Source organism: Bufo gargarizans, chromosome 2, assembly GCF_014858855.1.
Source record: "Bufo gargarizans isolate SCDJY-AF-19 chromosome 2, ASM1485885v1, whole genome shotgun sequence".
Classification (NCBI taxonomy): Eukaryota; Metazoa; Chordata; class Amphibia; order Anura; family Bufonidae; genus Bufo; species Bufo gargarizans.
This window is the reverse complement of record NC_058081.1, coordinates 245223418-245351038: the sequence shown is the minus strand read 5'-3', so window position 1 is coordinate 245351038 and position 127621 is coordinate 245223418. Positions and strand designations below refer to the sequence as shown.

At 42.7% G+C, this 127621-nt stretch overlaps 1 protein-coding gene across 5 annotated transcripts; it reads right to left on the bottom strand.

Moving 5' to 3' along the window:
- Window positions 1–30219: 30219 nt before the first annotated feature.
- On the bottom strand, window positions 30220–110809 carry PIK3CG (phosphatidylinositol-4,5-bisphosphate 3-kinase catalytic subunit gamma). 5 transcript variants are annotated; one of them, XM_044280187.1, is made up of 12 exons: window positions 110742–110761; window positions 82339–82379; window positions 78798–80816; window positions 73108–73173; window positions 71652–71877; window positions 65308–65411; window positions 62508–62654; window positions 61350–61440; window positions 48539–48669; window positions 43995–44106; window positions 34453–34610; window positions 30220–30752 (listed from the first exon to the last, which is right to left on the bottom strand). In XM_044280187.1, exons 3-12 carry the CDS (start codon window positions 80802–80804, stop codon window positions 30471–30473), a joined length of 3324 nt encoding a protein of 1107 aa, XP_044136122.1. In that variant the 5' UTR covers window positions 80805–80816; window positions 82339–82379; window positions 110742–110761; the 3' UTR covers window positions 30220–30470. The 5 variants fall into 5 exon arrangements, with proteins under 5 accessions (XP_044136122.1, XP_044136120.1, XP_044136118.1 ...); XM_044280185.1 differs by lacking the exon at window positions 110742–110761 and adding an exon at window positions 84460–84573; XM_044280183.1 differs by lacking the exon at window positions 82339–82379 and having other exon boundaries at window positions 110742–110809.
- Between the last annotated feature and the right edge of the window lie 16812 nt (window positions 110810–127621).

Sequence of the window (127621 nt, the reverse complement as noted above, 5' to 3'; positions counted from 1 at the left end):
CTGCGTGATCCCTTATCTGGATGACCTCTTAGTAGTTGCAGACAACAAAACTCTTCTAGAAGTTCACCTCCAGACAGTCTTGAACCATCTCTAGGTTGGATAATCAACTGGGAAAAGTCAGATATAATCCCGAACAGGCAAAAGATATTCTTAGGCATAACTATAAATACAGTCTCCCAAAAATCCTTTCTTCCTCCTCAAAAAGTAAAAAAACTTCAAACCACGCTGAGAAACTTCAAGAAAGTAAAATTCTGCTCCATCCGACGGGCAATGAAGGTGTTAGAAAGCCTTTCCGCATGTATCCCAGCAGTGGCCTGGGAACAATTTCACCTAAGACCACTTCAAAAATTCATTCTAAACAAGTGGAACAGGTCTCAAACGACTCTAGAAAAATGAATATTCTTAGATCAAAAAGTAAAGAATTTCCTGAATTGGTGGCTCAAAGAGACCAATCTAAAAATGGGGTATTTTGGGCCCAAGAACAACCCTTGGTAATTACAACGGATGCGAGCCTCGAGGGTTGGGGAGCATTAGTCCAAGGGAACTCCTACCAGGGAAAAATGGCCAAATTACGTGAAACATAAATCCTCAAACTTCAGGGAACTGCGGGCAATTTGGGAGGCATTGAAACGCACAAGTCTGATCTCGGTAGGACGCCATGGCCGAGTATATTCAGACAATGCAACAGCAGTGGCCTTCATCCAGCACCAGGGAGGCCCAAGACACTGTCTACTACAGGGCCTATAAAAAAAAAATTCTCCTGGGCAGGGGAAAATATACAGTCACTATCAGCAGCCCACCTGAAAGGATCTCTAAACGATCAGGCCGACTATCTGAGTCGCCACACGTTATACCCGGGAGAATGGAAGTTATCCCCGGAGGTTTTCCAACTAATCACAAGGAAATGGGGCAGACCGACAGTAGACCTATTTGCGTTCAGAACAAATCACCAGTTGAGTCAATTCTCCCTCAACCCAAGGGATTGTCCTCTGGCAGTGGATACTTTCAACCAAAACTGGACGACGAATCTAGTCTACGCATTCCCTCAGTTTCCACTGATCCCCAGAGTTCTCCATAAATTTCTGAAGGAAAGATGTACGTTAATTCTGATAACCCCCCTTTGCCCCAAGAGGAGTTGGTTTGCACTGTTAAAAGCCCTCAGCATAGAAGCCCCTCTCCTTCTACCTCTGAGTCCAGACCTTCTAAGTCAGGGACCTATCACTCACCCAGAGCTAAGGATGTTAAAGTTGTCAGCCTGGATTCTGAAGAATCCACTCAGTTGAACCTACGGTTATCCAAAAAAGTAGTGAACACTTTACTCCTAAGCAGGAAACAAAGCACGAACGATAAATATTTGAAAAAATGGGAAAAATTTGCTGAATGGTCAGGAAAATCCTTTGACCAGTTCAAGCCCAATATCCCACTAATCTTGGAATTTCTTCAGAAAGGTTTATATTTAGGACTGTCCCCTAATACCCTTAGGGTCCAAGTGTCAGCGCTAGGAGCCTTATATAACACCAGCCTCACAGAACATCCCTGGGTAACTAGATTTCTCAAGGCAGCAGATAGGATCAGACCCACGATCAAAAACATGGTAGCTCCTTGGAATCTCAATATGGTGCTGGCCGGCCTGACTTCTGGTCCGTTTGAGCCTATAGACGCAATCCCCATCAAGTGGCTTACTATCAAAACTATCTTCTTAGTGGCAATAACATCGGCTAGAAGAGTCTGTGAGCTGCAGGCCTTGTCCATTCAAGAACCTTTTTTTTCGGTGTTCCATGACAAACTAGTACTTAAAGAGGACCTTTCACTAGAATAAAAACTCTAAACTAACTATACAGACATGGAGAGCGGCGCCCAGGGATCTCCATGCACTTACTGTTATACCTGGGCGCCGCTCCGTTCTCCCGGTATAGCCTCCGGTATCTTCATATGTTAGGCTCCACCCAGTGGAACCTGTCGGCGTCTCCTTCTCCCATGCTGTAGCGCTGGCCAATCGCAGCGCTCAGCTCATAGCCTGAGAGGCTTTTTTTTCTCTCAGGCTATGAGCTGAGCGCTGCGATTGGCCAGCGCTACAGCATGGGAGAATGAGACGCCGGCAGGTTCAGCTGGGTGGAGCCTAACATATGAAGATACCGGAGGCTATACCGGGAGAACGGAGTGGCGCCCAGGTAGAACAGTAAGTGCAGGGAGATCCCTGGGCATCGCTCTCCATGTCTGTATAGTTAGTTTAGAGTTTTTATTCTAGTGAAAGGTCCTCTTTAAATTAGATCCTACGTTTTTCCCAAAAGTGGTCACAGGATGAACAAGAAATCTCCTACCACACATTAGACGTTCGGAGAGCAGTCCTAAGATATCTGAAAGCAACCAGACAGTGGAGATTAGACAAAAATCTTTTCGTCCAGTTTTCAGGTCCCAATAAGGGGAAAAAAGCTGCAAAAAGCTCCATTTCCAGATGGATAAGATTAGCTATCTCTGAAGCATATAAAGTCAAGGGGAAAGAAGCCCCTGCTTCCCTGAAAGCATATTCCACGAGGGGCATGGCCGCCTCCTGTCCTGGGCGGAAAAAGCTTTGACCTCTTTACAGCAAATTTGCAGAGCAACTTGGAAAAGAATTCATACCTTTACCAAACATTACAAATTAGATATCCTTGCCAACGACGACTTAGGGTTTGGACATAAAGTCCTCTCTGCAGTTGTCCCCCCCCCCCCCCCTAATAATTTTCTTTGATATTTGCTCAGGATGTAGTGTCATGGAGACGACTGGGGAAAAGAGTATTACACTCACCGGTAATCCTGTTTCCTGGAAGTTTCCAAGGCACCACATGCATCCCACCCTTTAGATACTTAATTCAGTGGGGTTTTTTTTCTGTTGGTATAATATGCTTTCATTCTGGTGCTCTTCGTTAAAATACACTGGCGATGGAGGGAGGGGGTGGGGTTTTTAAACCTCTCTGTGTTTTTCCTGTCCAATCAGAAGGAAGTCAATCTCAGGATGTGGTGTCATGGAGACTTCCAGGAAACCGGATTACCGGTGAGTGTAATACTCTTTTCATAACTCAGGAGCCAGTTGAAGGGTTAAACTGAGCATGTGCGGCCTTCTCAGTAAGCAGTTCAAAGAAATAAGAAAAAGAACAAACAGCAAGTGGCACTATACAGATATATAGTGGCTATGCAATTTTTTTTATTACATGCAATTACAAAACTATTCAGATCCAGGTGTTGGTTTGAAAACTGTAGAATTTTTTTTGGGGGGACAACCCCTTTAACATTATATCAAGTACTTGATTCATGGGTCTCCTGGCTGAGCAGGACATTCTTGGTGGGGCTGTTTTAGTGTTGGCTTCACCTTCTACCCATTCTCTTTTCTCTTGCAAGAAGCCAGCTCCCGAGAGCTACAATCTGGTGAGTCCAGACATGAGCAATGCTGGTGCTGCTGTCAGTGACTATGTATGTATTATCAGTAATGAAGTCAGCTAGTACTCACATATGTTGTTTGCACCCCATTATTGTTTTCTGCCCTTAGTAATCCCACAGCCAGACTGTCACGCTTCAGTGTGGGAGGGAAACCCACACTGGACGAAAGAGGGAAAAGGCCTGGAAACTAGGGAAAGGAGCAGGTCACCTCCTAGAGATACCCTAATCAAAGTCCTGACTGACTGCCAGTATGAACTGATCCCAAAGGTAGGTAAGTTCATACACAGGAACCTAAAGTCCTAACTCACCCTGTAGGACCCTGGTACTAATGTCAGGACAAGAGACAACCTTTTCCTCCAAAGGGTAGGTGTCACCACCAGACATCTGAGAAGCTCTGACAGATGCCTTTCAGAACCTCCTGCTTGAGCTTCCTTTGTTTTGCTTTCAGTTCCTTATCTTGTTAGCCTCTCTCAGCTGTCATGTAGTTGTACTGATTGCATCCCTTTAAATTCCTCCTCATAGTGCATCTGTCACCACCAGACATCTGAGAAGCTCTGACAGATGCCTTTCAGAACCTCTTCCTTGAGCTTCCTTTGTTTTGGTTTTCAGTTCATCTCGTTAGCCTCTCTCAGCTGTCATGTAGTTGGACTGATTGCATCCCTTTAAATTCTTCCCCATAATGCATTAGTGGGCGGTTTATACAACTTCCTGGAGTGTGTGTGCATGCTGATCCTATTTCCCAGTCTTCTACAAGATAAGTGTTGTACATTCATTTGTGATTTTCTGTTTGCTGGATCCCAGGTGACCCTGACTCCCTCCGTGTCTAGTGTAGGGAGCCGGTGGTCGTGTCCCCTCACTATTATAGGGTGTTCAGGTGTTATACAGTCGAGGTACGAGGATATGCGATCATCTACCATTGGGATGTTCGCATAGGCTGAGCAGTCAGGGAGAGTGCCAGGTCTGATGCAGGGGTCTCCCTTTTTGTTCCTTAGTTTTGGATCCAGTGAGTCATATATTCATTTTGTATTGTCTTGTTTCCTGTACACCTTCCGTGACAGCATCAGTTTGCGGTTTATATTACTTCCTGGAGTGTGTGTGCATGCTGATCCTACTTCTCAGTCTTCTACAAGATAAGTGTTGTGCATTCATTTGTGTTTTTCTGTTTGCTGGATCCCAGGTGACCCTGACTCCCTCCGTATCTAGTGTAGGGAGCCGGTGGTCGTGCCCCCTCACTATTATAAGGTGTTCAGGTGTTATACAGTCGAGGTACGAGGATATGCGATCATCTACCATTGGGATTTTTGCATAGGCTGAGCACTAAGGGAGAGAGCCAGGTCTGATGCAGGGGTCTCCCTTTTTGTTCCTTAGTTTTGGATCCAGTCAGTCGTTTATTCATTTTGTGTTTCCTTGTTTCCTGTACACCTTCTGTGACAGTAGGATGAACAGGAGTCTCCCTCAGGCCTAAACACAAATGGCAGGGAAAAGAGCAACACAAGAAAACCCCAACAATAAACAATAGGGGAAAAAGACACTTAACTTCAAATAGCTATGGAAGCACAGGAACTCCGTCGAAATCCAAACACCAGCAATCCAAAACAAGACTGAAGCTATAAACCTCACTGCATGGTGGGAGAAGCCACAATAAAAAGGGAAGGTTAAATGACCACATAAGCAACACCTGTGGCAAGGGGTGTGGCCATTACCAGAAAAAACACAGACACAAATTGATCCAGATCAAACCACGTGTTGCCAGTCTCACTGATCTCCTGGCACCCGTCACGGGAACATTCGTGACACAGACATGAGGACCTTTCATCACATTGCCTAATTAGTGCTCCCCACATATTACTCTATGGATGAGATGCTTTAGCTTATTATCAAAAGCCCTGAGACAGGTGTTGCCCTTTCTTGCCCTGGTCTCCCAGTCGTAACCCCAATCAGGTCTGCTAACCTTGATACCACTATAAATCTCTTTTGAAAGTGTTGGGGCATATTGGTTTTAAGTACTACCTGGCAATATACCTGTATCATATGCTAAATATAAGCAAACATTTTTTTACCCCGGACCCGAACCTGAACATTTGAGCTAAAGTTAGAGGTCGGCGATCTAATGGCGCTTTTTGAAAGGCTGCAGGGCAGCCAATCAACAAGCGTTTAGCTCATATGCCCTTAGAAGTCATCACAGCCATACCTACTAATGGCATGGCTGTGATTCGCCAGTGCAGCATGTGACCCAGCCTCTATATAAGCTGGAGTCACATAGCACCGCACATCACACTGCTGTTACTAGTGTAGGGAGAGGATGCTGCTGTTAAGGGAGAGAATAGGAAAGGAATCTGATATCACAACTTGTAAACTTTTTGTGGGTGCAATGCAACATTTTTATACGCTGCCCTGAGCCCAGTGCCACAGAAAGATACGTTTTATCCGTCTGTGCCAGGGACAATAATTTTAATCCTGTTCTTTTAGTTCAGTGGGCAACATATACCGATTTTTTTAAGTGCACCTGCACTGCATATGTGCCAGGGGAAGGGAAAATAATATAGGTAATCCGTCTGTGAGTTCAGGGGATGACATATTTACATTTTTTTTCTGTAAAGTACCCCTGTGCTGCATATGTTAGCGTAATCAATTCAGTAAATCCATCTGTTAGATTCTGGGGGGACAAATACATTTTGTTTTGCTAAAAAGTACATTTGCGCCCTGCACTGCATTTGTGATAGTGAAAGAAAATCGGTTAAATCCATCTGTTTAATTGTGGGTGAAAAAAAATCATATTTTTTTTCAATAAAGTACCTTTGCGGCATGCACTGCAAATCTGATAGTGAAATAAAATCTGTAAATCCATCTGTTTCACTGTATATTTTTTTCCATAAAGTACCTTTGTGGCCTGCACTGCATTTCTGACAGTCCAATACAACCGTTAACTACTGCTGTTATATTTTTGTTTGAAAAAAATAAAAAATAAACGCCCTTTTTCTGCTAGATAGTACATTTGCGGCCTTTGCTGCATTTCTGACAGTCCAATAAAACCATTAAATACGGCTGTTACATTGTGGTATGAAAAAAACACCCTTTTTGTGGTAGATACTACATTTGCACCCTGCTCTGCATTTCTGACAGTCCAATACAACCGTTAAATACTGGTGTTATATTGTGGTTTAAAAAAAACACACCCTTTTTGTGCTAGATAGTACATTTGCGGCCTGCGCTGCAATTCTGACAGTCCAATACAACCAGTCAATACTGGTGTTACATTGTTGGTTGACAAATTAAATTTTTTTGTGACCGTGAAGTAATTGTATAAAATTCGACTGTCACGCTGTTGTGTGACCTCAATAAATTTTTTCTCTTTATGACACCAACACAGCCTTACTGTCAGTGAACTTAATTGTTGAATATTAGCAGTTAAATTGTCGCCTGACAGAAACCATCTGTTAGTTTGGTGGGTGAACGCAAAGAATGAGGAGAGCATCAAATAAGGGACGTTGCCTGGGTCGTGGTGCTGCTGGAGCTCCTGTTGCAGGGAGAGGACGTGGTCTATCTGTGCCAGCTACACGCACAAGTGAAACACCTTCCTCAGGTGCGAGTAGGTGACAGAACCTTCAGCGTTATTTGGTAGGGCCGAATGCGGCTCTACGAATGGTGAGGCCAAAACAAGTACAGGCGATAGTAGATTGGGTGGCTGACAGCGCCTCCAGTTCCTTCACATTGTCTCCCACTAAGTCCCTTGCTGAAAGATGAGAGTTCGCACCTGCAGCCCATGGCCATCAGTCTTTCACCTCACCCCCTTACAAATCAGCCAAGCAGTCTGAGCCCCAAGTCATGCAGCAGTCTCTTCTGCTTTTTGATGACTCTGCTAGCAGGGTTTCCCAGAGCCATCCACATAGCCCTGTCCCAGAAGTGGAAGAGATTGAGTGCACCGATGCCCAACCACTTATGTTTCAGGATGAGTACATGGAAGGACCACCACAGCATGTCTCGGATGATGACGAAACACAGGTGCCAACTGCTGTGGATTTCTGAAGTGTGCAGACCGACAAGGAGGGCAGGGGTGAAGACTGGGTGGAAGATGATGTGGAGGACGATGAGGTCCTCGACCCCACATGGAATCAAGGTCATGCGAGTGACCTGTGTAGTTCGAAGGAAGTGGCGGTGGTCGCACAGAGCCACCAGCACAGCAAAAGAAGGAAGGAGCAGGGTGCAAAAGCGGAGTGGCTATCCCCTAGACAGTACGCCTGCTACTGCCCACCGCACCTAGGGACCGAGCACACCATAGCCAGCTTAAAGGAGTTACCTGGCATGGCAGTTCTTCAGACAATGTGCTGACGACAAGACACGAGTGGTTTGCACGCTGTGCAATCAGAGCCTAAAGCGAGGCATAAAGGTTCTAAACATGAGCACAACCTGCATGACCAGGCATCTAAATGCAAAGCACGAGCTGCAGTGGAGTAGACATCTCAAAAACCAAGAAAGGTCTCTGGCTCCTCCTACTTCCTCTTCTAATGCAGTCTCGGCCTCTTCATCCCCCTCTAGAGTGACAGTGGCACCTGCCACCCGGCAAACAGAGGATGTGCCAGCATGCCATTTTTTACAAATCTGACCACAGCCAATGTGGACAAGCTCACGTTCATTAAAATGAACCAGGCATGGATCCCACAGGACTTGTCAGTACCTTGTGCAGAATAGACATGTATACCGGCCTCACCCAGCCATTGTTATACTCCAGCGCACTTTCTTTTATTTTTATTTTTTTACATTTCCCAATGTTTTGGGGTCTACCCAAATGTAAACAAAAATAAATAAATTAAATAAATAAAAAAACAAAAACCAGTGTTGGCTACCTCCTCCACCGCCGCTTCCACCTATACCGCCACATTCACCGCTTCCTCAACCTCCTACTCCATATGGACCTCCTCCTCCTAGATCAAGATTTTTTTATTATTTTTTTTACGCAATTTGAAGTCATTTCCCTATCCACATTTGCCATGCTCTTAACCACATTTTGCTGCCTTTTGCAGCCCTCTAGCCCTTTCCATGACTTTTTTAGAGCCATTTTAGTGTTTCAACGTTCGGGTCCCCATTTACTTCCATGATGTTTGGGGTCAAGTGGAAAATAAAAGTATAAAAGATGTGGGACTTTATCTTCAATAATCCTGTACATGCTCTGTTTTACAGCACCACAGTTTACAAAAACGGGATTTAGCCTCTTTCACACGGGGCGAGATTTCTGCGCGGGTGCAATGTGTTAGGTGAGCGGTGATTTTTAACACATCACTTGTGCTATTTTTCTTTCAATTTTTACTAGCGCATCGTATTTCAGCGCAACCTTTTAAATACCAGCTGGTAACCTTTTAGTGGTGACCCACATACTCTTACATCTACCACTATCTATGTAAAGGACATATAGCAGAATAAACTTCTGCATTCTTATTACAATTTTTTCATGTTACTACATTATATTGCTATACCACTTTAATACAATATACATTCTATATTACCAGATATATAATTAAATCAATAGACTGACCCAAATCAGAGTGTGCCTGCTTACCTATTTATTATTATTAAATTATTATTTATTTATTTTTAACCCCTCCATCCCCACGACGCACCTGCATCTTATCCGGTCCTCACACGCAAAGCCCGTGTGAAAGAAGCCTAAAGGAAAGTAAAATTAAATTACTTTAGTAAGGGTACTTTTACACTTGCGGCAGGACGGATCCGACAGGCTGTTCATGTCTGATCCGTCCTGCCGCTATTTCGCCGTGCCACCGAACCGCCACTCCGTCCCCATTGACTATAATGGGGACGGCGGCGGAGCCCTGGCGCAGCACGGCGAAAGCCGCCGGACTAAAAAGTTGGACATGCAGGACTTTTTAGTCCGGCGGCTTTCGCCGTGCACCGCCGGAGCTCCGCCCCGTCCCCATTATAGTCAATGGGGACGGAGCGGCGGTCCGGCGGCACGGCGAAATAGCAGCAGGACGAATCCGACATGGTGAACAGCCTGTCGGATCCGTCCTGCCGCAAGTGTAAAAGTAGCCTAAATGCACACCTGAGTGGATTATAAAAGTTTAAATTCACATTGCTTTTTCTAGACTCTAAGGGCTGTTTCACACGAGCGGATGCCGTACGGGACATCCGCTCCGTGAATGACAGCCCAGACCCAATGCAGACTGCAGAGGCACGGAGCATTAAGGCTACTTTCACACTTGCGTTCAGAGCGGATCCGTCTGGTGTCTGCCGAGACGGATCCGCTCATATAATGCAGACGATGGGATCCGTTCAGAACAGATCCGTCTGCATTATATTGTAGAAAAAAATTCTAAGTGTGAAAGTAGCTTCAGACGGATCCGTCCAGACTTTACATTGAAAGTCAATGGGGGACGGATCAGTTTGAAAATTGAGCCATATAGTGTCAAATTCAAACGGATCCGTCCCCATTGACTTACATTGTAAGTCTGGACGGATCCGTTTGCCTCCGCACGGCCAGGCGGACACCCGAACGCTGCAAGCAGCGTTCGGGTGTCCGCCTGCTGAGCGGAGCGGAGGCCAAACGCCGCCAGACTGATGCATTCTGAGCGGATCCGCATCCACTCAGAATGCATTAGGGCAGGACGGATGCGTTCGGGGCCGCTTGTGAGAGCCTTTAAACAGAACTCACAAGCGGAGCCCCGAACGCTAGTGTGAAAGTAGCCTAACATGACTGATAATGCTCCGTGCCTCTCTGTGACCCCTTTACTATGAAATCACAGTGACAACTTTATCTCACTGTGATTTCGTAGTAAAGAGATCACAGAGAGGCACGGAGCATTATCAATCATGTTACTGCTCCGTGCCTCAGCAGTCTGCATCGGGTCTTGGCTGTCATTCACACAGCGGATGTCACGCACGGCATCCGCTCGTGTGAAACAGCCCTAATAGTTCCCCAGTTCTGTGATAGTACTCATTATATGAAAGAGTCAATGCAGCTTATCCTCAGCTGACCTCCATCAACTGATCCTATTCACTGTTATTTGCTGATTGTTGCACAAATAGTCTCTACTAGCACAAAGCCTCCAGTGTACTGCTGTAGTTTTTGTAATATAATTTAAATGCTACAACTTTGATCTGCTTTATTTAACAAATGTTTTTTCATTTCAATTAGTCACCACAAAAGCAGCTCAGGAAGGTAAATTTACACATCTGTCATACACAGTCAGTATATACACCAGAATGTATGCGCTGACACAGATTTAGGCCTCTTGCACACAAACAATGTGCATCTGTTCCATGCATCAGGGACCGCAATTTGCGGTCCCCAATGCACGGGCAACGTCCATGCGGCGGCTGGGACGGATCGAGACCCATTCAACTCCGTAGTGCTTCCGCGGGGTTACGATCCGTGCTTCCGTTACGCATCTCCGTGATTGCGGACCCATTCAAGTGAATGGGCCACAGGCACACAACGTTCGTGTGCAAGAGGCCTTAAAGACTATGGGCAACTCTGTATCAATTTGTTTACTGCACTACATCTGTTTGTGATAAAAAAAACACTCTTTGTAATAGTTTTTTTTAATTAAAATCTTTGCATCGTTATGCATTTGCAGCTTGCTTGTATTATAATACATGCCAAGCTACTCAATGTCATTTATGGTCAATGGCGTCAGACGGACCCTGTTAGGACTTGTCTCCAGCCCTGTCTCTCCTTTACTGAATGCAAATTGATTTGATTAGGATTCGGCTTATATGAGCTCACATGTATCTGATGGAAGCACAATAATGTTTACTGTATGCTAGATAACTGTCAATTTAAACAAAAATGGTTTTGAATTATCCTATTTTCCTTACATGTTTCTTCCATTTGAGGTAAAGACTTCAACTGCTTCACTTTCACATATTTAAAAAAAATATATATAAAATGTCCTTTTTAGTTATTGAATATCTACCATATACAAACACTCGATAAGAAGAAAGGTCTGCTACAATTATTTAATTAGAAATGATAACATTATTTAAAGGGGTTTTCCAAGACTTTTAGGCCTCGTTCACACGTCAGTGTTTAGTCAGTGATTTCCATCAGTGATTTGTGAGCCAAAACCAGGTGCGGCTCTAAACACAGAACAGGAGCAGATCTTTCCCTTCTACCTCATGTCTGTGGAGGCTCCACTTCTGGTTTTGGCTCACAAATCACTGATGGAAATCACTGACCAAACACTGAAGTGTGAACGAGGCCTTATACCGATGACCTGGTCTATCCCGATACAGAGGTCCCCTACTGATCAGCTGTTTGAGATGGAACCAACACTCGCAGTACTGCCACGGCTTTCTCTCAGTTCACCAAGCACAGCACCGTATATTCTACAGCAGCTGTGCTTGGTATCAAAGCTCACTTCAATGGAATCGATGAACGTGACGTCACATGTCCTATAGTCAAAATAGTCGGTATAAAAGTCTTGGAAAGCCCCTTTAAGCAGTAAATTAACTAAGGCATAGTAATTACATTGGCACAGGAGCTGTGCCTGTTCAATCAACAATGGTAGCCTGGGAGTGCTTGGCACCCAAGCTCCAACTTTAATGACTGTGATCCCAAGAGTCTCAATAATAAACCCTGCATCTAACGTGTTTAAAGGGGTTATACCATGATTGATATAAAAAATAAAATCAGACATCATATAGGACATAACAATCTCTTTCTAACAAAGCTAGAACCAGCCCTGTACCTCACATGGATCCAGAGATTTCCCCATTAGTTACTCCAATTGTTCTGCTAGATTTATTTTAGGTTGGCAGCTCAAGGGACATGTCCTTTCTGCTTTAGCCCTTTACCTGTAATTGCCACAGATTCAGTCGCAGTTGAAGATTTAAACTCAGCGCGTGCAGCCATCTCAGTTAGCCAAAGAAATATGAAAAAGAACAAACAGAAGGTGACGCGTCCCCAACTTTATTAAGTATTATAGAACTGAATGACTAGCATAGCTCCTCCTTATCCATGGTCACCAGTGCCCTTCGATATGGGTGGCCCCGGAAACGTCCATGATCACCCCCTTGTTCTGGCCTGCATTATTTTGGGGTTTAAACCCACTTCCCATCAACCTTAGGTCTAAGGCCATCTTATCTTTTTATGCCCTACAACTATGGAGGTCTGTACATTTTAAGGTGGGTCTCCAATCAAGACCTACCCCTTACCCCACTATTGGCTAACCTGGTCTTTCCACCAGGTGAGGATTTGGGGAATTTCTCATGGTGGTCTGCCAATTGCCTGACACGTCTACATGACTTTCTCACTGACAGGAAATTACTTTCAGCATCACAGCGGAGATCTAAATACTTCCTCCATCTGAGGACTATAGATTGGTTCAGACGCTGTCCATTTGGCGGACCATCGTGGAAGCCTCCCCATCCATCGCATATATTCCCTTAGAACGCTTCCTTTTACATTCTTTTGAAAGGGTGGGATCGGTTTCCCATCTTTATACCTGGCTAAACACTCCATCTACTGATCACAAGTTGCCCTTCATATCAAAGTGGGAGGAGTACATCCACTCCTCGATGCCCCCATCTAAGTGGCATGCATGCTGTGAAACTATTAGCAAAGGTTGTTGGCAGGTTTCCCTAGTCAAAACTTCCCTTAAAGTTCTCCATAGGGCCTACCTAGTGCCCGAAAGATTTAATCTTATCTATCAGTCGCGCCCTTTGGCTTCCAAGGCTGTGATTCCATAGGGTCGATGTACCTTATCAGGTGGGTGTGCCCTATAGTGACTACCTTCTGGACATGTGTATGTTAAGTCATCTCAGATGTTCTGGGCACCACTTTTCACAAAACCCTATCTGCATGTCTACTTGGGGACGAACCATAAGGGCTGAGGTACGCACCATTTAAATTGGCCCAATTCCTTTTGTTAGCGGCTGGCATACATATTGCGGCCGATCGGTGTACTCAAGCCCTCAATTTATCTGAAGTTCTACAATGAATGGATAGAATGGCCATATACGAAAAGATTGCAGATATTATAGGGGACTCGGTTGACTCTTATCTGAAACTCTGGCAGCCTTGGCTGTTCTCCTCCCACTCGTCTCACAGGTTACCATACTTGACACTATAGCAGTTTGGGGAGAGGTTTCAATCTACTAGTTGCATTATTTTTTACAAGTTGTGGGTGGTATATGATCATCCTTCCCTGCTACCCTGTCTATTTAACTGACACAATTCCCAAAGCCATGCCCTTCATGGGATATCTTTCCTGTGTTTAATAAGTTTTCTGTTTTGTATTTTATTTTGTTGACTGTGCATTTATGTATCTCTGCCCTAAAGAGGACCTTTCATGGGCCCCAACATTGTAAGATAATTATCTGGACATGTAGAGCGGCGCCCAGGGATCTCACTGCACTTGCTATTATCCCTGGGCGCCGCTCTGTTCACCCACTGTGGCCCTATTACCTTCTCCCGTGCTGTATGGTAATCGCTACTAGCAGTTCACCAGAGAGGAGTCTGCCCTGTTTCTCCCTGAGCGTTCCTTCTCCCTGGCTGTAGCGATGTCCAATCGCAGCGCAGAGCTCACAGCCTGGGAGGTTTTTTTCTCCTCCCTGGTGAACCGAACTGAAAGGTCTTCTTTAAGCTGCCGCCTGCGTGGGGCTTCTCATTACAGCACAGTCCTTGGTTTTGTTCTCCATGATCTGTTCGATCCCTCAATAAAAATCATTTTGAAACTAAATAGAAGGTGGCGCTATACAGATACATTATATTGAATTGCTCAGTGGTTATACTCTGTTTTTAATTACGTGCAAATACAAGAGTGTTCAGATCCAGATGTGTTTTGAATAATGTAGAAAATGTTCGTGGCACAACGCCTTTAACAGAGGAAGGGTGCTCAAAACCAACATACCCTGTACACACTTATGCACACTGTGATACACATATTCATATATTCATGGGCACATATAACAACTATACACACACAAACATGTATACACAAACAGTGACATGTATGCTTACCATCTCACAGAGGGGCTATGCACTGTAAAACATGACGGCTCTAGCCAGCAGTAATGTGCAAACACCGGAGCTATGAAAAAGCTCTTCCTTGATTTTCTCTGTCTTGCTGTGAAAGTGAATTTCTTCATTGAAATGTTTACTTTTTAACAGCAGATGGCAGACAGGATATCTAACTTGAAGGGGTTGTGCCAAGGTTAGAAGTTATCCCCTATCCTGTGGATAAGGAATAACTAAACGATCGTGGGGGGTACTGTAAGACTGCAGGGACCCCCACTGATCCCAGGAGTATATCGCTCAGCTATTTCTGCCGCTCCTATAGAGAATGAATGGAACGGGACCTCTGTTCTCGGGATCCGTGGGGGTCCCCCAGTGATCAGTTAGTTATCCTCAATAGGGGATAATTTCTAAACTTAACACAACCCCTTTAAATGGAACCAGACGCGGTGAACATGATATCTGAGCTACAGGCAGCATGTTATAGAGCAGGAGGAACTAAGCAGATTGATATATAGATTTGGGGGAAACATTCAGCAAAACTTGTATTTCAATCATTTAACCCCTTAAGGACGTAGGGCGTAACGGTACGCCCTATTTCCCGAGTCCTTAAGGACTCAGGGCGTACCGGTACGTCCTAACTTTAAATAGAGATTCCGGCGCCGCGGGGGTTAATCGCAACGGTATGCCAGCTGAAATCATTCAGCCAGCATCCTGTCACAACGCCAGGGGTGACCCCCCCATATTGGCGATCGCTGCAAACCGCAGGTCAATTTTCTGCAGTTTCTGATCCCCGCGGTCCCTGACCGCGTGAATCAGAAACTTTGAAAATGCTCAAAATGGCGATTTTGCACCCCCCCCTGCACCCCTGCACCCCTGCATGATTTAATGCCGGCAGGTGGTGCAGGGGGGGGGGGGTTGTGGGCGGTGCTGTGCGCCCGCCTCCCCTTGAAAATTCGTTGGCGTCTAGTGGGTATACCAGGGTGCCAGCACATTGCTGACACCCTGGTATAAACGGCTGACATCTGTGCAGATGTCAGCCGTTTAACACTTTCCATACCACGGTCCGTACGGACCGCTGTATGGAAAAGGTTAACTGTCAGGGTCAGGGAGCTCCCTCCCTCTCCCATCGGGGGGCTGCTGTGCCTTTGCAGCCCCCCGATGGAGAGGGAGAGAGCCCCCCGACAGCCCCATCCTCACCCTTCCCCGTCTGCAAAGTTGTGGCAGACAGGGAAGGTTCCCATGGCAACAGGACGCCTTCTCAGGCGTCCTGCTGTCCATGGTGCTGAACAGATCTATGCTATAGGCATAGATCTGTTCAGACAAAGTGAAAAGTAAAATACAGTACAGTACCCTATATAGAGTACTGTACTGTATTATACAGACATCAGACCCACTGGATCTTCAAGAACCAAGTGGGTCTGGGTAAAAAAAAATGTAAAAAAAGTAAAAAAAAGTTAAGATAAAAAAAAAACATTTAATCACTGAATAAAAAAAAAAAAAAAAAATACACTACACATATTAGGTATCGCCGCGTCCATAACGACCTGATCTATAAAACGGTCATGTTACTTTCCCCGCACGGTGAACGCCATAAAAATAAAAAAAATAAAAAAACTATGAGAAAATTTAAATTTGCCCACCTTACTTCCCAAAAAAGGTAATAAAAGTGATCAAAAAAGTCGCATGTACGCCAAAATAGTACCAATCAAACCGTCATCTCATCCCGCAAAAATCATACGTTACCCAAGATAATCGCCGAAAAACTGAAAGAAATATGGCTCTTAGACTATGGAAACACTAAAACATGATTTTTTTTTGTTTCAAAAATGAAATCATTGTGTAAAACTTACATAAATAAAAATAAAGTATACATATTAGGTATCGCCGCGTCCATATCGACCAGCTCTATAAAAATATCACATGACCTAACCCCTTAGGTGACCACCGTAAAAAAATAAAAATAAAAACGGTGTAAAAAAAACTATGTTTTGTCACAAAAAGTGTAATAGTAAGCGATCAAAAAGTCATATGCACCCCAAAACAGTCATCTCATCCCGCAAAAAATGAGACCCTATTTAAGATAATCGCCCAAAAACTGAAAAAACTATGGCTCTTAGACTATGGGGACACTAAAACATTTTTTTGGGTTTTAAAAGTCATTGTATAAAACTTACATATATATATTAGGTATCGCCGCATCCATGACAACCTGCTCTATAAAATTACCACATGATCTAACCTGTCAGAAGAATGTTGTAAATAATAAAAAAAAGTTCCAAAAAAGCAATTTCTTGTTACCTTGCCGCACAAAAAGTGTAATATAGAGCAACCGAAAATCATATGTACCCTAAACTAGTACCAACAAAACTGCCACCCTATCCCATAGTTTCTAAAATGGGGTCACTTTTTGGGAGTTTCTACTCTAGGGGTGCATCAGGGGGGCCTCAAATGGGACATGGTGTCAAAAAAACCAGTCCAGCAAAATCTGCCTTCCAAAAACCGTATGGCGTTCCTTTCCTTCTGCGCCCTGCCATGTGCCCGTACAGCAGTTTACGACCACATATAGGGTGTTTCTGTAAACTACAGAATTAGGGCCATAAATAATGAGTTTTGTTTGGCTGTTAACCCTTGCTTTGTAACTGGAAAAAAAATATTAAAATGGAAAATCTGCCAAAAAAGTGAAATTTTGAAATTGTATCTCTATTTTCCATTAAATCTTGTGCAACACCTAAAGGGTTAACAAAGTTTGCAAAATACGTTTTAAATACCGTGAGGGGTGTAGTTTCTTAGATGGGGTCACTTTTATGGAGTTTCTACTCTAGGGGTGCATCAGGGGGGCTTCAAATGGGACATGGTGTCAAAAAACCAGTCCAGCAAAATCTGGCTTCCAAAAACCATACGGCGCGCCTTTCCCTCTATGCCCTACTGTGTGCCCGTACAGTAGTTTACGGCCACATATCGGGTGTTTCTGTAAATGGCAGAGTCAGGGCAATAAGGATACAGTCTTGTTTGGCTGTTAACCTTTGCTTTGTTAGTGGAAAAAATGGGTTAAAATGGAAAATTAGGCAAAAAAATGAAATTCTCAAATTTCATCCCCATTTGCCAATAACTCTTGTGCAACACCTAAAGGGTTAACAAAGTTTGTAAAATCAGTTTTGAATACCTTGAGGGGTGTAGTTTATAGAATGGGGTTATTTTTGGGTGGGTTCTATTATGTAAGCCTCGCAAAGTGACTTCAGACCCTTTGATTTGCTTCTAAACTTCTAAGCCTTGCAACATTACCAAAAAATAAAATATCATTCCCAAAATAATTCAAACATGAAGTAGACATATGGGGAATGTAAAGTCATCACAATTTTTGGGGGTATTACTATGTATTACAGAAGTAGAGAAACTGAAACTTTGAAATTTGCTAATTTTTCAACATTTTTGGTAAATTTGATATTTTTTATGCAAAAAAATTAATTTTTTGACTTCATTTTACCAGTGTCATGAAGTACAATATGTGACGAAAAAGTCCTTAAGGTGAAATAGGGCTGAGTCCTTAAGGGGTTAAAGAGCAAATGACATTGTTTTATTTATTGCTAATGCGGAGGGACAATGACAGGGAACATTTTTCTAATATACTTTATTTAGGGAAAACGTTTATTTATGGTAGAAATCTTATGCTGAAATGTCCCTTAGCAGTGTTCTTTCAGCATAATACTGTGCTGACTAGTGAGACGGGCTGTGCTGGGAGCTGCGGGCCTCTGCCTGCACTGCTCCCTCACAGCCTGGCGGGGACAGGAGGCTAATACCGTATGTTTAAATTAAATATAGATTTACACATTAATTAAATATACATTTACATACTACGTTTACGCTCACTGACTAGCGTGGCCAGTGCTTTCAGTGACCTCTCCCCCTATACTCCTGGCATGCAGAGTAATGAACTAGCCGCCTGACTGAGCGGTAAGCACTTGCTACAGGCAGGTGCAAGGAGGCAGACGGAAGCTTTTATACAGTATATAAGGGACAGTTATGCTGTGGTCTGCAGGGACTTGTGGTGCACCTCCACCTCTATCTATTGTAAAAAACTGCCCCTGGAATTTCTGCAGTGTTCAATAATTTATTTTTTTATTGGCAGTTCCAGGATCCCTGATTTCTAAGTCCCAATTCCTCTTCTAAAATGTATAAGCTGTGCGAGAGTACTTCTGGGTCCACCCACAGGTTCTGGATTTACAAAGGAAAGGGCACCTGGATTGAACCACAAGAATAAGCCCCCGTCGTAAGAGTTAGTGGGAAAATACTGTGAGACTGTGTATCCACTACCAGACCAGGGTTACCACCACTATGTGTATAATTATTACACTATTGAAGTCCCTAAGTCCCAGAGGAACTGTAGCTTGTGGAATGGTACTCACAAATCAGAGAGACCTCCCTAGGTCCCTGCTCGGGTAACCACTCAGAAAGGGCAACAGTGTAGAGGGATATCCTTGTACTGACCAGAGCAGCAACTCCCCTTCCCCTGTATGAGCTATCACTACCCCAAGCCAGACTGCATTGTGGACTACAATATGTGCAAAGTAGGGGTTAATCTTTCAAGTGCTGAAGCCATACAATGCCATGTGCAAAATATAGGTGGCCATGCACATTGTGTACAGTTGGCAGTATATAATGCTTACGTATTTTTTCAATCTGCAGGCCAGACAGGATCATTCCTTTATTTTCAAAAGGTGGCGATCAAAAGCCCAACTTTTGAAAACCAGAAAGGGGGAGGGCCCAGCACTTCTAGAAGTGATGGTGCCTGTATTGCACGAGGGCAACATTTCCCTGGTGAAGTCCCTCAAACAGCAAGGAAGGGAAGAACCCAAAGGGGGATTAAAAAAGACACCATTATTGTAAAACCTGCCCTTAAAAACCTGGGTTGTGCATAAAGAATTGCTACCACACATCCATAGGTTATTAATTTTCTCCTTTATGCACCCTGTAATTTTACCACTTTATTACAATCTGGTACACTCTGCACAGCTTACATATTTACTTTTCACCATCCACTACAAATTAATTTCTGGAAAACACCTGTGGGGTCAAAATGCTCACTACCCATAGATAAATACCTTGAGTTGTGTAGTTTCTTGGCGGGGGCTCTTTTTTTATTTCACATCAGAGCCTCAGCAATTGTGGAAAAGTCGGGGAAAAGTCACAGATAGCGGAGTATTTCAGATTAATAAATTACCTCCTTTGTATTTACTATTGTTATCATATATATGCTTCCCCCTTTCAATGTTAGCCTCCTAGAACATATTTCTCAAAAACTAGCTTCATTCCCATCCAGTCCACTATGTGCAGGTGATTTTAATACTGTCATGGATGTGAATTTGGACCGCTTGGGTGGTAGTAATGCAGCGTCCGTACCCCTTCAGTCGTGGTGCTCTGCACTGGGACTGACAAATGTATGGCGGTGGTAATTCCCTGATAAGAAGGGGTACTCCTACTTTTGTCATGGAGGACAACTGATATCAATATCCAGACATCATTTGTAAACGTGGCAGCTGCGGAGGGCTCTGATTCCCCAGTCTTTGTTTTGTCTTTAGATAGCTGCAAAGCTTTTGATATAATTGAGTGGCCCTATCTCTGGGTTTTACTACCCAGTTTTAATATTACACTTCAATTTTGCAATTGGGTTAAACTACTTTATGATGCTCCCAGAGCATGTATTAGAAAAAATCTAGATATCTCAGGCCCCTTTCCACTTAACAGGGGCTCACATCATGGTTGCCTCTTATCCCCCTTAATATTTGCCCAGGCTATTGAGCCTTTCGCGGCCACTATCCGTAGTGTCCATGTATGCGGATGATACATTGGTATATCTGGCAGACGAGGGTCCTTCCCTGGTGGCACTCCTACGCGTTTGGGTCATTTACGAGGCTTAGAAAATACTGGAACAAATCAGCACTTCTCCCTATGTGTCACGGTCTCTAACATGACAGGTGTTAGAAGATTAAAGAGACTGGCTGCACGTGATGTGATCTGACAGCCTCTTTTGGTTTCACTTGTTTCAGTATTGTTGCTGGTAATGACCAGATCTTTTGACTCAGGTGTAGCTTAGTGGTCATTCCAACTCTCCTACTTAATCTGGCTTCACCCATCACGCTATGCGGTTGATAGCTTCAGTTTAGTATTGGAAGTGCTGGTGTGGGGTCCTCTTCTGAGTTCCTGCTTCTCCATTTACTTAATAAGTTAAGTGTTACTTTCCTTTTATATTTTATTTCCCCTCTGTCTTTTGTTACTAGGCCTCAGGGAGACGCTTTCATATTGGAAAGAACAGGTCATCTCAAGCCCTGACACTATTCCAGGGTTATAGATTCCAGGGTATGAACATTCCTACCCTCAAGGTCTGTTCATACGGATAGGAGTCAGGGCTAGGATTAGGGTTTGTATAGATGGGGTCTGTTTCCCTTTCCCTAGCTTTGAGACCTAGTTCCTTTTCCCTTCCCTCTTCCCACTATGTCCCCCAATTACCAATACCAATGCAATTCAGGACTCCCTGTCAATTTACTCAATGTGCTTTCTATAAAATACCTTGTGGTGTGGTTGTTCAGCCAAAGGTGTCCAAATTTATGGAGTGGAATTTAGAGGCACTGTTACAGAACACTGAAATGAAGTTGAAGGCTTGGGATCACCTCCCTCTTACACACTTATTGGTAGGATTTATCTACCAAAGTTCCTGTACCTGTTTCATACTGCACCTGTCATTATGCCCAGGAAATTCTTAAAATTCTTGAACACCATCCTATGCACGTTCTATTGGCATAGCCGATCTCCTGGGTTTAGTTTAACTCTGCAAGCACCATAACAGTCTGGCGGCCTCTCTGCCCTAATATGTATCATTACTTCCTGGCATCCCAGCTGGTTTATTCACATTGGTGGGTAGATATAAATTATAGCAATACGGCGACGGCCCCAGCGGGGGAACTCCTAGAGTCCTATGAAAGTCTTATTAACCTACCATATAGGTATCAACCCATGAGTTCTTTTCCTCTTCCTATCGCCCATGTTTGGTCAATTTTTACAGAACTTTTTTCAGGCCATTGGAGTTGATGTATATTCGCCTAGATCTCCACTCTGGTTTAACCCTCATTTCCCACACTTCCTGGAGCTTCCTGGTGAAGAGATGTGGCCGAGAGCAGGAGTTAAGTATCTTGCTCATTTATTTCCGACTGATAATAACTTCCCCACCTTTGATGTTTTCAGGGAAAAACATGGGATTCCACAACAATTCTTCTTTCACTACCTCTAGCTCAGGCATGCTACGCAGGCAAAATTTGGGTCACTAGTGGTTCAAGCTAAAGGATCTCATTGGCACCCCGAATCTCTCCAAACCCTTAACTAGAGGATATACCTTATTACAGTCTAGTGGGTCAAGCCTTTTGAGACAGCTTATGTTAAATAGCTGAGAGACATTCCTACACTAACAGCGGAGACAAATCAAAGGTGGTAGAGAGCTCCTATTTCTCTTCTGTGGTTAGTGCTCGAGATTTACTTATTCAAGCAACATTCTTAAATAGGATATACTATACCCCTGAGAGACTTAAAAAAAATGGCTGCTTCCTCATCAGATGTATGTTTTCGCTGTCATGCGGATATGGGCATGTACATACATTTGGTGTGGCCATGTCCCATGGCTAATCAGTTTTGGTTGGAGGTCCTCCTCTTTTTCAGTACTTACTTCCAATTTCCTAGGGTCCTTACTCTCCAGGTATGCCTCCTTGGCATTATGGAGAATATGATAGGAGGAGCATATGATAGTTTTTTTTTTTTTTCATTCTTTCCTGTGTTAGAAAAATGCTTGTTATATCTTGGAAATCCACTGTCTCGACCAGTCTGACTCGCTGGATTCAACTATTTAATAAATATATCCCACTATACAAAATTCTCTATGCCAACAGAAGTTTGATAAAATATGGACATGCTGGATTGCACTAAATAGTACTACTTTCTAAATGTATTGTATATGAGCCTCTGTGAACTGTAGACATGTAGTATGCATGAGTGTGTGTGAATGGGTGTTTGTTTTTTACACTGTGTAGTTTTATTCTTTCTTGGATGATGATAAATAAAGCCTCTAAAAAATAAAACAATATAAATGTGGTATTGCTGTAATCGTCTTGACCTGCAGTATCCAGTGGTACACGAAGTACAAATGGATAAATATTCTATATAACCCTACACAGTGCACATTCTAAGATAGATAGAGATATATAGATATAGATATATATTGTATAGTCCTAAAGTAAAGATCACCTAAAGAGAATGGCTTAAATACAACAGGATGAAATATAAAGTATATGGTCTTGGAAAGTCTACTAAAGTAAATGGACAAAGGCAGAGACACAAGAGTAAAGAACAAAGTCTTTGTGCATACGTTAACAGCTAAACAAACCTGAATATTTATTACCCTGATTCTGCAGTTTACAGAAACACCCTACATGTGGTCGTAAACTGCTATATAGGCACACAGCAGGGCTCAGGAGGATAGGAGCCATATGGTTTTTGGAGGGCGGATTTTACTGGAATATTTTTGGACGCCGTTACATTTGAAGGCACACTAAGGTACTTACACAATTCTAATTTATTTCAATAAAATGTTGCATAAGCCCATTTTTCATTTTCACAAGGGGTAACAAGAGAAAAAAGCACCACAAATTTTGTTAAGCATTTTCTCCTTAACACAGCAACATCCCATATGTAGTCGTAAATTGCTGTTTGTGCACACGGTAGGGATCAGAAGAGATGATGGAACACCATATGGTTTTTGGACGGCAGATTTTGGTGGAATGGTTTACAGGTAACATGCTGCTATTGATCAGCCTCTGAAGACCAGTACAGCTATTTTCTGACAACCATACATTTTTGTTTTCTCTCAGCTGAGCTTTTTCAGGTTACATACAACTTTGTGGTTGCTTTTTAGCTTTTTGTGAGCTGCTAGTGAGTACGATTAAAGAGATACCAATTTTATATAGTTTTTTTTTACATTTTACCGCTATTCCGCAAAGCATTTTTGAAAAGAAAATCCTCTTTTTGTATCACCATTTTCTGAGAGCCATATGTTATTGATTTTTCGACCATCTTATGTGGGGGCTAATTTTTTGTGGGATGAGTGGAAGTTTTCATTAGTACCATTTTGGGGTACATAGTACGTTTTCAACACTCGCTATTACGCTTTTTATAAGGTCAGATGACACTGTTTTTTTAAAGCATTCACCTGAAAGGGTAGACCATTAGATATTTTATGTATAATCTGTCTTTATTAAACTAGAAAATACAAGAAGGTACAATGGGAACATGAATTGTCAGGTTATAGCAGTGTTATTATATAACTAGGCAGTTTTAATCGTCTCCTGTTCTAACTGCCCCTACGGCCAGAGTATACTAAACAGAACGGCATACTAACTTAAGGCTCTTACCTAAATGTAGTTACCAGACCAAACAAATCCTTGTCAATGATCTGGTCTATACAAACCATGACCTGTTTGCATGCAGCGAAACAGTCAATAGACCATATGAAATATATTATGAAATCTCCATCCTCAGTTGTGAAATAGACAGAGATATGGATGGAATCCAGCATTGAGGAAGAGAATAGAGAAGAAGTTCCAACAGTAAAGAGAAGGAAAATAGGAAGGAGGGAGAAAAAAAAAATTAAATAAACCCCCACCTCTAGACTGTCCATCCCCCATGGCAGTTCTATTTCCCCTTCTTAAACGCTATCGAGTCTCCTATGTGCCATAAGGGGCCTGAAGCAGGGAAGTAAATTTCCCTGAGCCCATAAATACCATCCATGGGTTCCACAAAGCTAAGAAAGCAGAATTGCGTTCATGTGCAGTTGCCACTAGTTCTTCCACTCTGTGAATGCGCTTCACTTCCTCAGACCATTCATAGAGAGAGGGCGTTACAGTTGGCCTCCAATGTCCAGGGATGACCATTAGATATTTTTATAGAGCAGGTCACTACAGATGCAGAGATACCTAATATGTATATTTTTTTATTTTTGTTTGAAATCTTACACAATAAAAACATTTTTGGAAAAAAAAATTAGCTTTTGTGTTGCCACTTTCTGAGAGCCGTTTTTTTTTTGTCCGCCAATCGTCTTGTGTAGGGGCTCAATTTTTGCAGGATGAGGTGACTTTTCAGTGGTACCATTGTGGGGTACATAGTCCTTTTTGATCACTCGCTTCACTGTTTATAAAAGAAAGTGACCAAAATAGCAAAAATAGCTGGGTGCCGCTATTATTTTTTCACGGCGTTCATCTGACAGTTTAGATCATGTGTTATCTTTAGAGAGACAGTTATTATGGATGTGGTGATACCTAATACGGCTTTTAATTTTTTATTGTATATGGCTTGATGAGGGGAAAGGACGCTTTTTTAAAAATTACATTTTTTTTATTTTTAATAAACTTTTTTTATAACTTTTTATTTTTGTCCCACAATGGGAGATTAACATTTGGGGGTCTGATCCCCTCTACAATGCATCACAATACATAGTGTATTGTAATGTATTGACTGTATTACACTGACAGGCTGCCTATGGGACTGAGTCTCACAGGCTTCCGTAGGAGGCAAGCCACGATGCCTGTGGAAGGCATCGGGCTGCCTTCCTATTCATCGCAGCACGGGGACCCGATAAGGTCGGAGAGAGAGCCCCCTCGTTCTGCAAATTCGGTACATGCCGCTATCAGCGTTGACTGCGGCATGCAAAGGGTTAATGCACCGGCATCTCTGTAATAACCGATGCTGGTGTATACAGCAGGGGCTCGGCTTTTAGGAACAGCCAGGCCCCTGCTGCTGATCAAGTGGGGGCTGCTCCTGCACCCCGCCCGTACATATACGGCAGCGGTCGGGAAGTCACTACAGCAGAATTATAACACTGTGAACAGGTAAAGTTATGGCCTGAAGTCTAGGGTCACTACTAGAGCAGAGATAAGGTTTGGAAAATGTGAAAGAAATATCGAAGTTTCACCATAAAAATAGAGTCCCATTAGTATATGGTTTATATGGAATACTGTAATTACTTTATTAGGGTACTTTCACACTAGCGTTTTTCTTTTCCGGCATAGATTTCAGTCCTAGGGGCTCAATACCGGAAAATAACTGATCAGTTTTATCCCCATGCATTCTGAATGGAGAGCAATCCGTTCAGGATGCATCAGAATGTCGTTCAGGATGCATCAGCATGCTGCGGTTTTATCTCCGGCCAAAAAGACTGAACACTTGCTTGAATGCCGGATCATATTTTTTTTTCCATAGGAATGTATTAGTGCCGGATCCGGCATTAAAGATACGGCAATGCCGGATCCGGCCTGACGGTCTGCGCATGCGCAGACCTTTAAAAATGTGGAAAAAAAATTGAAATGGATCCGTTTGTCCGTATGACAAACGGAGAGACAGATCCGTTCTTGCAATGCATTTGTGAGACAGATCCGCATCTCGATCCATCTACAAATGCTGTCAGTTTGCATGCAGTTTGCTGGATCCGGCAGGCAGTTCTGGCGACGGAACTGCTTGCCGGATCACACTGCCACAAGTGTGAAAGTACCCTTACATGTATTAGAAGATGGAATCATTTCCCACAGCCTAAATACTTTTGTTGACCAAGCAGGGAATATGTAAAATTTGTGAAAAAAAGTCTGAATTATCTCCCTTGCATATAGTCTAAATTTTTTTTTCTGTTGTAGGTGAATATATAAAAACAGATGAAAACCTATACTAAGAGAAATGGAAGCAAGGGAAAGTAAAGATGGAGGGGCAAATACCTGCCTTGCTAATGATTGGCTGACTACACATTTATAAGGCAACTATATGCATATATTACCCATACTTTACAAACACTTCCTCCACATTACCATTTAGTCAAAAATCTCTCCCCACACACGGGGAGTCAATTTTCCTAGAGTCTGATCATTTTGATAATTTTATGCAAATGTGTTAAACATTGGACTGTGGTCAACTGTGTGCTCCTTTAAACGTGTCTAGAGATGTTACCCCAATTTTTACACCAATCGCCTATTGCAGTAAAACTGACATTTTTGCACCTTTTTGAAAAATAACATTTTCTTACAACTAATGTACACTGACTCACCTACCTTAACTACGCCTGCTTTTCAACTCACTTTTCAAAAGTGGTGAGACCACTGTACAATCACAAAAAGTCACAAAGGTCTATGAAAAAAAAAATCAAAAAAAAAAAAAAAATCGAATGATCCAAAATGTGTTACTTTTTTATGGCAGAACACCAACAGTGATAAGTTTCCGAGATAGTGAAAATACTACACCTTAAAACTGCAATGAAATACAAGTTACATTATTCTGTTGCCAATTTTGGGGTATAGTATGCAATAGCATTTCAACAGACAGGGATTTTTAAGCCTGCTGCATATCTAGAATCTACTGTGGAGTTTTATGTTGTGAGTACATGGGGTTTGTTGCAAAATCCCATTTACTTACATTGTACTGTACTATGCTGCAGAATTTCAATCTAAGAGGTGAAGAAGGATGCAATCATTGCTGTTCTGAGGCAGCTAGCAATGTGACCTTGTTCTCAATATAAAAGATAGAAGCTGTAGACATAAGCTGGGCCATTAAATGTGTAGGAAATTCTCAGTCACTGTTTGATTGGCATATGACCAGAGGAAAAGGGATGGCCATGTTGAATTTCAACACGCCCAATCCTTTGTTTTCAAGGGAGACAAGCTGTCAGGTGGACTGACTATACTAAGTATCTATGACAAAAGACTAGTTACTATACCTTGTGCAGGAACACCTAGTATCACTGTGTGTTTGGAAAGGGTCTGTAAGTATAAATAAGCAAGTGTGGCATTTAGTCCTTAGTATGAATGACAGCCTTGAATAATAAAAGAAACCCTCTGGTTTCAAATAAAAAAAAAATTTGCGCTGTGCATTTGCTGATTCTGGAACCTGTTCCTGCTGCTCTTGGGTAGCACTGCTATGGACAGGAAGCAGGAAGTGTCCTGGACAACGATGCACAGTTTATTTATTTATTGCTTATTATACCGATATATTCTGCAGCACTTTAGATTTTGGGGGGTATTATCTCTCCTTGAGGAGAGAGCGCCTTAATCTACGTGATACATGCGCCTGGTGGCATTAGAGGCAGAGCTTGTTTGCATCCGTTTCTTCACAGCACTTTAGAGACATTGTCATTACCCATTGTCCCCTGCAGCTCACAATCTAAATTTTCTATACATTCCCCAATTAAGTTATACTTTTATTTACTATCAGAGGGATTAACTGTACATTACAAAGTCTCAGAGTAGTAACATTTCTAGTGCAACAAATTCACAAAGAGAATGTAGGGTTCGGCATTACTTTTTATTTGTACATCAGTGAGGTTCCTGTGAAGAATCCTTTACCGTGTTGCAGAGCGTAGCTGATCTTCATGTCATGAACATTGGCGGAGATTTAGCAAACTGGTGTAAAGTGCAACTCGCTAAGTTGCCCATAACAACAAATCAGATTCCACCTTTCATTTTCCAAAGGAGCTGTGAAAAATGAAAGGTTGAATCTGATTGGTTGCTATGGGCAACTAAGCAAGCCAGTTCTACCCCACTGTCTGTATTATTAGGATACGGCTACACAGTCAGGGTTCCTGATGCTGTTTTGGAAGAAAGTGGTTTCAGGAGTTGGTCATAAAAGGAAATTTAATCGAAATGACAGAAATTACATGTCTTTTTTTTATTTATTTCTGGTTTTGGCTTCTAAAACTGCATCGGGAAACCTGACCAGTGACTGTAAAATGCATTACAAATATCCTTTCCTTTTAGCTACCAGTCAATGCTAAAAAAATTAAAGACTTACCAAACGACTTTAAAATATATTAGGGAGCTACATAAATAGTAATCTCCTAATATGTTGCTATTAACAGAAAACAGGAGTCATCTGATAATAAAAAAGGAAAGACCAAAAAAATTCTTTCAATTCTTTGTCTTGTGACTCCATCATTTGGTGACACACTGCCATCATCATGAACTTTTTAAACTTCAAATAGAAAATAGCTATTGATGACTACTAACTGACTTCTGAAATCTCAGACCCAATTCTATTCACATTAAATCACAGAACACATAAGATGTTGCAAGTGAGACATTTTACGATTTCATAAAATTTTTTATAAAAAATAAATATCATTTGGGAGTTGATGGCAGCAACGCATCTCAAAAAAGTTGGAACAGGTGCAACAAAAGGCTGGAAAAGTAAGTGGTACTAATAAAAAAACTGCTGGAGTTCCGTCAAAAGGGCTCAACGCCGGAAAAGAACTGATCAGGCATATCCCCATGCATTCTGAATGGAGAGTAATCCATTCAGGATGCATCAGGATGTCTTCAGTTCAGTCATTTTGACTGATCAGGCAAAAGATAAAACCGTAGCATTTTTTTCCATAGCAATGTATTAGTGCTGGATCCGGCATTCAAAATGCTGGAATGCTGGATCCGTCCTTCCGGTCTGTGCATGCGCAGACCGAAAAAAAGGTGAAAAAAATAAATGCTGGATCTGTTTTGCCGGATGACATCCGGATCCGGCATTTCAATGCATTTTTCTGACTGATCAGGCATTTTTAAGACTGATCAAGGATCCTGATCAGTCTTGCAAATGCTATCAGTTGGCATACGAAAGTAGCCTAAGTCACATGACTTACCAAACCAAGAGTCTCTCAGAAGCAAAGATGTGCAGAAGTTCACCAATCTGTGAATATTTTTACGCAGTGCTGCATGAGGACCCATAGTACACAATCATCAATACTGACCCTTGCGCATAAGGAGCTGGAGGGTGTCTGTCTCCAAATCCTGGGCATTTAAAGTGCCCTGTCCAGCTGGTGGTTACCTGAGCTTTAGGTTCACTTGTGACCAGCAAATGTGCATTGATAGTCTTTTGCTACAACGATTTACCTGTGTTTGTTCCTGTCTGGTCTCCAGCTTATACCTGCCCTGCTTGTGTCTTCCAGTTCTGTCTTTTAGTTAATCCTGTCTGTCTGCCTCTTCTATCTTCCTGCCAAGCATCCAGCCATCCTGTCTTGTTTGTATCTTCATTATCACCCTGTCTGCCTGTTTATCCTGTGTCTCTCACAAACTATGCTTCAAGTGTGCTGTCTGGTTCTCAGAAAAGTTATGTTATTTGGCTGTTCAGACTATTCCTGCCTCTTTGGTGTCATGAGCTTCTCGTGCTTGCACCAGAGTCCCTGACCCTTGTAGGTCAGCTGCTAACTACACTGGAACTATTCCAGGAGGTAGTGGTCCTTTGCTTCTCTGCAGAGAAGGCCAAATCCCTGTACTGGGATTAAAGGGTGAATACCAGGGGAGCACAGGGATAAAACCATCAAGGTTTAGCCCAAAGCCAAACCACAGTGGGTCCACATTCGCTGATCTGTAACACCTCAGACTGTTGAGAAGCTAGAATCCTACATCAGACAAAAATGGACAACATGCCTCTTCTAAAACTCCAGCAATTGATCTCCTCACTTCCTAGACATTTACACACTGTTGTTAAAAGAAGCGGGGATGCTACACAATGGTAGGCATGGCTCTGTCCCAACTTTTTTGAGATGCGTTCCTGCCATCAAATTCTAAATGAGTTATTTTTTGGTAAAATGTCTCACTTTCAACATTTGATATGTGTTCTATGATCTATTGTGAACAAAATATGGGTCTATGAAATTTGCAAATCATTGCATTCTGTACAGTGTCTTTACTTTGTTGGAATTGGAGTTGTAAAATGAAATCAAAGACTGCATGGTGTGAATTTGGCAATACCATTTTTGCCTAGATGCTTAGTTTTATGGGTAACTTAAAATAGTTTTATTTCAGTGTTTTCTTTTTGTTAGAAGTCAAAATTCAGACTGAATTGTCAAGGAATATGCTAACATATAAAGCTAGATCAGTGTCATTCATATAATGATTATCGTGTGTTAATGCCATTTTAGTTCAGGAAAAAAAAAAAAATCACTATATCAATACACCCCGGTGATTATTGGGAGGTCCTTACATTTATGAATACTGTGTACTGTACCATGTCCCCAGCAGGTTTAAGCTGAATGTTTCTCCACGCCTTGCTTAATGCCTAGAACAAGATGAAGGAACCAGTTGAACTGCACAGTCCAGCCTTTATCTCTGCAAACCTCAATTTGGTCAAGAAAATGTTTTTTAGCATTGTCTTCATTTTTCCCAACAGTCAATGACTCTCGAATATAATCAATGTCCTCTTTACTTGTTAGCTGCGGCATTCCTGTCATGAGCATCATGGAGAACAGTATGATCATTAAGTTTGTATGATGTCGCAGAGCCAAATAGGCTTTTACACATACGTCCTGAAAATAAAGATTTATAAATTTGGTTAGAAGAAGAATTAGAGAAACTGCCTTTCGTCTGGTTAAAGGGGTTCCCCACACGTATGTCGATACACCTTAATCATAACAACTTTCAAATTGTTAGTGATCAGCATCAAGCAATCTAGACAAGATAGAGATAGTGACACAACATAGATAGTCCAAAGCAGGGCTCGCCTGTGTTTAGAAAAGAAAAGCATTTTAGGCAAAACTAAAATTAATCCTGTTATTAGGAGCAGGACAAAAAGTTAAAAGACGGGCAACTTCTTTTCCGACTATGATGGCCTGCATCTGTACATAATATGTCTATTTTTTTATTTTTTATTTTTGTTTGCAACCTTACACAATAAAAGCATTTTTGAAAAAAAATGCAGTTTTTGTGTTGCCATTTTCTGAGAGCCATATTTTATTTTTATTTTTTGTGTCAATCATCTTGTGTAGGGGCTCATTTTTTGCAGGATGAGGTAAAGTTTTCAGGGGTACTATTTTGAGGTACATTGTACTTTTTGATTGCTTGCTACTACACTTTTTGTAAGGCAAACTGACCAAAAAATGGCTATTGTGGTGTTTGTTTTTTACCGATTATATGACAGGGTAGAGTATGATATTTTCATAAAGCTGGTCATTACGGACACGGTAAACCCTAATACCATATGTCTATTTTTTTTTTTATTGTATATTGCATGATGAGCAGAAAGGTAATTTTTTTTTTCACTTGAAACTTTTTTTTATTTTAAAAAAAGCCTTTTTTACTTTTTATTTTTGTTACACTGTGGGACATTTGCTTTTGGGGGTCTGATACTCTCTAGAATGCATTACAATACAATTGTATTGTAATACATTGACTGTCAGTATATTCCTAGTGTAATACACTGACAGCCTGCCTATGAGACCCAGCCAGGGGGCATCCGTAGAAGGCAAGCCTCCGATGCCTGTCACCATCACCGGAAATCTGCACCAATCACCCTCCCTCCACACAGTCTGTACATGCTGCAGTCAATGCTGACCGCATTATACAAAGGGGTAAAGCGCTGGCATCGGTGTATTCACTGATGCCAGCATATATCCCCTTTTCCACCCAGGCAGCCCCTCTGAGATGAGCATCGGACCATTTCATGCAAGGGCTTTTTTGTTAAAATTTTTGGGTCCATTCACACGTCCGTAGTGTATTGCGGATCCGCAATACACCTGGTCGGCACCCCCATTTATCTGCCTATTCTTGTCCGCAATTTTTTTCCGGGGACGTGGACCGGAAGATCGGGGGCGCACTCTGGGATGCGGATACAGACAGCAGACTGTGTGCTGTCCGCATCCATTCCTGCCCCATAGAGAATGAAACCCTACGGACTACAGGCTAGGGCAGCGCTAAAGCCCGGCATTAGTGCCTGTGACATCACTGGGAAAAATGCTAGACGGAAGCCTCCGCCAAGCAGAGACTTGGTATGCCACCGGATCTGCAGAAAAAGCCCTTCAGCGTGATCCAAAGCAGGACACATCAGAGCATGAAATACTCCAATGCTCATCTCAAGGTGCTGGAGGGGTGAAAAAGGGGAAATGTCTAGGTTCAATTCTGAGCCCGGATAACTGCTTTCATAAAGCCATGTGAACGAAAAAATAAAGTTATGGCTGCTGTAATGCAGAGAGACACAAATAAAAAAAGTGATCTGTCCATTAAGGGCCAAACAGGCCTGGATATTCTAATGAGGAAATGTTCATCTCATGATTTAACAGCCAGAGATAGAAATATGTAATAGTGTTATCAGACAATATTTCTCTGCAGATGGTTATCTCCTCACTGAAGTATAAAAGGAGTATTCTGATAATGAAAAATACTGCATTTTATTTTTCAATAAATCACACATGAGCAGAGGATAAAATATACATTGAATTTCTGTCTTCTTATACAGTACTTCCTCATGTTCTTGTGCTCTGACAACTGCAGGTGGAGTTTTGTTAAAAAATTTACTTATTTTTCCTCTACAAAGAGACACTTTCTAACCATTGCATTATGTTGCCTGTGCAATTAAATCTTCTTCAAAATCATATCTAAAAGTATCTACTATATATATATATTATAGACTGGCAGAAGGACCCGGCTTTGCACTGGTATATTTAATCTATTTCATTTAATATTTGTGTGTGTCATTAAAAGATAGACAGTATCCACTATAACAGTGACATCTACAGTAGTGACATCTACAGTACCCCGCCCCCTTAACTGTGACCACCACAGCCTCCCACACCTTAACACTAACCCCCCCACAGTGCCCCATCTGCTTAAAATGGGAACTCCACACCAGCCCACCCCCTTAAATTTGACCTTCACAACAGCCTACCCCATTAACAGTGAGTTCCACAGCACCCCACCCTCTTGACAGTGACCTCCACAGGGGTCTGTCCCCTTAACAGTGACCTCTACAGCACCCGCTCCTTAACACTGACCGTAGGTTACAGTCCCCTTAACTGACATCCACCATTCCCAGCCCCCTTAACAGAGACCTCCACAGCGACTGCCTCTTTAACAGTGACTGCCACAGTACCCTGCCCTCTTAATAGTGACCTCCACTGTATCCCGCTCCCTTAACAGTGACCTTGAAGTAACCTGCTGCCTTAACAGAGACCTCACAGTACCCTGCTGCCCCTTAAATAGTGGTCTCCACAGTCCCCTCCTCCCTTAACAGTGACCTCCACAATGGCCTGTCCCCTTAATAGTAACATCAACAGCGCCTTCCCCTTTAACAGTGACCTCCACAGTCTCATCTCGTTAACAGTGATTTCCACAATAACCTGCCCTTTAACAGTGACCTCCACAGAGCTCCTTTCCCTTAAAATGTGAACTCAACAACACCTGCCCCCTTAACAGTGACCTCTACAGCCCGCCCTTAACTGACCTCCATAGCAGACCGCCCCCTTAACTGTGACCTCCACCGCATCCTGCCCCCTTAACAGTGACTCAGAGCATGAGTTGCAGGGAGAAAGTAACCCTCCTTCCCACTCCTGCAGCTGACAGAAGTTTTTTCAATCCCCGTTGGCTGCGGAGTTGGAGGGAGCGTGGCCTAACCGAGTCAAGGGCGTGGCTTAGTGGGACCTGGGGCGGGATTTTTAAGTCTATCTTGGCCACCCTACCTGCCCACTTAACTGTGACCTCCACAGCACTCCGCTCCCTTAACAGTGTCATCCACAGCGCCATGCCCCTTTAAAGCTGACCTACAGCAATGAAGAAAAATGGCTGGGTTGTTATGGAAACCTGGTGTTAAACTGTGCGTATGTGGAGACTAAGGACCTGTGAGCTTCTATTGGCTGATAAGGGTCATGTGGCCGTGTGTATGGCAGTTGGGATTTGAGGAGAAAGACCTGCAGGCTTCTATTGGCTAATGTAAGCCATGTGATGTGCCATATTTGCATTTTTGGGGAATATCTCAGGAACGGTACGTCCTAGAGCGCTGAGACCCGGTCTAAAACCTTTCCGGACACTGATGTACCTGTGTGTCAAATTTCGTGATTATAAATGTGACGGTGTGGATTCCTTTAGCAAACATACATACACACATACAGTCAGCTTTATATAATAGATAGATTAGACAGATGCTAGATGTTCATAGACCATTTGTACATTATTCTTTTACGTGTGCTTACATATCAATGAGATTAATTGTAACTATTACATAAAATGTAGTAATACCTGGAATTTAAGAAAGTATTCACTTGTTTTCTTTCCTGAGGTTCCCATCACATGTAAGAAATCTGGTGTTAAAACGAACGGTACTCTTTCCTTGTTAATGCCTAGAAAGCTTTTATAGTTACCAAGGATGTGTCCAAAATCAATGTGGAATAGATTGCCTATAATAAAAAATATGTTAAGTTTAAGGAACTGTAAGTTTAGACTGTAATCTTTGTTGCTAAGATAACATATTGTAATTGTTGCTGTCTATAAGTACAAACTTGTCTTTTATTTCTTACTGATTCCATAATTATATCTCCATATAATTGTCAATAATAACTTGACAGCAATTTTCCATAGAATACAATATAATTATTTTATATATTCACTCTTGTATTTATTGTCCTAACCTTCAAATAAAACCCAGTAAGAGGGTGGATTATTATTTTATTTATATATATTTCTTACAGTGCCTTACAAAAGTATTCACCCTCCTTGATGTTTATGTATGTATGCACTGTAATGTCATATATGCATTAATGTTTATGTAACGCATTACTATCTGGAATTGAAATGGATGTTTGGGGGAGTGTGCCATTTCATTTACTCAACATCCTTACCATATTTTTACTGTGACTTACACAATAATTGAGATAGAATTCACAGCTAGGACAATTACCCGTCAAAGGGTGTAATCGTTGAGGTAATATAGTTATCAGAATTCACAGATTATCCCGCATAAAACATAACTTTTATTAGGATCTATATTAATAAAACACCCCCAAAAAAATAACAACCCAAATTGACGATTAGACAATGTTATCACGGTCAAATATAGTTTGTTTCACCATCTTGTAGGTAGGGTGAAGATGAAAATCTCAGGTACTGTCCCTATATCTGACCCTAAGACTGTGCACCTTGCCTACAACGACGGAATAGCCGCCCCGATAGGGGCAATCCTGTATCAGGAACCTCCTAAATGCCCTAGGACAGCCCTAATTTGGGATAGACCTATAGAGATGAGCTATCACTAAATAGTTGACCAGACTAACATAGGTACATAAAATAATAAACAAAAATGTGCAATTGTGAAAAATCTAAATGTGAAACAGTTAATACAAAAAATTTACAAAATATGGTGGGTGGCTGGGTACATAGTGAATATATGTCTAGGTTCAAATAGGTGCTGAATACATTTCTAGATCATATTGTTTGTGTAAGCTAGTTAATTGCTGATTACATATTCTATAGGCTGATTACAAGCTGATTACATATCAAGGTCAAGCTGATGCAAGTTAAATAAAAAAACTACACCAAAATGTCTTCACAATAACCTGATTACATACAAATAATCAATATAAGTCACAAAGGTAAAGCTGACTACAACTCTGCTCCCTACAATACTAAAAATATAATTACCCCACCAAGATAATCAAAAATATGACTGCATGAGACCCAATGAGCGCTCTACGCTGATTTTATGCCGATTATAGTTATTAAAAAAATATAAAGCTTGTTACATATTTTCTTTCTCCCTCCAATAAAGAAATCAAAGCCAGGTTCAGTAATCATTCGATAGTCAATACCAAATATCGAGGGATGATATACCGAAAATAAGTGTCATGGGGTGTTCCCCCACAATCCACAGCATCCCACAGCTACAACACAATATTGGCACCTAAGTCATAAAAGAGTAGATTAATGTTATAATACCAGGCAGTTATTGCTGATATATTACTGCACACCACTGAGCGGTCAAAGATGTACATATGCAGTATGATAATTACATACACCCGCACTGCAACCAATCTACAAAAGAGACCGCTATTAAACAGCTAGATGATACTAGTCTCAGCTAACATGGCTGGTTACTTGCGTGCCGCCAGGTATGAATACATGTTGTCACAGCAGGAGACCTTCAGGCGGATGCCCAACATGATGTAGCGGGGACACCAGAGTAGCGGTAAGACCAGCGTGTAGGATAGAGTGGAGGGCGGGTCTAATTCTCGCTGAGCTATTTAAATATTGTGCCAGTGCGCAAACCAAGGTCATATGACCCGCTCTTGATCGGGCCAAGTAGCGTGAAACTTTCTGATCTGGTGACCACCGGTCACAAGACCAAATTTCAGATCACATGACCGGAGAGTTGGCGTCAAAGTAACTATGACGCCAAAAGGATATAAAATACCCAGTTAGAATTGTATTGTTGGAGAGCGAATCGGAGGAGAGTTGTATCAGCCTGCACATCTATATATTAGCAATACAGTGGTCAGATTATTATTTTCAAATCCATAATGGGATGTGAAAAAAATAAAATCTAAATATTAGGTTGTGAAGAAAGTTTCTAAGATATACAATGAAGTTTTTATTGCATACATTAGCAATACATTGATATTAGTTTCAATAAAGAAAGAATATAGGCTGGTTCCTCACAGGAAGCATAAAAAGTCAATATTCTCGTTGAGACCTGAAGGGGTGACCGTATTAAGGGTATAGGTCTATTTTGACTCTTTTTGTTTTAGCAACCTATCAACGTCGCCCCCTCTAATAGATTGTCTAATGGTCTCAATCATTAAAAAATGTTACGTTTTGGGATCACCCAAATGGTAAAGTACCACATGTCAGGATAACGGCTTATCGCGTTTATTACGAATATCTCTTATATGTTCCAAAATCCTTTTCTTGAATATTCTGCAGGTTTTGTCTATATATTTAAGTCCACAGTCACATTGAGCCAAATAAACAACACCAGTCGTATTACAGTTGGCGAAAGAACGGGCCCTAAAGATCTTTGTTTGCTTGCTATCCATAAAGGTATAGCCTGTATGAATGTATTGACAGGCTTTACATTTATCGCACCTGAATGTGCCAAGTTTTCTATTGATCAACCATGTACTTTTTGTGGGGGTTTCAAAGTGGCTCTGTACTATTGAATCCCCTATACTCCGTCCACGTCTAAAAGTAATTGCCGGGAGCTTAGGAGGGAGGACTTACTCCAAATCTGGACCAATACCGCCCGAGAATTTTCCAGATTTGAAGGGATGCCGTATCAAAAGTCCCTATTATTCGGATCACCTCAGTTTGTTTATTCTTTTCTTTGAATTGAAGTAGTCTACCTCTATCCATGATGTTGCCGTTTCCCCACGCCTCATAAAAACCGGAGTCCGGATACCCTCATTGTTTGAAGCGATTAAATAATCTAGATTCTAGACACTTCACTAGTAAAATCATTATGATCAGAGCAGATTCTCTGAATTCTGAGAAACTGCCCTTTTGGGATCCCTCTTTTTAATGCCTTTGCGTGAAAAACTGTCCCATCTTAGTAAGCTGTTAATCAGCGTTTTTTTTACGGTATAGGGTTGTTTTAATACAGTTGTCCTCGCCCCCTTTGAATCCGCGTATTAAGAAAATTAATAGAATCATGGTGCATTTCAAAAGTGAAAAATAAGCCTATATGGTTCACATTTAGCTCCTCCATAAATAATGTAAATTCTTCCTTGGTTCCGGACCACAACAACAGAATATCGTCTATAAACCTCAACCATAATTGGATGTATATGGTCCAGTTGGTCATAGACTCAGGAGAATACGACGGTGTCTTCCCACTAGCCAAGGAGAAGATTTGCATAAGTGGGCGCACATGGGCTACCCATCGCGGTGCCCCTGAGCTGGTGGTAAAAACGACCGATCAAACTATAATATTTATGGGTGAGTATAAAATTTAAAAGTTGGATAACAAAGTGATTGTGTTTAAACAATTCGATAGATCTAGTGTCCAAAAAATTATCTGAAGGCTTTATTATCAGATTTTTGTTTTTACTTAGTTGTTGAAGGGCCTCCATCTCAGTGGATGTATAGTTCATATAATACTGGGGAGGTTCTATTAGTTCTAAATCTTAAGTTACGAATGTCAGGAACAAATCAATATTGGCCTCAAATCAATATTGGCATTTTATTACTTTTTGTTCCTGAGGTTAGTGAAAGGGCACTGTCCCCTTGGACGTTCATTCTCATCTAATAATTGTACCAGATCTTCAAAACCTGCAAGATCACTAGGTTCAAGTCCTAGTTCCTCACATCTCTTTTTATCCGAGGACCTGAGGATTTTTTGCCATCTCAATTTCCTAGTGAATAGGTGGAGGTCTTTCACCCAATCAAAGATGTTAAAGCAGGTAGTGGTAACATAGGATAGACCCTTTGCCAGGATACCCATTTCATTTTTAGACAGGGTGATCCCAGAGAGATTCAAGACCACTGATTCATCTAGGTTGGTTGCTAGCGTTTCCTGCCTTGAGGGAATGCCTCTACGCGATCCCTTAATGTATAAGTGTTCGTCGGAGGCTTGCCTAAAAAAACTGACGTGTTGACATCATGGGAGGAGGAATAGGAGGGTAAAGATGAAGACACCTTTTCCAGAAGAAGTTGTTGTGTTAGGCTACTTTCACACCTGCGTTTAGGTGCGGATCCGTTTGGTATCTGCACAGACAGATCCGCACCTATAATGCAAACGCTTATATCCGTTCAGAATGGATCCGTTTGCATTACCATGAACAATGCAAACGGATCCGTTTTGACTTACATTGAAAGTCAATAGGAGTCAGATCCGTTTTCAATTGCACCATATTGTGTCAGTAAAAACGGATCCGTCCCTATTGACTTACATTGTAAGTCAGGACGGATCCGTTTGGCTCAGTTTCGTCAAACGGACATCAAAACACTGCCGGCAGCGTTTTGGTGTCCGCCTCCAGAGCGGATTGGAGTCTGAACGGAGGCAAACTGATGCATTCTGAACGGATCCTTATCCATTCAGAATGCATTGTGGCTGAACTGATCTGTTTTGGGCCGCTTGTGAGAGCCTTGAAACGGATGTCACAGGCGGACCCAGAAACGCCAGTGTGAAAGTAGCCTTAGCTGTTCCCTCTCTATTGCTGTCGGTCCCCCCCCCCCCCCGACTAGGGGTCTTGAGATCCCAATTGTCTCGGAGGATATCTAGACTGATATTGATTCTGTTGTGATCTAGATGTATAATTTCTAGATCTCCCTCTGGAGCGACCCCTCCCCCTCCAATTGGTTCGTCGCTTAGTGTATTGTTGAACTTGGCCCCCATATATATCCGAGCTATCTACCTCAGAGAGAGAGGTTTCTGTTGCTGACCCTTTGTTGTTAGTCTGTATCACTTTTTAAACTAAGTTAGGTCCTTGATAAATTGCCGGTGTTTACGTTCTACCAAGGCTGATTTATATCTAGCAATATTTTGTTGTAGTTCAAGTTCCCTCTTAGAGAAGTCAGTGTGATCCCTAAATCTTAATGCTTCTTCAGTTTGGTTCTTTTAATTGTTTTTCTATAGAGTCGATGTTTATTTTTTCTTGGTCCACCAATAATCTCATCAATCATAGTGAACTCTCTGTAACCTCTGATTCTCACTTTAGTAACAATTCAGGGGTACAAATAAGTTTTGCCGGTTTTATAAATATCCGTAAACCCTTAGGAACAATACAGTTCTTAATATAGTTGTCCAGGGATTGAATCTCCCACCAGGACCTAAGGAATTCTTTATGAATGTTATAAAGGTCCCTGAATATTGTCTTTATTAAGGGAGTTGTAGTGTTACTGAATGTTAGTTCTTTGTCCGAAAAAATCTCATTTGCTTCCAAGAGAAACAAGCAAACAAAGATCTTTAGGGCCCGTTCTTTCGCCAACTGTAATACGACTTGTGTTTATTTGGCCCAATGTGACTGTAGACTTATATATGTAGGCAAAACTTGCAGAATATTCAAGAAAAGGATTTTGGAACATAAAGGAGATATTCGTAATAAACACGATAAGCCGTTATCCAGAAATGTGGTGCTTTACCATTTGGGTAATCCCAAAATGTAACATTTTTCAATAATTGAGACCATTAGACAATCTATTAGAGGGGGCGATGTTGATAGGTTGCTAAAACAAAAAGAGTCAAAATGGACCTATACCCTTAATACGGTCACCCCTTCAGGTCTCAACGAGAATATTGACTTTTTATGCTTCCTGTGAGGAACCAACCTATATTCTTTCTTTATTGAAACTAATATCAATGTATTGCTAATGTATGCAATAAAAACTTCATTGTATATCTTAGAAACTTTCTTCACAACCTAATATTTTATTTATTTTTTTTCACATCCCACTATGGATTTGACAACATGTATTCATCCCTGGCGGCACGCAAGTAACCGGCCATGTTGGCCGAGACTAGTATCATCTAGCTGTTTAATAGCGGTCTCTTTTGTAGATTGGTTGCAGTGCGGGTGTATGTAATCATCATACTGCATATGTACATCTTTGACCGCTCAGTGGTGTGCAGTAATATATCAGCAATAACTGCCTGGTATTATAACATTAATCTACTCTTTTATGACTTAGGTGCCAATATTGTGTTGTAGCTGTGGGATGCTGTGGATTGTGGGGGGGGGAACACCCCATGACACTTATTTTCGGTATATCATCCCTCCATATTTGGTATTGACTATCGAATGATTACTGAACCTGGCTTTGATTCCTTTATTGAAGGGAGAAAGAAACATATGTGACAAGCTTTATATATTTTTTATATTTATAATCAGCATAAAATCAGCGTAGAGCGCTCATTGGGTCTCATACAGTCACATTTTTGATCATTTTGGTAGGGTAATCATATTTTTAGTATTGTAGGGAGCAGAGTTGTAGTCAGCTTTACCTTTGTGACTTATATTAATTATTTGTATGTAATCAGGTTATTGTGAAGACATTTGGTGTAGGTTTTTTAATTTAACTTGCATCAGCTTGACCTTGATATGTAATCAGCTTGTAATCAGCCTATAGAATATGTAATCAGCAATTAACTAGCTTACACAAACAATATGATCTAGAAATGTATTCAGCACCTATTTGAACCTAGACATGTATTTACTATGTACCCAGCTGATATCGTCAATGTTTTGACATCCTGGCCATAATAAACCATACACTAGGCCTGTGCTGAATCGGTGTTGGTGACACGGATTGCGGTGCACTGCTTTTTCGTCCCCTGGGACCATATATTAAGAGATTAGGTATCTGAATTAACCAAACATATATATACACTATCTTACCAACAACCATAGATGAATGGACAACTTAGATTGTGTGGTTGTACTATTGAAGCTTGAGTTGCGGTATATTTTTGAATTTTTTTGTATTTATTAACTGTGTTTCACATTTAGATTTTTCACAATTGCACATTTTTGTTTATTATTTTATGTACCTATGTTAGTCTGGTCAACTATTTAGTGATAGCTCATCTCTATAGGTCTATCCCATATTAGGGCCGTCCTAGGGCATTTAGGAGGTTCCTGATACGGGATCGGCCCTATCGGGGAGGCTATTCCGTAGTTGTAGGCAGGGTACACAATCTTAGGGTCAGATATAGGGACAGTACCCGAGATTTTCATCTTCACCCTACCTACAAGACGGTGAACCAAACTATATTTGACTGTGATAACATTGTCATTTTGGGTTGTTATTTTTTGGGGGTGTTATTAATATAGATCCTAATAAAGGTTATGTTTTATGAGGGATAATCTGTGAATTACGGTACAATAATTGAGACAAAAAAACAACAACTTTAAAGGTGCATGCCAGAATTTGAGGAGCCACCGTTTGGTGCAAATAGATATGCTAATCTCTATTAGTAAATCTAGACACTGGATTTTTTTCCCCATTCTTTCCGGCAAAATTGCTCCAAATCCTTCACCTTAGATGGGTTGCATTGGTGTACATCAGTCTTCCAAAACATGCCACAGATTCTCTTTTAGGCTACTTCCACACTTGCGTTTTGTGGGGATCCGTTTGTATTATCTTTAACATAGCCAAGACTGTCTTCAATACCACTGAAAGTCAATGGAGGACTGATCCATTTTCCATTGTGCCAGGATGGATCCGTTTGGCTCAGTTTCATCAGACGGACAGCAAAATGCTGAAAGCAACATTTTGGTGTCTGTCTCCAAAGCAGAATGGAGACTGAACTGAGGCAAACTGATGCATTCTGAGTGGATTATTTTCCATTCAGAATGCAAACTGATCCGTTTTGGACCGCTTGTGAGAGCCCTGAACGGATCTCACAAACGGAAAGCCAAAACACCAGTGTGAAAGTAGACTTAGATTGAGGTCCACTGTAACTATTTAGACTCATCAAGTCCATTACATAAATTTAAAATTAAAATAAATTTAAATCCCAGGTTGTAATGAAACCAAACAAGAAAATCACCAAACGGGGTAAATACTTTCACAAGGCACTGCAAATGTACAACAATCAGACATAACATTAAATCACAAAAGAACAATTGTGTAGGTTTCCCTTGTGCCATCCCAAAACAGCTCTGACCTGTCAAGAAATCATCTCCACAAGACCCCTGAAAATGTCTTGTGGTATCTGGCACCAATACACTAGCAGCAGAGTAATTAGGATTTGACTTGTTTTTTTTCAGCAGCTCTCACAGATGCTTGATCCAACTGAGATCTGAGGAAATTTTAGGCCAAGTCAACACCTTGAACCCTTTGTCACGTTCAACCCATTCTTGAACAACTTTTGCAATGTGGCAGGGCACATTATCCTGCTGAAAAAGACCACAGCCATTAAGGATTACTATTGACATGAAGGGGTATATCTCGTCTGCAATAATATTTAAGTAGGCAGTATGTTTCAAAGTAACATCAACATGAATGCCAGGACCCAAAGTATCTCAGCAGAACATTGCCCTGACCATCACACTGCTTTCCACAGCTCACCAGCTTATTGTACATCCAGTTGCCATGTTTTGAATGCTCACATGTCTATTGTAAGACCTTTCTGGGGTGGACAGGGGCATGCATATCCATCATGACTGGTCTTTAGCTATGTAGACCCATATACAATGTGCTGCAACAGCCAACATTAACTTTTTTTTTAGCAATTTGTGCTACAGTAGCTGTTCTTTATGAATCAATGAACATTGAGCACCGTGATCCAGCTCACCCGTTGTCTGTCATTGTACCACTTTTAGTAGGCACTAACCACTGCTTACCAGAAACACCCAACAAGACCTACTATGTTGGAGATGTTCTTACCCATTCATCTAGCCATCACAATTTGCTTACCACTGCCATTTTTTCCTGCCTCCAATACATCAACATAAAACTGTCTGTTCACTTACAGTCTAATATATCTTACTCCTTGACAAATGCCATTGTCACAAGATAATCATTGTTATTTACTTCACCTATTAGTGGTTTATGTAAGTAAGTTATGGATGATCGGTGTACGCATATACTTATATTTCTAAAATAATGTTCTGACTTCAAACCATAAATGCCTTGATTATATTTATGAGATAAGAAAAGAGAATATTCTAGGCTTAATGCTAATCCGTTTTCATTTCCCATGTCACTGAACCATTATGAGCTGTTAAATATTTAGCAGAAATTAAATATTTAAAGCAATCCAGTGTTAGATGAAAAAAAAAATGACACATTCAGTTCATGTTCACCTAAAAAGTACACACTAAATACTGGGCAAATAAATATCATCTTACCTGTTTCAGTTACCATTATGTTGTCATTGTGCCTGTCCCCAATTCCAAGTACAAAAGTTGCTACACAGTATCCAGCACAGGAATAGACAAACCTCTCCACCGCTGAGTTTAGCTAGTAAATAGTGAAATGATAGTGTTAGTGATATACACTACAGAAAGTCAAATGTAACGCTTCATAAGTAAAACATTAACCTGCTTTATGTACAATCTCTTTAGAAAACTAGCCTGAGGGATTCTTAATAACTGAGAAAATCCCTAGAATGTAAAAACTATTGTTAACATACTAGTTTGTTGACCATGATAAAAACATTGTTGGGGGAGGGATTTATCAAGACTGACATTTCATACTCCAGTCTTGATCTCCTTTGTTCTAGAGTCAGACACGTGTAATGTATTAACCCCTTCACGCATTTGGACGTACAGTCACATCCAAACTGCTTACAGGGGCTGTAACTTACAGCTGATACTCTGCTGCTATGGCCAAAATCGGTGCTGGCACCAATCTCGGCCGTTTAACCCCATAGATGCCGCTGTCAGCAGCTGCCTGCGGCATCCATGGGGTTGGGAGGGAGGAAGCTCTCTCTGTCTTCCATCGGGCCACTGCTGCTGCGATGGCAGCGGCCCGGTGGTTTCCATGGCAACCGTGAGCCTTACAAAGGTTCGGGCTGCCATGTTGATCAGCCTTAGTGTAACTGTAATAGACACTATACAGTTCATTTCAATAGATAACTATACAGTGCATTGCAATAGTCATCAGGCCCACTGGATCTTCAAGATCCAGATGGGTCTTGATAAATAAAATAAAAAAGTGTAAAAAATTGTCTTTTCTCATAGCCGTTCATTTAAGTTATTAAAAAAAAAATTATAAATAAAAATACACATAATTGGTATTGCCGCGTCCGTAATGACCCGATCTATAAAAGGTATCATATTACTTATCCGACGTGGTAAATGCCGTAAAAAATAATGCAGGAAAAAATTATAGAATTGTTGTTTTTGTTCCCTCACGTACACAAAAAAAAAAAACAAGTGATCAACACTTGACCATCCCGCAAAAAAAAAAACAAGCCCCCACACAGCTACATTAGTACACATAAAAGTTATTTTAATGCTGAAAAAGTAGTAAAACGTAAAAAAAAAATGCATAAATTTGGTATTGCCATAACCATATCAACCCACAGAATAAACTAATTATATAATATTTACCACAAGAGGAGCCCCATATAAAATTAAAATAAAAAACAGTGACAGAATTGCCATTTTTACCCACTTCACCTCTACAAAAGATGGTATAAAAAGTGATAAAAAAGACATGTGTACCCCAAAATAATGCCAATAAAAACTACAACTAGTCTTACAAAAAAAAAAACAAAAAAAACTGTTATGGACTTTAGTATATGGCGATGCAAAATATTTATTTTTAACACAAAAGTGATTTTATGCTGAAAAAGTAGTAAAATATAAAAAAACTACATACATTTCATATCGCCATAACCGTATCAACCCACAGAATAAAATGATATAATATTTTCCACAAGAGGAGCCCCATAAAAAATAAAAATGCAAAACAGTGACAGAATTGCCATTTTTGCCAACCCCACTCCACAAAAAATGGTAGAAAAAGTGATCAAAAAGACATATGTAACCCAAAATGATACCACAGCCTGTCCCACAAAAAACATGTCCCCACACAGCTACATTAGTAACAAAAATATACAAATGTTATGGGCCCCAAACAAATTTCAGCAAATTATATGTTAGAAAATCCTGATGCCGCTCCTTCCCTTAAGAATGCTGCCGTTCCCCCAAACAGTGGTCTATGACCAAATATGAGGTGTTGCCGTATTCAGGAAAAAATGCATAACAAATTTTGGGTTGCATCTTCTCCTGTTACCCCTTGTGAAAATGAAAAATTTGGGGCTAAAGCAACTTTATATTGGAAATAAAAGTACATTTTTTTTATTTTCACAGCCATCTGTTTCTAAATTCTATGAAACGCTTGTTGGGTCAAAGCATTCACTTCCCCACTAATTTATTCCTTGAGGGGGGTAGTTTCCAAAATGGTCACTTTTTGGGGTTTTATTTCTAGGGGTACCTCAGGGACTCTTCAAATGTGACATCACACCTTAAAACCATTCTGTCAAAATCTGCCCTCCGTTAACAATATGGCGCTCCTTTCCTTCTGAGCCCTGCCGTGTGCCCATACAGCAGTTGAGAACCACATATGGGGGGGTTTCTGTTTTGCATAAAGCTAAAACGTATCAACGTAAATTAAACACTATCGTGAAGTACAATGTGTCACGAGAAATCAGTCTCAGAATGGCTTGGATAAGTAAAAGTGTTCCAAAGTTATTACCAGATAAAGTGACACATGTCAGATTTGAAAAAATGGGGCTCCAGCATTTGGTCCAAACAGGCAGTCACTTGAAGGCACTGCAAGCCTCTTAATAAATTTGTAAAAAGCAACCTTAAAGCGCAGAAAAAAAAATTACGTAGCAGCTTTAATAAATTCCACCATAAATTGAGAGCATGACTCTATGGAAAACTGGTAGTTGGTTCCAAAGCCACAAAATATCTTTCCAAAAAAATATAACCAAAAAAATAAACAGATTAAATCACTCTTTACATACAACAGTCAAAAAGCTGTTGGAAGATGTAAATCACGTTTTATATTGAAGACAAAAGCTTTTTCAGGATACTGAACAGAACACATTTTATCAGGAGGGTAATATCTTAGTTTTGCTTGAGTCTGCACTGGTGTTCTTTGTGGCAAATTTCCTAAACATTGCAGGTTGTTTGTTGAATTTGGCACATTTTTAAACCTAACACTTTCATCTAGAAATGCTACTTCATTTTATGCCAACCCCATATTGGAATGTGTTTCTGGCCTTTTTTGTGCATAAAGTTTCATGCAAATGAGCCCGAAAAGTTAAGAAAGCCATATTTGTAACTTTTGGAAGCCAAGATAAAGGGCTTGATAAATTCCTCATAGTGTACCAGAAAAATAACATGGAGCTGTCTTCATCTGGCGTCTAAAGGCTCACCTTGGCCCAGGTACACAGCAGTAGACGACATGAAGTACTATACTATACAATACAAAGGTGCTACTAGGCAGCCAATCAGTGCATGAACTTCAATAATACAGGTGTTTTGCTAGTAAAATGCCCTTTCTGATTGGCTGAATCATCCAATCAAATGTGTCTGCAGTGTCCGTGGCATTGTGTTGAATGTGGTTTCAACTTAGGGAAAATATTGTTACCATATACCACTGCAACGTGGAAGATCACAGTACTTGCATTTAAACTAAGAACATAACTAAGTACATGTTGGCCATGATCTGTAAATGTTTATAGCTTAACCTGATATTAGCCATGAACTTTTCCCTTAACTTACTGTAATTCTTTGGATAATGTATGAAAATAAAAATGTAACGGGAATTGGGTGGGAAACCACTGTACCAACTAACCGGTTTGACTTTGGGAACTGTAAGGGCGTTATCCTCATGATCCCTTGGTTTTCACCCTTTAACCCTTATACAGGGATCTTGTCTTCACTGCAGGAGACCCACCAGGCTGCTACCTCTCAACACAGTCCCGGTGTAGTTGACGGCATCTTAGCGCAGGCAAAGAGGTGAAACAAAGGGGGTCATTTATAAGACAGAAATATGCCTAAAGTAGGCTTATTTGTGGCTCAGATTGCAGCGCAAAGGTCCTCTGCACTGCAAACTGTGACTTCCCCCATGGCATCGGTGGGGAAGGGGAGGGGCTGATAGGCCCATCTCATCCATCATTTTCTATGCCTGGTTTAGGTGTAGAAAATGGTCTGCATCCCTTCATAACTCTGGCAGATCCACCGGCAGTGCAGCACCTTATTAAGACTGGCGTCTAAAACGCTGGTCTTAACAACAAATGTCCCCCAAAGTGTTCAGAATAAATAGGAGGGCTGATCAGCACCTTAGTCAGCAGCTGAACAGAAAGCAAGAGGGGAGTTTAATCTTTACAGTATCACAGAGAAGTTTCCCTGAATACTAGCTTCAATACACCCAGGGTAAGCAGCGGACACAGTTTGCTACTGTAAGAAAAACTGATAGAGATTTGTTTAGGATCTGTAATTTCTACTGATTAGTTATGAAGATCCTTACTTTTGTGGAAGTCAGTTGCTGCTATCTAAATTCTTCCAAGCTGTATTTAGATTATGTTTAGAATACACTTTGTTGTTAGCCATATCCACCCTAGTATTCGCATTTGTGGTTATTTTATACCTACTATTTTGTAAAATTGTACAATGTTGAACATTATTAGCATGCTAGCTGAAGACTCTTTCAAGTGGAAAATTGCTCTGGAGGTAAGTATAAGTATTTGTATCATGCTTTTGTCTGTACCACATAAACTGTTGAACCATTATACACTGGATCTCATGTGACAAATTACCTGTAATTAATTAATATCTATCATTTTCAAATTCAATAAATTTCAGAAAAAAAATCTAAATATTCACAGAGGTTTTTGTTACCGCTATATAACCTGGAATAAATATATATATACCTTATCTTCAAGTGGACATTTTTCTTTCAACCACTGACTTAGAACTTCATCTTTAAATGCTCCAGTGTTTCCAACCGTACTCTGCTGTATCTGAGCAATGGTAGTAGCGTCTTTGACAATTTCAATCATCCCTGAAAAGTGAACAGATATAAGAAAACAAATATAATTGCTTTGTACACAAGTCAACGTTTTATCAGGCAGCAGCAAGACGACTAAATAAACAAATCTACATAAAGAAACGTTACGAGTTCATAAGCAATACAGCAACAATAATTATTACTATTAAACATAAATAATATAAATGGCGAAATTCATTTGCCTATTCTTTATAGCCTATTTCCTCAATTAATTCAATATAAATAAGGCCTGCTTGTCCAGCAGATTCCATAGATTTCAATGAAAAGCTATGGCACAAAAACTGCAATTATTTTCAAGGTAGCTGAAAGTCCTAGAGGTGAAACCTGTACTTATGATGCATTTGCTGGCTCTACTTCTCCCCCCCCCCCCCCCCTTCTCTGTTCTTTTGGGGTTGCACGGGGTTCAGCCCTAGGACCTCTGCTCTTGGACAAGCTATCAGCAGATCTGGCTTTCAGTACAATTCCTATGTATATATGCTGACGACACCCAATTATAGTCTTCATCCCGTGACATCACCCCTGCTCTACTACAAAATACCAGTGACTCTCTGTGAGCTTCTATTAATCTGGTTCTCCTTCTGTCTGAAATTGAATCCTTCAAAACTGAACTTCTTGAGTTTCCACAATCTACCTAAACAAGATATTTCTCTCAGTGTGCAACCATAACACCTAGGCATCAGGGACACAGACACAGTTCTTTCCTTTAATGCTCTATATTCAGTCACTTGAACACTTGGCACACCCATGCCACCTGCACCTCAAAAACATCTCCAGAATTTGCCCTTTTCTTTCTGTGGAAATAGCAAAGACTCTTACAATTGCTCTGATTTATTCCCATCTCAATTACTGTAACTCATTACTAATCAGTTTTCCCCTCACTAAAGTCTTCTGTCTCAAATCTTCCCTGAGTGCAGCAGTCAGGCTCATATATCTGTGCTACACCAATGCTTTTACCCTGTGCCACTCACTGTAGTGGTTGCCTACCTGCTATTAAATTAAATTTAAACTTATCACACTTACCCAAAACAATCTCCACTGCTGCATATAACTACATCTCCTCCCTAATATCTGTCTACTACTCCACCTGTGCTCTATGCTCTAAAAGCTACAGTCACATGACCGTATGTGTTTTGCGGTCTGCAAAAATAAAAAACGGATTACGTTATTATGGCGTCTGTGTTTTTTGCGAATCCATTGTAACAATGTATATCCTTGTCCACAAAACGGACTAGAATAGGACATGTTCTATTTTTTTTTGCGGGGCTATGGAATGGACATACGGATGCGGATAGCACACGATGTGCTGTCCACATTTTTTGCGGACCCATTGAAACGAATGGGTTCTCATCTAATCTGCAAAAAATAAATAAAAAATGGAACGGACATGGAAACAAAATACATTCATGTTAATGTAGCCTAAGACTGACATACTCCATAATCTGAATGTCCAACCCCCATCTTCAAGACTTTACTTTGGCTGCACCAGTTCTCTAAAATGTGCCACCACAGACAAATAATTTAAAGGGGTTCTCCGGGAATAAAAAAAAATGAATATTATAAATATATTCTCAAATACCTTTCATTATTTATAATGGCTCGTTTTGTCTGGTAAGCAATCATCAGGGGAAACAAAATGGCCGCTGTCCCATTAGTTCACACAAAACCTGTCCTGATCACACATGAGGACAAGTAACTTTACAACACTGAGGTAAATAGTTGCCTCATTCTCCTCCTCCTCTCTACCTGTCAGGGATTATGATCCTGAATACAGATGATAACTTAAGCTGAATCTTTGGGGAATTTAGTTCATGAGGAGACATGAATTAGAATCAGCTTAATTCGCCAAACACGACACAGTCGATCGTGCTCGGAATTGGGTTAGGCACAGGTACAAGCATAGTACTAGGGGGAGGGGGGGGAGGGTTAGGCAATGGGCACATCAGGGGGCGAGGGATTATGGGCGGGAGATGGGGCATGGTGAGTTCAGCAGTCTGACGGCCGTTAGGAAGAAAGTGTTCAGCCTCCTCGATGTCCTTGCAGGGATGGCCTGATACCTGCAGCCGGACTTTAGACGTCTGAAGAGATGATGGCCCGGACGGGAGTGGTCATTGGATATTTTCATAGCCCTGGAGCACAGTCTGTTGGAGAAGATAGAGTCAAGGGGTGGTAGTGGCAGTCGAGTAGTTCTCTCCGCTGAGCTGATGACCTTTTGTAGTTTGTGCTTGTCACTGGCTGATGAGCCGGCATACCACACCAGAAGAGACGAGCACAGTACCGACTTGATGGTACAGGAGTAGATGCTGAAGTCCTTCTACTCCTGTACCATCGAGTCGGTACTGTGCTCGTCTCTTCTGGTGTGGTATGCCGGCTCATCAGCCAGTGACGAGCGCAAACTACAAAAGGTCATCAGCTCGGCGGAGAGAACTAAGTACAGAGAGGATGTACAGGACAGGCTGTGTTAATGTGGGGCTGTGGTAATGGAGACTGTAAACAAGTGCTGCTGCTCATTAGCCACATCTCACTCTCCTCTCATGTCTCCTCATCATCTCCATTACCACAGAGATGAACCTATATTCAGGATCATGATTCCTGACAAGCAGAACACAGAGGAGGATGTGGTTCATTGTGGTGAAGTAACTTATCCTCTTGTGTGATTAGGACAGGTTTTGTGTGTACTGATAGGACGGTGGCCATTTTATTTCTCCTAATGATTGCTCCCTAGAGAAAACAAGCCATTCTAAGTAATGAAAGGTATTTGTAAATATATATATATATATATATATATATATATATATATATATTATAAAATAGTATTTAAATATTTGAATTTTTTAATTCCTGGAGAACCCCTTTAATTCCCAATATCCACAGTCTCCCTTTTTAGGCGAGATTATCATATTCCCTAATCTGATTATCTCCCTTCTAATCCAAATGCCCCCCCCCCCAAACACATACACATACATATATCTGGCATACACAGATACTGGCTTGTGACTGGCTAATGTAGCTTTATGTGTAAGATGTCTGGACCATCGTAAAAATAAGCACATTTAACTTTTGTGTTACTTGTTTCCTCATAGATGGCAAGTAGATGAGCGAATTGAAGCTGACGAAGTGGAATGAATGCAAATTTCCTCGCGCTTCGTGGTAACGAATCACATTTTTCCTAAAATAGTGGCTATACGTGTGAGGACTGAGGATATGAGGCAAGGAACTCTGGGAAGGTGGGATCACACAGATTGACATGTCTGCATGCAGCCAATCAGCAGCCAGCCCTGTGATGTCACAGCCATATAAATACAGTGGCCATTTTAGAGTTAGACATTTTCCAGTGTTCAGAGTGCATGGACAGACGTGTGAAGGCGCTAGGGACAGTAATTGGAAAAACCTGATTGTGAAAAAAAAAATACGATTTATAAGTGCAGGGAAAGGATAAGGGGCATCTTAGTGCAAAGAGAGACGTCAGAAGGCGCTAGGGACATTGATAGGAAAGCTATTTACAAGTGCAGGGAAAGATTATTTGGGGATCCAAAGAGCCATTATACAGCTCTGTCATTCCAGCCATTTGTTAATGGGCTGCAAGTGCTATGCTGAAAAGCCTTTAGTGGCTTGTATCTTGAGTATCTTATGTCAGTACTACAAGAAAAATATATACGCATTTCACTTCTGCAGTTATTTCTGGTGAAAGCATATAGGGTCTTAATTCAGTAAAACAAGAAAAATATTCTCAGTGCATTTCTGCAGTTAATTCTGGTGAAATCGTATAGTGGCCTATTTCAGTCTAACAAGAAAAATATATTCTCAGTTCAATTCTGCTATTATTTTTGGGTGAAAGTGTATAGTCATCTATTTCAGTCCAACAAGAAAAATATATTCTCAGTTCACTTCAGTACAAAAAGAAAAATATATTTGTCGCTTTTAGGGGTGTTTGTTTGTTTAGTTCAGCTACAAGTATGTCTGGCATACACAGAGGAGTGGCAGAGGCCTAAATGTTTCTGGCGCAAGCAGAGGTCGCACCAGAGTAATGGGGCGTGGCAACAGGAGTCGCAGCGAGAGACCTGAGCTCCCGGAGTCATCTAGCGGTCGTGTCTTGACCAGCAACCCAGCGGTTTTTGATTGGTTAACTCGGTCATCCAAAGTGACATCAGACACCCCCAGCCGACAGTCGGTGGGTTCGTCAGACACAACCCTTAGTTGGCATGGCCCGGGAGCAGGCCCTGTAGCCTCACCTGTCCTCAACCTGCTTCTGTCCTTTTCTGTTCCCTCACGGCGAGAAGTACTATATGCTGTGGGCTCAGCTCCACTTTTCAGCGAGGAAGATCTACTAGAGGACAGTCAGAAGCTACTGCCCAGCCAAGATCTGGAGAAGACATCCGCCGCTTCCTCCGCTAGGTGTGCAAGTAGTGATGAGGAGAGTGGCGGAAGAGCTTGTGTTGCGAGTGGTCAGGCTCCTGACCCAGAGACCATCGAGGAGGACATCAGTGACGTGCAGACACTACTCGATGATGATGAAGCCAATCGCACTTGGGAGCCGGGTGAAGAAGGGGCTTCGTCATCATCAGGAGAAGAGGGTGGCAGCTTGCCCGTCAAGCAGAGGCTGAGCCAGCAAGTCACTAGCGTGGCCGGGAGTCAGAGGGTGGCAGCAGTGGGAAGTCGGGAACCAAATGGACACGGGGTAGACCACCCGCTTTGCAGAAGCCTACCTGCCTTTAAAGGAGTGGTGCACGGGTTCACGGAAGCAGCGGCAGTAGCAGTCAGCCAGTGAGTAGTGTTGGGAGGAAAATTAGGTACTCGGCGGTGTCAACATGGCCATATATATATATATATATATATCAGGGTGCCAATGTTGGCACTATGGCCCTGCGTCAACATCTGGAGAGTCACCATAAAGTGACTTGGGAGAACCGTGGCTCCGATGTGGTGGTCCAGCCTGCTGCAGCAACCGCTGCATTACCCAGTGGCATGCTGCACCCGACTTCAGGTAGTCAAGCCCCCACCACCTCAGCCGAAGGGAGCTGTCTGTCGCTACCATCGTCTGATGCTCCTGCTCCTCGTCAGTCATTCCGTCAGCAATCGATCACCGAAGAGATTGTCAAGAGACAACAGTATGTGTGCACGCATCCAACGGCGCAGAAGCTGAACGTGCTCCTGTCCAAGTTGCTGCTGCTTCAGTCCCTCCCGTTCCAAGTGGTGGACTCTGCACCTTTCAGAGAACTGATGGCTTGTGCCGAGACGAGGTGGAGAGTCCCAAGCCATCATTTCTTTGCGAAAAAGGCAGTACCAGCCCTGCATTAACATCCAGAACAGAAGGTGGGCCAGTCCTTGACCCTGGCAGTGTCTGCCAAAGTGCACGGCAGCGCCGACCTGTGGAGCTGTAACTACGGTCAGGGACAATACATGACCTTTACGGCCCACTGGGTGAATGTGTATTCTGCACAGCCGCACCAGCAACTTGGCCAGGTGACGCCGCTTCCACCTCCACGTTGCCACGCCGTTGGTCCTGTGACAATGTCCGCCTCTGTCTCCTCATCCTCCACTGTGTCCTCAGCCTCCAATGCAGGGACAATTCACAGTGCCCCTCCAGCATACAACATGTGCATGGCACGGCAGTGTCACATTGTTCTGCACCTCATTTCCCTGGGCGAACGGAGTCACACAGGGGAGGAACTGCTCCATGTCCTTCAGCAAGAAATCGAATCCTCGCTTTATCCGCGACAACTGAAAATTGGAACCATGGTAACCGACAACGGGAAGAACAATGTGTTGTTGCTGCGTCAAGGAAGGCTGAGCAATGCACCCTGCAAGACACACGTGTTCAATCTGGTTGTCAAGCGGTTCCTGAAGTCTTCCACCCATCTGCAAGACATCCTAAAAATGGCCAGGAAACTTTGCATGCACTTCAGCCACTCGTACACCGCAAAGCACACCCTCCTTGAGCTGCAGCAGCAGAACGGCATCCCCCAACATAGGTTGATATGCGATGTTTCCACCCGTTGGAATTCCACCCTATATATGTTGGACCGACTATACCAGGGCTGGCCAACCAGCGGCTCTCCAGCTGTTGCAAAACTACAACTCCCATCATGCCCAGACTGTCTACAACTATCAGCCTACAGCAGGGCATGATGGGAATTGTAGTTTTACAACAGCTGGAGAGCCGCAGGTTGGCCAGCCCTGGACTATACGAACAGAGAAAGTCCATCAACGATTTCTTGATGATGCAAGCGGATAGGAGTGCTCCACTGTGTAACTTCTATGTCAGCCAGTGGCAGCTCATGCGCGACACCTGCCGTTTGCTCAGGCCTTTATTTGTCAGTCGCCAGGACTACGGGATGAACTACATCATTGCACTGCTTCATGTCCTGAAACAGATGCTGGTAACAATAGCTGGTCAGGGGACAGGAGACGTGGTGCCTAGATCTCACGGCCACATGAGCCCTGTAGGGGCTGGACTGGAAGAGGAGGAGGACATTGGAGCACAGGCAATGTGTAGAGAAATGGGTGGGTTTTCTACTCAGTTGACAGGACAGGAGGAGCAGGAGCAGCCAGAGAAGCTACAGGGCGATGAGGAAGATGAGACAGAGGACCCGAACACACAGTGGCAATATGCAGTGAAGATGGAGGCCTGGAGTCCCCCCGATGCATGCTCACTTGCTTGCGTTATGACAGCTGAATTGTCACTATTCGGCAGAGGGATGACTTCTATCTCTCCACAAACTGAACTACTACAGAGACATCCTATGTAGTCAGTTGGCCGCTGCCTATCTGCGCCATCATCCATCCTCTCGCAGGTCTGACCAGGGGGCCCTCTGCACTCACAGTTTCAATGCCATGGCTGCTGGGGAGGGGTGGCAGGAGCAGTACCAGCTCCATCAGCAGCAGTCTGAGTCTACAGTCACTGATGAGTAGCTTTCTTCACCCGCTTAGTGAAGAAACTACTCACCAGCAGCAGCAGGTAGACCTGGAGCAGGGCCTGAACCAGCAGGTGGTGGCATACTTGGACAGCACCGTGCCAACCCACATTGAAGATCCGCTGGACTACTGGGCAGCCAAACTGGATTTGTGGCTACAACTAGCAGAGTTTGCCCTGGAAAATCTGTCCTGCTCGGCCAGTAGTGTGGCATCAGAGCGGGTGTTTAGTGCGGCAGGGGCCATAGTTACCCCAAGGAGAACTCGCCTGTCCACCCAAAATGTGGAGAGACTGACCTTTGTCAAGATGAATCAGGCGTGGATCAGCCAGGATTTCCAACCACCAATTCATGATGCCTCAGACTAGATCATCCATGGTGCCATACCAACACTTTGATAAAAGAGACTGGTTTCCTCTAACTACCTGTCTCATGCTACTACTTTGGTGATGCAACCTGCCAGATGCCACACATCTGATACCAAGTGCTCCTTCTTTCACCCACCTTCGTCAGCGGGTACTGGTATTGCCTCCCAACTCTGTTACTGGGTCACTCTGTGGTCTCCTGATGCAGCTGCTGCCATCTCCAAACTATGTCACCTTGCCACTCTGTGGTATCCTCCTGCTGCTGCTGCCATATCCACATTATGTCACCTTGCCACTCTGTGGTCTTCTGATGCCATCTCCACACTATATCACCTTGCCACTCTGTGGTATCCTCCTGCTACTGCTGCCATTTCCACACTATGCCACCATGAGGTATCCTCCTGCTGCCATATCCACACTATGTCACCTTGCCACTCTGTTGTATACTCCTGCTGCTGCCCATCTCCACACTATGCCACCTTGCCACTTTGTGGTATCCTACTGCTGCTGCTGCCATTTCCACACTATGCCACCATGCCACTCTGAGGTATCCTCCTGCTGCCATATACACACTATGCCACCTTGCCACTTTGTGGTATACTCCTGCTGCTGCCATATCCACACTATGTTACCTTGCCACTCTGTGGTATCCTGCTGCTGCCATATCTACATTATGTCACCATGCCAGTCTATGGTCTCCTGATGCTGCAGCTGCTGACATCTCCACACTATGTCACCTTTCCACTCTGTGGTATCTTCCTGCTGCTGCTGCCGCCGCCGCCGCCATCTCCAAATTATGTCACCTTGCCACTCTGTGGTCTCCTGGGGCTGCTGCTGCTACTGCCATCTCCACACTATGTCACCTTGCCACTCTGTGGTCTCCTGATGCTGCTGCTACTGCCATCTCCACGCTATGTCACCTTGCCACTCTGTGGTATCATCCTACTGCTACTGCTGCTGCCATATCCACATTACATCACCTTCTCACTCTGTGGTCTGATGATGCTGCTGCCATCTCCACACTATGTTACCTTGCCACTCTGTGGTCTCCTGATGCTGCTGCTGCTACTGCCATCTCAATGCTATGTCACCTTGCCACTCTCTGGTATCCTCCTACTGCTGCCATATCTACATTATGTCATCCTGCCACTCTGTGGTATCCTCCTTCTGCTACTGCCATATCCACATTATATCACCTTCCCACTCGGTGGTCTGATGATGATGCTGCTGCTGCTGCTGCCATCTCCACACTATGTCACCTTGCCACTCTGTGGTCTCCTGATACTGCTGCCATCTCCACGCTATGTCACCTTGCCACTCTTTGGTATCCTCCTGCTGCTACCATCTCCACACTATGTCACCTTGCCACTCAGTGGTATCCTTCTGATGCTGCTGCAGTTTCTGCCACCTCCACACTCTGTCATTAGGCCACTCTGTGGTCTCCTCATGCTGCTTTCACCTCAATATGTTATAGGTCCACTCTGTGGACTTCTCATGCTGTTCCCACCCTCCCCACTTCATGACTGGGCCACTATTTTGATTTTCCACCTTGCTGATATCATCATTTATTTGACCTTTCTTCTGATCTGTCAGAAGGAAGGAAAAATGAGACACACAACGGATCCCGCCTGTGCAACAGCTATTAGGCCTGTATGGTCCCATCAGAATTGGCTTATGATTTGGTAGCCAAAATCAGGAGTGGGTCCAAAACACAGAAAACATGCAAATATTCCATTCATGTGTCATCTCTGTTTTAGATCCACTCCTGTTTCTTTTTTTTGGGCATTAGCAATACTGATGGATTATTGAGCAAATGCTGACCGAGTGAAGGCATATGCTCCACAGACAGGATCTGTATTTTGTGGGTTATTGTTCTGACGGATCAGAGAAAAGGCAAATTAATCAGTGATGTCAACAGAAACTTACTGCTGACACCCTCTCCACCCTGTCAGGGGGGCTCTACTTGTATAAGCGTTTAATGGAACAGGTTCTGTAGACATCTATGTGGAATCAGCTGACGAGGGTGTAAAAGGAGTGAACTTCTTCTTGACACTAACGTAGACCTGTGAGGCTGAGTTGATACTTGAGTTATTTGGTCAGTTTTGGCCCCGTGACTGCCCAAATAAGTGAAGCATGCAGTGATTCTAAGAGCGACCCCTGTCATGTGCATGTCATACTGACTAACTGTATTATTTCACTACCACAGCAGACTACCTATGTGTGTTACTGCAAGGCACAGTGTTCTACACCACTAAAAAGGCTCTCTGCAGTCCTGAAATAGCAGTTTTTTACGTAATTCGCCGCAAATTAATTCGGATCGAAGTACATTTTCCCCAAAAAATTTGGCTGATTGAATTTCTGAAAAATTAGCTCATCTCTAATGGTAAGCTCTTGTGAGCCAGGCCCTTCGTGGTTAGAGTTGGAATTGTTGATTAGTTTGCTAATCTATAATGTCTGTACATGCACCCTGGATTGTAAAGTGTTAGCATTAGATATAATATATATATATATATATATATATACACACACACACACACACACACACACACAGTACAGACCAAAAGTGTAGATTCACACTGAAGGCATCAAAACTATGAATTACACATGTGGAATTATATACATAACAAAAAAAAGTGTGAAACTGAAAATATGTCATATTCTAGGTTCTTCAAAGTAGCCACCTTTTGCTTTGATTACTGCTTTGCACACTCTTGGCATTCTCTTGATGAGCTTCAAGAGGTAGTCACCTGAAATGGTTTTCACTTCACAGGTGTGCCCTGTCAGGTTTAATAAGTGAGATTTCTTGCCTTATAAATGGGGTTGGGACCATCAGTTGCGTTGTGGAGAAGTCAGGTGGATACACAGCTGATAGTCCTACTGAATAGACTGTTAGAATTTGTATTATGGCAAGAAAAAAGCAGCTAAGTAAAGAAAAACGAGTGGCCATCATTACTTTAAGAAATAAAGGTCAGTCAGTGTGAATAGTTGGGAAAACTTTGAAAGTGTCCCCAAGTGCAGTCACAAAAACCATCAAGCGCTACAAAGAAACTGTCTCACATGCGGACCGCCCCAGGAAAGGAAGACCAAGGGTCACCTCTGCTGTGGAGGATAAGTTCATCCGAGTCACCAGCCTCAGAAATCGCAGGTTAACAGCAGCTCAGATTAGAGACCAGGTCAATGCCACACAGAGTTCTAGCAGCAGACACATCTCTAGAACAACTGTTAAGAGGAGACTGTGTGAATCAGGCCTTCATGGTAGAATATCTGCTAGGAAACCACTGCTAAGGACAGGCAACAAGCAGAAGAGATTTGTTTGGGCTAAAGAACACAAGGAATGGACATTAGACCAGTGGAAATCTGTGCTTTGGTCTGATGAGTCCAAATTTGAGATCTTTGGTTCCAACCACCGTGTATTTGTTTGACGCAGAAAAGGTGAACGGATGGACTCTACATGCCTGGTTCCCACCGTGAAGCATGGAGGAGGAGGTGTGATGGTGTGGGGGTGTTTTGCTGGTGACACTGTTGGGGATTTATTCAAAGTTGAAAGCATACTGAACCAGCATGGCTACCACAGCATCTTGCAGCGGCATGCTATTCCATCCGGTTTGCGTTTAGTTGGACCATCATTTATTTTTCAACAGGACAATGACCCTAAACACACCTCCAGGCTGTGTAAGGGCTATTTGACCATGAAGGAGAGTGATGGGGTTCTGCGCCAGATGACCTGGCCTCCACAGTCACCGGACCTGGACCCAATCGAGATAGTTTGGGGTGAGCTGGACGGCAGAGTGAAGGCAAAAGGGCCAACAAGTGCTAAGCATCTCTGGGAACTCCTTCAAGACTGTTGGAAGACCATTTGAGGTGACTACCTCTTGAAGCTCATCAAGAGAATGCCAAGAGTGTGCAAAGCAGTAATCAAAGCAAAAGGTGGCTACTTTGAAGAACCTAGAATATGACATATTTTCAGTTGTTTCACACTTTTTTGTTATGTATATAATTCCACATGTGTTAATTCATAGTTTTGATGCCTTCAGTGTGAATCTACAATTTTCATAGTCATGAAAATAAAGAAAATTCTTTGAATGAGAAGGTGTGTCCAAACTTTTGGTCTGTACTGTGTGTATATATATATATATATATATATATATATATATAAAGATTATTATTTTGTACAGGCTCAAGTATGAAGTGTTTGGGATGAACTGTAAAACCAACTGTGAATTACTAACCAACATCAGTGCCCAACCTCACCTATGCTTTTATGGTTGAATGCATGTGACTTTCCCCAAGTATGTTCAAAATTTAATTGAAAATAATTACAAAAAAGTAGAGGCTGTTACAGAGGCAATGTTTGGATCAACAACATATTATTGAGAATACTGACATACAGCCATATACTTGTAGCCATGTATACATACAATGCAGGTGGTTACGCATATTCAAAATGTATAAATCATAAAGTGGCAAATGGTATTCAGTGATTATGCAATTACATATACAGCTCTATTCCTAAATAATCTAATAATAATAATAATAATAATAATAATAATAATAATGTCAAATGTCACTACTCTATAAATATCAACAACCCACTTTTTCTGGAAAATGCTGCTCCACAGGATAATGAAGAGAAAGTATCCACGCAGATTCTTCTTCATGATATTCCTCCAGTTGGTAAATGTGTTTGATATCATCTAATGAAAGCTAATTAGCTTGCCAAGAGCTAGGCTTTGTATATAGCACACAAGTTGCAATATACTATATTACATAATCAATGACATGTGGAATGGTGATCGATATGACTACATAGGCTTTAAAATATGAACAGATAGGCTAAATTCACACGACCATTTACATTTTGTTTTCCGGAAATTGCGGGCCCCATTGTAAAAATTGACAAATGCAAATGCAAAACAGACAAAAATAGGACATGTTCTATCGTTTGCAGCACGGCCGTATGGATGCAGACAGTAAATGGATGACATTGGTGTGCTGTCTGTATTTTTTGGGGCGATCTGCAAAAATGTGGATCGTATGTGGACTGAAAATACGGTCGTGTCAACGTAGCCTTAAAGGTAACCTTAAAGGTCCATCAGTTTCAAGAGTATCAAACAAGAGCTGCCTCCCCTTCAAGATTACACTGCGCGTCATCTCACTTGCAGAGCGGCAAAGTAATTACAACTGCTCATCCCATTCAAGCACCGCCTTCTCTTTAAACAGCTAATTGGCAGGGGTGCTGGGAGTCGGATGAGATATTGATGACCTATCTAGAGAATAAGTCATCAATAGGAACCCACTGTACAACCCCTTTATTTGTGAAAATATAAATATAAAAACGGTACACTACATAAATTCATATTGCTGTGTGTGTTTACCTACTGTATCACACTCCATCACTCACCTATTTTGTTTCCTGTAGAAATACAGCCATATGGTAAAAGGCAAAGGTCTAGTGATTCACCTTCCCAAATAGATTCCATAATTCGAAGTATCTGAACACAAGAAATAATACATTTAATGAATGTATTATAATCTAGTATAGGGGGTTTCCTACTAGGAATTTTAGCATATTAATTTGCTGCACCATAAAAGGATGGCTGGTGAGTGCCAACCTCTAGGACACCTATGATAACAGAATAGTGACAGACATACATGGAAACAAAACAGCACAATTTCCTTACATAAATGGACATACACAAACTGGCAAATAAAGTATTTTTTTTCTGGTGGAATAATTATAAAAGACTTTACACAGTTTTAGAGCTGGAAAAGCATTGTTTAGACAACTATACGAAGGCAGATGTCTAGCAGCTGATGAGACATCTGCCCTCATACACGTCTGGAGCCTGTTCTTGGCTCCATCCTGCTTATAAAAAAACTGAGGTATATGGACGTATGGCATAGGCCCCACAAACTTCTTTGGGTACACTATTATGGCTCTGTAAAATCCTGAGGCACAATACATTGATGTGCATGAGTCCTCAGACTACTTTCTGAAAAAAGAAGGATTGGGTGATTATAATAATGTGGTATCTGCTTTTTAAGAAAAATGTATTGCTGAAGATTATTTCTCTTGTTAATAGGGTATTCCCAAATCCACAGGATATGCCATAAACGTCTGATGGGTGCGCAGTGGCGTACATAGAGAAGGGATTCATAGCAAGGATCAAACCAGGCCCCCCACACAGGACAGAAGGGTTTCTGCCTAAACCCTTTTCAACAACCCTGCTTCATTTGCTAAAAGTTGTTCCTTTAGAGGGTAGAGTCCTGACCAAGTTTTCACCTCCAGTAGAAAAGGAGATGACTGGGCCCCCTCTTGCCCTGGGCCCCATAGCAGTCGCATGGTCTGCCGCTATGGTAGTTACGCCCCTGTGGGCATAAGAGAGGAAGGAAGAGTACTACATGTATGTCCTGGGTGTCAAATGGAGTGTTGTTAATGAAGATATGCAATAAAATGAACCTATCATGACAACTAATAATGTGCAATGGACCCACTTAAAAAGTTTACAACATGAGTGAGAGTCAATTTAAACTAACTTTTTGGTCATACGGATTTTACCTGTAAAATGAGCATATCTTGACGGAGGTCATCTCCATGCTTAAATATTATTCCTATGGTCTCATTTGACAATGCAGTTGTGTCGGCACATTTAAATTCCAGCCACAGTGGCTTCTTTTTTGAGGCCATTACTTTGCACTTTTCTACCTTTTGTAAAGAAAACATATTTTTATCCCGGGTAAATGGAGCAGTGCTTGAACATCTCATATCTATGTCTACTTTAAACTTTTTAATTAGCAAACCTGAAATAGTTTACCACTCCTGCTGTCTAGAAGACTAAGCACATACTGCAGAGAGTTTTCCAATAAATAATATGGCTCGGTCTCATAATAATCATAGCAAATCACTGCCCATGTCTATTATGAGAAAAACAATGGGGAGCAAGTGCCAGCATATCAACCAGTCAGCACCATATTCAGCTTCTCCATTGTGCACTGTCCTCAGCTAATCTTTTTGTCTGTGGTTAAGAAATCTGCAGTAGCACATGGAGGAAAGGGCTGTCAGAAAGGGGAATTAGTGTAGCACTGTGGTTTGAGTTAGTATGAAGCCTGCATACATACTAATGAGTGTATATCTTCAAAGAAAAAAAAATCTGTTTAATCTCACACACAAATCACACACATTTTAAATATTTTTTTTAAAATATTTTGTTATATACAAAAAGCAGTTCTGCTTCTCTCTAGTCCTGATAGTTTGCTCACAGGATTGCCAAGAATGGTTCAATTTTTACTTAAACTTAAAGTGTCACTAACCTTTCAAAACCCTATGAAATGTGAAGAAAAGTTTTGATCTGTGGGGGTTTCCCCATCGATCAAAACTTTCAATATGTCTCTATGAAATATCAAAAGTTTTTTGTAACAGCAAAACACCGGCTAAGGGCTCATGCACACAAATGTATTTTCTTTCCGTGTCTGTTCCTTTTTTTTAGCGGACTGTAGGCGGAACCATTCATTTGAATGAGTCACCCAAAAAAGCTGAAGTTACTCCATGTGCATTCCGTATGTCCGCATGTGCGTTTCAGAAAAAAATAGAACATGTCCTATTATTATCCGCATAATGGACAAGGATAGGCCAGTTTTATTAGGGGCCAGCTATTCCGTTCCGCAAAATATTTTTTAAGAATCTGTTTTTTGCAGACCGCCAAATACATACGTTCGTGTGCATGAGGCCTAACACTGACATGGAAATGGACTTCGGAATTTAAGTGGACAGCAAATATATGGCTCCTGCACACAGCCGTTGCCCTTTTTGTTGTCTACAAATTGCGGATCTGCAAAACACGGATACTAGCCGTGTGCATTCCACATTTTGCAGAACAGAATGGTTGGCCCCTAATAGAACAGCCCTATCCTTGTCCATAAAATGGACAAGAATAAGACATGTGCTATTTTTTGCTGGTCCATGGAACTGTGCTGTCCGCATCTTTTGCAGCCCCAATGAAGTGACTGGGTCTGCATTTTACCCCCAAAAAATGCGAATCAGATGCAGACCAAAAATATGTTTGTGTGTATGAGCCCTTAACATTAGAAACCAGTGTCAGGCAGCTGCTGCCAAGGCCAATAAGATAATGGGTTGCATCAAAAGGGGCATAGATGACCGTGATAAGAACATAGTCCTACCACTTTACAAATCATTAGTCAGACCACACATGGAGTACTATCTACAGTTCTGGGCTCCTGTGAACAAGGCAGAAATAGCAGAGCTGGAGAGGGTCCAGAGGAGGGCAACTAAAGTAATAACTGGAGTGGGGCAACTACAGTACCCTGAAATATTATCAAAATTAGTGTTAATAACTTTAGAAAGACGACTGAGGGGAGATCTAATAACTATGTATAAATATATCAGGGGTCAGTACAGAGATCTATCCCATCATCTATTTATCCCCAGGATTGTGACTGTGACGAGGGGACATCCTCTGCGTCTGGAGGAAAGAAGGTTTGTACGCAAGCATAGAAGAGGATTCTTTACGGTAAGAGCAGTGAGACTATGGAACTCTCTGCCTGAGGAGGTGGTGATGGCGAGTACAATAAAAGAGTTCAAGTTCAAGAAGGGCCTGGATGTATTTTTGGAGTGTAATATTATAGGCTATAGCTACTATAGAGAGGTCATTGATCCAGGGAGTTATTCTGATTGCCCGATTGGAGTTGGGAAGGAATTTTTTTCCCCCTCAAAATTGGCTTCTACCTCATGTTTTTTTTTTGTTTTTTGTTTTTTGTCTTCCTCTGGATCAACTTTGCAGGATAACAGGCTGAACTGAATGGACTCATGTCTTTTTCCAGCCTTACAAACCATGTTATTATGGAAGTGTAGTTTCACACCAGCATTATAGTGAACAGCCTGCTGCAGCTCTCTGGATCCGGCATTGCCGAACGCTGCCTGAATGCTCGCCGGCATAATGAGGACCAGCGAAAAAAATAACACTGGGGGACTCTCCGCCGGTCCCCATTATAGTTAATAGGGCCTGGCAGACATTCAGACAGCGTCCGGCAATGCCAGATACAGAGAGCACCGGCAGGCTGTTCCCTGCTGGATCTCTGAATGCTAGAGTGAAACTAGCCTTAAAGTTAGTGACGCTTTAACTTTTAGAGGTGTAAGGTATGTAAAGCTTCCTTTTCAATAGCTGCACGCAAAGATTTTGAACATGTAGTGGAATTGGAAAATTGCTGAGCTTTTCAATATGCAATGATTAAGCTTCTTATGCTAACATTAGAAAAAACACTAGAATATGATTTTTCATTTAAATTAATACATTAAGAATAAGATAGAGACAATGCACTTAAGAAAACTAGCTATGACTTACAACCAGTGCTCCGGCTCTAAATCCAGGATCATAGGGCACTCTAAAACTCTCTGGAAGAAGAGATCCCTGAAGTTTTTCAAGCTTTTGCCGTAGCTGAGTGATAACTAAGAAACAAAAAGTACTATATATGAGTGGTATGTGAGCATTTCACAGATAAACATATATACATATTACTTGTATTAAACTATTAAAGGGGTCCAGCATAATTAATAAGCAAATGGAAGCAACAGTTTATTAGTTAAAATGAAAAAAGGAAAAAAAGAAAAATGTACTCTCCTCATAAAACACCATCCAACGTGGCTCCCAGTGGTCCCTACTACACTAGAAGTGACAGGAACTCATTGTTGGTCATGAGAACGCTACAGCCAATCAGTGGCCTAAGCATTTACACTGCAGCTAATGAGCAGCTGAAGCTGTCTTATGACAAAGAACACATCATTGTCACTTTCAGTCTTGCAGGAACTTCTGGGAGCCACAGCATTGGCAAGTAGGGTGATTTATTTTTATTTTTTTCGTTTTTATCCCCCTGCCTTCAAAGAGATATAGGGGGTAATTTATTATACAGAAATATGCCTAAACGCTTAGTTGAGCCACTATCTGCAACTTCTCCCCGCTCACACCAGGTGTAAAATTGTAGGTGTGGAGTAGGAGGGGAAGGAGACGGACAGCAGGACCACACCAGTTTTAGGAGTAGAAAATGGTCTAAATATAAGACAGCTCTGAAGCTGGCTTACATTTAGAACTGGCATTGGATGTGCCAAAGTTATCGAGAGGCCTTTGCCTCTTCATAACTTCGGTGGATTCTTTGTCAGCTTTGGGCCTTTATTAAGACCAGCATCTAAAATGCCGATCTTAATAAATGTGCATCATAACTAGGGCTGAAATGATTTAATCGATGTAATCGAGGCAAAAAAAATCCTCGATGCAGTTCCCCAATTGGAAAAAAAAACATGCATTCAGGGGACAGTTAAAATGACATGTTAACTTTATTGTGCAGATCAGTAACATTACAGTGATACAAAATTTATAAAGTTTTAATACTTTAATATTTATATACTTTAAATACTAATTTCTTTGCATTGCCATATTCTGACATCCATAACATTTTTATATTTCCATCCACAGAGCTGTTCATATAAGGCGAAAATTATGTATGACTTTGGGTTTATGCACACGACCGTTGTCGGCCGCTGCCCGTATTGGGTGTGCAATACGGAAGATGCAGTGTGGAATGGAGGCACGAAACTCCACAGAAGCACTACATCCTGCGGATCGCGGACTCCAAGTGAATGGTCCTGCGTCCGAATACGACAGCAATTTGCAGTCCGCAGCACGGGCCCATGAGTCCCTTTTTATAATTTTTTCTTCATTTTTTTTATGGAGGTAAAGAGACCAAAAACGGCAATTTGGCCTTTTTTTTTTTTTCCTATTATGCGTTCACTTTAATATAAATACTTTTATATTTTTATAGTTTGGGCATACACTGCCTGTCCAAAAAAATTATAATTTGCCACCTGGATTTAACTAAGCAAATAGTTATGAGCCTCCTATTGGAAAATTACTGCATGGGCGATTATCTTTCAGATGGCAACAAGTTATTTAACCCCAACTGCTGCAATGAGTTGCTTCTCATTTCTTAAACAACCGTGTTGAAAGACACATCTCGTGTTCGTGGTAAAGATGTTAGTCTGTTTGAGAAGGGTCAAATCATTGGCATGCATCAAGCAGAGAAAACATCTAAGGAGATTGCAGAAACTACTAAAATTGGGTTAAGAAATGTCCAATGCATTATTAAAAACTGGAAGGATAGTGGGGACCCATCGTATTTGAGGAAGAAATGTGGCGGGGAAAAAATCCTGAATGATCGTGATCGGCGATCACTTAAACGTTTGGTGAAATCAAATCAAATAAAAACAACAGTAGAACTCAGGGCTATGTTTAATAGTGAAAGTAAGAGCATTTCCACACGCACAATGCGAAGGGAACTCAAGGGATTGGGACTGAACAGCTGTGTACACGTAAGAAAACCACTAATCAGTGAGGCAAACCAGAAAAAAACGCTTCAATTTGCTAGGGAGCATAAAGATTGGGCTCTGGAGCAATGGACGAAGGTCATCTGGTCTGATGAGTCCAGATTTACGTGGTTCCAGAGTGATGGGCGCATCAGGGTAAGAAGAGAGGCAGATGAAGTGATGCAGCCATCATGCCTGGTGCTTACTGTACAAGCCTTTGGGGGCAGTGCTATCATCTTGGGGTTGGTCAGGTCTAGGTTCAGCAACAGTATGTGCTCCAAGAATGAGGTCAGCTGACTACCTGAACATACTGAATGACCAGGTTATTCCATTAATGGATTTTTTCTTCCCTGATGGCACGGGCATATTCTAAGATGACAATGCCAGGATTCATCAGGCTCAAATTGTGAAAGAGTGGTTCAGGGAGCATGAGACATCATTTTCACACATGGACACAGAGTCCAGACCTCAACCCTATTGAGAATCTTTGGGATGTGCTGGAAAAGGCTTTGCGCAGCAGTCAGACTCTACCATTATCAATGCAAGATCTTGGTGAAAAGTTAATGCACACTGGATGGAAATAAATCTTGTAACATTGCAGAAGCTGTGTATGTGGTGATACCAATCATGTTTTTTTTTTATTTGTAAAATGGAGAAGGGGGTGATTTGAGTATTTTTTTATTCTTAAAAACTATATGCAATCTAATAATATTGCAGTCTATGATAAAAATCACTATGTTGCTGTTTGTCTTAATAAGAACTTTATTACGGCAGGCCTGGGAGCCTTGACAAGGGGTTAGTTAAGTAAGCTGAAAGAGCCTCCTCCCTTCAAATGACTAATCAGATGCCATTGTCACAATTGACCACAGTATCTGAGCAGTTATATGTCCATATTCAGAGTTATCTCAGATCAAAGACACACCATCAGCAGTCACTCGCCAGCTAGGGTGCCTCATCAGCTCCTCGGCAAGCGCCATCTTTAAAGTCCCAACATCCACAGTACATGTACAGGAGATGTAGCCAAGGGGTTAATTATACCAACCATTCACTTTAATTTACAGTTAACTCTTAAAACTATAGCCTACACAACGATACATTACATTTTAAAGTTAAATTAAATTTTAAAGAGAAACTACCACATTGAACATGGTGTTATAGAGTAAGGAGAACTGAGCAAGTTAATATATACAGTAGTTTTGGGAGAAAAAAAAAATCTTAATTGCAAAATGTATTAACGATCAGGTGGACCAGACATTTTTATCAATTTATGACAAAGTAATTTTTACTGTATTTTCATTTTTGAATTTCAAGATCTATAACATTTTATTTTTAAATCAAGGTACCTATATGAGGGCTTTTTTTTGCGGTACAAGTTGTATTTTTCAATGGCACAATTTGAGGGCACATGTAATTTATGGTTTAGTTTTTATTAGAATTTTGGAGGAGGGAATGGAAAAAAAACTTAGAATTTCCACCATTGTTCTTTGCATTTTTTCACTGTAAAATAATATGTTAACTTTATTACTAAAAAAAAGTATATCTAACGCTACTGGTAAATGCAATAAAAAGTCTTTGTTTTATACTATTAATTTAGGAGGTCCAGCAGTTGGAACAACATGCTAAAATATTGCTTATATTCATAGGGAAATGAATAAGGATTATTGTATGGTGAAAGAAATCTGCATACGTACAGAGACACATCTATGTCTTGGAAGCGCTTCAAGCATTAACAGATTTCCCTGAATCACTCCCGCGCACCCAGCATCTCAGAAGCCTGCATAATACCGGAGTGTATCCAACGCTTCACACGTGGGACGCCGACCATAGGAAGGCCGTCTAATTGAACAGCATATACGGGAAGCTCACCTCTACATCGGCCATCGCAGACTGACGCAGAGACAGAAGATCATAATACCAGGCAGTTACAGAGTGGACACTGAGCAATGTAACAGCGGCCAGTACGCACACATCTGGTGGGACGCTACCAGATACTGGCTGGTGAACATTTTTTTCATCTTACCACACCGTCACTCTAGGCTGAAGTATTCAATACCTGCATATGAATTGAACACTATCGGAACCTTCAGACAAATATAGGACACCATAAACAGCCAGAATTGGCGAATTGGTGATCCCTGGAATCCTATGATATTGACAATAGACGCATAAATACATCGTTTGGCTGTGCTATCGTCTGATGTACATTATATCATACTGAACTCATTTACACCGATTCTAACCACACAAGGTAGCCAGCGCTACTTTGCTACAGTGCTACCATTCTCTACATAGTGTCAGTCTATGTGCTACTTACTGCATCTACTGCAACCTACCACATATATCTAACACTATATAAAGACCCACTGTCTTGAACTACTCAATCAAATCAGTACATCAGTTCTGGAAGGCCGAATTCCAGAACCACCTTTTTTCAGCTGCTAACCATTTTTTACTATTATTATTTTTGACCACTAATTTATGTCATTTGCCAGTTTTTTTTTTGTTATTTTATTATTACCTACACGGTGTAAACCCCTTTTAGCTTAATTTTAACCACAATAAATTCCTGCAGTTTCCTTATATTACAGTGCCGGTCTATACTTTACTTACTGTTTCTTGTGAGCCGGTGACGCACCAGTCTTCACAACACTATGCCAGGACATCATCATTTGTTATGTCACTGGCACAAATGGGCGGTGTAAAACAGCCTAGGGCAGCACTGTTTAGGCGGAAGTCTCCGCCTAGCATAGTGTTGTGAAGCCCAATATGTCACTGGCTCACAACAAACCATGGCTCGCGATGAAGCAAGGCAAAGGGGAGCATTGGAGCAAGGAAATGCTCCTCTCATACATACTATGGGAATACAGAAGAGGTGATATCCAGACGTTACAATTATTCCTGTACCAAATATGTATATTTTCATGGCGAACAATTAAAAATACATATACATTTTTTATACACATTATATTCAAAATAAAAAAATGTATATACACTTTTCTTTATTAAATTTTATTCAACACATTCCCCTCCCCGAGGGGACTTGAAGCTGCAATTCTTTGATCTTTTGTGCAATGCTTTGAAGTGCATAGTAATCCAAAACATTATAGCCTTGAAGTCATACACTAACAGACAACCTATGATTCTGGCATGGCCTAATAAGCAGATATTGGCATCAGACCTGGGTGCTTTTGTAAGCTGCCACAGTAATGCTTTGTTAGCGTGCTATCGCATTGCAGGATGCCATCTACTAGACAGAGGGAGCCCCCTACCTCTGCCAAACATCTTAAATCCCATGGTTGCTACTGACTGTGGCATCTAAGGAGCATCTTAGGCGTTTGTGTGCTTTAATGTAGGCTCTGTGTATGTGGCTCTTATGTGTGCATGATAACGGCATAAAATCATTCAACCACCTTCGGATTTCTGCCTATAGTTACCAGAGGATGAGTCACACTGATAAGTGTATGCAAACTCTCTGCCGCCATGCAATGTACATTGGGAAATTCTACAGCAATTATATTAGCATTGCTTTTATTTAATAAAGTGCAATAAAATATATATCATTTTTAAACAAACAGAAAATTCACCATAACAAAGCAGTCCATAATCTATAGCACTAATATGCCATATTTAATCAATTGGAGATATTGCTAGAAACAGTTAATTATATATTTTTTTCCATTAAAGGGGTTCTCCGGGAATAAAAAAATGAAAATACTTTAATATTACTTCATTATAAATATATTCTTAAATACTTTTTATTAGTTACAATGGCTCGTTTTGTCTGGGAGCAATCATTAGAAGAAAAAAAATGGCCATAGTCCTATTAGTACACACAAAACCTGTCCTAATAACACAGAAGGACAAGTTACTTCACAACACTGAGATAAAGAGCTGCGTCATCCTTGTCAGAGCTGCGTCTCTGCTTGTCAGGAATAATGATCCTGAATACAAATAAACAGATCTTTAGCTGAATCTCTGTTGGAATTGCGTTCATGAGCAGATGTGGCTAATGAGCAGCAGCACTTGTATACAGCCTCCATTACCACAGTCTGTCCTGTCTTCGTCCGCTGTATTCAGGATCATAATCCATGACAAGTCGAGCAGAGAGGAGGATGAGGCAGCTCTTTAGCTCAATGGACAGGTTTTGCGTGTACTAATAGGACAGCGGCCATTTTGTTTCTCCTTATCATTGCTCCCTAGACAAAACGAGCCATTATAACTAATGAAAGGTATTTGGGAATATATTTATAATAAAGTAATATTTACATATTTTCATTTTATTAATTCCCGGAGAACCCTTTTAATCACAGTGAAATAATGCAGGACATTTACCTTGTGAAGTTACATCATATTTTTCAGCAGAGATACTTTTGATCTCCATAGTGACTTTATGAAGAACCTCTGTAACTTGAACCTGCTTCATGAAATCATTTAACATTGCTGTGCCGCAGCCTCTCAGATAAGCTTCCAGGATTACAGCAAAACGCTGCTGATAATGCATAGACTGCGCAATCTCACTTCTCAGAAACCAAAACAAGAAGTGGCCAATTCGTTTACTCTGCAAAATAAAAGCAAGCTGAGAACACAAGTGTAGCACGATACAACACACATGTAAATCACTACAAAACTACAGGAACATTTTGGGGTGGCATTTTCCTTTACTTGTGATAATCCTTGATAAGAACATATATTCAAGTGTGTAAGCTATCTCCTTTTAAAGTGTACCTAAATGTTCAAAATAACTTTATTAAAACCTACTTTAAATGCACTGACAATAATTTGTCTAATATATTTATTTCTTTTCCTAGCAAAATAGGCACCTGAAGTTGCTCTTTAGAATCCGTACGCCAGCACACTGCTGTGTATCAGAGTACAGATTCCCCTGCAGCTGCACTGAGCGCTGTACAGGCAGGAGCTCCATAGCACATCAGTTGTCCTGTGTCTACCAACGCCCAAAGCCTGGCACAGAAGTGCTATGTCAGGCTTTAGCAGAGAGGAAAGTCTCATGTGAGCTCCTGACCTGTGCTCGCTCCGCTCTGCCCTGCTAAAAGCCTGCATATCCATGCAGGATATTAGCAGAGTGGAGTGAGATGCAGTTCAGGAGCTCACATTAGACATTCCTCTCCTGTCTGTACCCACTCTGCTAAAGCCTGGTGTAGCACTTCTGTGCCAGGCTTCAGCAGTGCTGGTACAGACAGGAGCAGCGATGTGCTATGGAGCTTCTGCTTGTACCACACTCAATGTGTGCCCGCAGGGGAATCTGAACTCCCATAAACAGCAGTCAGTGCAAGCTTCAGGTAGCATGTTATAGAGCAGAAGGAGCTGAAAAGATTGATATACAGTTTTGTGATAGCATTGCGTGTGTAAGTGTGTATAACGAGATGGCTGTCATTTACTGATAGCTGTACATGAGGGCAGACTTAAAAGGGTTTTCTGAGATTTAAATACTGATGATTTATCCTCTGACCGGTGAGGGTCTGACACCCCCACTAGTCGTACATTGTACAGTGGTTGTGCTTGATATCGCAGCTCAGCTCCATTCACTTCTATAGGCCACGTGATCGATGATGGTGTCGTCACTTGGCCTACAGAGAGCTGCTAGAAGGTCCTGGTGCATCATTCCTTCATCACTCCTATCAGCCAAATAACACTATATTTATTGAGCTGTTTTAGCTACTAGGAATAATGGACTTGTAGCTATAATATGGTACCCTTATACAGTGCAGCATATTTACTTGAAAGATCTTCTTTAAAGTAAAAAAATATCTCAATGACATTAATATCTTACCCTTAAGGCGCGTCTCAATAAAAACCTGGATAATGCGCTGTCATGATATGGCTCAAATTTAACAGCCTAAAAATAAGAAGTAATTGAAAACACGTTTGATTTATCATTTCAGGTTAAAGTGTTAAACACATTTCTAATCCATTTATCAGTTTCAATTAGTAGTCACGGAATTGGTATAATCTGTTTTATAGCCATTTATAAAGCAGAATATTATCTGATTTACAAAATTCAGCTTACAAAATACGCTGAATTTGTGGTGAGCAGAGCTTCAGGGAAAATGGAGACTGAGCCTCTATAGAGCATACTTGCCAACTTTTTTGTGAGAGGTGTGCAGAAGTTTCCCGTGTATACCAAGTTTGGTAAGAAAGTACATTGCACCTTTATTTTATGCGTTTCGTTTTGCGGCATTCATTGCACAGTAAACAGGACATGTTAGCTTGATTGTGCAGGTTGTGCAGGTATGGCTACCTGCACAACCTAGTATATAGTTTTTGTTATGTTTTATTACTTAGAAGCATTCTATACTTTGCCATATTCTGACACCAATACCTTTTTTTTTTTATTTCTTTCTACAGAACTGTTTGAAAGCTATTTTTTGTGGTATGTACCATTGTGGGTTATGTATGACATTTTGATCATTTTTTATTCATTCTGTTGAAAGGCAAAAAGGCTGAAAACAGGGACATTGAATTTTTTTATTATTTTTTTGCATTACATCATTCATAATACAGGATAAAATATTTTTATAATTCAGCCATTTTTGGATATGGATTTACCAATTAAGTTTTTTTCATTTTATTTTGATGAAATGGGAGTGATTTGACCCTTTGGGCTTGAACATACAATCATCATATCACTTATGTCATAGATCACTGTAGTTTACTATAGCAGTCTATGGGGAAATTATTGTGTTCTTATTAACACGTCAAGGACTCAGGATGAGAATGCTCATAGTAAAAGGCCTGTACTTAGTGCCCCAGGATGAGCATTCTCGTCCTGCGGTCTTTCCTCCCCCTCGCGTGCGGTGCCGCGATCAGCGGCAGAGATCCAGCTGTTACTGACAGACGAATCCCTGCTGATTCCACCAGCATCGGTGATAACGCCAATGCTGGTGAATTAACCCCTCATATGCCGCGGTGAGCGCTGACCGCGGCATATGGGAGGTTTGCGCTCCCTCACCTCATCCATCGGGTCCCCACGCTGCTGTAGCAGGGACTCGATGGTTGCCATGGCATCCCTAAGCCATTCCAAGGCTTGGGGCCAAGGATGTACGGAGGTCTAAAAGGCCCAGCCCCCAGGCTTACAGTGTAAGACACTAACAGTTCAATACAGCACAATACAGATGTATTATGCTGCATTGAAACAGGGATCAGACCCTGTAATGTTGAAGTCCCAGATTGGGATAAATAATAAAGTTTAAAAAAAAGTTTAAAAAAAAAGTAAAAAATAAAAATAAGTTAAAAAAAAAAAAAAAGCGTCCTTTTCCCCAAATAAAGTAAAATAAAATTGTAAAAAATAGGGAAAAAAAATAAAAGTAGACATATTAGGTATTGCCACGTCCGTATAGACCAGCTCTATAAAAATATAACATGACCTAACCCCCCAAGTGAACACTGTCAAAAAATAAAATAAAAACTGTGTTAAAAAAATCAATTTTTATGTCACCTTACAGAAGTATTGTTATGCATTGTAAAGGGGATCAGACCCCCAAAAGTTGAAGTCCCAGAGTGGGACAAAGAAGTAAAGTAAAAAAAATAAAGGTGCTAGAAATTTTTTTTTTTGTCACCTTACATCACTAAAGGTGCAACACCAAGCGATTAAAAAGGCGCATGCCCCCAAAATAGTACCAATCTAACAGTCACCTCATCCCATAAAAAATGAGCCCCTACCTAAGACAATCGCTTAGAAAAATAAAATATAGCTCTCAGACTATGGAGACACTAAAACATGTTTTTTTTTTGTTTAAAAAATGCTTTGTGTTAAATGTAAAAAATAAAAAATAAAGTTGACATATTAGGTATCGCCGCATCCACAATGTGCCCTATAAAAATACCACATGATCAGGTGAACACTGCAAAAAAATAAAAATTAAAACGGTGTCAAAAGCCATTTTTTTCACTTTACATCACAAAAAATGCGCACGCCAAAATAGTGCCAAACAGTCATCTCATCCTGCAAAAAATGAGGCCCTACCCAAAAAAATAAAAAAAATATGGCTCTCAGACTATGGAGACTCTAAAACATGGTTTTTTTGTTTAAAAAATGATATTATTGTGTTAAAGTGATATAAAAAAGTGATATAAATAAATAGACATATTGGGTATCACCATGTCCGTAAAAACAACCAGCTCTATGAAAATATCACATTACCCAACCCCTCAGGTTAAAAAAAAAAATAATTGAAACAGTGCCACAAAAAAGCCATTTTTGTCACCTTACATCACAGAAAGTGTAAAAGCAAGCGATCAAAAAGTCATATGCACCCCAAAATAGTGCCAATCAAGCCGTTATCTCATCCCGCAAAAAATTATACAATCTCCCAAAAAAAAAAAAATAATAATAATGACTCTCAGACTATGGAGACACTGAAGCATGATTTTTTTTGGTTTCAAAAATGTAAAACTTAAATAAAATAAAGTATATATATTAGGCATTGCCATATCCGTAATGACCGGCTCTATAAAAACTATCACATGACCTGTGAACACTGTAAAAAAAAAAAAAAAAAACACAAAACAAACTTTTTACATCAGTAAAAGTGCAACACCAAGCACTCAAAAAGGCCTATGCCGCCCCCAAAATAGTACCAATCTTCAGACAAATTTTTAAGATTTGCTTCTAAACTTCTAAGCCTTCTAACGTACCCAAAAAATAAAATGACATTCACAAAATGATCCAAAACATGAAGTAGACATATAGGGGAATGTTAAGTAATAACCATTTTTTGAGGTATTACTATCTATTATAAAAATAGAGAAATTGAAATTTGGAAATTTTCTAATTTTTTAAAATGTTTTGCAAATTTGGTATTTGTTTATAATTAAAAATGAAATTTTTGGACTCAATTTTACCACTGTCATGAAGTACAATATGTGACGAGAGAAAAAATCTCAGAATGGCCTGGATAAGTAAAAGCGTTTGAAAGTTATCACTACATAAAGTGACAAGTCAGATTTACAAACCGGATTCCAAAAAAGTTGGGACACTATACAAATCGTGAATAAAAACTGAATGCAATGATGTGGAGGTGCCAACTTCTAATATTTTATTCAGAATAGAACATAAATCACGGAACAAAAGTTTAAACTGAGAAAATGTACCATTTTAAAAGGGAAAAATATGTTGAATCAGAATTTCATGGTGTCAACAAATCCCCAAAAAGTTGGGACAAGGCCATTTTCACCACTGAGTGGCATCTCCCCTTCTTCTTACTACAGTCAACAGACGTCTGCGGACCAAGGAGACCAGTTTCTCAAGTTTAGAAATAGGAATGCTCTCCCATTCTTGTCTAATACAGGCCTCTAACTGTTCAATCGTCTTGGGCCTTCTTTGTTGCACCTTCCTCTTTATGATGCGCCAAATGTTCTCTATAGGTGAAAGATCTGGACTGCAGACTGGCCATTTCAGTACCCGGATCCTTTTCCTACGCAGCCATGATGTTGTGATTGATGCAGAATGTGGTCTGGCATTATCTTGTTGAAAAATGCAGGGTCTTCCCTGAAAGAGATGACGTCTGGATGGGAGCATATGTTGTTCTAGAACCTGAATATATTTTTCTGCATTGATGGTTCCTTTCCAGACATGCAAGCTGCCCATGCCACACGCACTCATGCAACCCCATACCATCAGAGATGCAGGCTTCTGAACTGAGCGTTGATAACAACTTGGGTTGTCCTTGTCCTCTTTGGCCCGGATGACATGGCATCCCAGATTTCCAAAAAGAACTTCGAATCGTGACTCGTCTGACCACAGAACAGTCTTCCATTTTGCCACACTCCATTTTAAAATGATCCCTGGCCCAGTAAAAAACGCCTGAGCTTGTGGATCTTGCTTAGAAATGGCTTCTTCTTTGCACTGTAGAGTTTCAGCTGGCAACGGCGGATGGCACGGTGGATTGTGTTCACTGACGATGGTTTCTGGAAGTATTCCTGAGCCCATTCTGTGATTTCCTTTACAGTAGCATTCCTGTTTGTGGTGCAGTGTTGTTTAAGGGCCCGGAGATCACGGGCATCCAGTATGGTTTTACGGCCTTGACCCTTACGCACAGAGATTGTTCCAGATTCTCTGAATCTTCGGATGATGTTATGCACAGTTGATGATGATAGATGCAAAGTCTTTGCAATTTTTCGCTGGGTAACACCTTTCTGATATTGCTCCACTATCTTTCTGCGCAACATTGTGGGAATTGGTGATCCTCTACCCATCTTGGCTTCTGAGAGACACTGCCACTCTGAGAAGCTCTTTTTATACCCAATCATGTTGCCAATTGACCTAATTAGTGTTAATTGGTCTTCCAGCTCTTCGTTATGCTCAAATTTACTTTTTCCAGCCTCTTATTGCTACTTGTCCCAACTTTTTTGGGATTTGTTGACACCGTGAAAATTTGAATCAACGTATTTTTCCTTTAAAATGATACATTTACTCGGATTAAACGTTTGATCTGTCATCTACGTTCTATTAGAAATAAAATATTGACATTTGCCATCTCCACATCATTGCACTCAGTTTTTATTCACAATTTGTTTAGTGTCCCAACTTTTTTGGAACCCGGAAGGGGGAATGGCCAGATGTGAAGTGGTTAATCTCATCGTGGGAGCCGTCGGATTGATCCCACTGCCTTGAAATGACTACTCAGATACAGCAGTGACAATTCATCACGGCATATGAGGGGTTAAATGTCCATGATCTAAGCTGTGTCTGGTCATGGACACTGCTGGCAGATGTCTGCTGTGTAATGACTACATCAAAGCCATGTTTAAATACCCAACATATTGGGAAGGGGTTAAAGGACACTAAACCTTAAGATAAATGAAAGTAAACAGAGATGGGGCTTTATAATCGTTTTGTCCCAGTTCAGAGCACAGAAGGGAGGCTCCTGCAACAGCTATGGTCAGTCTCGGAAAGGTAAGTAAGAGGCGGGAGAAAAAGGCTGGTCTCCTAAAATGCATAGAGATGATTACAATTAAAACTGAGACATTTTTAATAAATATGAGATATAATGGGATTAAAGGAGGGGAATATGAGAAGAAATGCTGGGATATTTACTATTTCTTGTGCATTATCTATTGCTTAGTGTTTGCAGTGGCAGATTATTTTCATGTTACTCCATTTTCGGTTGTCAGAAATGAGATAATAAGGATAACTAGTGTATTGTCCTACATAAATCACCAGCATTTGCCACATCTGACATGAGACATTCATTGGGAAGTGCAATTTGCTGAGTTTGCATGCTCAAATCCAACAGTAGAGTGCTTGTGTTTTCTGCATATTCAAGACTGGTTCTCATTTGTCCTAAGTACGCCTGCCAGAAAGCAAACAAACAACTATCCAAGGAAAATAACTACAAAGAAGCATCCAAAGTGAGATAAAAAAGAAGAAGTATTTGTTCATGAAACATAAATATATAATTGTGCTTAGTCAAATTAAAACCTGTATTGAGGAACTAGATAAGCAAATATGAAAAGTATTACCTGTACTAGCTGTAAAAGATAATGCAGTACATCATCATCCTGTAAGCTTTCCAGTTTCTGGACTGCCATAGCTCGTACATTTTCATCAGAAAAGTTGCAGTCAAGAAGCTGAATGGTTAGTCCAACATCTAGGGAACAGTCATCCCATGCTTCTCTTTTATTTAGTAGCTGGTATGTTTTTGCCACCATTTCCTGCTGTCCCCATTTTACAGAACTCAGTAATTTTGGGTAGGCATCTGGGTTCTTCATAACTTCATATCTAAAGTGCCACAAAAGTTCTTTGTCCTCAGGAGTGAGTGGATGCAGTGGGTCAGTAGATATAATTTCTTCAAGTTGTTTTCGTAGTTGATTGGGCATTTCCGTTCTCGCCCTGTCTAGTTCGGGATCTGATAATGATTTGTGTTTTGGGAGAGCAACAGGATGGCAGTATTTGTCCACACTTATTGAAATAGCCATTGATGTATCTTTGTCAGGGTTTGTTGCAGATGTTAGCTTATCTGCATTGATGCTGCCTTGATCCTCTCCTTTACCAGGAATTTTCCACATATGAAGAACAAACTCCCCCTGTCTTAACAAGGACCTATGATCTATTAATAACAGATTTACGTAATATAGAAGCTGATTTTTAAATTTTGAATCTGAGCTAGTAGAATCTGGTGACTGTATGTTAGCTTTCCCTGTGGTAGTCTGAGCTTTGCAGCAAAATATCTGCAAATTTAGAAGAGCTCCTTTTGGTATATCTCTTATTTTTATATCAAATTCAAGCCATGCATTCCATAGAACTTCTTCTGTAAAGGGCTTGCATGATGTCCTCCTTTGGGAGAGCACTTGTTGTCCATGAAGAATGTTGGCTTCTACAAAAACAATCAGCTCAGTATTTCTTGGTAAAATTGGTATATCAATCCCAATTACTTTTACTCTAAACTTTCGATTGCAATCCCAAAGGGATATAGTGAAAATTTTCTCGTGATCTTTTCCATCAATCGTAAGCTGCTCATGAAATCCTGTTACACCGGTACAATCATCAACCAGGGGCCACTCTTCTTTCTGGACTGTGTCTTCTGATGGGTCAGGAGGGACATCCAAAACAAAATGTATCTCATCACCATTCTTAATACACTGCCTGATATAATGGAAATCTTTGATTGGCGCATTCCCAATGATATACTCATCTCTCCCACAAACCCGAAGAACAAAATCCAGTTCACTGTGCTCCTCTGAGATGTCCAACAATGATTTTTTCTTGGCCATTTTTGTAAAAAAGCTCTGCAAAATTACATCTGGTGTGTCATCGATAGAAACTCTAATTGTATGGCTTGTCATACCTTTATGTATGATTATAAATATATTATTGGAGGAAAGCTTCTTACTCAAATATTCTGGAAGAGGTTTAGATGTGACCCAGGGGTCCATTGAATACAACCGGGCATCTCTTTTCACCAGCTCAATCATTCGCGGGGTAACCAATCTTCGGCGGGTAAACTCTAGCTCATCATCATGTACATTACTTACATCAGTAACATCATATCCAATTAGATAATTTAATTGCTTTTGATACTCCAGTGTTTCCTCTGAGCGTTTTTCTTTCTGGATAATATAAATCTTTCCCACAGTTTTTTGTAAAACCTTCCAATAAACAATACAGTCCAAAGTTTGTATCACCTGATGTTTGTCATAGATTTCATACCACTGGCCCTTTTTCTGATATTGCAAGAGGAATTGGTCTGGGGCAAGCCTGTGGTAAAAATCACTGTTGTGGCTTTTCTCTATAGCGCTCATCCAGACCTGTGCTTTCATTTGTTCAACTGTACAGTTGCCTGCAATTTCTAATAGTATTGTATCTTGTACTTTGCTATTTTTATGATTGGTAGGCAAAATGAATTCAATAGGAATAGTCTCCATGGAAAACATGTTTGATACCGCTGCTGAGTGAGGTCTCATTTTTCGTCTTCTCCGCTTGTTATCATCTCTCAGAACAACAGGCTGCTCATAACTCTCCAGCTCCATGCCAGCTGCCAGCTTTAAATGAAAAGAAAAGCATGATATATTCATATAGATGACATGTCTATGCATAGTATGCTTAGTATCAGGACATGCATATGGCTGTTTAAAGAAGAGTAAGAATATAATGAGGCACAACTCAAAAGCATAAAGGTAGAAGTATGTTAGGTGCTTCTAGCTGTGGTTTTACAATATTTGGCCAGTAAGTAAAACAATGGAAGATGATAAATGATTAAATATTTACTGGTTACATGACTTCATTGTAAGCATTCAATAACCCAGTTTTAAAGTGGTTCTCCAGGATTTACTTATTGATGATCTATCCTTACACTAGGTCTCTATAAGAGCTGCACAAAGAAGTTTCAGTTGCTCAGTGAGCGTTTAGGCCTCTTCCTAGGCTAGTGACGTCACATTCATCGGTCACATTGCCTAAGCACATTCAAATGAATGGGGATGAGCTGCACTACCAAGTATAGCACCATACAATTTATGTGCTTGGTAAGCTGCAAGGAGGCCACGGTGATCATGGCAGTGCTGAAGCATCCTTAAACAGCTGAAGGGTAGGGGTCTTGGAGGTTGGGCTCTCGCCAATCCGATACTGATAACCTATTGATGACATATCTTGAGGATAGGTCATCAATATGTAAATTGATGAGCTCAATATGTAAATCCTGGAGAACCCCTTTAATGATAGAAAAGTGTATATGTGATGAGAGAGTTTATGTGTCTGCAGCATACAAAGCTGTAATAGGCACCTATACTATTTGCCAAATGTTACCAGCATGGAGGTTGTTGTAGTCTTTTAACCACGATACAACTCTGGTTTACCAACCGTCCATAAAATAAGACGCTTTGGGGGACATTTATTATTTGCAGTTTCTTTTGTGTTTTCACATCTATATCTGTAAAAGGGGTTGTCTGGCATAGGTTGTGACTTATGTGCCATAATCCAGGTCTAATCTCCCTTTTAGTTCTGAAACATAGACCACTTTGAAACGTCATTTGGAACACCAAATGTCGCAAAATTTTATTAAAAAAATGGCACAGAAAACACTGTAATAATTGGCATCGGGTGCAACATTTTTAAGCCAAAAAGCTGACGTATGTGATTTGATAAATGTCACCCTTTGTTTCCGGTGTCCATGAAAGAAATGGATGCCTCCATGATTTTTTTTTTTTTTAAGCATATGATTTTTGTACATATTATTGGGATTGTAGTTATTTTACATTTCACTGACAATTCTGCCAGTGTGCTGATATCAGTATTCTAAGCAATAGATTGATATTAGTTATGTTTTCTATGATTCATTTTGGTTTTGTAATGTACCCATAAAAACATTATCTGTCTGTGATTTTAAATAAGTTGTCTAAACAAAATAAAAACAATAGTTTGGTAACCCTGGTGCAACTGTCATCCAGAATAACATGCTCTAAAGATATTATCCACACACAAATGTCATACAACTGTTGTACAAGCCTTAGTGACCATTGGAAAGAATGGACTTTGGTTAGCATGCTGTGTCCCATCTCTGCTACTTACCTTTGTTAACGATTTAGTGCAGATATTGAGAAGCTGTAAAGCTGTAGTGAAAATGCAGTGAATATGAATAAAACACTTCCAAAGCAAATCATTCATGTTTTTTCAAATTTACAATGAAAAAAATGTAAACTAATAAAGAAACACTGGATGAGTTGTCCGAACTGGGTGCATTCATATGTCCTAGCAGGGCATATGTACAAGGGTTACCTTCATCAGACAACCTCTTTAACCCATTTAATTTTTCACACCAGAACCTCTACAGTTGTCAGCACAAGAAGTGTAAATCACCACAATGGGCCTATAATACGCATGGTGTTCTCTCTCTCCTGATCTGCTGCATGCCCAGGCAAAAAGATTAGTGCCACATGCGACTTTGCACCATCTGCTGTTTTATTTATTTATTTTTGCTAAATACCTGTGGGTTAAAATGCTGAATACACCCCATGTTATATTCTGTGAGGGGTGTGGTTTGTAAAACGGGGTCACTTCAAAATCTGGGGCTAAAGGAACATTTTATTGGAAAAACACCTGCCAGGGTAAAACACTCACTACACCATGAGTTGGATAACTTTTTGATGGTTCCCAATGTAGAGTTACCTCTGTGTCTCTTCAAATGCAACATGGCGCCCGAAACCCATTCCAGTAAAATTTTACCTTAAAATCTATATGGCGCTCCTTCCTTTCTGAGGCTGGCTGTGTGTCCACACAACAACCTACGAGCACATGTAGGTTTTTTCCATATTCAGGAGAAAATGAGTAACACATTTTGGGGTGCATTTTCTCCTGTTACCCCATGAGAAAATGAAAAAATCTGAGCTAAATGAACATTTTATTGGAAACATTTTATTTTTAATTTGTGTTTCTAAATTCTAAGAAAAGCCTGTTGGGTCAAAGTGCTCACTACACCCATTGAAAAATTCATTAAAGGTGTAATTTCCAAAATGGGGTCACTTTTCAGTGGTGTCCACTATACAGGTACTTCATGGTCTCTTCAAATGGGACGCCCAAAACCCATATCAGCAAAATCTGCACTCCAAATGCCATACAGCACTCCTTTTCTGAGCCCTGCCGTGTAACTATACAGCAGTGTACGCCAACATATCAGGTGTTGCCATATTCAGGAAAAGACGTGTAACCATGTTATAAGGGAAAAATAATACAGTGAATTAATTTAATGGTGTTCGGGATTGCTCATCCCTATCATCTCCTAGCAACCATGCATGAAAATCGCACCAGATCCGCACTTGCTTGCGATTTTCACTCAGCCCCATTCATTTCTATGGGGCCTGCGTTGCGTGAAAAACGCAGAATATAGAACATGCAGCTATTTTTACACAAGTGATGTGTGAAAATCACTGCTCATCTGCACAGCCCCATTAAAGTGAATGGGTCCAGATTCAGTGCGGGTGCAATGCGTTCACCTCACACATTGCACCCACGCGGAAATCTTGCCCGTGTGAAAGAGGCCTTATTAACTAAGGGAAACATCTACATTTAGTAGCTACCGTTGGAAGAGATAGCATGTTCTCTGCTGTAAGCAAGAACTGTAACAACTGACAATACATATTTTTACAGCTTCATTTACACTGAACCATATTAAATGTATTTAATATTCCTAACATTAATATGAACACAACACATTAAAAATACATTGGATATATGTTGATTTATAGACATTAGTGAGAAGTACAATAAAAAAAAACACTCAGTCAAGTTGCTGTCCTCTTTTATTCGAGACCCCCCGCACCCCACTACATGTATTTATCCCTCTTCTGCTTATCCATCTTTTATCTCCTTATGTCACTGCTGACCTCATGCTATTGATATATTTAGCTTCTTTCTACTTTTAGATGACTTACAACTGATGACATTTCTGTATATGCCATGCTATTACTTAACACCTTAACACTCTGCTAAATAGCCATGTACTAAAAAGACTCATCAAAGTAGACAATACTCCATCCCTTTAGTCTCCTGTTGCCTCACATGCCATGTCTTGAAGGTATCACAGTAGGTGCAATATAAATCACTGCGTCACTACATTGAATTTATACAAATAAAATGAAACACGCTGAGATTTAGCCACATACCTTCAAATGATGGTAAACCAGAAATAATTACCTGCTTAGCTGAGAAAAGTTAAGCCACTGAAGACTCATTTCTGGTATCTGGACTACATACAAGCTGTCAGTACTGCTGTCTGTCAAGAGACTGTCTCAGCCTCAGTATCTGTTCTGCTCTCTTTCTGGCCTTTCCTTCTAGCTACAGAGGAAGTACTGCTTGCAACAGGAAGGAAGCTTAAACCACATTGATTATTCATTTGATTACATATTTAGAAAAACTACTCTGCACTTCCCCTAGCTACCGCGAGAATGAATAGGAGAAAGCATTAACAGTTTTGTATTTGTGCTGCATTGACTGCTTGTATGCAAGTGATAGATCTCGGAGATAAGAGATACGTGTGAAGAAAATAGCAGCTCGCCCAGACTCCCAGCATTAACCGCTCATGAGCTGCTGATTAGTTGAAGCATTACATTTGTGCTAGTTCACAATATGGCAGTGCTTTAAAAGAATGATAGAAAGAAAAGTAACGAGAAACACGCAGTGAAAAGTGCTGCAAAATAACCTATACGTACTTAGAACGTCTCTTATTCCTTATTAAATGTCTATAGATACTTGGAAAGCATACAAAAGTTGTTCTTTCTATTTATCAAACTATCTAATATCTATCTGTCTCATATCTATCTATATCATATTTATCCATCTATATCATATTTATCCATGTATAATCTGCCTGTCTCATATTTATCTATCAGAAAATACAGCAGACCTGTCAAAAAAATATGTTGAGTACAGTCCCTACATGAGTGCAGGCTAGAGGTCCAATGGATAATATGAAAATACAAAAATTCCAAAATGAAAGTGAAAATAGTTGGTGGACACACTTTACTAAACCCACACAATGTTACAGCCCAGCACAGTGAGGTCTCAAGTTATGTGGTTTTCCCAAAAACACAAGGACCTGGGCCAGTTTGCATTGATTCCTGCATGTGTACCTGTGTCTTTTTCCAACCTTACCAAATAAATATACTGTATATGTGAAAACAGCCTCACACTACTGACTTTGGCAAGTGTGAATGGTTTTTACTATTTGCTATGGAATAAATACACCACTACAAATCAGAACACAAGAATTCCTATGCATCGCCTTGTATGTGAAACAAATGTTGTCAAAAACTACAAAAGTAACCACAACCGCAACTTCATTAACCTCCCGGTGAAAAAGAGGTAATAGTAATTGGTTGTATGAGCTGAATTATCTGCGTGTCTATGGTCAGTCTCACACCATAGAGAACAACGTAAGCATGAATTGGGACAATGGTGGCATCAATTTGCAGGTTAACTAAGGGATTACCTTTTAAATGTGGCTGTTGAAGGTGGCTGAAAATATGGCCACTCCTTTAGACCCAGCCTTAGATTGGTATGATTGTGATACAAGTATCTGGATGTTGATGCACAATTGAATGTGGATCTCTCATCATACTGGCCTGCCCTGTCTATGAGCAGCATAGTATAGGGCCCAGTCTGTTACCAAAATAGCATCAACATTCATAGTTATGAGTCTGCAGTACCCCCTATGCCCTGCCCACCAGTGATACATGGCAGCTATCAGTTAGTGGTGAGAGGGTCTGGGGAGCACTCCACTTATGAATAAAGCAGACTCTGGCCTGGTTCAGCAGAGTGGTTCCCAAACTATGCTGCCATGTTTAAGATGTGAAGTAGTGGGGTTTTCTGGCATTTTGAACTTTAGAGTTATTTCACATAGGAGATTGAAGTTTTTTCTTTCACATGGATTTTAGTGGGATTTTTTTTTTTTAACAAGCATTGTCCAGACAAGTTATGTCAAAAAGTTACTTAGAAAAATGCCTAAAAATACCTCATCCCACCTTCAGCAGGCTGCTTTTTGATAAAAAGGCCAGTGACCCTAAAAAGATCACTTACATTTTACAATCCAAATTGCAATGAACAAAGAAAAAAACAGAAAATAATGTTAAAATGCTGCTAAATGATTTAAGCAGAGAAACCATATTACTAGCTTTATGGACCATATGGGAGCTGTTAACAAACGAGTAAAGATTATACCATAGTAAACATCTGCACTACCATGAATGAATATTCTTGGCTGGAAACGCAATGGTATTAATTGAATGTCCTGTATCGTTCTGTGGAAATTGCTAGAACGTCATTATTATTAAGTGCATGCACCACATTGCTAGGTGCAGATTCTGTTTAGGGCCTGGCAGCTCTGTATTACGGTTAGAGACTGTGCGAGTGCCATCCTGGCTGTGGAGTTCGTCATGGGTAGTTTCTAATTGTTATTGCTTGTGTCCTCGTTGTATGCCGTTTTAGTGGAGCTGGGAATTTATTAGAGATATATATATATATATATATATATACACACACACGTGAAATTAAAAAAACTTGAATGTTGTGCAGAGTTCATTTATTTCAGTAATGCAACTTAAAAGGTGAAACTAATATATGAGATAGACTCATTTCCATCCTTTATTTGTTATAATTTGGATGATTATGGCTTACAGCCTATGAAACCCCAAAGTCACAATCTCAGGTCCCCTTTGCTCAGGGGGTATGGATTAATTAGATGACTAGAGTGTGACACTTTCAGCCTAGAATAGTGAACTTTTTCACAAAATTCTAATTTTAAGTTGCATTACTGAAATCAATTAACTTTTTGCACAATATTCAAATTTTTTAAGTTTCACCTGTGTGTGTGTGTGATATATATATATATATATTTGGAAAAAATAACCGGCAGCACCAACCAAACCAAAAAACAAAGTAGAAAGGGTGCACTGCCCGAGTATGGTAACTGGTGCTTACCCACTGATACAGAATAAAAAAATAAAAAAAATAGGACTGCACTCCAGATGGATCGTGTGTGAGCCGAAACGTCGCTTGTGCCACCTTATGGGTGAATAAATCCTTTTTTCACTGAAGATCCATCTGGAGTGCAGTCCGATTTTTTTATTATATATGTGTGGTTTTTTACAGCTTTTTTGCCCTTCTATATCGAATTCAGCACATATTTAGCTTTTATTCACTGCTGATATTAGGATTTGTACCCACATTCATATTTATTGCATATTACCGCATATATCCCTGATCCCTATTTTCTTTCCAGTGATACCACTTTTTCTATTTATAACAATTTTCTTTACTTTATGTTAGTACTATTGAATGAAGACTATTGCAGCCATAGGCTCATTTGTTATTTGAGCTACTTTGGGGTACACTCCTACTTCTGATATGATAGACATAATTGTTAGTACATTGTAGTGTACCTTTGTTAGTTTTTCGTGTATATATACAGTAGATATACACTGTATGGACAAAAATATTGGGCAACCTACACATTACACTTACAAGAGCTTTTACTCACCTTAGCGATCCCCTGACACTCCTGTGCTGACTGGTTGCATAGGTCAACAATCCATATCAAAAAGTCCTCATTGGAAGCCAGGATACAAAGACTAGCGGGGGACCTGGAAAGCCGTGGAACAGGAGCTGTGTGGATCAGTAAAGTGAGTATCTGTCACGACGGGGAGTGGGGGAAACTCCCCACAATGAGGTGTCAAAGGGTAAAAGGGGATCAGCCTGGCCAAAAGGAGTAATAAGGGAGAAGGTCACCTTCTACAGCATCCCTAATCCTCTTCCTGACTCCTCACTGTATGAGCGGACCCCGATGGTAGGACGACTCATACTCAGGATTCCTAGAGACCCTAAGTCGCCCTGGTAATCCCTCACCAAGGAGCAGGGAAGAGACAACCTGTTTATCCCAGTAATGGAGGAACAGGAGTCTCTATCTGAGGCCAGGTTGCAAGGTGAGGGGAACACATACAGCATATGGAGAGGCAAGACAAGGAGCTTAACTCCAGCACACACCAAGGCTGGAGTTCAACTGACTCCTGACCTAAAGCCACAGGTATAAGAAGCACAAGTGACCACACCCAGCAAGGTAGTTAACCCTTACATCACCAGACAGGGGAAGGAAGCCACTTAAAGGGGAAGTGCACACACAAGCATACCACACCACGCAACCACGGCAACAGCATGCGTGGCAACCATGTCACGACAATCACCCAGAAGGCCGAGACACTGCCACCGCATGCTCTCACAGCAACACGTTGCCGCAGGCAACCGCAAGCGTGGCAACAGTGTCACAGTGTACACCATAGGCCGTGACAGTATCACTCAGTTTGACACCATTGGAATTTGAAACCCTACGTTCTTTGAATGAAAGGTATCTCCTAACAGAGATGAATGGATAGATGCTGTATACCAGGATGTACTTCCCGAAAGTTTCCTCACTTCCGATGGTTGAAGACAAGCATGTTTGGTTGTATAGTAGCTGGAACTTCCAATGAGGCTGGGGTGGTAAGCAGCTATTTATAACATAAAAGAATAATACAAAATATTACGCAGTATTATCTATATACACATACTACTAACAAAAAGATTTTTGGCTTGTGGGTGAAATTTCAGGATGAACCTAAAATGCACTTTAACCTTTACATATGAACTTAATGTGACTCTAAACTTTAGAATGCACATGTTCACCTGTTCAACGTTTCAGTACTTTTTGCACAACTTGCTGTTCTCTAACAAGGAGCTTAATGATAAAATTCACAACAGGTGTTTGATCCATGAATAGACCAATACATTTCCTGGTTCAATATTTTGAGTCCTTATCATGCTGTCCAAATTTTGACATCATGAGTCCAAGATGACACCTAACAATTGATCAACAGTACCTCGAATCTTCAGAAATAGACGATAAACTGTCATTGTGCTTTCACAGAATGCTGTTCCAGGCAAGGGTTTTACTTGCTAAATACTGGATAAGAAGTAATCCGCCAAACAAACAGGAGTATATAAATAGGCTGAATACAGTTTTACGCCTTTAAGGAGGAGTCTATATCAACAGAAAATGTCCCAACAAATTCCTGTCGATATGGAGGGGCTGGGTGAAGAATTGGAGTTTGGTTTCTGCAGCTCTATCAAGAGATTGCATACAAGGGCAGTTTTCCCTATTGGGTCAGTTATCATAGCACATGCTGTTGAATGGGGGGCATCGCTAGATCACTTTAATCTCAGCTCTCATTGAAATGGCCTTCTTGAGACATAATTAATAGAGAAATAAAGGTACTGCAACTGTCCCTCTGTTGGATCAAGTAAAGGAGGGAGGGGTGAGGGGTTGGTTAAATGTTAAAAGTTTTACAATAATCTAACATTAATTATGCAATATCCTGTATCCTTATAATAACATGTATCTGTCTTTCTAGTCTGTACTATGATGCTTTCATGTTATTATGGCGACAGCCTCATTATGCTGGAAAGACTAATGTATGGACTAACAAGATATTTGTTGATGTATACAAATTTTTTATTTTGTTAATACCTTTATTGAAAATCAATAAAAAACGATTCTGATTAAAAAGGATTGTAGACTCCCGAGTTCTCTGGAGATCCCTCCAGTATCTCGTTAATTGGAGAGGGTACGGACCAGAGGAGAGGATGTGGGTTCCAGCGACCGATGTTAATGCTAATCGTCTGGCGAGAGCCTTCCACAGAGCTCATCCTGATAAGGTCGTCCTGGGTGCCCGTAGAAGGGGGGGTACTATCACATCTGTGACAGGTCTCAGAAGGTCTGAAAGATTATCCACGCATTAGTGATCTGACTGCCTCTGTTGGTTTCACTTTGTCTGTGTGTCCTTCAAGAAGGATGTTCTCAGAAGAAAGTGGCCACTGAGCATAGAGTGTCACAGAGTGTAATCAGCAGGTTGCAACAGAGCTACAGAGAGACTGGAAGTCACAGAAAGGCATAGAAGTGGATGTCCCTTGGCCACATCCAAGTCTCATCACTTTAAAGCCTTCAATAGAGTTGTGCCTAAATTTTGCACAACCAAAAAAGGTAAGCCTTCACAATTCCTATGATATTATCATTGTATCTGTATATACATACTACCCTATTGTGCGCCCCATTTCTCTCCTATTTCTCTATTCCCCTCATTCATTGAGAGGAATTTAGATCTGTCCAACACACCAAAGCCTTGGCCACATCCGACACTGATGACCGCTACATTGTGAACAATGCCTTGCGGATCTGAATGATGAATGCCACACAACTCCAGGACATTTAAGGGAGGTGAGAGGCACCCAAGTGTTATGCGAGACCATTCAAAACCATTTACATCAGCGTGGTCTTCGTGCTAGACGACCTGCAAAGGTACCTGACCACAGCACCAGGTAGGGGTGCATCGTCTTGCATGGCCAGGGAGCATCTACACTGGACGAGGGACCAGTGGGCCTCGGTGCTGTTCACTGATAAGTCGATTCGCGCTGAGCAGAAATTATGGCCACTAACAATGTTGGAGACACCAAGGAGAGCACTATTCATCAGCCACTGTTGTCACCAGACGAGCCTTTGGTGGTGGTGGTGGTGTTACAGTGTGGGCAGGTATGTCTAGTCAATACAGAACTGCCCTACACTTTGTGAATGGTACAGTGACAAGCCCATACTACTTGAATAACATCATTAATCCAGTCATTGTGCCTCTGCATGAACAACACAGGCCTAATTTCATCTTTATGGACAACAATGCGCTATCTCAAATGGAGTGGAATACACTTTCTCCAGACCTGAATGCTATTGAAAACCTATGGGATCAGCTGAATCATGCAGAGGCTCATAACTCTGTACCCCAAAACCTCAATGACCTGGTGTCCGCCCTTCAAGAAGAGTAGGATGCCATGCCTCAGCAGACAATAAGTTGACTTAAAGTCAGTAGAACGATCCAGCTCACCTCATATTCCACAGCCCTGTGCAAGGAACGAACCAGGCAAATCTCTCAAATAGAAAAAATAAGGAAAAATAGTTCAAGCACTCAATAAAACCTTGTTGCTCTTTATTTCTTCTTGTAGCAAATCACTCAATGAGACAAAATCCTCCAACCAAGCAAAAGTTGACTCGCTTCAAACACAGGTGATATAAATATCCCTGTAGTGTGAACTTTTTACATTTTCCATAAATTTCATTTGAAAGCCAAATATCCCTTACTTTGCGAGTAAGTAGCATATATATATATATATATATATATATATATATATATATTTTACACACTATATAGTTATGAGCCTCCTATTGGATAGTTACTGCATGGGTGATTATCTTTCAGCTGGCAACAAGTTATTTAAACCCAACTGGTGCAATGAGTTGCTTCTCATTTCTTGAACAACAATGTCGAAAGACACATCTCGTGGTCGTGGAGAAAAAGATGTTAGTCTGTTTGAAAAGGGTCAAATCATTGGCATGCATCAAGCAGTTAAAACATCTAAGGAGATTGCAGAAACTACTAAAATTGGGTTAAGAACTGTCCAACGCATTATTAAAAACTGGAAGGATAGTGGGGACCCATTGTATTCGAGGAAGAAATGTGGCGGGGAAAAAATCCTGAATGATAGTGATCGGCAATCACTTAAACTTTTGGTGAAATCAAAGAAAAACAACAGTAGAACTCGGGGCTATGTTTAATAGTGAAAGTAAGAGCATTTCCAAACGCACAATGCGAACGGAACTCAAGGGATTGAGACTGAACAGCTGTGTAGCTGTAAGAAAACCACTAATCAGTGAGGCAAACCAGAAAAAAGCATAAAGATTGGACTCTGGAGCAATGGAAGAAGGTCATGTGATCTGATGAGTCAAGATGTACCCTGTTCCAGAGTGATGGGCGTATCAGGGTAAGAAAAGAGGCAGATGAAGTGGTGCACCCATCATGCCTAGTGCCTACTGTACAAGCCTGTGGCGGCAGTGCTATGATCTGGGGTTGGTTAGGTCTAGGTTCAGCAACATTATGTGCTCCAAGAATGAGGTCAGCTGACTACCTGAACATACTGAATGACCAGGCTATTCCATCAATGGAATTTTTCTTCCCTGATGGCACGGGCATATTCCAAGATGACAATGCCAGGATTCATCGGGCTCAAATTGTGAAAGAGTGGTTCAGGGAGCATGAGATACCATTTTCACACATGGATTGGCCACCACAGAGTCCAGACCTTAACCCCATTGAAAATTTTTGGGATGTGCTGGAGAAGGCTTTTTTCGCAGCAGTCAGACTCTACCATCATCAATGCAAGATCTTGATGAAAAGTTAATGCAACACTGGATTGAAATAAATCTTGTGACATTGCAGAAGCTTGTCGAAACAATGCCACAGCGAATGCGTGCCATGATCAAAGGCTTTTTTTGGGTTGCGACTTTTTTTTTGGACAGGCAATGTATATATATATATATTTGTGTCCGTAGCTACGGTCCGTAACATGAAGGGAAGGGACCCTAACAATGGCCGATGTGTGCCCAGAGCCACGTCACATGGGCAGGCCTAAAAGAGGGCCCACCCTAGGTAGAGTGAAAAAGGACAAGAAAAAGGGGGGGAGGGGGGTAGAAACGGTGTATGTGCCGTGGAATGAACAGGAGCGGGGTTTAAAAGGGGTAACCTCGACCCCGCCCACAAATACAGGCTGCACGCAGCCTTAACTACTTAACTATTTGTGTCCGTAGCTACGGTCCGTAACACGAAGGGAAGGGACCCTAACAATGGCTGATGTGTGCCCGGAGCCACGTCACGTGGGCAGGCCTAAAAGAGGGCCAAAAAGACACTAAGTAGGAAAAAGCACAATTTAATATACATTACAAAACCAAAGAACGGAAAACTTCACGGGTTTCCGATTGCGGATCCGGAATGTACTGGGAAAAACAGGCAGATCTCCACCTGCCCATATGACGTATGACATGCGGAGGTGTCCCGTGCTTAGAGGCTGCAGATGCCGCTCCGATGCGGAAAGAATGTCCAGTTATCATTTTAGGGTCTACACCCAACCCCGCGACCAGGGATCTGATGTGAGTCACGAACTACAGCGTGGATAGGGGTTTCCCTTGGAACGGAAGTAAAGGTGATTCAGGGTCTGGAGTTAGTATAGTATTCAAGAGATGTCTGAGCACATGAACCGGACACCAGGCGTTCTTGGATTCAAAAAAGCGAATCTGTATTAGGGGTCCGGTCTGAGACGTCTTCGTGGAAGGTAGGCTTAATACAAGGTGATCCTGGTTCCAGGACAGTTGTTTTCTCTTCAGGAATGTAGCCCTTGGGGAATTAACGGAGAATTCTCCCGGGCGCAGGAAGCCGTAGAAACTCAAATACATTGCGGCTTTGATGACCAGACTGAAGGAAGGGCCAAAAGGATTTACATCTAGGATTGCTGTCCCTACTGCTCTTCTCAATGCCCCTGAGCGTGGCTTTTACGGCTTGAGACGTGAACGCAGAGCGATGTTCTGGATTCTGCAATACTAAGAAATGCTGCGCCCCGGCAAGGTACAAGCGGATGGTGTTGGGTGCCAGTTTAAGATTGACATGACAATGGGCCATGAAAGCCATGATAGAGGACGTGAACGCTGTATCCCCCTGGGGATGATCTATGGTGAATTTTGAAAAAAGATTCCAACCGGTGCGATAATTGCGGGCCGTGTTGACAGAGAGGGATCGGTGCATGAGGTCCTTGGCTGTTGCCAGCAGTGACCTTAATTCAATATTACGTCGCTGAATCTGGGAATCCGTGCCCCGGTCTGGTCAGCTTCTGGATATACCTGAAAAAATGTGTGAAAATTGAAGCGACAAAATGCATCGGCCGCAGTGTTACTAGCACCCGAAATGTGTGAACATGAAAAGTGAAAGTTGTTAATCATGGACAGCCAGACCAGCTTGCGCAGAAGGGACATGATTTTTGAAGACTTAGCTCGACCCTTAGTAATGATGTCCACCAAGTCTTGACTGTCCGATATGAACATGACACTGGAATTGGCCCATAGGTGACCCCAGGTCACGGCCGCTGCCACGATAGGATAAAATTCCAGAAACGAAGAAGAACTGAGGGCCTGAGGGTCTGTACTGATCTGAGGCGGCCACGGTCCAGCTAACCAGTGGCTCTCGAAGATTGCCGCGAATCCCCGGGAAGCCACAGCATCGGAAAACACCCTAGCTGAAGACTGGGTCCAGGATGGGACGAATAGGCTTACCCCGTTCCATGCTGAAAGGAAGTTGTTCCACATGCGCAAATCTGCCATGGCTGCCCTGTCTAAGTGAACAATGCTATCTGGTTCTGGGGCTGCTGGGAGGAGCGAGAGCAGACGCGAAATGAAGGCCCTACCCTGGGGCATCACCCTCAATGCAAAATTTAATCTACCCAGAAGGGACTGTAACTCTACTTTGGTCAACTGGGAAGATGCTAATGCCCCGGAAACGACTTCACGAATTTGAGCCAACTTAACTTCCGGTAGCCTAGCTTCCATCCTGCCGGAATCCAGGATTATGCCCAGGAAGGTGATGGAGGTGGCAGGACCTGAGGTCTTGCCCTGCGATATGGGAATGTGTAAGGAGGAAAAAAGTTCCAGGAGGGAGTGAAGACCTGACGGATGGCATTGTGGTTGTTCTATGAGGAGAAAGTCGTCCAGGTAGTGGATGACCGATGGAGTACTGCTGTATTGGATCAGAATCCAATGTAATGCCTGAGCCAGTTGGTCAAACAACCATGGGCTGCTTTTTGAGCCGAACGTCAGACGATTGGCAAAATAATACCTGCCCTCCCACTGTATGCCATAGTATTGCCATAAATGTGGTGCGATTGGCAGTAGCTTAAACGCGTCTGCGATGTCGGTTTTAGATAACCAGGCGCCTCTCCCAGCCCTGAGAATAAGAGCAATGGACTCATCAATGGACGCATACCTCATGGAAAATTCTTCAGATGGAATTAATGAATTGATACTAGGGATGACGGAATTATGAGGGTCTGAGAGGTCATAGATCAAACGCTTTTTATTAGATTCTTTTTTGGATACAATTCCTATGGGGCTGATCCGCCAACGAGAAAATGGAATCTGATTGAATGGGCCTAGGAAGAACCCTTTCGTAACCTCCGAGTTCAGGAGCTCCTGAACAGCGGCGGGTTCCGACTAAGGACTTCCGACTAAGGGTTACCTGGCCGACTAAGGATTGTCGCACTCCCAATTAGAGTGGAGGAGTGCCACCATCCCAGTGTCAAAGCCAAAGGAGAGCCCGGAAATCAAGGAGTCCACAAATCCCGGAACCGGATGTTCCTGCAACAAAAAAGCCAGGAGACCAATATTACAGTCGGCTAGTCACGCCTGTTTGGAAAAAAAAAATCGGACACGTGGACCTGGGGTGAGCCCTGAAGCAAATAGTGCAAATGTGCAGGGCCCTGCAGCCACTAAAGAGACAAGTGCCAAAGTTGAATTTATTACAGACTTGGCTGTTGCCAAGATAGACAATGGGTCTACCTAACTTGTCTGTGGAGGAGGGGCTGCGTGAGACCCCGGAGGGGCCGGGGGTGGCCCTATCTGGTTGGGCAGTGGCTGCTTGGGGACACCACTCAGTGGAATGGAAGATCGACTGGCAAGTTGAACAGGAGGGAGCCCGGAGGCCGGCAAAATGCCGTCAGAACAACTCCATATCAAGAGTGGCCCAGTTAATGGTAAACTGAAATTGAGTCAGCGCAGCGGCGGCCTTGGCTGAGAAGGAGTGGTGGTAATCGTAGAAGGCCGTGCCGCCATACTTGTGCCCAAGATCAGTGACCCTGTACAGATACGTATCCAGCTCCTCCCTCCGTGACGGGTAGGCGGAGCAGATCACGTCCCTATACAGGCTAAAGGCCAAAACGAATTCCGGTTAAGTCAGGCATCCTTGGCCCTGAGAACAACCGAGACTTTCCCGCAATCAAAGGTCTTGTTGTTGTCGGCAGCATCATGCGATGCTATAAGGATGGAAGCCAGGTTGACATCCTTTCCTGCCAAGATGTCTTTTTTTATATTGTCAGGCACGAAGTGTGCTGGGGCGATCACTGGAACTGCCGGAGCCGTACCTGGTGCCGGTAGCTAGTACGAAGAGGGGTCGGTGAGTGGAACCACCGCCTGGGATGTCGTGTGGGTTCTGGATTCCAAGTCCACCACTCTGGCCCTGATGTCAGCCACGGATGAGGCGAGGGAATCCATGGTGGCCTGCAACTGCACCAGAGACTGCTGAATGGATGGGGACGAATCTTCCCCTTCTGAAGGAAGGGGGTCCTGACATTAACAGCCTGTATAGTTCGGCTTTTCTTGCCGACGCTGCATGCCTGATGCCCCTTCTGTTCAACTCCGCTACGAGCCTTGGTACAGTCCATCTCCTGAGGGATTCTGGCCCACCTTGGCCAGAGACCGAGGTACCCGGGAGGGACAACGCGTCGTCCACTTCCGACACCTGAGACATGGCTTGGAAGACCTTGTGGTCACCTTACGTTGGACCTGAAAATAAAGACAAAACATGGCAGCTGGAGAGGTCGCGAGGACCGTGTTCCGCATTCACTAAGCCCATAAGCAATCGTAATTGAGAACATACCTGTGGCTATGGACCCGATACCCTGGCCTTACAGCTTGAGGTTTGAGAGATGAGACCCGATTCGCCCTGGGGACTGGAAATGTTAGGAGCCGACGTGAGTGTGTTAAGCGGGGGCAGGATTAACAAAAATCAGTTGTGGCGCCGAAGGGCGAGGGGATGGTCGCACCGACGTGCTGGTTTGAAATGAGAAGCAGAAGTGACGCTTGGATGAGTAAGGCAGGAAACTACTAGAGGCTCCCGTGAGCCGAGCGGATACACAGCCAGGGAGGAAAGTAAGGTGCAGAAGAGCGACTAGGGTGCAAGGAGGAGGAGTCATAGTCGCAGCAGCGAGAAAAAGACCTGGACACTTCAGGCCGAGTAGAAAGGGTTGACCTGAACGCTTCAGGCTAAGGAGGTGAGCTACGTCATCTGAACGCTTCAGGCTAAGAAGGACAGGGAAGACACCTGAACGCTTCAGGCTAAGAAGGACAGGGAAGACACCTGAACGCTTCAGGCTAAGAAGGACAGGGAAGACACCTGAACGCTTCAGGCTAAGAAGGACAGGGAAGACACCTGAACGCTTCAGGCTAAGAAGGACAGGGAAGACACCTGAACGCTTCAGGCTAAGACGGACAGGGAAGACACCTGAACGCTTCAGGCTAAGACGGACAGGGAAGACACCTGAACGCTTCAGGCTAAGACGGACAGGGAAGACACCTGAACGCTATAGGCTAAGACGGACAGGGAAGACACCTGAACGCTATAGGCTAAGACGGACAGGGAAGACACCTGAACGCTACAGGCTAAGACGGACAGGGAAGACACCTGAACGCTACAGGCTAAGACGGACAGGGAAGACACCTGAACGCTACAGGCTAAGACGGACAGGGAAGACACCTGAACGCTACAGGCTAAGACGGACAGGGAAGACACCTGAACGCTACAGGCTAAGACGGACAGGGAAGACACCTGAACGCTTCAGGCTAAGATGGACAGGGAAGACACCCGAACGCTTCAGGCTAAGAAGGACAAGGAGGACACCTGAACGCTTCAGGCTAAGAAGGACAGGGAAGACACCTGAACGCTTCAGGCTAAGAAGGACAGGGAAGACACCTGAACGCTTCAGGCTAAGAAGGACAGATACGTCACCTGAACGCCTCAGGTAAGGGAGACAACAGTGAGACCTGAACGCTTCAGGCCAAGAACCATAGGAACCTGTATGCCCTGTGCATTAAAGGAGAAAGAGTGAGACCTGGACACCTCAGGTTGGAACCAGGCAACTGTAATCTTTTTTTTTTTTTTTAAACAGAGGCCTGACCCGTGAGCCATAGCGCAGTAGCGAAAGAAAGAAGTGCAAAGGACCAGAAGGCTTCAATTGTGGTGGATAGCTTGTCACCCAGGGACCCTAGTGTAGCGGGTGGAACTGCAGGAATGCGGAGTGCAGCGCTAGAAAACAGCGCTAGAATACCTACCTGAGAAGACACCCAGGCCTAAGTAATCCACTTGGTTGACTGAACCCTTAGAAGAGCCTGTGGGAAAAATCTTTTTTTTTTTTTTTTATAACTATGTAATAGGCGTACGAATCCAATCCCAATACCTAAACCTGAGATGTCGGAAGGTCAAGAACACGACAGAAGCCACGAACGCTAAAAGGAACCTGAGGAAAAAACACAATTATGAGGTATTAATCTTAACTGAGACCGGAGGCTCGCTGGGCGAGGTCAGATATGGAGCCCTACAATGGCGGAGTATCATAGCTGGGAAAATATGCAGAAACGGTGTGAGTTACACGATGCTGGATGGCCCAGTGCCAATTGCACTATACCAGGACCTACTGGCCACACGATTGCTCTGGAATATGTGGCTGGCAGGAACAGTAATGGCCTCCAGGACCAACTTGACAGTGTCTGTGTGGAAGCAGATATCCGTGGATGCTTTTTTTTTTTTATATACTTGTAACAAAGACCATATCCCTTTAAGGCTACTTTCACACTTGCGCTTGATCGGATCCGTTCTGAACGGATCCGATCATACATATTAATGCAGACGGAGGCTCCGTTCAGTACGGATCCGTCTGCATTAATAACTTAGAACATTTTCTAAGTGCGCAAGATGCCTGAGCGGATCCGTTCAGACTTTCAATGTAAAGTCAATGGGGGACGGATCCGCTTGAAGATTGAGCCATATGGTGACCTCTTCAAGCGGATCCGTTCCCATTGACTTACATTGTAAGTCTGAACGGATCCGCTCGCCTCCGCACGGCCAGGCGGACAGCTGAACGCTGCAAGCAGCGTTCAGCTGTCCACCTGTCCGTGCGGAGGCGAGCGGAGCGGAGGCTGAACGCCGCCAGACTGAAGCAGTCTGAGCGGATCCGCTCCATTCAGACTGCATCAGGGCTGGACGGAGGCGTTCGGGTCCGCTCGTGAGCTCCTTCAAACGGAGCTCACGAGCGGACCGACGAACGCTAGTGTGAAACTAGCCTAACAGAGGCACTGTGCCTGCTGCTCCGTTATCCCGGGCGGGTACAGACTCCAAGGTACTTACACTGTCTCTATAGGCCCATGAGGCATGCACACATGAACTCCCATGCCCTAACAGTCTGCGCCCGGGGGGAAGCGTAGCCCAGAGGAGAGGGAGGTCATCACGTGACCGCCCTCTTGCGAGGGGACGGACCAGCAGGAGTCGGCGGCAGAGGACCTGGAGGTGCCGAGGACGGAGCCCGGAGGGAGCGCGAGCCCCGGAGAACAAGGGAGGGGGGTGAGCCGGGTAAGAACGAGGGGAGGAAAACCCGTGCGCCGGGATGCTGCGCGCCATAACTTACCTTGCTAGTGAGCTTACCGGACGTGATGTAGGCCGCAATGCACAAAAGTAGAAACGGCGTACGTGCCGTGGAATGAACAGGAGCGGGGTTTAAAAGGGGTGACCTCGGCCCTGCCCACAAATAACTATATATATATATATATATATATATATATATATATATATTTATGTATATGTGTTTCAGAGTTTGAGACCCACTGTATAGCACAACATGTAACTTGTAAATGAATGGATTATTTTTTTTTACCACAGATTGACTGAAGTGGGTGAAATATGCTGCAAATATAGACCGGTGTGTTATGTCTCTACATGGTGTAATAGTTGACTCAAGGAATCCGAGTTCAGTTTTTCAATTATTATATATATTACAGGGGTTTTACAGTTACATAAAAAAAATAACACCAACATTCAACCTTACTGCATGAGATAAGTCAGATGAAGAAATTCTGAGTGCCTTTTGTCCCCTCCAGATTAACTGGGATCTGTGACCTGCACACTGGGGCACATTTATTAAGACCAGCGTTTTAGATGTCGGTCTTAATAAAGGCCAATAGCTGGCGGAGGATCCGCCAAAGTTATAAAGAATCGCAGGCCTTTACATAACTTTGACGCATCCAGTGCCGGTCTAAATGTAAGACAGCTTCCTAGCTTTTAGACCTGGTGTGAGCAGGGAAAAGTCTCAGATAACAGCGTGTTGCGCCTCCATCTGCACCTGAAATACACTTAATTTAGGCATATTTCAGATTAATAAATAACCCCCCTGTGATTATATCCTAGCGCCAGACTCACGGGGGCGTCTGTAGCATCAGGTCTCTACCTCTCCTTCCCCTCCCAGCTCAAACATCACAGATCTAAGCCTGCTTGAAGCCCTGCCCTAACGCTGGGTTCACACCTGAGCGTTTTACAGCGCGTTCCTACGCGCTGTAAAACGCACAACAGGCAAGAACCAATGATTCCCTATGGGAAGGGTTCACACCTGGGCGTTTTACAGCACGTACGATCGCGCTGTAAAACGCCCGACGCTCAAACAAGTACAGGAGCTTTTTTGGGCGCGTTTGACGCGCGTTTGGGCCATAGACTCTTTGGACAACACTGCTGTCAATCACCCAAACGCGCGTCAAACGCGCGTTCACTATTAAAATAAACGCGCATAAAACGCGCGTTTGAGAAACGCCTAGGTGTGAACCCAGCGTTAGACACAGCCTCATTGCTGAGGGCAGCGTTTAGCAGAACACCTCAGAGGCAAGGTCATTGATGATGTGTCTACAGGGCACAGCCTTGTAAGTCTTGTCATGCCCCAGATGTTCATGTGACATCATCAGGACAGGGAGCCAACACAGCTGAGAATGTCACATGATCATTCTGGAGTGCAGGACAACAGGGCATTACAGATAACCAATCACTATTAGTAAGTGATAATGTATTGTTTCCTGTCAGCTGATACGGATCATGGTGCATGACATACAGTATTTCTGCAAAAATCTTGAATTTGTTTCCAGCACTCACTAGTTTTGAAGAGTGCAGAGAAAAGTGGCTATGGTTATCCATGCCTCCAAAGTGTTCCTCTATTGGAGGAACAGTCCCTCTTTTGACCCAAAAGGCATTCCGTTTTGCTTCGTCCTAATATAAGTTTATGGGAAAACATAACGGATCCGTCTGAGTCCATTATGCAAGACAGAAAACAAAGTCTTGTCGACAGGACTTTGTTTTCTGTCTTGCATAACGGGAACCAGACGGATCCGTTTTGATTCCCATTGACTTCTATTAGGACGGAAAGCAAACGGAATGCCTTTTAAAGGCGTCCGCTTTGCATTCCGTCATAATGCAAGTCTATGGGCAGCAAAACGGATCCGTCCTTCCGTCTTATGGATTCCGTTATGTTCCGTTATAACCCTGTTATAACGGAAAGCAATTGCGGACAAGAATAGGCATATTAGTGCCGGCAATGTGGTGTGGCCCGCAAAATGCGGAACGCACATTGCCAGTGTCCGTGTTTTGCGGATCCGCAAAACACCCTTATGCTGCAAGTTGATCCAGAGGAAGGCAAAAAAAAAAAAAAAACTGTGAGGTAGAAGCCAATTTTCCCCACTTAAGGGGAAAAAATTCCTTCCCGACTCCAATCAGGCAATCAGAATAAGGCCTCATGCACACGACCGTTCCGTTTTTTGAGGCCCGCAAACCGCGGATGCGTGAAAAATGGAAGACGTCCGTGTCCCTTCCGCAATTTGCGGAACGGGCGGCCCATTGTAGAAATGCCTATTCTTGTCCGCAAAACGGACAAGAATAGGACATGCTATATATTTTTTGCGGGGCCATGGAACGGAGCAACGGATGCGGACAGCACACAGAGTGTTGTCCGCATCTTTTGCGACCCCATTGAAGTGAATGGGTCCGCACCCGAGCCGCAAAAAATGTGGCTCGGATGCGGACCACAACAACGGCCGTGTGCATGAGGCCTAACTCCCTGGATCAACAACCCATCTCTAGTAGCTATAGCCAGTAATATTATTACACAGAAATACATGCCCCTTTTGAACCCTTATGTAATATTCTAATTTTCTGAGATACTGACTTTTGGGTTTTTATTAGCTGTAGCCATAATCAAAAAAATTAAAAGAAATAAAAACTTGAAATAGATCACTCTGTATGTGATGAATCTATATAATATGAGTTTCACTTTATGAATTGAATTACTGAAATACGTTTTTATGATATTCTAATTTATTGAGATGCACCTATATTTTTTTAATGGTACCATTTAAGTCACCATGTTTTGTATAGGAAAATGGGAAAAAAATTGCTTGTGAGGTAAAATTGAAAAAAAAAAAAAAGCCCCACAATATTTGGGTTTTGATATTATGATGTTCACTGTACGCTAAAAATGACATGACATCCTTATTCAGCAGGTCAATACAATCACGTCGATATCAAATTTGTATAGTTTTTATTTTATTTTTATTAGCCTTTAAAACCTTTGGGGAAAAAATCTACAGGGTGGGCCATTTATATGGATACACCTTAATAAAATGGGAATGGTTGGTGATATTAACTTCCAGTTTGTGGCACATTAGTATATGTGAGGGGGGAAACTTTTCAAGATGGGTGGTGACCATGGCGGCCATTTTGAATCCAACTTTTGTTTTTCAATAGGAAGAGGGTCATGTGACACATCAAACTTATTGGGAATTTCACAAGAAAAACAATGGCGTGCTTGGTTTTAACGTAACTTTATTCTTTCATGAGTTATTTACAAGTTTCTGACCACTTATAAAATGTGTTCAATGTGCTGCCCATTGTGTTGGATTGTCTTCTCCCACTCTTCACACACTGATAGCAGCACCGCAGGAGAAATGCTAGCACAGGCTTCCAGTATCAGTAGTTTCAGGTGCTACACATCTCGTATCTTCACAGCATAGACAATTGCCTTCAGATGACCCCAAAGATAAAAGTCTAAGGGGGTCAGATCGGGAGACCTTGGGGGCCATTCAACTGGCCCACGATGACCAATCCACTTTCCAGGAAACTGTTCATCTAGGAATGCTCGGACCTGACACCCATAATGTGGTGGTGCACCATCTGGCTGGAAAAACTCAGGGAACGTGCCAGCTTCAGTGCATAAAAAGGAAACACATCATCAGTGTGTGAAGAGTGGGAGAAGAGGGTTGCATTGACAATCCAGCACAATGGGCAGCACATTGAACACATTTTATAAGTGGTCAGAAACTTGTAAATAACTAATGAAAGAATAAAGTTACGTTAAAACCAAGCACACCATTGTTTTTCTTGTGAAATTCCCAATAAGTTTGATGTGTCACATGACCCTCTTCCTATTGAAAAAACTAAAGTTGAATTCAAAATGTCCGACTTCAAAATGGCCGCCATGGTCACCACCCATCTTGAAAAGTTTCCCCCCTCACATATACTAATGTGCCACAAACAGGAAGTTAATATCACCAACCATTTCCATTTTATTAGGCCTCATGCACACGACCGTTGTGTGCATCCGTGGCCGTTGTGCCGTTTTCCGTTTTTTTTCACGGACCCATTGACTTTCAATGGGTCCGTGGAAAAATCGGAAAATGCACCGTTTGGCAGCCGCATCCGTGAGCCGTGTTTCCTGGCCGTGAAAAAAATATGACCTGTCCTATTTTTTTCACGGCCAACGGTTCACGGGCCCATTCAAGTCAATGGGTCCGTGAAAGAACACGGATGCACACAAGATTGGCATCCGTGTCCGTGATCCGTGGCCGTAGGTATTAGTTTCATACAGACGGATCCGAAGATCCGTCTGCATAAAAGCTTTTTCAGAGCTGAGTTTTCACTTCGTGAAAACTCAGATCCGACAGTATATTCTAACACAGAGGCGTTCCCATGGTGATGGGACGCTTCTAGTTAGAATACACTACAAACTGTGTACAAGACTGCCCCCTGCTGCCTGGCAGCACCCGATCTCTTACAGGGGGATATGATAGTACAATTAACCCCATCAGGTGCGGCACCTGAAGGGGTTAATTGTACTATCATATCCCCCTGTAAGAGATCAGGGCTGCCAGGCAGCAGGGGGCAGACCCCCCCCCCCTCCCCAGTTTGAATATCATTGTGCGGCCCCCCCCTCCCCTGTTGTTAACTCGTTGGTGGCCAGTGTGCGCACCCCCCTCCCTCCCTCTATTGTTTTAATACATTGGGGCCAGTGTGCGCGCGCCCCCCCAACCCCCCCCCCCCCTCCCTCCCTCTATTGTTTTAATACATTGGGGCCAGTGTGCGCACCCCCCCAACCCCCCCCCCCCCTCCCTCTATTGTAATAATAGCATTGGGGCCATCATCGGTGGCAGCGGAGTAGAAGATTTTCATACTTACCTGGCTGCTGGCTGCTGCGATGTCTGCGTCCGGCGGGGAGCTCCTCCTACTGGTAAGTGACAGCAATGCGCCGCACAGACCTGTCACTTACCAGTAGGAGGAGCTCCCGGCCGGACACAGAGATCGCAGCAGCCAGCAGCCAGGTAAGTATGAATCTTCTACTCCGCTGCCACCGATGATCGGGGGGGGGGGGGGGGCACACTGGCCCCAATGCTATTATTACAATAGAGGGAGGGAGGGGGCGCGCACACTGGCCCCAATGCTATTATTACAATAGAGGGAGGGAGGGGGGGGGGTTGGGGGGGCGCGCACACTGGCCCCAATGCTATTATTACAATAGAGGGAGGGAGGGGGGGGGTTGGGGGGGCGCGCACACTGGCCCCAATGCTATTATTACAATAGAGGGAGGGAGGGAGGGGGGTGCGCACACTGGCCACCAACGAGTTAACAACAGGGGAGGGGGGGCCCACTGGCCACCAATGAGTTAAAAACAGGGGGGGGGGGGTCTGCCCCCTGCTGCCTGGCAGCACCTGCCAGGCAGCAGGGGACAGTCATGTACACAGTTTTTTTGTATATTCTAACCTGAAGCGTCTCCATCACCATGGGAACGCCTCTGTGTTAGAATATACTGTCGGAAATGAGTTTCACGATGTAGCTCATATCCGACAGTATATTCTAACATAGAGGCGTTCCCATGGTGATGGGGACGCTACAAGTTAAAATATACCATCGGATTGGAGAAAACTCCAATCCGATGGTATAACAGAACTCCAGACTTTACATTGAAAGTCAATGGGGACGGATCCGTTTGAAATGGCACCATATTGTGTCAACATCAAACGGATCCGTCCCCATTGACTTGCATTGTAATTCAGGACGGATCCGTTTGGCTCCGCACGGCCAGGCGGACACCAAAATGACTTTTTTTTCATGTCCGTGGATCCTCCAAAAATCAAGGAAGACCCACGGACGGAAAAACGGTCACAGATCACGGACCAACGGAACCCCGTTTTGCGGACCGTGAAAAAAAACGTCCGTGTGCATGAGGCCTTAAGGTGTATCTATATAAATGGCCCAACCTGTATATTTTCTTTGCATTACCATGTTCTAACAGCCATAACTTTTTTATATTTCCATACACAGAACTGTTTGAGGGACGTTTGTTTTTTGCGAGATGAACTGTAGTTTTTACTGGTACCATTTTTGTGGTACGTACAACTTTTTGATCAGTGTTAGGGCTCGTTCACACGAACGTGTGAAGCCCGTGCCCGTGCTGTGGACCGCAAATTGCGGTCAGCAATGCACGTGCACCCTCAGTGGGGTAGGCGAATGGGGATCGCAGAGCCATTCATATGAATGGGTCTGCGATTCTTCAGTTCCGCAAAAAGATAGAGCAAGTTCTATCTTTTTGCACTGCGGAAGCACGGAAGGAAACCCCAGAAAGCACTCTGTAGTGCTTCTGTAGTGTTCCGTTCTGTTCTTCCATTTGTGCATCTCCGGATTTGCGGACCCATTGAAATGAATTTGTCTGCATCCGTGATACGGAATGGCCACGGAACAGCCCGTGTATTGCGGATCCGCAAATGCGGTTCGCAATACCGAAATGGGCAGCACACATTCGTGTGAACGAGCCCTTATTACATTTTTTGGGAGGGACACGGTGAAAAAAAATGGCAAATTACCTGTTGTTATTCTTTTTTTTTATGTTATGTTGTATACTGCTCAGGAAAAATATTTTTATAATTGAATAGTTTAGATATTTTCAGATGTGGCAATACGTTCAGTTTATTTTTTTATTGCTTATTTTTAAATGTAATATTGGATAAGGGGTGATTAGAATTTTATTTTGTTTACTTTTTATTCTTAACTTTTATAACCTGCCAGCTTCTGATCACTTGTCCCATAGACCATAATGGAGAACTATAACCCTGGGTTCTCACCTGAGCGTTCTGAAAGGAGCACTCTGTATGCGCGATTGTATCGGTGTTTACAATCGCGCATACAGAGACAGGCGAACACACATTGTCGCGCGTTCCCGAAAGCCTATGTACGGGAACGCGCGACAAAACGCCCCAAAAAAGCTCAAGAACTTGTTTGAGCGTCGGGCGTTTTACAGCGCGATCGTACGCGCTGTAAAACGCCCAGGTGAGAACCATTCCCATAGGGAAGCATTGGTTTCTCCTTGTTGAGCGTTTTACAGCGCGTAGGAACGCGCTGTAAAACGGTCAGGTGTTAACTTAGGGTTACTGTCTATGATATTTTCATTGCTTGCCTGTTAAGCCGTGCCTCGTGCACAGTTTTACAGACAGCTTGCTGTGACAGGCCTGGGAACCTTCAGCAGACCCCAGGCTGTCATAGTAACCGATTGGAGCCCTGTTATTTCACTGTGGGGGCTCTGATCGTAAGGCAGAGAGAGCCCCCTCCCTCTGCCTAACCTCACCGATGCTGCGATCACTACTGACCACAGCATGTGAGAGGTTTACATGACATGATATACAATCCCTTGTGCACAATGCCATACAGTATGGCATTATGTGTTAAGGGGGTAAATGTTTCTCTTTTTGACCTGGGAAATAGATGTGTATGAATAAACATAGTAAAATGCTCCAGAAACGATCTGGTTTCTACCTGTATATTGGACCTCACCTTATATATTTATTATAGAATTATTTTATATTTATAAACCTATATATTTTTTTTTCAATATACACAATTTGAAATGGGTATTCCTTTGCAAGGAAAAAAGCTGTCCCTGGGGCACCTTATTGCTTCCCTGCCACTTTAAGGCCTCTTGCATACGAACATTTTTCCGTTTACGTTCCGTATATGGACCGTATATGGAACCATTAATTTCAGTGAAAAAAAAAATAATTGAAGGTACTCCGTATGCCTTCCGTTTCCGTATTTCCGTTTTCCGTTCCGTATTTCCGTTCAAAGATAGAACATGTCCTATTATTGTCCGCATAACGAACAAGCATAGTACTGTTCTATCAGGTGCCAGCTGCCGCAAAAAACTGAATGCACACGGACGTCATCCGTATTTTTAGCGGACTGCAAAATACTGAAAAAGTCATACGATCATGTGGCAGGCAGGCCGCTTTTAGACAAAGTGTGGCCCTGGGCAAAATTTTAAGTGAGGCCCCAAAAGAAATATTGCACAAACAGCACATTCACACATTGCCTGCCTGCACTGATTGTGGATTACACATGGTTTTTCCACGCAGATTCTCGTGCAGAGTACAGTACCAGCAAGGTGTATAAGACTATCATTAGAATAGGTCATCAATATCAGATCGGGTGGCGTCCTTCCCGGAACACCTGCCAATCAACTGTTGGGAGGTCAGTGATGTCACTATATATCAGTCACATGGCCTAGTTGCAGTTCAGTCCCATTCAAGTGAAAAGAGATGAGCTGCAATACCAAGCATCGCTGCTAACGTATGGAGCTGGGGTAGTTTTTTCCACGCGGGTGCAATGCGTTTCGATGCGTTTTTCACGTGCGTGATAAAAAACTGAATGTTTACAAACAACATCTCTTCGCAACCATCAGTGAAAAACGCAGCCCCATTCACTTCTATGGGGCCAGGGCTGCGTGAAAAACACAGAATATAGAACATGCTGCGATTTTCACGCAACGCAGAACCGATGCGTGAAAAACAACGCTCATGTGGCACAACGCGGAAAACTCGCTCGTGTGAAAGGGACCTTAGCTGGCAGGATCCAGAATGGATGAAAACACCCTCCCCCACCCTCTCTGTCCCGACGCTGCTCTTAAGGCCTCTTGCACACAAACGTGTGCGGCCCGCAATGCACGAACACCCACCGTGGGGCAGCCGCAGCGGATCGGGGACCCATTCACTTGAATGGGTCCGCGATCTGGCCATTCCGAAAAAGATAGGACATGCTCTATCTTTTTGCGGAACGGATATATGGGACGAAACCCCATGGAAGCACTCCGTAGTGCTTCCGTAGGGTTCCGTTCCGTATCTCCGGATTTGCGGACCCATTGATGTAAATGGGTCCGCATCCATGATGCGAAATGCACACAGAACGGTGCCCGTGTATTGCGGATCCACAAATGCAGTCTGCAATACAGCCACGGAGCGCACACGTTCGTGTGCAATAAGCCTAATAAGGGGCTGAGGTATCTCTGTGTGTGTGACGGGGAGCGGGGAGTGTATGACGGGAGCACAGGCAGTAAATCAGCTAGAAGCAGTTAGCTTCTGCCCAGATAATTGATGGGGCAGACTGATTCCCTTTCACCTCTGCTTCATAACATTGTCTAAGGCTGGGTTCAGACCTTCCTACGCGCTGCAAAACGCTCAACAGGTAAGAACCAATGATTCCCTATGGGAATGGTTCTCACCTGAGCTTTTTACAGCGCGTACGATCGCGCTGTAAAACGCCCAACGCCCCAAGAAGTACATGAGCTTCTTTGGGGCGTCTTGTCACGCGTCCCCGTACATAGACTTCCAGGAACGCGCGACAATGGGCGTTCGCTTGTCTCTGCACGATTGCAAACGCCGGTACAATCGCACATACAGAGCGCGACATCCCGAACGCTCAGGTCTGAACCCAGCGTAAAGACTGGAGGAAGACCACTAGAAGGGGGCCCCTTTGGTGACGGGGGCCCAGGGCAAATGCCCAGTTTGCCCCCTCCTAACGCCAGCCCTGACGGCAGGAAATAGCTGTGATGCTGATCAGCCAATCAAAGGTTGCAGCCTTGATCCGCCAAAAAGTCGGGTGGTACGGCTATGACTGAGTTATTAACAGAAATACAAGAATGTTGTACAAACATCGCTGGAGCAGATTCCATTTTCAGATTTTTAGACATTTTCAGATGTGACAAATTTATTAAGACATTTGGCACAACTCACTTTTTTAGACCGGCGTATTAAACAGCAATTTTTATTTTTTAGAAATGAAGGCCGAAAACCAACCTTTTTCAGTAAAGAACTGTAAAAGGGATTCTGTTATCTGGATTTTCACATCATCACATCAGTCTCCATGATTTAGTTTAAAATATACTAGTCTTACCCCCATCTGTCTTGTCATTTAGGCTAAAAATCGCTTTTATTAATATGCAAATTACCTCTATAAGGAGCCCAAGGGACCGTCACTCTGGCCGTTGGAGCCCAGCCGCGCCTATTATCTCGGAGCCCTGCTGTTAATTATTCACTCCTCTCCTTGCTGTTTTTCTCTAGTGCACCGTAACCTCGTGCAGGCGCCCTACACTGGTCCGGGCCCGCACAGTGTCCTGGCAGCAGCCTCACCGAAGCAAGCGCGCATGTGCCAGCTGTCTGCCCACTTCGCTCGACCCGGAAAGGAAGAGCAGAGTGGCGTGAGTTACCCGACATGCGGAGGACGGAGGTGTAGGAGCGTGGGGCACGTGAGATTACGGCGCACTAGAAAAAAGAAACAGCGAGAAGAGGAGTGAATATTTAAAAGTGGGGCGGTGCTGGGCTACGAGATGATGGGCGCTGCTGGGCTCCAATGGCCAGAGGGACAGCTCCTTGGGCTACTTATAGAGGTAATTAGCATATTAATAAAAGCCATTTTTAGCCTAATTGACAAGACAGATGGGGTAAGACTAGTATATTTTAAACTAAATCATGGAGACTGATGTGATGATGTGAAAATCTCTGTAGCTAAAATGCGGATGACGGAATCCCTTTAATACTGGCAACGGTCTGCCGTGAAAACCCTTTGATCACTGTGGCAGTCACATGCGCCATCTTCTGCACTATAGATCCGTCAAAACAATGCCCAATAGCTGTGCCCAACTTATTATACACCACAAACACAAAATACTAGCGGATGAAGCAGCATCTGAAAGATACATGTGTATAGCTGCACCATCTTGATACATTCGGTGTAATCTGGAGCAAATGCTACACTTCTGATTGTTGAGCTATAGAGGGCCAAGTACCAGAAACCCTCTATGTCAGATACTGAAGACCCCAGTAGTGTACCCCTGAGGGTAAGGGCTGTGGCACCAGTGTCACACGTGACTATTGCTGAACACCAGGAAGGCTACTGTAACACCACGTCATTAGCATCACCCAGCTGACGTGACCACAAGACACCATCGTCCTCAATGTGGGAGACCTGTTTGGTCATAACACCGCGCCTAATAGCCAGGCACCCTGCTTCTCTACATAAGAGTAGGCAGACGGGGGGCTAAGAAACACAGGCGCCACCCCCGCCACATCTACTTACCATAGTCTCCCCTCAGCCGCCTTGTTTATTCTGCACAGTTCTTCCGTGGCTGTGAAGCGACTGTGGAGTTACTTCAGGACGGTGGCGCCATCTAGTGGACGCTAGACGTTTAGTTAGGAGCTGGTGGAATGGAGGTCACAAAATGTTCCCATTGCCTTCACCAGCCCATAGAAATACAGAAGTAGCAGAACTCATTGCCTCTTTTGAGGACTGAGATCAAATAACCTAGTTTAACCCCTTCAGGACTGGAACGTTTTCAAGGTTTTTTTTTTACTCAGCCTTTCCGGAGCCATAACGTTTTCATTTTTCCTTCACATAGCCGTAGGAGGGCTGGCTTTTTGCGGGACAAGTTGTACTTTCTAATAGCAAATGCATGAGCATTGGAGTCTATGAGAATTTCACTATGTCCCTACAGGGTCTTCATAGGAACATAGCTGAGGCAGCCTCGGATCATTCAGGAGGACTGAGGCTGCCGCACACACCAGCAGATATGCTCGCCTCACGTACATCTTCCCCATGCTCTTTTTCTTTTTTAATTTGGACTCTCCTGACTTGTTTTCACCATGTAAACCAATTATTCTGATTTGTTCAAAGTTTTTATTTATTTTTAAGTATTAAAACACATACAAATACAGTATTGCTGTAATTGTACTGACCTGGAGAATGAAGGTAACTGGTCAGTTTTGCCACATAGGGAACACCATCAATAAAAACAAAACTGTGGTTAAATTGTAATTATTTTTCCCAATTCCACCCTATTTGGAATTTTTTCCAGCTTCCACTACATCGTAGGCAATAGTAAATAGTGCTAATAGAAAGTATAACTTGTCCCGCAAAAAACAAGACCTAATATAGCTATGTGAATGGAAAAATAAAAAAAGTTATGGGTTAGGGAAGGTAGCGTATAAAAAATAGAAAAGCAAAAATGGAAAATTGCCCTGGGGTTAAAGTATTAAAACACAAGAAAAACTGCATAAATGTTTTGTCACCGTAGTCACACCGACCCAGAGAATGGAGGCAACGCTGTAATAACCAAAACCCATAAAAATATGGTGGATTTTTTTTTCCCATTTCCAATTTTTCCAGCTTCTCACTATATCGCATGAAATAGTAAATGGTACCATTAGAAAGAAGAACTTGTCCCACAAAAAACAAGCCCAGCTATGCTAGCAAAAAAAAAATTAAAAAAGTTATGGCTCCAGGAAGGCAGGGAGTAAAAAAAAAGGAACATTGCGGTGTCAGACAGAAAGGGGTTAAAGGAGTTTCTAGTCGTTTTTTTTATTTCTCCCCAGCCAGAAATCTATACTCATGTGATCCCCCGTTCTGTTCCAGCTCCCTGTGCTCTGCTGCAGGCAATAACTGGCCTCAGTGGTGAAGTGTCCTCAAGCTGCTTATGGATATGTCACCACTGAGGCTGATTATTGGCTGCAGCAGCACAAATGACCCTCGTCTGTGTGGAGGTTGACAGATGAGGACCAGAAGAGTCCAAGTGAAGACAGCCAGGGAGCCAGAATGGAGTTGTAGGGAGCAGATGAGTATGGATTGCTCCACAGGTACAGCTAGCTAGTGGGCAAATTATTATTATAATTTTTTTTTAAGTGAACAACCCCTTTAAGGACATATGTGATATGGAGTATATGACTGGCCATCTTAAAGGGAATGTGTGATCAGAAAATGACATATTGTTTAAATCAAGTTTTATGTTAAACATAAAGGGGGTCATTTACTATGTCGCCCATGTACTATATATGCCAGAAACTGTTGAAAAAAAACTAGTACATTTTTTAAATTCCCTTGTGCCTACATTTACCGTAGGTGCAAATAACATTTCTGCACCGCTTTCTGAAAAAGCGGTGCGATGTGTGTGGGGTCATCAGCCATGTCATACTTACCATTATTTCCAGCTTTAGTAGATTTTAACTGTGGAGCACAGACTGCCGGTGGATGTGCTTAATTCATGACGAGCCTTTTGCCTTGTCATTAGAGTTGAGCGAACACCTGGATGTTCGGGTTCGAGAAGTTCGGCCAAACTTCCCGGAAATGTTCGGGTTCGGGATCCGAACCCGACCCGAACTTCGTCCCGAACCCCATTGAAGTCAATGGGGACCCGAACTTAGCTGTGGCGTGTTGACAAAACTTTTCCACATCTCTGCCATGCTAACCCTGCCCTCAGAGGAGCTGGCCGTGACACAGCTGCCTTGGCGACCTCTTGCTCCTCCTCTGTCTTGGCCTTGGGATTCCACTTGTTCCCCTGTGACATTTGGGAATGCTCTCAGTAGCGCGTCTACCAACGTGCGCTTGTACTCGCGCATCTTCCTATCACGCTCCAGTGCAGGAAGTAAGGTGGGCACATTGTCTTTGTACCGTGGATACAGCAGGGTGGCAACCCAGTAGTCCGCACACGTTAAAATGTGGGCAACTCTGCTGTCGTTGCGCAGGCACTGCAGCATGTAGTCGCTCATGTGTGCCAGGCTGCCCAGGGGTAAGGACAAGCTGTCCTCTGTGGGAGGCGTATCGTCATCGTCCTGCGTTTCCCCCCAGCCACGCACCAGTGATGGGCCTGAGCTGCATTGGGTGCCACCCCGCTGTGACCATGCTTCATCCTCATCCTCCTCCACCTCCTCCTCATCCTTGTCCTCCTCGTCCTCCAGTAGTGGGCCTTGGCTGGCCACATTTGTACCTGGCCTCTGCTGTTGCAAAAAACCTCCCTCTGAGTCACTTCGAAGAGACTGGCCTGAAAGTGCTAAAAATGACCCCTCTTCCTCCTCCTCCTCCTCCTCCTGGGCCACCTCCTCTTCCATCATCGCCCTAAGTGTTTTCTCAAGGAGACATAGAAGTGGTATTGTAACGCTGATAACGGCATCATCGCCACTGGCCATGTTGGTGGAGTACTCGAAACAGCGCAACAGGGAACACAGGTCTCGCATGGAGGCCCAGTCATTGGTGGTGAAGTGGTGCTGTTCCGCAGTGCGACTGACCCGTGTGTGGTGCAGCTGAAACTCCACTATGGCCTGCTGCTGCTCGCACAGTTTGTCCAGCATGTGCAAGGTGGAGTTCCACCTAGTGGGCACGTCGCATATGAGGCGGTGAGCAGGAAGGCCGAAGTTACGCTGTAGCGCAGACAGGCGAGCAGCGGCAGGATGTGAACGCCGGAAGCGCGAACAGACGGGCCCGCACTTTATGCAGCAGCTCTGACATGTCGGGGTAGTTGTGAATGAACTTCTGCACCACCAAATTCAGCACATGCGCCAGGCAAGGGATATGCGTCAAACCGGCTAGTCCCAGAGCTGCAACGAGATTTCGCCCATTATCGCACACCACCAGGCCGGGCTTGAGGCTCACCGGCAGCAACCACTCGTCGGTCTGTTGTTCTATACCCCGCCACAACTCCTGTGCGGTGTGGGGCATGTCCCCCAAACATATGAGTTTCAGAATGGCCTGCTGACGTTTACCCCGGGCTGTGCTGAAGTTGGTGGTGAAGGTGTGTGGCTGACTGGATGAGCAGGTGGAAGAAGAGGAGGAGGAAGCCGAGTAGGAGGAGGAAGCAACAGGAGGCAAAGAATGTTGCCCTGCGATCCATGGCGGCGGAAGGACGTGCGCCAAACAGCTCTCCGCCTGGGGCTCAGCCACCACTACATTTACCCAGTGTGCAGTTAGGGAGATATAGCGTCCCTGTCCGTGCTTACTGGTCCACGTATCTGTGGTTAGGTGGACCTTGCCACAGATGGCGTTGCGCAGTGCACACTTGATTTTATCGGATACTTGGTTGTGCAGGGAAGGCACGGCTCTCTTGGAGAAGTAGTGCCGGCTGGGAACAACATACTGTGGGACAGCAAGCGACATGAGCTGTTTGAAGCTGTCTGTGTCCACCAGCCTAAATGACAGCATTTCATAGGCCAGTAGTTTAGAAATGCTGGCATTCAGGGCCAGGGATCGAGGGTGGCTAGGTGGGAATTTACGCTTTCTCTCAAATGTTTGTGAGATGGAGAGCTGAACGCTGGCGTGTGACATGGTTGAGATGCTTGGTGACGGAGGTGGTGGTGTTGGTGGTACATCCTCTGTTTGCTGGGCGGCAGGTGCCAACGTTCTTCCAGAGGCGGAGGAAGAGGCCGAGGCGGCAGCAGCAGAAGAGGTAGCAGGGGGAGCCTGAGTGACTTCCTTGTTTTTAAGGTGTTTACTCCACTGCAGTTCATGCTTTGCATGCAGGTGCCTGGTCATGCAGGTTGTGCTAAGGTTCAGAACGTTAATGCCTCGCTTCAGGCTCTGATGGCACAGCGTGCAAACCACTCGGGTCTTGTCGTCAGCACATTGTTTAAAGAAGTGCCATGCCAGGAAACTCCTTGAAGCTGCCTTTGGGGTGCTCGGTCCCAGATGGCGGCGGTCAGTAGCAGGCGGAGCCTCTTGGCGGCGGGTGTTCTGCTTTTGCCCACTGCTCCCTCTTTTGCTACGCTGTTGGCTCGGTCTCACCACTGCCTCTTCCTCCGAACTGTGAAAGTCAGTGGCACGACCTTCATTCCATGTGGGGTCTAGGACCTCATCGTCCCCTGCATCGTCTTCCACCCAGTCTTGATCCTTGACCTCCTGTTCAGTCTGCACACTGCAGAAAGACGCAGCAGTTGGCACCTGTGTTTCGTCATCATCAGAGACGTGCTGAGGTGGTATTCCCATGTCCTCATCATCAGGAAACATAAGTGGTTGTGCGTCAGTGCATTCTATGTCTTCCACCGCTGGGGAAGGGCTAGGTGGATGCCCTTGGGAAACCCTGCCAGCGGAGTCTTCAAACAGCATAAGAGACTGCTGCATAACTTGAGGCTCAGACAGTTTCCCTGGTATGCATGGGGGTGATGTGGCAGACTGATTGGCTTGGTTTTCAGGCGCCATCTGTGCGCTTTCTGCAGAAGACTGGGTGGGAGATAATGTGAACGTGCTGGATCCACTGTCGGCCACCCAATTGACTAATGCCTGTACCTGCTCAGGCCTTACCATCCTTAGAACGGCATTGGGCTCCACCAAATATCGCTGTAAATTATGGCGGTTACTGGGACCTGAGATAGTTGGTACACTAGGATGTGTGGCTGTGGCAGAATGGCCACGTCCTCTCCCAGCACCAGAGGGTCCACTAACACCACCACGACCATGTCCGCGTCGTGGTGGTGTAAGAAAAATATTATTTGGCCCAATGTATTGAGTTCAAATTCAGGCCTTTTTTTACAGACACCTAACACTATCTGGCTATCTATTTAGGTACCGTATTACACTAATAAAGGCACAGCAGTAACGACAGATTTAGCTGAATATAAATTTGAGGCCTAGTATTTAGGCGCTGGATGACAGGTATACGTTTACGGACAGAATTAGACTTGGAAATGCACGGTAGCGTGTGAAGTTATTGTGGATGACCCTATCAGCACCTTGAATCTAATATACCCTTTTATGGATAGATTTAAAGTAGGTCTGATACAGTAGAAACCACTAATTTAGGAAATTGCTAAGTTGGGAATTGTATTTCAACCCAGAACAAAAACTGTGCTTTGACGGACACGAAATAACTTGACCAGCTACAGCAATAACCAAAGATTTAGCAGAATATAAATTTGAGGTCTATTATTTAGGCGCTGGGTGACAGGTATACGTTTACGGACAGAATTACACTTGGAAATGCACGGTAGCGTGTGAAGTTATTGTGGATGACCCTATCAGCACCTTCAATCTAATATACCCTTTTATGGATAGATTTAAAGTAGGTCTGATACAGCAGAAACCACTAATTTAGGAAATTGCTAAGTTGGGAATTGTATTTCAACCCAGAACAAAAACTGTGCTTTGACGGACACAAAATAACTTGACCAGCTACAGCAATAACCACAGATTTAGATGAATATAAATTTAAGGCCTATTATTTAGGCGCTGGGTGACAGGTATACGTTTACAGACAGAATTAGACTTGGAAATGCACAGTAGCGTGTGTGTGAAGTTATTGAGAATGACCCTATCTGCACCTTGAATCTAATATACCCTTTTAGGGATAGATTTAAAGTAGGCCTGATACAGCAGAAACCACTAATTTAGGAAATTGCTAAGTTGGGAATTGTATTTCAACCCAGAACAAAAACTGTGCTTTGATGGACACAAAATAACTTGACCAGCTACAGCAATAACCACAGATTTAGCTGAATATAAATTTGAGGCCTATTATTTAGGCGCTGGGTGACAGATATACGTTTACAGACAGAATTAGACTTGGAATTGCACAGTAGCGTGTGTGTGAAGTTATTGAGAATGACCCTATCTGCACCTTGAATCTAATATAGCCTTTTAGGGATAGATTTAAAGTAGGCCTGATACAGCAGAAACCACTAATTTAGAGAATTGCTAAGTTGGGAATTGTATTTCAACCCAGAACAAAAACTGTGCTTTGACGGACCCAAAATAACTTGACCAGCCTCAGCAATAACCACAGATTTAGATGAATATAAATTTGAGGCCTATTATTTAGGCGCTGGGTGACAGGTATACGTTTACAGACAGAATTAGACTTGGAATTGCACAGTAGCGTGTGTGTGAAGTTATTGAGAATGACCCTATCTGCACCTTGAATCTAATATACCCTTTTAATGAATAGATTTAAAGTAGCCCTGATACAGCAGAAACCACTAATTTAGGAAATTGCTAAGTTGGGAATTGTATTTCAACCCTGAACAAAAATATATCCTTTGCCAGACAGCAGACAGTATTACAATTGGCTGGCCACAGCTGAAACACCAGATTTAGGGTACTGCTATTTTGGCAATTGTATTTCACCCCTCAATAAAATAACAAGCACAGCCAAGCCCCTGATGTAGGATATAGCCAAAAAATAACCACACTATTGATGGTTAAATGCACTTGGTGACAGCTTGCCCCTGATGTTGGATATAGCAAAAAAATAACCACACTATTGATGGTTAAATGCACTTGGTGACAGCTTGCCCCTGATGTAGGATATAGCCAAAAAATAACCACACTATTGATGGTTAAATGTACTTGGTGGCAGCTTGTGCTGGCGCACCACAAGACACAAAATGGCCGCCGATCACCCCAGAAAAAAGTGACTGAAAAACGCTCTGGGCAACAGTTCAATGATCCACAGCTGTAGATCGATCACTGACTTAAGTGTTTTGGAGGAGTTAATCACTGCCTAATCTCTCCCTAACAGTCGCAGCTGCAACCTCTCCCTACACTGTTCAGAGCAGAGTGATGTGCGGCGCTACGTGACTCCAGCTTAAATAGAGGCTGGGTCACATGCTGCACTGGCCAATCACAGCCATGCCAATAGTAGGCATGGCTGTGATGGCCTCTTGGGGCAAGTAGTATGACGCTTGTTGATTGGCTGCTTTGCAGCCTTTCAAAAAGCGCCAAGAAAGCGACGAACACCGAACCCGAACCCGGACTTTTACGAAAATGTTCGGGTTCGGGTCCGTGTCACGGACACCCCAAAATTCGGTTCGAACCCGAACTATACAGTTCGGGTTCGCTCATCCCTACTTGTCATAGATTAGGTGCATCCTCCTACGGCACAGTGATATCATAGAACGGTGTTTAACCACTTAAGGACCACAGGTTTATACCCCCCTAGTGACCAGGCCCTTTTTTACAAATCGGCACTCCACAACTTTAGGGGTTTATTGCTCGGTCATGCAACTTACCACCCAAATGAATTTTACCTCCTTTTCTTCTCACTAATAGAGCTTTCATTTGGTGGTATTTCATTGCCGCTGACATTTTTACTTTTTTTGTTATTAATCGAAATTTAACGATTCACTTTCAGCTGTAAAATTTTGCAAAAAAAACGACATCCATATATACATTTTTCGCCAAATTTATTGTTCTACATGTCTTTGATAAAAAAAAAATGTTTGGGCAAAAAAAAAATGGTTTGGGTAAAAGTTATAGCATTTACAAACTATGGTACAAAAATGTGAATTTCCGCTTTTTGAAACAGCTCTGACTTTCTGAGCACCTGTCATGATTCCTGAGGTTCTACAATGCCCAAACAGTAGAAAACCCCCACAAATGACCCCATTTCGGAAAGTAGACACCCTAAGGTATTCGCTGATGGGCATAGTGAGTTCATAGAACTTTTTATTTTTTGTCACAAGTTAGCGGAAAATGATGATGATTTTATTTTTTTTATTTTTTCTTACAAAGTCTCATATTCCAGCTAACTTGCGACAAAAAATAAAAAATTCTAAAAACTTGCCATGCCCCTCACGGAATACCTTGGGGTGTCTTCTTTCCAAAATGGGGTCACTTGTGGGGTAGTTATTCTGCCCTGGCAATTTAGGGGCCCAAATGTGTGAGAAGAACTTTGCAATCAAAATGTGTAAAAAATGACCGGTGAAATCCAAAAGGTGCACTTTGGAATATGTGCCCCTTTGCCCACCTTGGCAGCAAAAAAGTGTGACACATCTGGTATCGCCGTACTCAGGAGAAGTTGGGGAATGTGTTTTGGGGTGTCATTTTACATATACCCATGCTGGGTGAGAGAAATATCTTGGTCAAATGCCAACTTTGTATAAAAAAATGGGAAAAGTTGTCTTTTGCCAAGATATTTCTCTCACCCAGCATGGGTATATGTAAAATGACACCCCAAAACACATTCCCCAACTTCTCCTGAGTACGGCGATACCAGATGTGTCACACTTTTTTGCTGCCAAGGTGGGCAAAGGGGCACATATTCCAAAGTGCACCTTTCGGATTTTGCAGGGCATTTTTTACACATTTTGATTGCAAAGTTCTTCTCACACATTTGGGCCCCTAAATTGCCAGGGCAGTATAACTACGCCACAAGTGACCCCATTTTGGAAAGAAGACACCCCAAGGTATTCCGTGAGGGGCATGGCGAGTTCCTAGAATTTTTTATTTTTTGTCGCAAGTTAGTGGAATATGAGACTTTGTAAGGAAAAAAGAAAAAAAAGAAAAATCATCATTTTCCGCTAACTTGTGACAAAAAATAAAAAATTCTAGGAACTCGCCTTGCCCCTCACGGAATACCTTGGGGTGTCTTCTTTCCAAAATGGGGTCACTTGTGGCGTAGTTATACTGCCCTGGCAATTTAGGGGCCCAAATGTGTAAGAAGTACCTTGCAATCAAAATGTGTAAAAAATGGCCGGTGAAATCTGAAAGGTGCACTTTGGAATATGTGCCCCTTTGCCCACCTTGGCTGCAAAAAAGTGTCACACATCTGGTATCGTCGTACTCAGGAGAAGTTGGGCAATGTGTTTTGGGGTGTCATTTTACATATACCCATGCTGGGTGAGAGAAATATCTTGGCAAAAGACAACTTTTCCCATTTTTTTATACAAAGTTGGCATTTGACCAAGATATTTTTCTCACCCAGCATGGGTATATGTAAAATGACACCCCAAAACACATTCCCCAACTTCTCCTGAGTACGGCGATACCAGATGTGTTACACTTTTTTGCAGCCTAGATGCGCAAAGGGGCCCAAATTCCTTTTAGGAGGGCATTTTTAGACATTTGGATCCCAGACTTCTTCTCACACTTTCGGGCCCCTAAAAAGCCAGGGCAGTATAAATACCCCACATGTGACCCCACTTTGGAAAGAAGACACCCCAAGGTATTCAATGAGGGGCCTGGCGAGTTCCTAGAATTTTTTTTTTTTTGCATAAGTTAGCGGATATTGATTTTTTTTTGTTTTTTTCTCACAAAGTCTCACTTTCCGCTAACTTAGGACAAAAATTTCAATCTTTCATGGACTCAATATGCCCCTCACGGAATACCTTGGGGTGTCTTCTTTCCGAAATGGGGTCACATGTGGGGTATTTATACTGCCCTGGCTTTTTAGGGGCCCTAAAGCGTGAGAAGAAGTCTGGAATATAAATGTCTAAAAATGTTTACGCATTTGGATTCCGTGAGGGGTATGGTGCGTCCATGTGAGATTTTATTTTTTGACACAAGTTAGTGGAATATGAGACTTAGTAAGAAAAAACAAAAACAAAAACAAACAAAAAATTTCCGCTAACTTGTGCCAAAAAAAATGTCTGAATGGAGCCTTACCGGGGGGGGGGGGGGGGGGGGGGAATAAATGACAGGGGGGTGATCAATGACAGGGGGGTGATCACCCATATAGACTCCCTGATCACCCCCCTGTCATTGATCACCCCCCCCTGTAAGGCTCCATTCAGACATCCGCATGATTTTTTACGGATCCATGGATACATGGATCGGATCCACAGAACGCATGCGGACGTCTGAATGGAGCCTTACAGGGGGGTTATCAATGACAGGGGGTGATCAGGGTAATCAGGGTGATCACCCCCCTGTCACTGATCACCCCCCCTGTAAGGCTCCATTCAGACATCCGCATGATTTTTTACGGATCCATGGATACATGTATCGGATCCACAGAACGCATGCGGACGTCTGAATGGAGCCTTACAGGGGGGTTATCAGTGACAGGGGGTGATCAGGGTAATCAGGGTGATCACCCCCCTGTCACTGATCACCCCCCCTGTAAGGCTCCATTCAGACATCCGCATGATTTTTTACGGATCCATGGATACATGTATCGGATCCACAAAACGCATGCGGACGTCTGAATGGAGCCTTACAGGGGGGTTATCAATGACAGGGGGTGATCAGGGTAATCAGGGTGATCACCCCCCTGTCACTGATCACCCCCCCTGTAAGGCTCCATTCAGACATCCGCATGATTTTTTACGGATCCATGGATACATGTATCGGATCCACAAAACGCATGCGGACGTCTGAATGGAGCCTTACAGGGGGGTTATCAATGACAGGGGGTGATCAGGGTAATCAGGGTGATCACCCCCCTGTCACTGATCACCCCCCCTGTAAGGCTCCATTCAGACATCTGCATGATTTTTTACGGATCCATGGATACATGTATCGGATCCACAAAACGCATGCGGACGTCTGAATGGAGCCTTACAGGGGGGTTATCAATGACAGGGGGTGATCAGGGTAATCACCCCCCTGTCACTGATCACCCCCCCTGTAAGGCTCCATTCAGACATCCGCATGATTTTTTACGGATCCATGGATACATGGATCGGATCCACAAAACGCATGCGGACGTCTGAATGGAGCCTTACAGGGGGGTTATCAATGACAGGGGGTGATCAGGGTAATCACCCCCCTGTCGCTGATCACCCCCCCTGTAAGGCTCCATTCAGACATCCGCATGATTTTTTACGGATCCATGGATACATGGATCGGATCCACAGAACGCATGCGGACGTCTGAATGGAGCCTTACAGGGGGGTTATCAATGACAGGGGGGTGATCAGGGAGTGTATATGGGTGATCACCCGCCTGTCATTGATCACCCCCTGTAAGGCTCCATTCAGACGTCCGCATGTGTTTTGCGGATCCGATCCATGTATCCATGGATCCGTAAAAATCATGCGGACGTCTGAATGGAGCCTTACAGGGGGGTGATCAATGACAGGGGGTGATCAGGGAGTGTATATGGGTGATCACCCGCCTGTCATTGATCACCCCCCTGTAAGGCTCCATTCAGACGTCCGTATGCTTTTTGCGGATCCGATCCATGTATCCGTGGATCCGTAAAAATCATACGGACGTCTGAACGGAGCCTGACAGGGGGGTGATCAATGACAGGGCGGTGATCAATGACAGGGGGGTGATCAGGGAGTTTATATGGGGTGATCATGGGTGATCAGGGGTTTATAAGGGGTTAATAAGTGACGGGGGGGGGGTGTAGTGTAGTGTGGTGTTTGGTGCGACTGTACTGACCTACCTGAGTCCTCTGGTGGTCGATCCTAACAAAAGGGACCACCAGAGGACCAGGTAGGAGGTATATTAGACGCTGTTATGAAAACAGCGTCTAATATACCTGTTAGGGGTTAAAAAATTCGGATCTCCAGCCTGCCAGCGAACGATCGCCGCTGGCATGCTGGAGATCCACTCGCTTACCTTCCGTTCCTGTGAGCGCGCGCGCCTGTGTGCGCGCGTTCACAGGAAATCTCGCGTCTCGCGAGATGACGCCTATTGGCGTTAGTGTGACCTGGGAGAGCCGCCGCGATGACGCCTTTCGGCGTTAGCGTGGCGGCAAGCGGTTAAACACCGGACTAGGATAAATGAGCCCCATTTTTATTTTTTATTCTTTTCTTGGTGATTTTATTTTTTATTTTTCATTCCCTATATATATAAAAAAAATCCTAAAATCAAGCCGTTTCTACATTAGTGAAAGGCCTAAATATTTCAATGCTTATTTCTTTGAGAGCAGCCCACTGGGCCATAGACACAGTAGGTTGGAGGGGGGCCCATTGACTTCTATGAGAAATGTCTCTAGATATTCTCTGTGATTTGCAGAGGCCAACACGGAGTAGATAAGTTGTGATATCACCTATAATGAACGGTGGATCCTGTGTTAACTATACAGAGGTGATATCTGTCATTGTAATCCTGCTTTAGATGATAAAGCAATGGCTACTAAAAAGTTACCTGCACAGAATAGGAAGTGTTGACATATTAGTACGCCTAGTGACCAGTGTGATTACAGGTATTTTCTTTTACTATTATAGTTTTTCTTTTTTACAATTATAGGTATTTTTTAAAATATACAGTCGTGGCCAAAAGTTTTGAGAATGACACAAATATTAGTTTTCACAAAGTTTGCTGCTAATCTGCTTTTAGATCTTTGTTTCAGTTGTTTCTGTGATGTAGTGAAATATAATTACACGCACTTCATACGTTTCAAAGGCTTTTATCGACAATTACATGACATTTATGCAAAGAGTCAGTATTTGCAGTGTTGGCCCTTCTTTTTCAGGACCTCTGCAATTCGACTGGGCATGCTCTCAATCAACTTCTGGGCCAATTCCTGACTGATAGCAACCCATTCTTTCATAATCACTTCTTGGAGTTTGTCAGAATTAGTGGGTTTTTGTTTGTCCACCCGCCTCTTGAGGATTGACCACAAGTTCTCAATGGGATTAAGATCTGGGGAGTTTCCAGGCCATGGACCCAAAATGTCAACGTTTTGGTACCCGAGCCACTTAGTTATCACTTTTGCCTTATGGCACGGTGCTCCATCATGCTGGAAAATGCATTGTTCTTCACCAAACTGTTGTTGGATTGTTGGAAGAAGTTGCTGTTGGAGGGTGTTTTGGTACCATTCTTTATTAATGGCTGTGTTTTTGGGCAAAATTGTGAGTGAGCCCACTCCCTTGGATGAGAAGCAACCCCACACATGAATGGTCTCAGGATGCTTTACTGTTGGAATGACACAGGACTGATGGTAGCGCTCACCTTTTCTTCTCTGGACAAGTCTTTTTCCTGATACCCCAAACAATCGGAAAGAGGCTTCATCGGAGAATATGACTTTGTCCTAGTCCTCAGCAGTCCATTCACCATATTCTCTGGAGAAGATCAATCTGTCCTTGATGTCTTTTTTGGAGAGAAGTGGCTTCTTTGCTGCCCTTCTTGACACCAGGCCATCTTCCAAAAGTCTTCGCCTCACTGTGCGTGCAGATGCGCTCACACCTGCCTGCTGCCATTCCTGAGCAAGCTCTGCACTGGTGGCACTCCGATCCCGCAGCTGAATCCTCTTTAGGAGATGATCCTGGCGCTTGCTGGACTTTTTTGGACGCCCTGAAGCCTTCTTAACAAGAATTGAACCTCTTTCCTTGAAGTTCTTGATGATCCTATAAATTGTTGATTGAGGAGCAATCTTAGTAGCCACAATATCCTTGCCTGCGAAGCCATTTTTATGCAATACAATGATGGCTGCATGCGTTTTTTTGCAGGTCACCATGGTTAACAATGGCAGAACAATGATTTCAAGCATCACCCTCCTTTTAACCCTTTGAGGACCAAAGGACGTATTTGTCCCATGTTTTTAATTGCCTGTATCGTCTAATTAAGAACTTGAAATCCTTTTTTTTGTTTGAGTCAAAATATAAGTTCTTATCAACAAATGGATCTAGCTTTTTGCCAGTTATTTCATGAAATGGCTTAGTTACAACAACTGAAGTGTACGAACTTCAGTTGCCGTAACAAAAAAAATGTAGCTTCTTTTGGTCTTCCATTAAAAGTAACCTAAATAGTCACATTTGTCCCATGTCATAACTCCTCCCCCAAAACTGATACAAGTGTGGAAATGGTTTTATTTATTGTTCAAATACATTCTTAAATGGAAAAAAATATAATTATTTTTATATTGATGACGGTAATCTTATGGTCCTCAAAGGGTTAACAGGTCAAATCTGCCATTTTAACCCAATCAGCCTGACATAATGATCTCCAGCCTTGTGCTCGTCAACATTCTCACCTGAGTTAACAAGACGATTACTGAAATGATCTCAGCAGGTCCTTTAATGACAGCAATGAAATGCAGTGGAAAGTTTTTTTGGGGATTACCATAAGTTAATTTTCATGGCAAAGAAAGACTATGCAATTCATCTGATCACTCTTCATAACATTCTGGAGTATATGAAAATTGCTATTATAAAAACTTAAGCAGCAACTTTTCCAATTTCCAATATTTATGTAATTCTCAAAACTTTTGGCCACTACTGTAGATATTGACATGAAAAATTAAAACAAAAATGACCAAAAATAATTTAAAAAATATTTTTATATAAAAATGTGATTTAAGCAATAGGTCATTTTCTGAGGACACATTCTCTTTTATAATACTCTTGTTCTGTTTTACCTTATTTCGGCTCCCTAGGGTGATTACTGCCTGGTCTATTTCTGTACTTATATCTATTAGCTTCCTGTGTGCCATTCCACCCCTATTATCCTACCTTTCCACACTCATTTATTTTTTCTTATCTGTCTTCTACCTTGTTTTATTACTTATAATGCTGTGCCAGTACTTTTCTTTCCTAGTTGATGCTATATTGCATTAAACAGACTGTCAACCTGTGCATTAGACAATCTGTGGAATTTGTCATGCTCTTTGTCATATACTTTATGAATGGGTTTATGCTTTTGTGTCTGAATTTGTAAGCTGATCCAATTATTATCCTGTTTTGTTTACAATTTCCTTATTTGTATTTTACTAAAAAGGCAACAGAGATTAAAAAAAATATATTTGTTATGTTCCATCTATTCAGCCAAGGAATGAGTAAGTACCCTGGTTCAATATTGTGAGTAATAGTTATCAAATATTACTTGTTTGTTTACAGTGGTGTTGATAGGGTCTTAAAGGCTATTACCCCACTTCAGGGGTAATTTTTTATTATTATTGCATTTTACTCATTTTTACCTGAAATCATTGGTCTTTATTAAAATTTGGAGCCCTTTTTTCTGCACATGGCTGAGATGCTCTAGTACAGGGTTTCTCACCTACCATTCAGGATTTGAGAATATCCCACAGAATGAATACCTGTGGTAAGTCCTGATGCATTAACACTAATTATATCCCCTGCTAAATACTAAGGGAATCCTGAAAACATAACTGGTAGGTGGGTCCCATGGACCGGAGTTGAGAATCCCTGCTCTAGTAGCAGGATCTGAATTTTCTCTCTGTTCAGTCAGCCAGCTCAACTGATGGGCTCCTTATCTCTGATGGTATATATTCTAAACATACTGTAGCGCTCTTAGGCAGTGTGCACAGAGCCTTAGGAAAATAAAAAAAATACTATTTATTACAGGAAACAGATTGGATTTATGACAATTTTATTTGTGAGATGGCAACATTACAGGAACATCATGAGGAACAGGTCAGAAACATTGGTCTGAACATTTCATTGGTAACACTGTTAGATGATATAACAAGCAAGCTAAAAGCAATGTCTGCATGGAGTTTGTATTACTACCTGTGTTTGTGTGAGTTTTTTAAAGGGTTCCCCCAAAATAAAAATAAAATAAAATAAATAAAAAATTAGTAATTGAATCGTTTATAGAGGCACCTAAATCGACATTTGCCGGCAGCATATTGCCCTGTCAAAACATGCTCTGCTGCGAGCAAACAACAAATCTGTATGGGGACGAACTATAGCATTAGCAATCGCTCCTCCTCATACTGTGGAGGAAATCACTGCATGTAAATGCAGTGGTTTCCTTCACTGGCGAGCAGGCGCTTGCCGGGAAGGAACAGTTCCTCCCTGACAATTGTGTGATCAATTGTCCCGTCTAAAGGGACCTTAAAGGGACCCTTTCATCAACTTTATGCTGTCCATACTAACGGCAGAATAAAGTAGACACAGGTGAGTTGATTTCAGCGATCTGTCATTTAAACGTTAAAAGTAAGTGGTGGCTGAGAACCAACATCACAATCATTGCAGACTGGGCCTGGAAAAGAGTCCCGGCCACCTGAGAAGAGTCCTGGTTATTCATGACTTCCTGCTCTCCTGCCCACTTGCTGATGACTGTCAGTCTTCTACCTAGTTTTCTCCCTTTCTCTCTAGGAGAGAACTGCCAATCATCAGCAGATGGGTGGAGAACAGGAGATTATGTATAACCCATGACTAGGGATGAGCGAACTCGAACTGTATAGTTCGGGTTCGTACCGAATTTTGGGGTGTCCGTGACACGGACCCGAACCCGGACATTTTCGTAAAAGTCCGGGTTCGGGTTCGGTGTTCGTCGCTTTCTTGGCGCTTTTGTGACGCTTTCTTGGCGCTTTTTGAAAGGCTGCAAAGCAGCCAATCAACAAGCGTCATACTACTTGCCCCAAGAGGCCGTCACAGCCATGCCTACTATTGGCATGGCTGTGATTGGCCAGAGCACCATGTGACCCAGCCTCTATTTAAGCTGGAGTCACATAGCGCCGCCCGTCACTCTGCTCTGATTAGCGTAGGGAGAGGTTGCGGATGCGACAGTAGGGCGAGATTAGGCAGATTAACTCCTCCAAAGGACTTCACTTGATTAATCGATCG

Bases quoted from the DNA above. Each gene is read 5' to 3' on its own strand.
- PIK3CG (XM_044280183.1), bottom strand. The intron at 71,878-73,107 runs GTAAGATATTAA...TTTATTTTGCAG, and splicing joins TATTGAGACGCGCCTTAAGG to AGTAAACGAATTGGCCACTT. The intron at 61,441-62,507 runs GTAAAATCCGTA...TCTTGTGTTCAG, and splicing joins AAGATATGCTCATTTTACAG to ATACTTCGAATTATGGAATC.